General features: G+C 49.0%; 1 protein-coding gene across 1 annotated transcript; it reads right to left on the bottom strand.

Moving 5' to 3' along the window:
* Window positions 1-46,110: 46,110 nt before the first annotated feature.
* Window positions 46,111-119,457, bottom strand: TRPC7 (transient receptor potential cation channel subfamily C member 7). Its single transcript, XM_054168417.1, has 13 exons — window positions 119,107-119,457; window positions 111,549-112,326; window positions 91,700-91,882; window positions 79,045-79,209; window positions 72,541-72,757; window positions 69,858-70,091; window positions 67,731-67,995; window positions 58,733-58,928; window positions 55,141-55,362; window positions 52,103-52,183; window positions 48,794-48,847; window positions 47,428-47,503; window positions 46,111-46,541 (listed from the first exon to the last, which is right to left on the bottom strand). Coding segments are annotated over exons 1-13 (2,616 nt in total). The 5' UTR covers window positions 119,109-119,457; the 3' UTR covers window positions 46,111-46,398.
* Between the last annotated feature and the right edge of the window lie 22,801 nt (window positions 119,458-142,258).

Below are 142,258 nucleotides of genomic sequence, written 5' to 3'. Positions count from 1 at the left end.
CAGGGCTTTGAACATCCCTGCTCACTTCCTTCGGCAGCTGCCCCTTTGCCTCCACGTCTGGGGCACCTTCCAGTCACAGGGAGAGCTTCCATAAAGGCTTTCCTGATTTTTAGTTCTCTCTCCCTCGTGTTTTTTTCACTCCACTTTTCAGCCCAGGTGACCTGGCTCTTCCCCGGGCCGCTCTCCAGGAGGGCTGGGAGGTCTTTCCCTGCCTGTACTTAATGCTTCTCCTGGGGCCAGGCCTCCTGCCCGCAGAGCCCCGGGAGCTGCGCCTATTTACTCAGTGTGGGTTCAAAGAGCAGGACGCCGAGGCGGGCAGCCAGCGCGGGGCTTGGAAAAGTCAACAGAGCCACGAAAGAAAGGCTAATGCCGTTTGGCTAATGCCGTTTGCGACCGTTTCACCTCCTGTGTCTCCTGGAAATCAGAGAGTGTGTGAGCTGCAGCGCAGCGTGGATGTCTGGAAGGCTGGATGCCTCCCCAGGACCAGCCCCTCTTCAGCTCCTTACCCCCTGAGCTGGCTTTGAGCTTACCCAAACTTTGCATCCTTCTTTTATTTGTTGACTTTCTCGCTTTTATTGGTCTGCAGGAAGAGCAGGAAGGCTTCGGGGGGCCGAGTGCTATAAATTGCAGGTACAGCTTCACATGCTGGAGTTAAAAGTTGGCTGTAAACAGCTCCTCTGCAAGCGCCACCAGCTCTGCAGGAGCAGGGGAGCTACTACAAAGGATGCACGTGAGTGCCATGGTCCCGGGAGCCTTTTGTCCCTCCACAGAGATGCATTTTTGGAAGCCCTGCTTGATGGCTTGGGGTCAGAGTGGGCATGGGTGGGGAGAAGTGGTCTGTGCCAAGGTGGCTCCCTGGAGACCCTGTGCTGAGAAACCTGAGGCTCTTCAGCCTGGGAAAGAGCAGACTGGGGAAGGGATCTTATAAATGCATGCAAGTACCTAAGGAGTGCAGGTCATGAGCATGGGGCTGGGCTCCTCTGTGGTGGGCAGTGACAGGGTCAGGGCCAGGGGGTATGAATTAGAGCGCAGGCTTTCATTTGAACTTAAGGATAAGCTTCTTTCCTGTGGGGCTGCAGGCTCCCCAGGGAGGTTGTGGAGTCTCCTTCTCTGGAGGCTTTCAAAACCCACCTGGATGTGTTCCTGTGTGGCCTGCTCTAGGTGACTGTGCTTTAGCAGGGCACTTGGACTGGATGGTCTCCAGAGGTCCCTTCCAGCCTCTAGCATTCTGTGGTTCTCCAGCTCCTTCTGACCCTCCTGCCCCTGGGGAGCATTCCCCTGAGCCATCAAGGTGGAGAGAACAGCGACATGGACAGGCCAGTGACTCTGATGCCAGGAGGGGGCAAATGGGCTGTTTGGTCTGCCAGGTCAGTGCCCCCATGCCACCTCAGGTGGCTGCAGGTCTGTTCCCTGCAAACGTGGGGTGACCCCTCTAAGCCTCCTCTCTTCCCCCTCTCTGCATGCAGGCTACACAGAGCCAGACTCTATCTTTATTTTTGCTCTTTTGCTCCTGCACAATGTTCTCTCATTCCTGGAAAATCTGTCTTCTGCCCTGAAGGTGGAGTGGTTCAGCTCCAGCCTCTGGGTCGAGGATCCCTGTTAATGCTCACGGTCCAACCCCTCTGTGGTGGGATAAATCCTGGGGGTGTTTCACACAGGCTCAGGAGCTCCTGCTTGTTGGCTGGCTGAGGCTGATGGAGAAGCTGATGAGGAGGCCTGGGAGTAAGTCAGATGTGTTTTCTGCATCACTATGTCCAGGCTTGAGCTTAGAAAAGCCAAATTCCTCTAAATACTACTTGCATTGCACAAATAAGAGCTGATCCTTTGCTTGTGTCTTCCTTTGGAAAAGCACTTCAAATCCTTAGCTCCTTCTAAGTTTTCCTCCTTAGCTTTTAATTTGTTTATGTAGTAGCTTGGGTTTTGTTGTTTCTTGGGTTTCTTTCCACCCCCCCTCCACTTTTCCAGCCCTTAATGAATGTTTTGTCACTGGTTTTTTACTGTGCACTGGCACTGGTCCTGCAGGCACAAACATGGAGCCTCTGCCACTGGCTGGAGTCTCACAATAATAAACCTTTGGGTCTTGTAACTTCCTGGTGCCTTTGGAAGCCAGGTCACCATTGCTGCTCCTGGTGGCCTCATGGGGACAATCCCAGGGCTGAAGAGACTCTCTGCCTGCCCCCATCTCACCATCCCCTATGGGCACATCTTCCTCCTGGAGCAACAACACACCCCAAGGAATTTATTGGTGTTCATGGTGACTTGGAGGCAATTCTGGCCTGAGCTTGGTCCAGCCTTGCTGTAGTGTAAGGCTGAGGGATAGAACTGTTGAGACAGGGAGAGACCTTTGAGATCAAGTCCAGCTGCTCCCCTGGAGCTCACAGTCCCACTGCTGCTGCTAAGCCACTGCCACTAAGCCTCCTGTGGAGATGAAGGGCACGTCTGCCCCCCTGCAGCCACGCTGAACCTGGGCAGCTCTTTGATCAGGTTCTGTGCAACAAGGAGGCTGTTTTGCAACTCCCCTTCTGGTCTGAAAACCAGACTTAATAATCCTTCCTTGAGCTGCAGGAGTCTGGAGGATTAATTACTGAGGGTGGCAAGATGCTCTGACGCAGTAGCGAAGCCTGAGGAATCTTTTAAACCAGAGGGAGCTGAGCCCTGGGAGTGGTGGAGCTGGAGTTTCAAATCCTAGAATTGCTTAGGTTGGAAAAGACCTTGCAGCTCATCCAGTCCAGCTGTTAACTGAGCACTGCCAGCTCAGCACTAATCCATGGCCCTCAGCATCACATCTACATGGCTTGGAAATCCCTCCAGGGAGGCAGATTGCACCACTGCCCTGGGCAGCCTGAGCCAGCGCTGGGCAGCCCTTTGGGGGAAGAAATTGTCCAACCTGAACCACTCCTGCAACAGCTTGAGGATGTTTCCCCTTGTCCTATTGCTTGTTCCATGGGAGAAGAGACCCATGCCCACCTCACTCCAGCCTCCTTTCAGATAGCTGTAGGGAGTAGGTTTTGCCACCCACTAGAAAGTGAAGACCTCATCTTGCTCTGCCACAGAGCAGCTTTGCCCCAGCAGGGCAGCCCTCCCCTCTGAGCAGCACCAGGGCTGCTGCAGCTGTGCTCCCCTGCTCACACCTGCTAATGAAGCAAATGTGTGGCTCAGGGTTGGTTCTTTATTCCAGGTCTCAGTGTGAGCTCAGCCTGCTGGCAGCTCAGAGAAGCAATGATCCTGCAGATGGGGCTGGCTCTGTGGCTCTTCTGTGACTCCACAGGTGCCCCTCGGTGATGGGAGCAGCAGGTCAGCAGCACATTACCCTTCTCAGCCTGGCCATAAACTCAAGAGGTTTAGACAAACTTCCTGTAGGGAGGCTCTCAGCAGGGCTGGCTGCTGCTTCAGGGCAGACAAAAAGTGCCAGGGGAGTTGAACAGAGTGTTCCTCAGCAGGCCAGGGAGCTGGGGAGCTGAACTGTGTGTGTGCTGCTTGCTAAAGCAAACTGGGCTTGTCATCCCTAGCAGGCTGACTCAACACACCCCTTAGCTCCTGGGCTTTCCCTCCCTCACCGTGGTGCTGCTAAGGTACAAACACCCTGCAAAACACAAGGAGCATGTCTGGGGCGGGGGGCACTGCCTGTGGTGGTCAGTCCTCAGCAGAGCCAAGGTTTCCATCAGCTCAACTCTTGTCTCCCAAACTGAAGTTATCTGTAGGGTGGCAGAACAAAATTCCTTGTTTCTTTATCTATATTTATAGAGAGATATAAAAACATTTATTCTTATAATCACCTTCATCCTCCCTCCCTCCCTGTGCCTTCATCCTCCCTCCCTCCCTGTGCCTTCATCCTCCCTCCCTCCCTGTGCCTTCATCCTCCCTCCCTCCCTGTGCCTTCATCCTCCCTCCCTATTTAATCCTTCATTAAGAAAAGCCAACTTCTGCCTATTTTTCTGCTCTCCAACCCCACCTGCAGATGTATCAGGAGAGGGCATAGCTGCAGCTTCAGCTCCTGCAGCAAAGCTGACCTGCAAGATTGGCACTGCTCACTGAACACAGCCCCCCAAAGAGGGGAGGAGGGAAGGATCATGGACTGTAGGGTTTTGTGTCTGTTTGTTCCTTATTTTCCAGCAGAGTCTGGATCCTGGAGAAGGACTTGATAAATGTTATTGGTGCTCTTGGGTTAGGCTGCCTTTAATTATAGGAGAGACAATACAATGGCCCCACCTGGAGCAGCCCCAGCCTTGAATCAGGTGGAATCAGTCAGTCTTTCTTGTGTCCCCTGTTTCTAAGGCTGCCCATAAGCCTTGGAGCATCCTCTCCTTGTTCCCATGGGAGGAGGCTGGTCAGGCCTTTACAGAGAGCAAGGCTGGCTTCAGAAGCAAGAGAAGAGCCCAGCTGGGAGGTAGAGGTGGGAAAAGAGATCTGCTGTCCCTGCCCATGGCGGGGGAGCTGGGACTGGATGATCTTCAAGGTCCCTTCCAGCTCAAGCCATTCTATGGGCTGTAAGCAGCATCTGCTGGAGGGGAAACAACTCTTACTCATCTTCTTGGCTTTCCTGTGGTAGATTAACCTTGCCAGTCCTCTCCTTCAGCTCTGGTGACTGGGTGCCTTTGGCTCTCATTGCCCAAGACTGCAATTACCATTAGTCAAGGCAAGGTAGCCACTCACAGTTGCCAAAAGGGATGGGCCTGCACAATGCTGGAGCAGCCCTTGCCTCGGGAAGCCTTGGGGAGCTGCTCCATGGTGAGCTGGTGGCTGGTCTGAGCATGCAGCATCCTGGTGTTCCTTGGCCACCTCCCAGGGAAGCTGTCAAATGCCCTCAGCTGTGAAATTTGTGCTTATTGAATGCATTCAGAAAATCTATCAGCATGTGACAAGGGTTATTGTAATCATCTAAACCCTTATTGCTTCTGGAACAGCTGCTCTTGCTTGGAACAGACAAACTGGGTTTAATATCAGTGCCATGGGTTTGTGGAAACAAATTTGCAAAGCTGGCAAGCCAGCACCAGTCAGGGTAACAACAGCCTCCTCCTCCTCACATCTGCAGCAGGACTCCTGGACAGAGAGCAAGCAGCAGCACCTCAGCCCCCTGAGATAAGTGCAACTGATGCTCCTCCCCTTGGTAAGATCAACCTTCGCCTGGTTTTTGACTTGGCCAGGGAAAGTGGTGCTCCCAAGGACTCTTTCTGCCTGAGCTGATGCAAGAGGATGTTACTCAGCCCTGCTCCTTGCCTAGATGGAGGCAGACACATTCCTGCTGTATTGTGATGAGTTGTGAATCAGTGCTGGTCAGCATCAGGGTACAGTACTGGGATTGAATGTTGTGCTCTCTAGTCAGCAGAGAGCTCTGAGGACAGCCAGCTAAGGGGCTTTTAACTTTGCTTAGCAGGGCAGTGATCTGACCTGCTGTCTCTTAACCCACTGCTACGTGTTTAAGCAGAGGGAAAGTCAGTGATCAGGAAGAGGAATTGCTGTGTTGAGATCTGAAAGAGGAAGGCTGCGACCCTTCTGCGAGGCTGCACCGCTCCAGCCATTAATTATGGATGCTCGCTAATTACAGCTGATGCTCTGCCATCAAATCTCCTTAACCCAGCCTTTGAATCGATCTTCAGTAGGGCAATTCAGACGTGGGGGGACTGTCCCTTGGAAAAGGCTGAGCTCTCACCTCACCTCTCCTGGCATCCATGTTTAACAGTAAGGGAAACGGCTAAGGAAGAAACTCATGCTTAGGAAGATCAAAGTCATCAAATGCTCTTAATTGCCTTGGAGTTGTATAGCTATGAGCTTTCCCCCCTCTGTTAGCTACATTTCAGAGCTCTCAGCTGTCCCCCAAGACAGCCTGCCCCTGTGTTTGGCTGCACACTCGTGTGCTGAGAGAAATAAATCCCTAGAGCAACCTAGCTCTTCTTCTCCTCAGCTTTTCTCCCCCTCCACCCCTTTCTTTGCCTTCTCCCCCCTCCACCCCTTCTATGTTCTTCTCAAGAACTGAAGCAAAGCCCTACTCCTCCTTAAATAAAGCCCAGCCCAAGCTGTTTGGTTAAACTGAGAGCTCTGCTGCCCTTAGAGTACACCAAATCCACCTTCCTGGCAGGAGTGGGATAAATCTGAGTATTTTTGTTTAGTGTTTCTGCTTCTGCCCTTCTCCTCCTCCTTGAGCTGCCTCAGTCTTCTTTCTTTTTATGTTTCCAGACTCTCTGCTGAATGTTTATAGGGTAAATTTCAGCTGAGTTGCTTAAAATCACCCTTCTCAGGTGGGATTTTTGTGTCCCCATTCATTTCTGGGGAATCCTGGAGGGTGGGAAGGGCCAGAGATATTTGGCTGCTGCAGCTTGCCAGTGATAACTGCATGGTTATCAGTGGACAAAATACTGCATGGAATCAGAGGATGGTCTGGGTTGGAAGGCACCTCCAAAGTTCAGCCAGTCCAACCTCCTCTGCAGTCAGCAGGGACACCCTGCACTGGGTCAGGTTGCCCAGAGCCCTGTTGAGCCTCACCTTGAATATCTCCAGGGCTGGGGCCTCAACCACCTCCCTGAGCAACCTGTTCCAGTGTCCCAGCACCCTCATGGTGCAGAACTTGTTCCTCGCATCCAATCTCAATCTGCTCTGTTCTCATTTCAAACCATTGCCCCTGGTCCTGTCCTTGCAGGCCTTTGTCCTGGCCTCTGCAGACTGCTTTTAACCCCTCCAGGTACTGGCAGGTTGCTCTAAGGTCTCCCTGGAGCCTTCTCTTCTCCAGACCCCCAGCACCCTCAGCCTGGCCTCACAGCAGAGCTGCTCCAGCTCCATGGTCATTTTCATGGCCCTCCTCTGGACCCTCTCCATCAGGTCCATGCCCTTGCTGTGCTGAGGGCTCCAGAGCTGGACACAGCACTGCAGGTGAGATCAGTTTGTGTATTGATACAATTTGCCTATTGATCCAAACCCCTCGACTGCAGTTTTGCCCCAGCTTTAACTGCAGTGTTTAACTCTTCCACTGCCAGGGTGTTCCTGGAGCTCTTGCCACTGCTTCGCCCTCTCCAGTGCTGCACTTGGCAGCAGTGTCTGGGCTCTAGGTGATAGCCACTCTGCAGCCTGGCCCTGCACAGCTTTTCAGCTGCTGACAGATTTCCAGAGAAGTCCTTTCTGCTTTTGGTACTTCAGAGGGATCTGGCAGGCTGCAAATGTGGCATCAATATTTTTAATGGTTATTTAGGGAGCAGAGTGTTTGGACATGCTTGAAAATACCACTGGGCATCTCTTTGCATGTGTAGGTGCCTAAATTGCTGAGAAAAAGGAGCCATCTGCTGTCTCTGGACCTGGAGCCAGAGAAAACATGCATGCTAGTGAAATGAGGAGCATTTAGGCACATACTTCCCCCTTGATGATGTGCTCAGCCCTTATTGTCTCTCTCTATTGTGCGGAGGAAGAGTTTACAAAAGGCTGTGAGCGGCTCCCGTACCTCTCTGCTCTCTGCGAGTGCTTCGCAGCTGAAGGCAGGGAAGATCAGCTGCAAAAATCCCCGCGTTCTGTGTTCTGCCCTGCACCTTCGACATGCTGTAGAGCTCCTGCTCTAGGTAAGCAATTATTGATTTGATAAAGGGCACTGCCAATTGCTTCCAAAGGAAGTCCTGGCATAACTTTGAGCCAGGGCAAGCTACTTCCCTGCCTTAAAGGCTCTGTTTTCTTCCATCCTTTCCAAAGAGGGTTTCAGATTTGGTCTTTTGATCCATGTGACATTCCTGGGAGGACAACAGGAGAGGGTCTGGAGTGCAAACCATTCTGATGGCAGAAATCAGTCCTGCCCCGTGCCTGCCTTGGCTCAATGCGACGGAGAGAGGCTGAGCCCCTGAGTGCAGAGCCCCTCCTGGTTTGTGCATGGTGCCAGGGCTGCAGAGCAACACAGGATCCTGACATGCAGAGCAGAAAGCCATCCTCTGCCCCACTTGGGAGGCACTGAGGTCTGGACAGCTCCCAGTAGGAGCCTGCCAGCAGTTTGGGGGTGTTGGGTTAAATGAACCCAGAGAAACACTGGACAAAAGCCAGCTCTCAAGGTAGTTGTTCCAGCCTCAGCCTGGGGTGGAATTAGTGACATCAGTAATAGTGCCATAGGCTCATGGAATGACAGAATGGTTTGGGTTGGAAGGGACCTTTAAGTGTCAGGTAGTCCAAGCCCATGCAGTGAGCAGGGATGTCTGCAGCTGGAGCAGGTCCCTCAGAGCCCCAGACAGCCTGACCTGCAGTGGTGCCAGGCATGGGGCAGCTCCCACCCCTCTGGGCAGCCTGGGCCTGGCTCTCCCCACCTTTGGTGTAATAAGCTTCTTCCTTCTCTCCACTCTGAATTTCCCTCTTTTAGTTTCAAACCATCAGCCCTTGTCCTGTCACAAGAGGCTCTGCTAAAATGTCTATCCCCAGCTTTCTGGCTGGCCACATGCAGCACTGAAAGGCCACCAGAAGGGCTCCTGAAGCCTTCTCTTCTCCAGGCTGAACATCCCCAGCTCTCTCAGCCTGGCCTCACAGCAGCATTGCTCTGACCTCCTCTGGCCCTGCTCCAGCAGGTCCCTGTCTGTGCTGAGCACTCCAGAGCTGCCCCAGCACTGCAGGGAGGTCTCAGCAGAGCACAGCAGAGGGGCAGAATCCCCTCCCTGCCCCTGCTGCCCACACTGCTGGGGATCAGCCCAGGGCAGGCTGGGGCTGGGCTGGCAGCTCTCAGTGCCAGCTCACCTCCAGCTCTGCACCCCCAGCACCCCAAGTCCTTCTCCACAGGGCTGCCCTTCACCCCCAGCCTGTGTGGGTAATGAGGATTGCCCTGCCCCAGGTGCAGGACCTTGCCTTTGTCACTGCTGACCCCTGTGAGGTTCACACCATTTCAGCAGTGACTCTTTGACTACAGGACGAGGCATTTGCTCCTGACCCTGCTCCCTGACCCTTTTCCTGCAGTGTTTCCTGCCAGAATTAATGAGAGCCTGGCTGAGGCTGGGCCAATTCCCTGACTTGCACACTGTCAGTCAGGGAGCAATCCAAATGTTCGCCCACTCCCTCACCCATTTGATTTCTGCCTGCCACCACCAGCAGCACATGACATGTTTTGTGGAGGAAAAGCAGATCTTCTCTCCTCTTCAGTCTTAGGGGGGAAAAAAGCAGCCCCACGACTCTCAACTCTCTAATCGCTTCCTATAAACTAAATTGCTTTATCTGTCTTAATACTGTCATACTTCTCTTCTCCAGTCATCTACTCCTTCCATCTGTGTGCATAACTCTCAGCTTTTCTACACCTACTCTATGTACTCTCAGGTGTCAAAATCCAGCCTCAATCATTCCTGTCATTCCTCTCTTGTTCCTGCCAGGATAGCTGGCACACCCCCAGCGTTCCTCAAGCCTCTCTGGAGCCTTCCTGGGCTCTCTCTGCAGAGTTCACATGAAGCAGGGCATGACTGAGTTTTGCTCTGTGGGTTTGCCACCTGAGATTTCCTGCTTCTTCCTCTGGAAGTGACTGGCTGGTTTTATTGCTGTGTGAGCCCTGCTGCCATCAGAGACTGGCCCAGGCTGGAAGGGGCCTCCAAAGGTCATCCAGTCCAACCTCCCTGCAGCCAGCAGGGACATCCTCAGCTAGAGCAGCAAAGCAGAACTTCAGGGGGTTTACACCTTGCCCCCACTCCTCCCAGGCTTGGCTTGCTGCTTCTCCTGGAGTGGCTCCTGCTTTGCCCCCTGGCACAGGCTCCTTGCACCCATGTGCAGAACGTTGCTCACTCAGGTCACCGTCTTGCAGTGGGAAAGGGCAATTGCTTTCCTCTCTCAGAAAGCAGCTGCAGCACCCACGAATGATGACCCTTCCTCATTTCCATGTCTCAAGGGGATAACTGCAGGGGGGGAGGAATCCCTCTTGGAAGCTGTGCCCCCTGAGAGTTTAATGTGACAGTGTCCCTCTCCTGCCCAGCCATGGCTCACTGCTGTCCAACACCAGGCAGTGGGAGCCTCAGGAATTCTTCCTCTTGGGATCCGAAGGCAATCCCTCAGCAGCGGCCCCGCAATGGTTTGTGCCAGGGGCTGCACTGCCTGCTGTGTCTCACACAAACTCCCCCTCCTCTCCCGCAGCTACTCTGGGTAGAATTTCCTGTCTCTGCTCCAGGTCCCAGCCTGTCCTCAGCACCCACCCCGGGCAGCCTGATCTAGCTGCGGATGGCAGCTGGCTGCAGAGGGGGTTGGACCGGCTGAGCTCCGCAGGTCCCTTCCAACCCCGAGCAGGCTGGGAGCCCACGTTCAGAGCTGGAGCAATCCTCTCATGAGAGACTTTGATGCTTTGGGACTGAGTTAGTTAGTTAGTTAGTTAAACCAGCTCAATTAAAAAGCTTTGCTCTGCTAGCTCCAAACACTTTTACATGTGTGTGTGTGTATATATAGATATTTAATTATGATTTATTCTCCTTTTTGTTGTTATTGCCAAGGGATCCTTCCAGGGTATGGAGATTTAGAGATTATATAGATATCATTTTTTACATTATTCTGATTTATTTTCCTTTTTTTTTTTTAATTATTGCCAAGGAATCCTTTTAGGGTATGGATATTTTTTAATCTATATATTTAAAACTATTCTTATTTATTTTCCTTCTTTGTTGTTGCCCAGGAATCCTTTTAGGGTATGGATATTTTTTTATATATATATATTTTGTTTCAATTATTCTTATTTCTTTTCCTTTTTTCTTCTTGCCAAGGGCTCCTTCTCCTCCACCCAATGCCTTATGTGCATCACAGCTCGGTGGGGAAAGAGGAGACAAGAGAGGAAGCAGCAGCAGGCGTGGGAACGCCCTACAGCAGAGCTGGTCAGGATCCAGCCCAAGCTGTGTGGGACACAAAGCCCTGCAGCTCTGCTCACAGAAGCTGCAAGCAGACAGGAGGAGCACGATGGCAACTGGCTGCTCCCAAAGAGAGAGGTCCTTAGCTCCAGCCTCAGAGCTTTTGGCTCCTTGGCAAGCGCTGAGCCCTGCTCGCTGGATCCGAGCTTGCTCCTCACAAAGAGCTTGGCTCTGAGATGTGTTTGCTGATAAAGGGAGAGGTGTTTGCAGCAGGAAGAGCCACAGCTCAGAGCGGTTTGCAAGTGTGTGGCTGCAGGGACTGGCTGCCTGCAGAAGGAAGCCTGTGCTGGGCGAGCTCTGCTCACATTGGAGCCAGGGGAAAAGTTGTGCCGTGTGGCAGGAGGCAGAAGGGTGAGCTCCCACTCTCCATGTGTGGCATTTGATGTCCAAATGAGGCAGGCACTTATGCTTCCAAAGGGGTGAAGTCATCAGAGTGCAGCAAATTTAGAGCAAGGAGCTCTGTGGTGATGTAGAGAGCAGATCTGTTAGTAACCCAAAAGTAGGTCATTCCCTCCTCCAGCGATGGCTGGTGAGCTGGACACCATGAGGCAGTGAGCTCTGCAGGAGACCCAGCACAGAGCTGTCTCCATGGCACCATTTTGGTCACAATTTCTTTTTGAAGGACCTGGTGGTTGCTGAGCTGTCTTGAGCAAGCCCAGGAGCCAGCAACCTGCCCTGGTGGCCAAGGAGGCCAAGGGCATCCTGGGGTGCATTAGAAGGGATGTGGTGAGTTGATCAGAAGAGGTTCTGCTCCCCCTCTACTTTGCCTTGGTGAGGCCACATCTGCAATATTGTGTCCAGTTCTGGGCCCCTCACTTTGGGAAGGACCTCAGGGAACTGCTTGAGAGAGTCCAGCCCAGAGCCACAGAGCTGCTGCAGGCAGTGGAACATCTCCCTGTGAGCACAGCTGAGGGAGCTGGGGCTTGGAGCTGGGAGCAGAGGAGCCTGAGGGTGACCTCACTGCTGGTGGTAAAGATGTGCAGGGCTGCAGCCAGGCTCTGCTCAGGGATGTCCAAGGGGCACTGGGGGGCAAGTTGGAGCAGAGGAGATGCCAGGGGCACAGAAGGGAAAACTTTGTCCCTGTGAGGGTGCTGAGCCCTGGAGCAGATCCTGCCTGGTCCCACTGCTGTGGGCTTCCCAGGGTCAGCTGTAAGGGCTGAGGGGAGGTGCAAGTGGAGGAGGGTGTGGGTTAGATGAGCAACTTCCTCCTGGTAACACCTGGAGGTGTTCAAAACTGTGCAGGCTTGGCACTGTGGGACGTTGTTTGATGGCCATGCTGGGGTTGGTTCAACAGTTCAACTTGATGACCTTTGAGGTCTTTTCCAACCAAACCATTTCTATGATTCTAAGGTCCAGGAGCATTGTGACCCAGAGGTGCTCAACAAAATAGCTCAGCCAGCACTCAGGAGGCTAGGCTGAAAAATCTGCTGTGAGAGGGGGAAAAAAGACAGGAGGGGAGGACACTGTTACAGCTCAAACCATCGCTGCTGGAGTTCTTTCATCAGCAGTGGCTCAGACGCTGCTCCTCTGCCTTAGTCTGAGTTAGCCTGTGCTCTCCACTTGAGTTCAGTGACTTCACCAGGGCTGCTCACACTCTCCAGCACAGACTCTTGGCAGTGAGGGTGAAAGGGTCATGCCTCAGTCCCTAGACTGCGTTTCAGAACTCTTTATCCAGCCCCTGAAGTGTTGGTGCCGTCTGCTCAGAGGGAAGAAGTGAACTGTGGGAGACCCTGGGCTTAGCTGGCAGAACTGAGCTGCTGCTTTGGAAGAAACCAGCTGCACAAAGCACCTCTCAGAAGTGCTGCAGAGTCACTTTCTGGATAGGCAGCTTTCACCCTGTTGAGGGTTTTTTTTTGACATATGGTTATGTAAAGCATCTAATAGCAAACTCCATCCCTTTTACACCTTCCAGGAGGCAGCAACTCCAGGAGTTAATGCAGGATTATTTTTAGTATGTATTCAAGTTTATTCACACTGAAAGGTGGTACTTATCTTTTGTAATTTTAGAGTAGTCATTTGAATCAGCCCAGGAGCATGGCTCCATTTTAACTGCCAGGTGACATTTGGGAGCTGCTTAGAAACCTCTCCCAAGAGGTGAAAATCAGCACTTTTTTTTTCCCCCTTTGCAACATCTCAGCAGTACACTCAGCACCTCTCTGTGTGCTGTGTGTGTATTCAGACCTGTCTGTAAAAGCAGAGAGGGTAAATAACCACCTGTATGCCATGAGAATGCTCTGCCATAAGCAGTGGAACTACCCAGGGGCCAGAGGAGAGTGGAGTTTTCAGTGTTGTGTGTAGGGAAAGCTTTGCTGGAGTTCAAACATCCCTCTGAGCCCAGATTCCATATTGCAGTGGCACCAGAGGAGCAGCTAGATACAGATCTGTGGCTGAGCACTTTCCCTAGAGCTGGGTAAATATTTCTGCCAGCCAAGCACCAGAGCCCCTCACCCCTCCAGGGGCTGTGCAGAGGCTGCAAGCTCCTCATGTTTCAGGGTCATTCCTTAGATAAGCCTTGTGCTGTTGGCTCTGCTGTAAGGCAGCAGTGAGAAGCAAGGGGGCTGCAAAATCAGCTGTGCTTTGGTGGAAGGAGGCCACCTCTTCCACCGAGGGCACAGGCAGGGGTCTGGCTGGGACAGACTAACACAGAGACAGCAGCAAAAGGTTGGCAAAATGATTCTGTGACTCTGCTGTGCTGTGGAAATGTCATTTGCCCAATTCCCTTGGATCTGATGTGCAGGAGGGCGAATGCAACCCTCTCATTTAGAGATCACCGTGGGGCTGACACTGGGGGAAAAAAAAGCTATGCAGTAAAAATAATCATTGAGTCATGATGCTGATGAGGCTGCACTTATGCAATCCCAAGTCCCCCTGATTTCCTTTGCAGGCAATGCACCACTGCACGCTGTGAAGCTCAAGGGCAACTTGGGTTGCTCCTGCCTGGGGGCCTCTTGGCACCTCTGTGCGGAACCTTCTAGCAGCAGAAAGCACAGCAGCTCTCTCAGCACCTTGGCCCTTCCCCAGCCAGCATGCCATGGAAGTGCTGGAACTGCAGGGGTCACTTACAGTGATGGGACTTCCCAGAGGGCAGGTGGCTCACCCAGCACCACAAGGGCTCAGGTTTTGCTGCACTGCTGGAGGTGGTGGCTCCCTGGTACCCTCCTGGCTCCCAGCCCCGCCTGATCCCCTCCTGCCCCTTCAGCTGCGTCCAGCACAGGACACGAAATCAGCAAGGCAGCTCCTCTGTAACCCAGCTCAGGGAGTGACTTTTATTACCCTAAACACCTCAGAAGTTCTAGGGAAGATGGAGCTGCTCAGAGCCTTCACATTCCTCTTTGGCAAACTAAGAAAAATAGGGAAGAGGTTCAGCCCTTGATTTAGTTTGTTTAAAAAAGCCACCCCACAGAATCTCTGTCTCTGACTTTATTTAGACCATCCATCAGGCAGTGTCTCAGCAACAGCATTATTTAAGCTGAAATGGGAGGGCTGCTATTAGTCTTGAAAATTCATAAGATAAACAGCTGTTGACATTTAATTTGTTGCAGGCAGCGGAAGGATGGATTGCAGGGCACACACTGTGCAGCAAATGGCTAAGCAAGGGGGAAATCAGTGTCCCTCACAGGGCAGCTGCTGCTAGCACCATGCATCTTGCAGGCCCTCTTTGGTTTTCTGTCCAACAGTTCTTTGGTCAGTGAAGAGTGGGAGAGATATTTTCCTATTAACTGTATCCCAGCCCTCTCCCTTTCCATCCTGGCTGCTGAGAAGAGTAGCTGCAGGAGCTCTCCTCAGCAGGCTTTGCTGCTGTGTGGTTTGTGCTGCAAGGAGAAGAAATGGTGAGGGGTCAGGGTAAGGCAGCTGGGCTCCAGAAAAGATAATCAATGTCAGGTAAGTGAATTCCAGAGGTGTCACCTCCCAAAGGAAAGCAGAGGTGGGACTGGGTTGGATAATAGGAGTTACACTGGTAGTCCCCAGCCCACCTCTTCACCGAGCTGATGTTGGCATCCAGAGGGGCTTGGGTAAGCTTGAGAGTGGGTCTGGGGGAACCCTTCTGAGGTTCAACAATGACAAGTGCAAAGTCCTGGCCCTGGGTCAGGGCAATCCTCACTATCAGTGCAGGCTGGGGGTGAAGGGCTGGAGAGCAGCCCCCTGGAGAAGGACTTGGGGTGCTGGGGGTGCAGAGCTGGACATGAGCTGGCACTGAGTGCTGCCAGCCCAGCCCCAGCCTGTCCTGGGCTGATCCCCGGCAGCATGGGCAGCAGGAGCAAGGAGAGGATTCTGCCACTTTGCTCCACTTGGCTGAGACCCCCTCTCTGCAGTGCTGGGGCAGCTCTGGAGTGCTCAGCACAGACAGGGACCTGCTGGAGGAGGCCACAGCAATGCTGGCAGGGCTGGAAGCCCTCTGCTGTGAGGCCAGGCTGAGAGAGTTGGGCTTGGTCAGCCTGGAGAGGAGAAGGCTCCAGGGAGACCTTCTGGGGGCCTTTCAGTGCTTAAAGGGGAGATCAGAAAGCTGGAGACAGAGTTTCTAGCAGAGCCTGTTGTGACAGGACAAGGGAGGATGGTTTGAACCAAAAGAGCAAGATTCAGACTGGATAGAAGGTAGAAATCCTTTTTCCACCCTGGCTCAGGCTGCCCAGAGAGGTGGGAGCTGCCCCATCCCTGGAACCATTCCAGGCTAGGTTGAGTGGAAACGTTCTGCCTGTCCTTCCCTGCTGTGCTCTCCCTTCCCTCCATTTGTCTGCAGCCTGCCTCAGGTCCTCTGCTGAGCTGGGGCTTCTAACCACTGCTGCCATGGAAAGAGTGAATGATTAGGCAAAGTCAAAAGATATTTACACAGAGAGCAGAGGGAGTTGGATTGTTTCTACCCATGCCTGTGGAGCTCTCAAGTTTGGGTATCAATTAATTAATTGTGCTCTTGGTTTGGTCTGGTGGGAGCCAAGGCTGGGAGTGAACAGCCCTTGCTGGGAACCAAATATGGAACAGCAGATGCTAGGAGAGATTTTGCTGGGAGATTGGAGTTGATTAACTCTTCTGCATTGTGAGTGCTATAAATTTGGGAGCTGGGTGGGCCAGACTGGAGAAGAGAGGTGGCAGATGGGATGAGGGGAAGATGATTAGCAAGAACCTAGGCAAGCAGCCTTGTATTAGCTCCTGCTGCCTGTTTTGAGTTGTGTTGACTGAAGATGGAAGCAGCAGGAGGTGGTGCAGATGGGAAGAGGACTGGGAGTGATGCAAGCTAAAACCTGTGGTGTCAATCTCAGCATGTGGAAGTTCTCAGCCCTTTGGTGTTGGGTCTGGTGTGAGGCAGGTCTGGAAGGTGCAGGTCACAGCAAAGCTGCCTTCTCATTTTGTGTTTCAGTCTGGCAGGAGCACTGCAGATGGAGGCTGAGTAGAGCTGAGGAAGAGTTGGCAGCAATGTGCTCTGAAGAGTGATTTGGTTTAGTTGCTTAAACAGTGGAGGAAGGGTGTTGAGAGGATCACAGAACCATAGAATGGTGGGGGTTGGAAGGGACCTCTGGAGATTGAGTCCAACCCCCTGCCACAGCAAGATCACCCAGGAACACATCCAGATGGCTCTTGAAAGCTTCTAGAGAAGGAGACCTCTCTGGGCAGCCTGCCCCAGGGCTCCAACACCCTCACAGGAAAGAAGTTTTTCCTGATGTTGAGCTGGAACCTCCTGGGCTCCAGTCTGTATCCATTGTCCCTTGTCCTGTCACAGGACACCACTGAAAAGAGCCTGGCCCCTGCTTCTGGACACTCACCCTCAGATATTTATACACACTAGGGAGATCTCCTCTCAGCCTTCTCTTTCCCCCAGGTCTCTGGGTTTGGAACCAATCTGCCTCCCTGCAGTTGCATATCACCCTTTGGACTTGGGAGAAGGGGGGGGAAAGGGGATAAATAGGAATGGAGTCACCAGCTCCCTGCAGCAGGTTGAGAAGGAAGGATGGGGATGGGAAAAGAGGAGCTGCAGCAGAAAAGCATCAAACAGCCAGCCAGAGAGGCAGCAAAGAGGAGGGACAAACGTTTCGATGGGTGAGGAGCTGTGAGGGCAAAGCTGCTGAATGAAAAGCTGGTGAGAGGGAGCCACGGGGCTTGTATGCACCAAGTGGCATCGTTTAGCACTCTGCTGCTCAGCACTCCTCACGCTGCAGAGCCTGCGATGTGCTGCTGGATGCAGAGCTGCCCCCTGCTGTGTCGGGCACCACACACAAAGAGGCAAGGAGTGAGAAGGAAAATCATTCCTTGCCCCAAGGAGTTCACGATGGAGAGGAGAGCAAGCAGTGTGTTGATGAAAAATGGCATCATCAGTTCTGAGCTGGAGGCTGGGGAAGATGGCGGGGGGGGACAGAACATTGCTGGGAGGTTTGTTACCAAAGCAAATTATCTGTGCAAGGGAGAAATGACTGTGGGCTGAGCAGGTTATGAAGGGAACCTTGGGAGCTACAGCAGGTGCAGTTTGTTGAGGGGCAAGGATTGGGCTTAGTGGTATAGAGATGCTGCAGATTTCACCTGAGCCTGGGTTTTAATAGGGTACAAATCTTCACCCATTCTAACCCAAAGACATAAACCCTCTGTGGTTCCCTGGCCTTGGTGGCCTTCACTTGGAGCTTGACAAGCCTTGGTAAAAACTTTAGCCCTGACATCTCTTTGGACATTAGGAAGAAGCTCTTGACCATGAAGGCGGTGAGACACTGGCACAGGCTGCCCAGGGAGGTGGTGGAAGCCTCATCCTTGGAGACATTCCAGATGAAGCTTGATGAGGCCCTGAGCAAGGTGATCCATTTGAAGGTAAACCTGCTGGCTGCAGAGGGGTTGGACCAGATGACCTTTGAAAGTCCCCTCCAAGCTTGTTCATTGTATGATCCTCTGGTAGGGTGGCTTCTTCCAGTGAAGAACCCCAAAGTTCAGCAGGTGCTGCATGCTAGGAAGGAGCAGGGTTCAGGCAGTCTTGTGATCCCAAATGGTCTCATGTTAAACAGTTCCAGGGCACTCATAAGGCAGCCTGAGCATAAGGCAGGGGCAGAATTCATGGCCAGGAGGAGGCTGTGCTCAGCCCATCTCAGCCTTTGGGTATCCACTGGTGGCGTTTGTGCATTCCTCTAACCAGGGGACTGAGAAGAGCCTGTTTAATGTAACCCATAACCAGCCAATGCCCTGAGCTTGGCAAAGGAGAGACACTGCAAAACTTGCCACAGCATTGAGGATAAATAAGAGGCTCTTGTTTGTAGCCTTTGGTAGGAGGAAGCTTGAAGATGTGTAGCTGTTTTTAAGCCCAACTTGTCTGGTTGGGCTGGCAGGGAGCATTACCTGCCAGGGGTTCATGGGGATGTGTCTGGTGATAGCAGGAAAGTGGATTCTCTGTCAGGAGAATTGCTACTGGGAGCTGGCTCCTAGCTACAGAAGGATGCATCCAGAGCCTGAGGTGCCCTTAACTTCCCCACACAACCTGGTAAAGCTCCAAACCATCCTGAGAGCCAAGAGAGAGGAAGTTTCTTCTACATTCACCTGCTGTGGTAAGCAGGGTTTGGGTACCCTGTGCAAGAATGACAGGGTAGGACACGAAGCCAAACAAATGCCAGGGCACAGATTACAGTGCAGGAAGCCTTGCCATGCTCCTCCAGAGGTGAGTGTGGATCTGATTCAGATGCTGGACTGAACAGACTCAGGAATGTGTAGACTCAGATGGAACTGACTCAGGGATGCAGGACGGTGTTCTCCTGGCTCCTGCAGAGACTCCCTGCGGCAAGCTCCTGGAGGCAACTCCAGCCTTGGACTCTGCCGTTTGTGTGCTGAAGTATTTAGGTTGGAGTCGGGCACTGAATGGGTGTGGGAGCAGTGCAAATACTTCAGTGAGAGACTTGGATGGAAGGTTGTGCCAGCCCCATACACAGAGCCTGCGCCCAATCAAGTACCCAGTGCCTGAGGCCAGACTAAACCCCGGCACTTAGATGTGATCCGAGGTCTCTGCCTCAGTTTCCTCAGCTCAGCCGAGGTTAATTGGGTTGAGTTTGAAGAATGGGCTTTGTTCTAGAGGGCTTCCCACCTCCCATTTGTTTCCATGAAGCCCCCCTCAGCTGAAGAAGCTTCCTCCTTTGTTTCGCTGCTTGTGACAATGGAGGAGACCTTTTGTCTCTCAGCTGGCAGATCAACCAATGTCCTTAGGCACAAATACCCTGCAGCAGGGCTGAATCGTTCCACTTAGGAGGCTCTGACTCTGCCATGCCAATTATTAATGTCCATGAACCTCAGAGTATGTTTTAGGCTGATAAAGCTTCTTAAAGCCTTTCCTCTAAAGCTGTATTAAAGGCAATGGTGCTTGCCTAAGTCCTTTGGAATAGCTAATGTGCCACGGCTCCTGCTGGAAGCATTCCCCAGTTCATTCTTTTCACTCAGCTTCACCGGTGGGTAGCTATTGAGTGTTTCAGCAGCTAGGGGAGACAAGTCTTGGATGCTTCCATAAGGCCTAAATAAGCCTGCAGATCGGTCTGCTGCTTTCAGCCTGGCCAAGAGGGCAGCTCTCTCCCTGCACCTCCTGCCTGCTCTTCCCTCTTGGGTGTTCAGATGGGGTTTTTTGTCTGCTTTTATGGTGGAGATTAATTTGTTGCCTGGAAAAGGCACTCTACTGGCAGAAGTGACCCAGAAAACTGCCTCATACCAGGGAAGAATTGGAAGGTGAGAGAATGTGAGGTCTGGAGGTGGGTATGGCTCCTGGCAGCTGGGTGAGTGCCCCTCCTTCCCCAGCCAATCCCTCCCCCAGCTGTAATGGCTCCAGCTGCACCACACAGCCAACTTTTCCCACAACTTGCCCAAATCCTCCTTGCTTGTCATTGTCTGTGACTCCTCACTTAAGCTGATGAGGCACTGGCTGGGCATCTGCAGCAGGCTGAGGCTTGCTTGGGGGGTGGTTGCCCACAGGGTTAGGCACAACTTCGATACTCGAGCTGCTAATTGATTCCCTGCTACTGTCTCTGGCAGGCCCAATCAAGCCAGCAGAGAGCTGTCAGTCAGTGTGCTGTGTCCTGGGCCCCATGGAGCAGTGTGTTCAGCTGCTGCTGAAACTGCTGCCAGCTGTTGGTGCAGGCTGCACTGGTGACATGCCAGCAGCTCTGGGGCTCCTTTCCTGCCTGCTTGGATTTTCTTTGTCTGTCTTTTCTTTTGTTTGTCTTTTTAAACAGAAATAATGCCCAAGGTCTCCTGTTCTGTTAGAAAAGTATACAAAAAATCACCTTTCTCTGACAAAAACCATCCCCACCACTGTGCCCCTGCTTCTCCCCTCCTCCACGGCTCAGGAGGTTTGCTGGATGTGGCCTCCAGTTAATCCTGACATTCCAGAGTGGAATTCTGCCCCTGTGCTCAGCACTGCTGAGGCCACACCTGGAGTCCTGTGTCCAGTTCTGGGCTCCTCAGGTTAGGAAAGATGTTGAGATGCTGGAAGGTGTCCAGAGAAGGGCAACAAAGCTGGGGAGGGGTCTGGAGCACAGCCCTGTGAGGAGAGGCTGAGGGAGCTGGGGTTGCTTAGCCTGGAGAAGAGGAGGCTCAGGGGAGACCTTCTTGCTCTCTGCAACTAACTGAAGGGAGTTGTAGCCAGGTGGGGGTTGGTCTCTTCTCCCAGGCACCCAGCACCAGAACAAGAGGACACAGTCTCAAGCTGTGCCAGGGGAGGTTTAGGCTGGATGTTAGGAAGAAGTTCTTCAGAGAGAGATTGGCCATTGGAATGCGCTGCCCAGGGAGGTGGTGGAGTCATCATCACTGAAGGTGTTTAGGAAGAGCCTGGATGAGGCACTTGGTGCCATGGTTTAGTTGACTAGATGGTGTTGGGTGATAGGTTGGACTTGATGATATCAAAGGTCTCTTCCAACCTGGTCTATTCTATTCTATTCTATTCTATTCTATTCTATTCTATTCTATTCTATTCTATTCTATTCTATTCTTTCCCTCCCCTTATTTCTGAACATCAGAAGTGGGGTTTTTAATCAGGGAGAGACCCAAAGCCTGTCAACCACAGGGAATATTTTTGGGGCTCAGCAACGTGTCACTCCTCTGTGGCACAGGACACCCAGCAAGGAGACACCAATGAGCTGACTTGCTGCTGGTGCTGCAGAGGTCTGGAGCTCTGAAGGGCTAGGAAAGCTTGATCTGCATTCTCAGCTTCAGAAGGGAAAAGGAGGAAAAAAGCCAACCATGTGATTCATCACCTAAAATAAGGCGGTGGGTAGGAAGTGAGGGAAGATGTCTCTCCTACCTTCAAATGCAGATATGTCCAAAGCCCCATCTGCAATGTCTGAGAGAGCAGGCAGAGCCACTACTGCTGAGTTGCAGCTCTGTGCACTACATCCCAGCACCACCCCTCCTCTCCTCCCTGGGCTTACCTTCGTGTCACTGAGCTCAGCCCAGGCTGGGAGCTGAACTGGGAGACTTGAATTTGAGTGGGGAGCAGGAGGACTCAGTGCAGGTGCTGGTGGCACTGACAATTCACATCCTGGATGGTTTGCATTGGTTTCTCAGTGGAGACAAGCCCTGGGGATCTGACTTTGATTCCCTGAGTCAAGAAGCTGCAGGTGACCTTGTGCTGTGCTGCCTTCACCTGGACCTGGCGCGGGCAGGGAGCATTAGCCAGGCAGCCAAGCGTGGCCCGAGGCAGCCAGCATCAGCTCAGCTCCAGGGGCTTGGTGAACTCCTGGGAAATGGCCTGCATGCCAGAGGAGCCTGGAACAGCAGCATGTGCTCATGATGGATGAGCCCTGATTGATCTGTGCTGCAAGAGGTCCTGGAGATAAGGCTAGCCTATAAATAATGTTTAAGCTGTAATTTTGTTCCATAGCCTTCTGCTGCAGGAAGCAATAAACAACCTTCTCCTTTCTTTATAGAGATGGCCTCCTCCTCTCACTCTCCCAGGTGAGCAGGATCCACAGCCTCAGCTCCAGTACTGCCAGTAAGTTTTCACAAAGTACCTGCATTCTTTTCTCTTGATGATCTGCAAATCACAGGATGGGAACTTGAAGACCATCCAGGCCCAGAGCCCTGCCCTGGGCAGGGAGCCCTCCCCCTGGACCTGGCCTCTTCAGGGATGTACCATCACGGCACTCACTCCCCAGAGGATTGCCTCTGGCTCATAGCAAAGGAAGAGGAGCTCCTTCAGTGGCAAGCAATGAACAAAGCTGCCATTGGTGACACCAGTGTGCAGGGGCAGTGGGACAGCCTGGGATGGGTGTCCCTCTTGCCAGGGGGAGGTGGCAGCTCAGCCTGTGCAGTGCCAGTGTGGCATGAGCAGCATGCCAGGCTCTGTGCTTGGGGTTTGATGCAGTTCACAAAGGCTCAGGAGTGGTTTCAGTATGAATCTCATCCTAGAAAGATGTGGTTCTGGTCTGATGTGAGGAGCAGCTGAGGGAACTGGGGCTGTTTAGGAGGCTGAGGGGAGACCTTCTCAGACTCTACAACTCCCTGAAAGGAGGTTGGAGACAGGTGAGGGTTGGTCTCTTCTCTCTGTCGTGATAGGATGAGAGGAAATGGCCTCAAGCTGCACCAGGGGAGGCTTAGGTTGGGTATTAGAAGAAACTTCTTCACTGGAAGGGTTGTGAAACACTGGCACAGGCTGCCCAGGGAGTCAGTTGAATCCCCATCCCTGGAAGTGTTTAAAAGACACAGAGATGTGGGACATGCTGCAGCACCAGCCATGGTAGAGTCAGATCGTGGCTGGACTCAATGAGCCTCAGGAGTTTTTCCAACCAAAACAACTCTGGGATGTAGCAGAAGCAGCATGGACAAATGACTTCCCATCCTGACTCCCTGATATGCTCTTCTCTTCACTGGGGACACAGGGCAGATGAAAAGCAGGGGCCAATGCTGAGAGCTCCCATGGCCTGTGCTGTGCAGGGAGAGCCATCTCCCACAGCTGCCTGTCCTTTGTGCTCTCCTTCTGCAGGTGATCTGTGTGGCTTCATCCCTCAGTGGCTGACCTTTACCAAGCAGCTTGTCAGAGCCAGAGGTTTCAGCTTGATGGTTGCTGCCTCCAAGCTGTTACCTGGTGAGTGGCTGGAAGAAAGGCAAGCTGCAAACAGCAGCCCTTGGACATCCTCCTCAGGTTGCACAGGGAGGTGGTTGAAGCCCTGTCCCTGGAAATACTCAAGGTGAGGCTCAAAAGGGTTCTGGGCAGCCTGATCTAGTTGAGGATGTCCCTGCTGACTGCAGAGGGGGTTGGACTGGATGAGCTTTGGAGCTCCCTTCCAAGCCAGACCGTCCTGTGACTGTCCTTCCTTTGGGGACATGCAGCAGGGTGGCTGCAGACTTCTCTGCTGCTCCTTGCAAGTGACAAGAGCTCGTTGTTTTGAAGGTGTGATTGTTGGTGCCCTGGCTGCTTGTGAGCTTTCCCCACCAAATGGGTGGGATGGGATTATGGGGTTGTGTTTGGTTGCAAGGAGTACTTTTGAGCAGAGATGACCTGCCATCACACTGATTTTGAGAGCAGCCCACAGTGGCAAACCTGCACACATTTTACAGGGATTATTCTGCTCTCCTGTAGCCTCCTTGCTCAGATACAACTTCTGAACAACAAGCTGAGCTGTATCTGCCTGGCAGCAGGACTGTAACAAGTGGGTCTGACTCCCTCTGTAGGGATGGGTCGCCCAGCAAAAGCCTGACTGATGCCTCAGGTCCAGGCTGCTTCTCTTAAACAGGGAGAAACATTAACCTTGAATCCAGGAGATTTAGAAGGAACAGAGAAAGAGACAAGGAGAGGGGAAAGAAAGAAGGAGAGGAGGAAGGAATGATTGGTGTGTCTTTAAATCTACCTGCAACAAGTCAGTAGAGAGGTTAGAAACTTTTCTGCCTCGGAGCAGCAGGGTGAGAGCCTGCAGCAGTCCCACCCAGAGCAGCGCTGCCTGTTCTACCTGCAGCTGTATTGCCAAGTGTCTGGAGAAGCTCTTCTGAGAGCTATCCTCTGGGGGTGTTCTGGGCAGGCTGACTGCCTGGGGTAAGAGGGTGCAGGTTTTGTGGTGACTCACAAAGCAGACCGGCTCCTTTGCTGAGCTCATCCCAGAGGTGGCTGCAAGGAGCAGCCGAGCCCCCGCTGCCCAAGGCAGCTTGGCTCTGTTACCAGTGCTCGGCACCTCCCCGGGTCTGGGCTATGCCAGGCTTGAAGCAAGGTCTCCAGAGGTCATCTCTGGGGGATTTTGGCAGCTGCATCGTGTGATGCCTTGAGGCAAAGCAAGACTGTTGGCTTTCCCAGGCTCAGGGCCATGTCTCCTCTTGGATGGGATGCAGTCAGTGAATGCTGCTGTGCCACATCTTCCCAGGCACTGGAGGGCTGGCAGGATATCTCCTGACGAACACCAGCAAGGTGCATTAATAGCCACTCAGCTCCTCTCCTGGAACTCCTGTGGCATGGCTAAGGTCACCAGTGGGTGTGCTGCATGCTGAGGGTAGGTGAGACACCCCAGCTACTTACCAGCCACTGGGGGTTGTGTGGGGCTTGTCCAGGCAGTGAGGAGATGCAGTGTGCTGGTATTTACAGGAATTCATTGAATCCTCCTCCTCTGGAGAGATTCCAAATCAGCCTGAGCATTGTGACCATGGGCGACCTGCTGCAGGTGCACCTGCTGTAGCAGGAGGTTTGGACTAGGTCCCTTCCACTCCCACCATGCTGGGATGCTGTGATTCTCAGGGTACCAGATTCCTTCCACCTTTGGCCAAAATAATCCCCTTCCAAGCAAGCTAAAAACCTTCACAGGGAGACCAATTTTTGGTACTAAAGAAGATGCCTGCAAAGGTCGGGCAAGGGGAGGGTCAGAGGCACTTCAGGTTGGGTCAAAGTTGATTCTTGCTGACTGAGGAAGTCTGAGATGCACCCAGCCATAGTCTTGACACCCACAGGTGAGAGAAGGACTTCCACCAGCCCCAGCAATGTGGCTGCACACTGGGCTGGGGTGAAGCTCCCTGATTTACTGCAGTTGTCTAATGGTAAAACCGATGTGATGGATGAGAAGTTCTCTTAACTGCCAGCTGACTGGGTGTAAGAGTGCATCCCTGCCTCTCTGCAGTGCTGCTGCAGAAGACAGAGACTCACTGAGGAGCAGAGTGCAGCAGTTTTGCTTCAGCAGGTCCCAGGGGTGCCAGGTGAGGAGGCTGGAACATCAGGGGGTGCAGATGCAGAGTGGCTTAACTTCAGCCACAGCCATGCTGCCCTGCTGATGGGTGCTGCTGATGTGCAGAGCCAAGTCTCTTCTGGGACTTCTTTCTCTGCAGGAATTAATGAAGGGATCCAGCAGCAGCCCTGACTGAGCAAATCAGCAGTCACTTAAGTGCAGCCTGTCAGCAGAAGGTGATTTTAATACTAGGCCAGCGGTCTCTCGCTAATTAAACTAAACATTTATTATCTGGGTTTGGGATTCATTCCAAGAAGGAAAATGCAGTTCAGAAAAGCTTTCAGGGCCAAGTGCCTTCCCCAGCCTGTTCTGTGCTTGAGATAGACAGAGGAGGATCTGGGAGGGGGAGAGAAGGATGGGGATGAACAAAAGGTGTCGAAAAGCTGAGATGAATCTCTGAGCTGGCAAAGAAACAAATCAATGTCAGGAATCAGAGAAAGAGCAGGCAGGGAGAGAACAGAAAAAGGAGCAGAACAAAACTGAAGACAAAACATGATTGATTGGGAGGAGGGAGGCAACAGACAGCTGAGTGACTTGGTTGGGGGGTGGGGGGGAATGGCATAGATATGAACCCAGGACTGGGTCTGGAGACTTTGTCACTGGGATCTGACAGTAGTCTGGAGAAGCATTTGCCAGGAGAGGGGTTGGGGTGGAGATGGGGGACCCCAAACCCACAGCCCTCACAGGCTTGTCCTGCTGAGCTTTCCTGGTGGCTGCTCGTCCTGCAGAGGCCTTGTGGCTTTTGTGGCTGAGAAGAGAGAAGCCTGCATGCAGTCACAGTTTCTTTGCTTAGCTCCCAGCAGCATGCAGTGGCTTTTCCCTCATGGCTGGTGCCAGGCAGACCTGAGGGCAGAGGGAGGAAAGTGCAACAGCTCTTCACACCATCTCTGCACAGAGGCAAGAGAAGCAACTCAGTAAAATCCCAGTTTCCTTGGTGCTTGATGCTAGGCCATAAAAGCCAGAGGAGAATCTAGCACTCAGAGCAGGCTAGGTACTGATGTCAACACTTTGTGCCTGAGAGTGTCCAGTGACCTGCCACAAGTCATCCAGGCTGGGCCATCCTCAGGCAGTGCAAGGTCTGTAGGCAGAGATGGAGCATTTGAGTTTTGCTTTCAGATGATCAGCTGTTACTGGAAAATTGGGAGAGTTTTCCTCAGGATCCAAGAGCTTGTGAGCAGGAACAGCAGCCTGCAAAGCCAGACTGGGCTTGGGAGCAGCTGGTGGAATTGGAGGCATGGCCCCGAGAGCACTGGGAGGAATGTTAGCAGGTGCAGGATTCAGCAGCAGCAGCTAGAGACAGCCTCTCTTCACCCAAGGTTCAGATGCTGCATCTTCCTAACAGGGCACTTCTGGTGAGATGCCTCTGTGGCTCTCTGCTCACACTGAGCAGCCAGCACCCTGCAGGATGAGGTCCTGGGTGGGCATCAGTTACTGAGGAAACGACCTCTGTGGAAATGGAGCATCTGTTTCTATTAGCAACAGCAGCCTCTGCACTTCAGGCTGCTTCAGTGTATTTTAGCTCCTCATGACTGAATTTTGCATTTCTCTGGGGGCTTTTGCAGCTTTGGGGCTGCATGGGGAGGAAGAGGTTGGCACGAGAGAGTAGGCTCCTATCAGCGGGATAGTCGGGGGGGGAGGCAGGAGGGGGAAGAGCAGAGGTCCTGACTTCACCTGTTTGAGAGCTGGGCACCTTCTTCAAACCCACAAGCACAGCTCCTACAACCCCACAGGCACAGCTCCTACTAACCATGGTGCTCTGGAAGTCAGGTGCACCCGCTCAGCTGCAAGCAGCAGAGTGAGTGTGGCCGTCCTGATGTGCCAGGACAGCCCAGGGTCCTTCTGTAACCTCCAGGAAGCTTCTGCCAGTACAGACAGCTGCTTTGGGTAGCAAAGGAGTGAGGTGCCACGGGACAGCTCTTGTGGGGCAGTTCTCTCTCATCACGATGCTGCCTGGGTGTTCCTGCCCCGGTAGGCACAGGCTGGCTGCAGGGACGAATAGGGCAGGGCAGGAGGAGCCAACGGCTCTACCTCTGGCTGGCAAAAGTGCTGCTCTCCAAGTCTGCCAGGGTGGGACTGCCCCGAGCTGCTCACTCACTCCAGTGGGCTGGAAGTGAAGCCCAGACTCTGCTTTGCCTTCCTGGTGATCCACACCTCTGCCACCTCGCAGCCGGGGCAGGGAAGCTCACACCAAGGGGAGGGTGGAATGCTGCGAGGCCCCAGCAGCTCCCGTGGAGAGCAGCTCCATGCTTTGTTTGCAAGGCAAACAGAGGAGCAGAAAGCACAGCTTGCACTGGAGGGCAGCCACCCAGCAGCTGTGAAAGCTGTTCCCTGTTTTCCCGGAGGAATTCTGCTGCATGTCTCAAGGAGGCTTTGAAATTTCCTTCCCCAGCCAGGCAGGGAGTTGGTGTGTGAGGAGGCTGGGGTGGGAGTCACCAGCGAGAGGAGCAGCCCAAGTGAGGCCCAGACTCCCTGGGCATGTTTAATGCAAGAGGTGAACACTTTGTTCAGCTGTGATAAAGCTTGTACCCAGAAAGTATCACTGTTTGCTCAGGAAGGAAAGCAAACCCCTGCGGCCCAGAGGGTGCAAGAGGTGAAAATACACCGAGGTTCACCTCAGGTTCTGCCTTCTCCTTGCATGCAAGCATCAGTCCCACAAAGCCAGCCTATCATTTTATGCACTAGGAAAAAAACACAAACCCCTTCTGACTCCCAAAGCTGCAGCCCTGGGATGGCTGAAAGGAAGCAGGCAGGGCGGTCCCGGTAGCTTACAGCAAGCCTCGCAAGCTGAGCCCAGCTTAGAGCAATTCAGCTAAGTAGATTAAGATGTGTGACTCCTGGAAGCTGCCAATCACTTGCAGACGATTTGTATTAGGCCCTGTTGGATGCTCCTGGCAGGTCCTCCCCAGCTGCTGTCCTTGCTCGCTGCCAGCCTCCCTGAGCAGGCAAACTTCTCCTCTTGTGGTTTGGTATTTCAGTTTGTTTCCCTGAGCAGGGGGAATGGAAACACATTTGCTTATTGCCATGGTTGCAAAAGCTGGAATTCCAAAGGCAAATCAGCTCCCTTTGTGTGTTATTGGGTCAGCTGTGATGAAATGAAGGGCAAAGAATGTGCCTGAGCCCTTCAGCTTCGGAACGTTCCGTGAAAGAAGCGTTTAAAGGGCGAAGCTGGGAGGTCTGCTGTGACCCTGCTGCAACAGCTGCAGAAACCAGCTCCCCTCGGTGCTTGCTACAGCTCCTCAGCTGATGGTAGCTGCTGCCACAGCCAAAGCTGGCCAGGGCTCCAAAAGACCACTGTGTGTGGCTGGTGTTAACCACCTTCGCTGCCACCACCCCTGGCTGAAACCCAGGCAGCTGAGCTGTCCCGGTGGTGTGCTGGCCCTGCCTGCATCTCCAGGTGACCACAAGCAGCCCCAGGGCTAGAGAGGAAGAGGGGCATGTAAATGTCTTCTTAAATCCCTCCAGGCAAGACTCCCGTGGAGAGGGCTGGCAGGGTATGGGTGGTTTAGAGGTGAGACTGCTCGGTGCACTTCTCACACTCTTGCCTTGCTGTTGCTGTTCAAAGCTGGCTCTCCTCCAGAGCTGACGCTAGGCCCCGGTGCTGCCACGTACGTGACTGTTACCATCAGCCCTCCAGCGGCTGCTGCTGCTGCCCTGCCCAGCACAGCAGCTGGTAAGTAGGCAAACATTCCTGTGGAGCCCTGCTGCAGGAAAACACATCCCAGGGCTGCACAAGTCCCCAGGGTCGGCAGCAGAGGGTCTGCCTTCTGCCCTGGGTGTCCTCAATGCTCAATGAGTCCAGCTGGGGTCGTACCTCCCAGGTACCCACCTGCAATCACCCTCCCCTCCTGCATTCCCTTGGAAGGCTACCTGCCTGGGAATGAGCTTTCCCTAATGTTCTGAATCCTTAGTGAATTATTACCAGTGTGCTTATAATCAGTTGCCTCACTGCAAGTGCCCTCACAAAGGAGCTGCTGGCACCTAACGGGACTAAAGCAACATCTAAAGCTATGGCAATAAACACAGTGCAATGTGGCAGCAGGATAACAACATCAGAAAGACTGTGGGTTAATGTCTCAAGATCCCAGCTGGAGGTGAGTAGTGAGGCTAGACCTGGCCTTACAGTGCAGGGAGCTGGTCTAGGGAGCATAGACAGGCAAAGGGAGGAGGGAGATCATAAGGGCACTGTAGAGAAGAGGAGAATGCTGGGCACCAGGAGGGAAGAACTCCTTTCTGGAAGCATGGCCAGGCTGGAGGTTGTGGGCACTCTCAGAGAGAAACCACAAGTGGGTATTGCTTTATTTCATTCCCTCTCTTGCAGGGCCAGCTGCTCTGAATCAAATATCCAGGGTTTCTCTCTCCTTTTCTTCTGCAGTGATGTGAGAGCTGAAAAGTGGTCATTCACAAATGCAACCAGTTTCAGTCTGGAATGCAGAGTCCATAGAGAGGAGTTGTATGGAGAAGGTACAGAGGAACAGCTCTTCAGCACCACTGCTGCAGAGCAAAGCCCTTCGTGGATGCCCATCCACAGCAGGTAAGGCAGGAGGCTCTTCCTCTGCAGGATGAATTCTGGGGGAGGGTGGAAGGTGCAGAGGTGATGCCAGGCAGTGAGGACAGTTAGCCTCTGGCTGAGGGCACTTCTGTTGATAAACACAGCATCCACTTCCCAGGAAAATATTTTTGATGTTGACTTCAGACATCCTCTCCCAGAAGGGCTCAGCCTCCTGACTGGCCCAAGAGACAATAGAAGGAAAACAAGCACAATAGGTGCATGTGCTAAACACTTTAATGAGCACTTCCACACCATTCTCCTGGACTTCCCCACATGCCCATGAGTCAATAAGCACCTCGTGCAGCTCTCTGGAGAGTGCACACGAAAGTGACACGGCTGTGGGGGAGCCCAAGCCTCGGCTCCCATTCGCTGACTCCCAGGTAGGGATGTGACCTTTGGTGCCTGCAGATCGTCTCAGTGTCATATTCCTGACAGTTTCTTTGCCCTTCTAAGCTCTCAGGGCAAAGGACACTGTGACAGAGGTTACACGTGCAGGAACACACAGCCGATTTAGCTGCACCTGCAGGCAGAAGATCCCTGAACTTCCTGCCCCGAGGCTCTGCAGGCTGCGCATCCCTCGGTGCTCTCTGCTTGGTTTTGAGCAGCGAGTTAATGACAGCATTCAAGCGGCCACTGATTGCGCTTCGGGTTCCATTGTCACCCAGCATAATGTCCTCCGCCAGCAGCGCTGTGAGAGGTGGCTCCGTGAGGCAGGGAGCATTCAATGAGAAGTGATGTAAGCTCTGTACCAGAAACTCAGCGGTTAGAGCAGTTACGGGGACAATTTTCTCTCCCAGAGACAGGGCTTTTAAATGATGACTAATACTGGCAGCTCTAGCTGGCTGCCTTTCATCTCCAGCTCTCTCTGAGGTATTTAGTCCAGGTAGATTTACATCCAAACCACTCAGACTTTCTCTTGGAATTCAGGCAAGAGATATTTTTTGTGTGTGTGGTTTGTGTGCATGGAAAATAATCAGGCTTCAGAAAATGGGGGTTTTAACCTGTTTATTCTTAAAGCATTGTTCACACACAACCAGCAAGAGGCTCTGGAGCAAGGGATTGTGGAGCACAAAGGCCTGCAAAGAAAAATGGGATGTGAGTGGAGAGGAATTTGTGGCTTTTCAATGCTTGAAGGAGACTATGAGAAAGCTGGGGACAGAAGTTTCAGCAGGGCCTGTTGTGACAGGACAAGGGGTGAGGGGTTTAAGCTAAAAGGAGGGAGATTTAGACTGGAGGTGAAGGAGTTTTTACAGTGAGGGTGGTGAGACCCTCAGCCAGGCTGCCCAGAGAGGTGGGAGATGCCCCTTTGCTGGAACCATTGCAGGCCAGGTTGGTTGGGCTCTGGGCAATCTGCCCTGGTTGAATCTGTCCCTGCTGAGTGCAGGGAGATTGGACTGGATCAGCTTTGAAGGTCCCTTTCAACCCAAACCTTTCTCTGATTCTGTGTCTTAAACTCCACTCTTTTAGTCATTAATAAACCAGAAATGTGCTGCTTGGTGATGCAATTCTGCCTCCATGCCCAATGGTGTCAGTCTGCAGAGGTCAACACTGTCACTACCTGCTGTCTCTCTGAGCTCTGTGTTGGCTGCACCAGCTGAGGATCGTTTCTGCCCCTCTGCTGACTCTCTCTGACAGGTTATCAACAGCTTGCTGATTACCTGAGCCTGTGAAAAGCTCCTGTAAGGCTCAGGTTTCACGTAACACTTCCCATCACACTCTGGGTTGTGCTAAATGCTCCTTACCCTCCCGTGGTTTGGAAGGGTGTGAATTAATTTAGTGTGAGAAGTCAGAATTTGGGGGTGTTGGGAATTTTTCAGCCAAATAGATTTGCAGAAGATCATTCTCCATCTGGGAGTGCAGCACCAAGGGCAGCACTTGTGCTGGGAGAGGCTGCTCAGGGTGTGGGAGACCAAGGAACAATTGCCACGCTGCCTGCTCCTCCCTCCAGTGAACACTCTCACAGAGATCACAGAAACATCCAGGTTGGAAAAGACCCTCAGGATCACTAAGGTGGTTAAGGTGGGGCTGCTTTCCCCCCTGAACCTCTTGGAACAGTTCTTTTATTGAACCAGGGACTTGAGCCTGAATCCCTCAGCTTCTGTCCATGCTAGTAACATCAGCAATGCTTCCCGGCTCTGGGCACCCCACCTCATCAGTGCCCTTTCTCCTCCTCTCTGCTTGCACAGAGCACACAGGACTGTGAGGTCAGAGCTGTGCCAGCACTTTTCTGATCCCAGTGAGTGCTGTGGTGCATCTGCTGCACTTGTGAGCCGTGTCCCGCAGCCCGCTGCACTTGTGAGCCGTGTCCCACAGCCCGCTGCACTTGTGAGCCGTGTCCCGCAGCCCGCTGCACTTGTGAGCCGTGTCCCGCAGCCCGCTGCACTTGTGAGCCGTGTCCCACAGCCCGCTGCACTTGTGAGCCGTGTCCCGCAGCCCGCTGCACTTGTGAGCCGTGTCCCACAGCCCGCTGCACTTGTGAGCCGTGTCCCGCAGCCCGCTGCACTTGTGAGCCGTGTCCCACAGCCCGCTGCACTTGTGAGCCGTGTCCCACAGCCCGCTGCACTTGTGAGCCGTGTCCCGCAGCCCGCTGCACTTGTGAGCCGTGTCCCGCAGCCCGCTGCACTTGTGAGCCGTGTCCCGCAGCCCGCTGCACTTGTGAGCCGTGTCCCGCAGCCCGCTGCACTTGTGAGCCGTGTCCCGCAGCCCGCTGCACTTGTGAGCCGTGTCCCGCAGCCCGCTGCACTTGTGAGCCGTGTCCCGCAGCCCGCTGCACTTGTGAGCCGTGTCCCGCAGCCCGCTGCACTTGTGAGCCGTGTCCCGCAGCCCGCTGCACTTGTGAGCCGTGTCCCGCAGCCCGCTGCACTTGTGAGCCGTGTCCCGCAGCCCGCTGCACTTGTGAGCCGTGTCCCGCAGCCCGCTGCACTTGTGAGCCGTGTCCCACAGCCCGCTGCACTTGTGAGCCGTGTCCCGCAGCCCGCTGCACTTGTGAGCCGTGTCCCACAGCCCGCTGCCTTGGCCCTGCTCCTCGTGGCACAGGAGCCTTCCCCTCCTTGCTGTCTGAGGAAAAGGAACAACATTCTTTGGGGGTTCTTCACTTCATCCCTCGGCCAAGTTAGCCTTTTCTGGGTGCCTGTGACTGCCAGCAGACTTTGGCAGGACGAGGCTGTTGCTCATTGCCCTTTCTGGCTTTGCTCAGAGTTTTGCCTGTTGCTCGTCTGATGAACTCCCGGCTGCAGCTCGGTCGTCAGCTCAGTGTCTCTTTAAATCACTGCTGCTTTCTCTTATGTCATTAATATCTTATTTATGGTGTGTTGCATTTTGCACCAGTCTCCATGCCAACAGTTCATGCCAGGAGCAATGTCTGATAGGATAATTTAGCTCCTCAGAGACACAAGCGCTTTCTTTTTGGAGAGGGCCATGAGAGAGATGCTGTGCAGTGGCAGAGAGCCAAGGTGGAGTCACCGTCCCTGGATGCATTCAGGAAATGTGTGGACATGGCACTTTGGGACATGGTTTGATGTCCATGGTGGTCTTGGGTTGATGGGTGAACTTGATGGTCCTAGAGGGCTTCTCCAACTGAAGCAATTCTGTGTTTCTCCTCTTCCCCATGCCTGCTGTGATGCTCAGTGAGGACTCTTCCTCACGTGGTGAGAGCTGAGGATTGCCACTCACCTAAGGAGCATCAGGTGTTGTCCATGACTGACACCAAGCCTGCAGCTGGGAAATGACAGGCCAGGTGGGAACTCTGGGAACACACCAGGCTTAGAGTAGGAAGCTCCTTCCTTGGGACATCTACAAACTCTTGCTTGTGGAGCTGCACCACCCTGTCCCTGCTGACTGCAGGAGGGTTGGACCAGATGACCTCTAAAGGTCTTTTCCAACCCAACTCATTCTGTGGTTCTGTGGATAAGCAGGAGGTTGCAGAAGGAAAATGGTTGGAGTGTCAGGGGTAAGAGCAGCAAAGAAAGCATGAGTGTGCTTCTCCATGTCTGACACTAAAGTGGGCAGAAGGGCCTCCTGAAGGGCTGCTACTTGAAAGACAAAGTCTGGGTAAAATAACACAGCCATGAGGATAATCCAGTGCCACAGAGGGCAAATGTGGCACTCAGAGTACTTCAGACTCCTGGGGCCTGACAAGTTGAAGCTTTCTCCCACTGTATGCTTAAAATCCTGAGGGGATGGCATTGATCACAGGTGTAGCCAAAGGCAAAGATCCAGGAAGCACAACTGCCTGCCTCCACAAGCCTCTGCACCAGAGGGGATTAGAGGAAAATGAGCTTCCTGGAGGGACTGTGGAGTTAGCAGACAGCATCCTGAGCAGCAGTTTGTCAGGATGCAACACTTCTCTGCAAGCAAAGGGGAAGGCAAAGACAGACCCAGGCGTCAGCCTCAGCTTGTACACATGGCTGCAGTGATTTTCTATGCCAATTAATGCCAGCTAAGAATACATCCCTGGAGACCACTCTGGGCACTGTGGGCAAAATTGCCTCCCTTGGGATTGACAAACTCCTTGGTATCAAAGCCCTCCCTGTTTGCTTCTGCTGCCTTCATTCAAAATCCACACTGGGAAAGAAGCTGCTGCCTCTCCCTGACACTTGCAAGGCAGCTGAGGGAATATCTGTCTGTTCCAGCAAGGCAAGCCTGTCCTCTGCCTTGTGATGCTGTGGGGTGGTTTGTTCACTGTGAGAGCAAATGGGTGGCCTTGCTTATTTTTCCCCAACTAGCAATTCCTTTAAGGATCAAACCCCAAGGAGCTCCATAACCTCCTGGCTTGGCAGGATCATGACAGCCCTGCAGAAGTGCCAGGCAGCCTTTGCTGGGAAATCTGGCAGTTTGAAAGAATCCTAGCCTGGTCTGGGTTGGAAGGCACCTCCAAAGATCTCTGCAGCCAGCAGGGGAATCCTCCACTGGATCAGGTTGCCCAGAGCCCTGTTGAGCCTCACCTCACCAGGGATGGGGCCTCGAACACCTCCCTGGGCAACCTATTCCACTCCCCTCGTGGCAAAGAGCTTGTTCCCAACATCCCAAAGGCTCCATCCTGCTCCTGACAGTGAGGATGTTTGATGCCCTTTTTAAACACACCTTTTCCCCCCTTCTTTCTTTTTTTGCCTCGGTAAAAGGAATGAAATCCTCCAGGCTTTGTGCAGCTGGGAGGGCATCAGATGATTCACTGGCTTTGAGGGTGCTAACAACCAGCCTTTACACCTCTTGTGTTTCTTTAATGGGTAGTTTGCAGCTGTGGGATCGCTGCTATATTTTGTGGTTTTGTTCTATTATTAGCTGTTAAAGGAATATGAGGCCGCAGACAGCGCCGCCAGTTCCTGGGTGTGCTGGCACCACCTGGGGACTGAAACTGATGCTGCCTCTCTTCAAATCGGGGCAGAGAGAATGCATACGTGATGGAAGCACCCTCACCTCATCCCGTTGTGCAGTAACGACAGGTGGAGACGTTTCCCGAGCAGGCAGCCCTGGCTTGGCTGAAGCAAGCAACGGAGAGGCTCTGCCCCTCGCGGCAGGAGCTGGCGTGGGAAAGCAGAGCCAGATCGTGAAGCCTTCAAGTGGTGCAGGGGTGGGAAATACTCCACAGGCAGGCTGGCCTCTTCCAAGGGGAAAGACACAATGACAGCAGCAGATTCTGGGGCAAGTAAATGGAATCAGAATCACAGCCTACAAGGAAGTTAGGGAGGGAGTGCTTAGGGTACCAGGTGGGGGGAATGGAACAAAACTAGAAGTGGGTAGATTGAGATTGGATGTTAGGAAGAAGTTGTTCCCCATGAGGGTGGTGAGAGACTGGCACAGGTTGCCCAGGGAGGTGGTGGAAGCCTCATGCCTGGAGGCCAGGCTGGATGTAGCTGTGAGCAACCTGCTGTAGTGTGAGATGTCCCTGCCCATGGCAGGGGGGTTGGAACTGGATGATCCTTGAGGTCCCTTCCCACCCTAACAATTCTGTGATTCCAGTTAGAAGAGACCTTCAAGGTCATTGAGGCCAGCCATCAAACCAACACCACCATGGCCATTAAACCATGCCCCAAAGTGTCATGGCCACAGGTGTTTTGAACACCTTCAGGGGTGGTGGCTCCACCACCTCCCCAGACAGCCTGTTCCAATGCCTGACCACTCCTAACAGCCAGCCTGTGCACCCTGTGGTCACCCTCTGGCCATGCAGGTCCTCTGTGGTTACTCCTCTGGGCACGTGGTCAGCAGGACTGCTGCTTAGTCACAGTGACCACAAAGACATTCATAATAAAAGCCCTTCCAGTGCACTTTTGTGATGATTTAGCTCACTCTGCCCTGGCTGCTGGGTGTGTTCCTGCCTCTCCAGGCATCATTTGAGACCTTTTCACCCGAGGGGGCCTCTGCACCCAAGAGAAAACATACTGATCTTGAAAACAGCACCATCATCTGTCCTTTGGAGGGGAGTGGGAAGAAATCATTGGAGCTAGGATGATGCATGGAGCCTCTAGCTCATGTTCCTTGCAAAAGGGACACAATAAATAACACAGCAAATGCACAGTGCATCATTTGGAGGGGGGTTGGTCTCTTCTCCCAGGCAACCAGCAGCAGAACAAGAGGTCAGAGTCTCAAGCTGCGCCAGGGGAAGTTTAGGCTGGAGGTGAGGAGAAAGTTCTTCCCAGACAGAGAGCTTGGCCATTGGGATGTGCTGCCCAGGGGGGTGGTGGAGTCACCATCCCTGGAGGTGTTCAAAAGGGGACTGGATGTGGCACTTGGGGCCATGGGTTAGTTAGTCAGGAGGTGCTGGGTGATAGGCTGGACTTGATGATCTCTGAGGTCTTTTCCAACCTTATTGATTCTCTGATTCTAAGATTCTATGATTTAGGTATCAGGATGCTCGGCTGAGACACACAAGAACCCCTCCTACATTTGCAGTGCCTCTCCCTTCCTTTGTGTTGCAGGAGGTGTGCAGCCTTCCAGGTGGGGATGGTGACATCCTGAGCCTGCCATTGCTGCAGCAAGTGGAACTTGGAAAGGCAGCTCTTCAGAAAAGGTCCTGGTGAGTCATGTGAGCATTAATTAGCCTGAACACTGAGTGCAGCCCTGCTGGCTGGCTGCAGCCCAGTGCAGGCTGAGATGTGCTGCTGGTGCTGGAGCCGGTGGGTTTGTGGTGAGTCATCCCTGGAGCAGACTTTGTGAGGTTGCTGTTGAAGGTCTGGAGAGAAGAAGAGCAGGTTGTGGTTAAGGGCAAACATTATCTTTACCCTCGAGAGATGTGGGAGTTGCTCAGGGAAACCTGAAGCTGGGGGCTAGTGAGAGAAAGGCAAGATGTGCTCAGGAGCTGCATCCCTTCATCAGAGTCATGAATAAAGCTCTGCTGATCCAAATCACTTTCTAAAATAACCCTTGCAGGTGGCTGTAGGAGCAGCCCTCGTCATCGAGCTGAGTAATGCTTATTTTGGGTGCATTAAGCAAGAGATGTGTACAACTGTGCTGAGTGGTGCACAGTGCAGCTCCAGCAGATGCACACGAGGAAGCAGGAGCTTCACAAGTGTCAGACAGAGGTGGCTCATGCTGTCATTCTGCTGCTGGAGCTGCTGAAGGGTGTGTGAGAGGAAGAACATCTTCTCTCTCTACAGCTCTAAGGACACTGCAGTCACTCAGAAGTATAAACCAGGAGATACTTGGTGCTAAGCAAAGATAAAGATTCTCTTTTCTTTGGAGAGGAGGTGGAGAGGGCAGAATGAATTTCTTGCAATCTGTGAGAAGGAGGTTATTTATGTGGCTTTGCAGGCAACCCTGGGGTTCTCTCCCCTCCTTTCCCTCAGCATGTCCACTTCACACTTGGAAGAAAGGAAATCTGGAAGGCAGATCCCAGGGGCTGTGCGAGGGCTGCCTCTGTCTGCAGTGCAGGAGACAAAACCACAAGGCACAGAGGTGTTCCCCAGCCTGCTCTGCCCAAGCTCCCATGCTTGTGCGATGCCGGCGGTGAGCTCAGAGAGGAGCCTGTGATTGCTTTTAACAGCACACTCAGTGGGGTGGCTGTCGGCAGCATTTACCGCCCCAGCGGCAGGGCATGTCCCAAGGGCTGTCCAGCTGAGGAATGCTGAACGGGTCTTGTCTGCCAATGCTTTGTATTTCCTACCCTCATTCCTCAGATCCTGAGCAAAACTCTTCCTGCAGGGAGCACCCCTGGGGAGGGTGCTGCATGGGGAGCACCCCCTGGGGAGGGTGCTGCAAGGTTCCCCCATGCCAGGAGGGCTGTGTGTCCTTGCTGTCCTGCTGCATGCCTTGCATGGGGCCCACCTGCACATCAGAGAAGCTTCAACTGGGAAAAACACCTCCTGAAACTCCCTTTGTCCACCGCAGGCCGATTAATTAACTCAGCTTTGTGCTAAGATGCAGCCTGGGTGAGGGGAATTGCTTTATTTATGACTTTTCTTTCTCAAATGCAATTTTCCTTAGCTGTGAAATCAGGCCCTCTGCCTAGCTGGAGCTATGTGAGCAACCTTCATGTATAGGCAAATTATAGTGATATAGCAGAAAAATAAAGCTATTAGAAGCTCTTGAGGCATAAACTCAACCCCTCATTAATCTCTGTGGGCTGCATCTCGGAGCTGAACTTTCCTCGAACGTGGGAGGCGTTGTCAAAGCGAGCTGCCGGAGCTGCTTGGCTTGGGGGATTGGCTTAGGTGATAACAATCTGCTGCTGAGCTGCAGCCCTCTGCCTCAGCGTGATGCAGGCTGTGGCTTGTGCTGTGCCCGTGGCTGGGGGTGGCTCCAGGCCCTTGCACTTCCAGCCCTGGGGGAGCAGAAGGGCTGTGGGGAGCAGGTGAAGCGGTGGGGCTGGCACAGGCAGCTGTGGCGGACTCCTTGTGGGGGTTTTGCTATTCTCCACTTGACTGAAGGTTGCTTTTTATCTGTCTTTGCTTTATTCCTTCTTTTTTCTCCAAGAAACAGTTGACCTTCCTCATCTGAGACAACTTTTGGTTGTTCCCCCCCCACACACACACTGTGAAGCCCCCATTAGAGTTGAGGAGTGTTGTGAATGTCTCCCCCCAGTCACTCTGCCAGCACTCAGAGGAGTCTGCTCTTACTGACAGTGCCTCTCGGTGCCACTGGAGACCTAAATGGCAGGAAGGAGGTGACCTTGGCTTTGGCCCCAGGGAGGTGCACTTGGCTCTTGAGCTTTTGCCTGTCTGAAAACTGCATCACTTCTGTCAGTTTGAGCTGCTGTAGCACAAAGGTTCCTGACTCACCACCGCAAGAAGGGCAGCAAGAGATGAACTACTGCACCTCAGGAGCTTCTGGCTGCAGCTGAAGTGTTCTCTTTGTGCCTGGAAAGAGGGAAAGCTCAAGGCTAAATTCCAGCCCCAAGGATGGAATTTGAAAAGAGCTGTCACTGACTTTGCTGTCCCAGGGCCTTGGGGTCTCAGAGCTGGGCATTTTCCACATGTTTTGCTAGACATGCTACTAAAACTTGAAGATGAAGCAAGTCCTGATCATTGTGTGAGAGATGGCAGAAACCTGGGGTTATTTTCCAGCCTCAAGCAGCCTGGGCCTGGCTTAGGTAGGCAGGATTGGAAGGGACCCTAAACTTCATGTTTTTAAAGTAAGTATAAATAGCTGAGCCTCTACTTTGGGGAAGCAGCAGGTGGTGATCTGGCCACAGCAGCCTGGCAGAATGCAGCTGAAGGGAAAAGTTTCCTTAGGGAACTTATTGTTTTGTGCAGGTGTGAAGGAGTGTGAGATAACTGCAAGATGTGGGAGCAAGGCAGACATCTACCAAGGCAGACAGACAGAAGGAAAGAAAGAAGGAAGGAAGGAAAGAAAGAAAAGACAGTACAAAGGAAACCTATTTGAGTGCTGCATCAGAGCCAGCTGCAGAAATATTGTCTGTCATTTGAACAGGAAAGCAGCAGCTCAACATTTCCTTGCTGCAATCACACAGTCCAAGAAGTGCCAGATCCTTGTGGCTTTCTGCGTTGCTAAAGCTGTAAGGAGCTCAAGAAAAACCCTGCAAAGAGGTGTTATTCACACCCCTCCTCCTCCCCTCCTGCCTTCCTGGAGCTGTGGTTTGCCTGTAGAGCATCCCGGAGGCAGAGCTGCGGATTCCTTGGTCATGAGCGCAGCCTGCCGGCTCCAACTGCAACTGGCAAGGGTGAGCCCTGCTGAGGGCTCTGTTTGGAGGCTGGGAACGCTTTGGGTTGTGTTTTCCCCTCGGGATTGGACACGTCCACTGAAATCCCTAGGAGACCAGCGGCTGTAGGTGGCCAGCGATGGGATAAGGGACAATGGGTACAAACCAGAGCACAGCAAGTCTTTTCCAACCCTAACGATTCTCCTCCCTCCTCTCCCTATTTGATGACCATTCATAGAATCTGGCATTTGTCTGGGAATCACCTTGCAAATTTGGCCCAAAGCACATTTCTGTGCAGAAAGCACATTTGCATAACAGCAGAGTTCTAATTTGGTAGAAACTCACATTTCCAAACTAAAACCTTGCAGCCAGGCATCACACTCCCTCTTCCCCCCTCTCCCTCTTCCCCCCCACTCCCTCTTCCCCCCACTCCCTCTTCCCCCCTCTCCCTCTTCCCCCCTCTCCCTCTTCCCCCCACTCCCTCTCCCCCACTCCCTGCCATCAGGAGTGATGCTGGGTACCAGCATGAGGTGAGAGCACAGCTGCAGAGCATGGTGCTGTCACTTCTTGGGGTTCAGGGAGAGATTTCCTTTCAGTATTTGTTTGCTTTCATAGAATACATAGAATACATAGAATAAACCAGGTTGGAAGAGACCTTCAAGATCATCGCGTCCAACCCATCAACCAATCCAACACCGCCCAAGCAACTAACCCACAGCACCAAGCACCCCATCAAGTCTTCTCCTAAAAACCTCCAGTGATGGCGACTCCACCACCTCCCCAGGCAGCCCATTCCAATGTGCAATCACTCTTTCTGTATAGAACTTTTTTCTAACATCCAGCCTGAACCTCCCCTGGCGCAGCCTGAGACTGTGTCCTCTTGTTCTGGTACTGCTTGCCTGGGAGAAGAGACCAACATCTGTCTGTCTACAACCTCCCTTCAGGTAGTTGTAGAGAGTAATAAGGTCACCCCTGAGTCTCCTCTTCTCCAGGCTAAGCAACCCCAGCTCCCTCAGCCTCTCCTCGTAGGGCTTATGTTCCAAACCCCTCACCAACTTTGTTGCTCTTCTCTGGACTCGTTCCAGCAAGTCAACCTCCTTCCTAAACTGAGGGGCCCAGAACTGGACACAGTACTCGAGGTGCGGCCTAACCAGTGCAGTGTACAGGGGCAGAATGACCTCCCTGCTCCTGCTGGCCACACTGTTCCTGATGCAGGCCAGGATGCCATTGGCCCTCTTAGCTGCCTGGGCACACTGCAGGCTCATGTTCAGTCTACCGTCGACCAGCACCCCCAGGTCCCTCTCAGCCTGACTGCTCTCCAGCCACTCTGACCCCAGCCTGTAGCTCTGCATGGGGTTGCTGTGGCCAATGTGCAGAACCTGGTACTTGGATGTGTTCAATCTCATGCCGTTGGACTCTGCCCATCTGCCCAGCCTGTCGAGGTCCCTCTGCAGAGCCTCTCTGCCCTCCAGCAGATCAACTCCTGCCCCCAGCTTGGTGTCGTCAGCAAATTTACTGATGATGGACTCGATGCCCTCGTCCAGATCATCAATAAAGATGTTAAAGAGCATGGGGCCCAGCACTGATCCCTGGGGCACACCACTGGTGACTGGCTGCCAGCTGGATGTGGCACCATTCACTACCACTCTCTGGGCTCAGCCTCCAGCCAGTTCCTAACCCATCTCAGTGTGCTCCCATCCAAGCCATGGGCTGACAGCTTGGCCAGGAGTTTGCTATGGGGAACGGTGTCAAAGGCCTTGCTGAGGTCCAGGTAGACTACATCCACAGGCCTCCCCACATCCACCAGGCGGGTCACCTGATCATAGAAGGAGATCAGGTTGGTCAGGCAGGACCTGCCCTTCCTAAACCCATGCTGTCCATGTCATGTCCATGGAGTCTGTGTGCCACAGGGCTGGGTGTGCCACAGGGCTGGGTGTGCCACAGGGCTGGGTGTGCCACAGACCTGAGCTGTCAGTCTCCTGATTCCATGTGGGCACATTGTGGCAGAGGAGCACCAGAGGAGAGCCCCACGTCAGGACAAGTGGCTGCCACACAGAAATCCATCTCAGCACCAGATCCACTCCCCCCATTCCTGCTGTGTAAGCCCTAATTAAACCCTTGCAGCAGAATAATTAATCATTGGTAAGGGAATTTGATATTAGTCTGTGTTATAGTAAACATCAGTTATACATTAATAAGCTCTTTAGCTATTCATTAACCTTTTAAGCCCTTCCAAATCCCCTTTACCACACTGCAGAGGTATCAAATGTCTGTTTCACTCTGCAGTGAGTGCCCTTTCATTTGCTATTAAAGCCATTCCAGATCCCAGAACCAGTGTGCTTAGTTTGCCCCTGTGCTCATTATCTCCCTTCCTATTTGGCTCTGTTTAAATTCAGTGGCAGGGAAGAATTCTTTCATTATTGATATGGAGTCACTGGGATCTCCCAGGGACTAGGGAGCCACTTCCCAAAATGATGTAACTGAGGCAATGATCCCTTTGGTCTATAGCTGGGAAAGTCTTGTCCCTCACACCAGGGTACCTGCATGTCCCACAGAACTGTGGGGCAGGGGCCAGGGCAGGTGGATACAGCCCCAGATAGGATCCAGAGCCACAGATCCATTTCTGGCCCCTGATTTCCACCTCATAGAGGCAAATCCCTCAGTTTCCCCACATCTCTCCCCTCTCACCAGAAGCTGGGGCTAACTCTCCTGTGCCCTCTCTGTCCTTTTCTGCTAACCATGGAAGCTCCTGAAGGCCACAGTTTGTGCAGGCTGCTGTCCAGCATCGTCTCTCCCACTTGCAGGCTTTACAGCCTAGTCACTGGCAAGGTGAAGTGATGGGCATGGACCAGCTGAGGGAAGGAGCAGAGGGACCTCCCTGTAGAGCTGAGAGATTCATAGCCAAACAGCTGCTCTTAGGGGTCAGGCTGGGTCACAGAGGGGTGTTCACAATGTCCCCCCCTTCTGAAAGGCATCTTGCAGGACAGTCCTGGTTGTGGCTTTTGTTTCCCTTCCTGATGGTTAATCAGGGAAACAAATGCAAGCCCAATCAGGAATGGAAGGACCTGTTTGCAGGCTCCTGCTTAGGTGTGAGAGGCAGCAGAGGTGCTTTAAATAGGCAGCTGCCACCATGCTGGACTGATGCTGCCTCCTCCTTCCCTTGCTACAACCTGGGGATGCAGCCTAGACCTGGCTGTGGGGCAGCAGAGATCTGCTGTGGAGCTGGAGATGTGTTTGAAGCCCTGTCCATGCTGCTGGTGTCTCCTGCATTTGTGGTGCTGGACTGTGTCCCAGCTTGTCCCTGCTGAGTGATCCTTAATCACTTACATCTTTTAATTAAGGCACTTTCCTCTGACCCGCTGGAAATGCTGTTCTCATGTAGATTAACTGAGAATAAAGCCTCCTCCTGACTACCTAATGGCCCCAGAGCACTGCTCAGGATGCAGGCAGTCTTCTAAACCACTGCTCATGACACCGTTCTTGCTTCTTAGTCACTTTTAAACCACGTCCCGTGGGAGCTGGGGCAGTGGTTGTGGCTGTTCTCTGCAAAGTTTCAGCAGGGTTAGTCCAGCTGTGAGAGCAAAGCAGTGCATGGACCATGCCCCCCACCCCGGGGCTGTAAATGCCATCCCAGGCTGCTGACAGGTGGCTCGGTGCCAGTTGCCCTCAGGCAGCTCCTTTGTTTCAGGCCTTGCACCTCTGGTCAGCAGGGCTTCCTGGCTTAAAACCTGGAACCCAGCTAGTTCCAGACGCGTTAAAGCTTTCTGCTGCTCTCCCTTTCTGTTAGCAGCAGCTGATTAGTTTGGAGTCTGCAAGGCGTGAAATAATTGTCTGAAGAGGACGGGCAGCCAATAAGTCAATACCGGCTGGTTAATGGCTTTGTTCCGATCTTCCTCAGGGGGTCTGCTTGAGTTCTGGTTTGATTGGCCTGCAGGGTGTGCAGAGTTAGGAGGGATGTTAACCCTTGTGTGGGTGACTTCAGGCTCGTTTCATCTTGAACATGAGGACAGGAAGACAAAGAAACGGCTTAGGACAAGAAGAAATGGCTTCAGGTTGCACCAGGGGAATTTCTTTGCTGAAAGAGTGATCAGGCATTGGAACAGGCTGCTCTGGGAGGTGATGGAGTCATTGGCCCTGGAGGTGTTCCACAAGAGATGTAGACATCTTTTAGGGGGCTTGGTGGTGCTGGGTTGACAGCTGGGCTTGATCTTAAAAGCTCTTTCCCAGCCTCAATGATTCTATGAATGTTGATCCTTGTCTGACCCATCTCGAACATTCCCCTCAAACCCACAGCACCTGGGCTCTGCTGGAGTCTCCTCCCACCCCAGCTGTGCCCACTTGGCCCTCCCCACCCACTCCCCTATTTAATCCCCCCAGGAAGGGCAGCAGCCCTAAGCTGAGCCCATCTGGGCTGAGGATCCTCCTCTCATCTCTGGTGAGTGCCCCTGCTGCACACTGGGTGATGGTGGTGGTGACTCCAAAGGCCGGGGGGCCTGCTGGCCCCCCGGTTGTTAGGGCCAACACTGGTGACTGCTCCAATCCCCTCCACGGGTGCTGGCTGGGGCTGAGCTCCTCTGGGTGCTGTCTTGGCTGCTGAGGGTCTTGCCCCTGGCTCTGGGCTGGGTGCAGGAGTGGTGATGGTGGAGCAGGAGCTGTTTAGACAGGGGGGAGGATGGGGTAGAAGGAGCAGGAGCTGCTCGGGGAGGATGGAGGCTGGGGGGGAGCAGGAGCTGCTCTGGGAGGATGGAGGCTGGGGGTGCTGGGGGGAGCCAGAGGGGCCAAACTAGATGACCTTTAGAGGCCACCTCCAGCTCTGGTGCTTGTCTGAAGCCAGCTGAGCAGCGTTTCTGCTCTTGGAGGGTAGTTTCACAACCACATGAGTAAGGATCCCCTCATTCCAAGCTAAGCACCCCAAGCACAAAGCCAGCTTTGCAGCCTGTCGTTGCTCTCAACACTTCCCACTTCTGACTTTTTTTTTCTTTTTAAGGCATTTTGCTTTAAATGTTGCTTTTTTTGACTCTCTCAGGCTTTGGAATTCCTATGGCACAATTGCTTTATGTAGTAATTCCCTTGTGGACAAACCCCAGAGATAAAGCCAAAAGAAAGAAGTGAAAGTCCCTGTCCTGGGCAGGCAAAAGATCAGGCAAATATTTGACTCTGTGTACAACAAAATATTCTGAGGTAATTTTATTTCTTCATTTTTTTCCCCCTCCTTCCCCCCACTTTTAGGTAAAAATATGCCAGTATTCAAGATAATCTTATTAAAGGTAAAAATACAGTGTTTAGCCTTTGTGTTTGTTTTCTTCTAAACAGCTCTACCTACAGTACACTTTGTCTGTTTAGTTTTCCTTATGGTTGGTTGTTGTTGTATTCTGTGTACAAATATAACTGTGGTCCTAGCAGGCTCTCTGTAGTCTCATCTGGCACTTGAAAGAACTGATCCCAGGTCCCCTCCCGCTGCTGCTTGTTCTTCTCAGCTGACACCTCCGTGTCCCCTCCTCCTTCTCAGGATGTCTCATTGAAACCAGCCCAGTTTGGTGCTCCCCAGGTCCTAAGGTGTGCTTTAGGTCGTTGAAGTCGTGTAGCTGAAGGTAAAAACCCAACCCCCCCCGGAGTCTGCTGTGGAGCTGCACAGACTCACCCAGCTGTGGCAGTGCAGTCTGAGATCTTTAATCCCTGCAGCCATTGAAACAGTTTCAAACCCCTTCCTCGTCCTCTGTGGAGCATGTATGACAACAACTGCTGCATTCACCAGCCTTTATTTCTTTTGTCAGGGCATTTTGAGTGGCACTGAAACCTTCTCACGTTGGTGTAGAGGTCTGTGGCTAGCAGGCTGCTTGCTTTGTGATTTCCCTCATCCTGTGGCTTGCTCTCGGACCTCTGGATTCTGAAAGCTGCCCTCAGTCCCGATGCTGCTGCTGGATCCATGCTGCTCCTTGAACTGAACATTTTATTAGCACAATGTGGAGCACTTCAGGGTATTCTTGGGAAGTGAGTTTCACACCAGTATGGATATTTCAGTTCACTGGGACTGGGACCATCTAAGGGTAAAAGAGAGGCTGGAACTTGTACAAAGAGACCACATCCATTAGTGGACTAGCTAACACAGCTGGACAAGGTGGAGAGGTGGTTTTGTCTGGGAACTCTTTCATCAGGCTCTAGCAGAGGGGTGAAAGGATGCTTTGCCCAACAAGCTTGAGTCATTTTTTCCAGTGCTGTTGTCCAGTCTCAAAAGCAGATGACCTGTACCTGCCACACGCTGTCTCGGTCATTTCAGCAGCTAATTCCTCCCTGGCTCTTCATTAACCACAATGCTGTTCAGACTTCCCTTCCCAGACATGGGTGTGAACAGAGGAGGAGAGTAGTACACACCCAAGGACAGGAACTGTAAAATCCTTGCAAGGAATATGCTTGGCACATCTCTCCTGCAGTCTTCACCCCACCCTGGTCAGTACAGACTGGGTGCCCATGAGCACAGTCGTGTTGCCTTCACTAGAGGCAGCTGGCTGAGGATCTGCCCTTTGTTTTTTTGCCTTTAACTAGAGATGCCTTCTCAGTGGTTCATCTCTTCCCAGTGCCAAAGGGCATGCCTCTTACCAGCAAGTCCCTTTTGTATCATCAAAGATTTAGCTGGAAACTCACCAAGCACAGGAGTAATGCAAAGAGCTCCTACCAATACTTGCTAGTGAGCAAAAGCTGAGCGTGCCACAGCCATCCTCCACGTGGGTTTTTGCCCTCCAGAGATGCTGGTTGAGATTGAATGATGCTTAGGAAGCCAGTTGCCTTTCCCTGTGCTCACCATCAAATGTCCTTATTCAAGCTCTTCCCAAACTTGTCGCTCAGCTGCTGTATCAGCTTTGCCAGCTCGCCAGTGGCCTGCGACTTCTCCTCCAAGAGCTCGTAACGGAGGCTAGAGATATCTTGCTTAATCTCTTTAAGTTCCCCTGCAAGGAGGAAAACACTCTTGTTAGCAATGCTGAACCAAGTAAGTCACCCCTGTGGTTTTAAGACCTAAAAGAGCACTCATTTTGGGGTGCTTGGTCATGACTGTGTGTGGAGCTGCAGAGGGCTGTCCCCACAGTTGTGCACTTAATGTCTGTGCTTGTGTGAAATAAGTTGCACTTGCAGTAGTGGTATTGGCAGCCACAGCAAGCATCTGTGGAAGGGTCACCTTTGCTCTCAAGTCTACTGTCCCCACGTGCTGATTTCCACCTATAGAGGGCTGTTGAAGGAGATTCTCTTCCATCTGCATGCACCATGGCAATACGAATCCTTATCCAGTTCAAACATCCTAGGGGCAGGGAGTGGCCATGACAGCCAGAAACTGCTGTACTTAGGCATCAAAATCAGGCTGCATGTTGGCACTGCCCAGGGTGCTGTAAAGGAAGGAGAGGTAGAGCTATGGGGCAGAGCAGGGCTATGTAAGGAATCTATATGTGTTCTGCTAAGGAAAATTAAGGATCTAGACTTTTAGGAGCCTAAAGGTGGCTCAGGTCTCTACTGCTCACCTCAGTGCAAGGTAAAGGTGCTGTGAGGCGTGTTCTGCTAAAGAAAACTAAGGACCCAGCGCTTCAAGGGCATAAAAGAGGCTCAGGGTCACCACTGCTCACCTCAGTGCAAGGTAAAGGTGCTGTGAGGTGTGGGCTGCTAAAGAAAACTAAGGACCCAGAGCTTCAAGGGCATAAAAGAGGCTCAGGGTCACCACTGCTTGTACTAGTGCAAGGTCTCTCTCTAGAGAGGATGTTATCTAAGCTCAGACCCCCTCCTGGCCATATCAGCAGCAGTAGGATCATGTGCCCTAATGTGTGCCAGTTGCAGGAATCCACTTGCCTTCATTGACCTCATCATTCTCTCGGTCAACCTGAGCCTTCAGCACATACCGCTTGATCAGGCGCTTCATGATCTTCTGAAAAGAGAAGAGAAGAGAAGCCCCCATCTTCATGTGACCTCATCCACTTGGCCTTCATCCTAGACTCACTCTGAGCCATTCCAACAGCTGGTTTTGCTATGGCTAAAACCTGGCTTCAGAGGGTGCAAAGGGAAACTTTAATTCCACTTCCCATTTACTTTATACTTGACACGATGGAGGCTGACTGACAGCCATTCCATGGTGAGCCCCCAGGTGAGGCTCTGGGGGGTGTCTGGGGGCATGCACATGAATGTAGAACACAGCAACAACCCGAGAGCAAGCTAAGAAATGGGACCCAGAGCTTCCCTCTAGCAGGTTGCTCTTTGGTGTAGCAATAAAAACTACTTTGCAGGAAGAAACAAGTGGCTGAGTAATGATGATAGCAAGCTCAGGCAGGATGGGCAGCTGCACATCTGAGGCACAGTTAAGGGAAGGACTCTGCTTGCCTTGCCAGTGGGGTTTTAGGAGAGAAATTGAATTTAGTGAAGGAGAGAGAGAAGGGAGATTGAGCAGGAGTAGAGAAGTTGGCTGCAGGGAGACAATTTTCTTAGGCAAATGGCAGATTTGAAGGGTGATGAATGAGGGGAAAAATAGAGCCATGTAGATTTATGACAGGGGAGATGGTTGTGAGTCAGGACCAGTGCACATGGACAGAGCTGGGGACGGTGATGGGTATGAGCTTGCAATGTGATATTGTTCCAAAACAGCAGAAGCTTATCTAGAAGGAAGGCAATTTTGGCAGCCTGGGGCAACACACTGAGTTGCAGCTGAAGGCTTTCAGCATTGTCAGGTCTTTGCTGCAGAAAAGACACTCATCAGTGGGGGGAAAAGCCCATCTCAGCTATGATAACCACGAAAAGGTTTGCTCTGTCAGAAACAATGATTTAGATGCACCCTCTGCAAAGAGGGCAGAGCTCAGTGAGCATCCAAGAACACTCTCACAAATGTCTTTCATTGGCCAGATGGTCACTGTTGAGGGAAAAGCCTCCCCCAGCATGAGCTCCCTTCCTCACAGAGCAGTCACCTGGCTCTGCTTGGAGCATCACTGAAAAGCACCAGAGTGCGAGTTGGGAATGAAGACTTCTGTACACCTGCCCTTTCTTCATTAGTAGCCTGATATGGATTATAGCAGTGCAAGAGGCATGTGAACATCAAAGAGGGATCCAGTCATTTAGATAAATCATGCAGTCATGATTATGGGATGTCTAAGGCTGTCCTTGTCTCAAAGAGGCAGCTGGCTAACCAGGTGAGTCATTAAGCAACAGAGGTGAGGCCCAGCGCACATACGGTGTGTTGAAGGTGGCCAAGGTAGTAGAATCCAGAGGGAGGTAGGGTTGTCACCTGAGGAAACATAAATGAAGGAATGTTGGGGGAAAGCAGGGAAATCCTGGATCCAAAAAGAAAGGTTTTATTGCTCAGAACAGAGGAACTTTAGACTACAGCAAGGAATCAGCACCCGGTGAATGCCCTGGGGAAACGGGACGGTGTGACATCCCTCACGTGGCCACCACTCACATGCCATCCTCTACTAAGCTCTGTGTGTGATAGGAGTCACAGGCCTAAGGCTGCCTGGTTGATCAAATAAGTATTTTAGCCAGAGTTGTCTACAGGAACTAAACAGTAAGAAAGCAGACAAGAGTCTGCTTAGCCGTTGAGGTGTTTCTCCCAAGAGCTTTAGGAAAGTCATTATTTTTGCCTTAACGTTGCCTTACTTCTGCCCTGCTGCCCACTACTGCTCCTGTTAGCTGCAACGAGTGACAAAGCCTCTTGGCAGAAGAATCCTGAACTAAACTTGGAGACAGCTTCCTGGTATTGGATGCTGGACTTGAAAGAGTTCAGACCCAGCTGGTTTCTGTAAAGTGCTGCTCCTCCCTTCTCTAGAAGTGAACTGAAGATCTTCAGGCCCTAGAGATCTTTCTACCATGCAGCACTCAGCTACTGAGCCTGGAGTTTAAAAGGGTCTTAAGAGAAGAGGTTCAGAGCACTTTCATAGCTCTGTACTGAGTTAAGTCTTTTTAATGTATTTTTTGGGCACAGCCTTCAAGCTCTGCATCTGCTGTCAGCTATCTGAACACCTTCTATACCTTCTAGCACAGAGGAGAATGAGAGGCAAAGGACAGATTGGTGGCCAAGGCACTGATGTTGGACTCAGGAGACCTGAGGCTGTGTTTCAGGGTCAGCCATAGGATTTTGGAGGAGTCCTGCTAGACCTCAGACCTTTGTGTTTAACGTGGGGACTATGAGATCTTCTCTTTTCACTCTTCATGGTGTGTTCTCTTGACCTTCCCTTGTGCACACTGTTGAAGACCACATTGCTACAGACCTCGATGCTGCTGTTCAGTTCACAGGTTTCCTCTTAGTGTGACACTGCAGATGTCATCTGGCTTGAGTGTGGAAGGTCCTGGGGCAGCACTAACAGGAAGAAATGCTTTGCACCTTCATGCCCCTGGTCAAAATCAGGTGCAAATCAGCAGTGATCAGAGGGTACAACTACTCACTGGGGAACTGGATCTGAAACTTGTTGATCTCAAATGCATCTCAGAGCTCAAGAGTGAAGTAAGTCAAAGAACTTGCTCACATCTCATCTCTGTGCCATTTGCTCTCTCTAAAGCCACAGAGTTCTGAGCCTTTGAAAGTACAAACTATTCCATCTCTTCTTTTCCTGGCAAGTCCTTTCCTGCCTTTTGCAGATGAAGGCATTGTTGATAGCATAAGAGGCTGCAGTGCTGAAAGGGGGAAAAGCTTGGAGCTGAGCACAGCCTTTTAGCCATGCCACATCTTACAGTCTCAGCTCAAGAGGGTTTGATACAGTTATCATTTGGCCTGGCCTACTTCCTTCCCAGGTGATGGCAGCTGTGAGTTGACTTCCTCCTCCTGCACGTTTAGATGCTGTATAGTTTTGTTCCCCTTCAAGAGCACTGTCTGTAGTGCAAGCACACAGGCTGCAGGGACACCACTAAACAAAGCAGGGCAGCAAGAAGCAGCAGCCTCCAAGGTTTTCCCAGCTGTAGAAGAAAGCTTTGCTGGTCAGGTCATCAAACTGTTTGCTCTTCTTTGTGTTTGGATAATCATGACTATTTCACTGCCTTTATATTACATGGGCAATTTCTTCCTGCAGCAGTGGACCCATTGTAAGCTCATTTGAAGACAAACCTGCTAGGAGCATTATTGAAGCAGAATAAGGGGGAGTTATCTTTTTCTATCGATTTGCCACAGCTTGCTTGGCTTTGTCAGCCTGGCAAGAAGGGGCTAATTTGCCACAAGCATTAGGTGGTCTCACTTATAAATAATAGCTCCAGGGAGAGAAGGAGCCCCAGCTGAGGCTGACACATCTTTCTGTTACCTGCAGGTTTGAATGGATGGGAAAGTGCCAGAAAGGCTGAAATGCCACTTTGAGCAGGACACAGCCACAGCCTTTGCCTTTGGTGGTGTCAAGTCAACTGACTCCAGCTGCCAGACTGAATGTAGCCTGTTTCTAGCTTAGATTTTTAGTGGCTTCTCCTATCCTGGCAAGAAAGCCTGAACAACATTTTGAGCCAGTAGGGCTGCACTACTGCTCTGCTGTACTGCCTGCATCCTGTACCAGCATGACACAAACTGCTTCCAGAAATGCCATTGCATGATTTATCCAAGGTCACAGAACCACAGAATTGTCAGGGTTGGAAGAGACCTCAAGGATCAGCCAGTTCCAACACCCTGCCATGGGCAGGGACACTTCACACTACATCAGGTTGCCCAGAGCCACATCCAGCCTGGCCTTAAAATCTACCAACTATTGCTTTCCTCAACCTTCTTTAATGTGGGTTCCTTCAGACATATCCCTGACATCAGATTCCTTTTCATTACATGTTAAAAACTAAAGGGAAACCAAATCCTGTGGGGCACATTTTACTGATTGTTTTACTCTACTGCTTGTGTTTGCACAAGAAATAACCTCTGCTGCCACAAACACCCCAGCTGAGACAGAGTGGAGTTGGGTCCTGCCGTGGCTGGGGACAGAAAGTGGAGTTGGGTCCTGCCATGGCTGGGGACAGAGAGTGGAGTTGGGTCCTGCCGTGGCTGGGGGCAGAGTGGAGTTAGGTCCTGCCATGGCTGGGGGCAGAGAGTGGAGTTGGGTCCTGCCATGGCTGGGGACAGAGTGGAGTTGGGTCCTGCCGTGGCTGGGGACAGAGTTGTGTCAGGTCCTGCTGTGGCTGGGGTACCCTGCACCACCACTACCACCCCAGGCATTTTTGAACCATAGCACATTGCAGGTTTAGCTTGGTAGGACAACCACTGACAGAGCAAGTGCATGCAGATGTTGATGCAGAGGCTGGAGAGATGACTCCATGGCATGACAAATGAAATGCTGTCAATGCAAGACTGGAGGATTAAAGCCTGAATGGTGTTTCTCCCATGGCATTATTTCCTGCATGAAGTTAGCATGACAGACACTGACAGCATGTGTGCTCCTGTGGGGGACAGGGGTTGCCTCTGAGGTGCCCCAGCCCAGTCCTGCGCTGCTGCCAAACCACAGCCTGGCACCAGCTGGGAGAAAGCAAACATGAGCCTTGCAGGTTCACCACCTGCTTCCCCTGGCCTTCATGCTGGGATTACCTGGTATCTTGTGGGCTTGGTGTAAGCATTCTTCCCAGAAAAATGGTCTGCATTTCGAGTGCTAGAGTGAAAACGAACTTTCTGAAATCACAAAGCATCAGGACAGCATTAAATCACCGACTGCTGCTCACACCCAGGCAGCCCCAGACTCAACAGAGCTTCGTCAAACAGCAGGAAACGGTCCAGAGCAGGAGTAGAACAAAAGGCAACATAGCCAGGTCTAAAAAGGTAAACTTTTGGAAGGCAGAAAAGGCTCAAACCCAAGAAATTAATGGGGGGGGGGGGGGGGGGGGGGGAGGGAAGAAAGAAAGACTAAATGGGATGCTAAGCTGTCTAGACAAAAAAGGGGCTTAGGCACGAGGGTGGCACAAAGTATGTTACTCTAACCTGGAGTTGTGATTGTTCTTTCAGAAGAACAGTTTAAAATCTGAAGCAATTAGGCTTTTGGGAGGAAGGAAAAGCAATTGTGATGTTTGCAGACAGCAAATCAGTGTGCCTCACAATCACATCCTGACACAGCATTGGTTCCCCTCAGGCCTTTTGAAACTCTTTGCTACTCTTTTAGCTCAACACAAAGGTAAGGTGGTTTTTTTTCCAGCTCAAGCAGTGGGGTGGTTTGTGTTTTGTTTTGTTGTTGTTGTTTTTTTTAATCAGCTCCTGATTTTCTACTCCAAAAGGTTCCAAGGAGACTTTCCTGGAGCCTGCACATAAAATTTGCAACATTTTTTTGCTTGTCAACCCCTGAACATTTTGGTTCAAGGGCTAGGTTCAAAGGCATGAATTGCTATCACAGATCCAAAGGAGACAAGATGCAGCACAGCTCCCTGACCCTATATGCAAGTCTATGTGCAGGGGAAGCCCTGGTTAAAGGGTTTACTACCCTGCCTGGAGCAGAGATCCTGAGAAATCAGTGATTTGCATTTGTTTTTCCAAACCAAGACACTGATAATAATTGAAATAAAAATCTAAAGTGCTAATGAAGTTCTTCTTTTCATTTCCCACTCCCTGGGTGTCCCATGGCCTTACAGAGACTGTTTGGAAGATGATCTGTGAGCAACACCAGCAGGCAAGCAGGACATGACCGAGACTCTTCAACTCTTTATGTCAAAGCCATGGAAACTGCGATTCTTTTGCATGAGGTCCATGGAAAAGGGCAAGGCAGGCACTGGCACTGGTGTGGCTTGGGGGGAAGTTGTCTTCCTTTGCTTTCTGCTTTGAAGCAGAAATTCAATTTCAAAGCAAGCAAGCTTCATGTGGTTAGATTCAAACAACAGCTTAAGGATGCTGTTGGTTGTAATCATTATTTGAGCCAAGGAACAAACCTTTCTTTCAAGATCCCACTGTTGGAGGGGGTCTTGCAGCACTCAGTAGTAGTTTAAATGAATTCATAGAGCAGAATGCCCCCAGATGCTCATCCAGCTTGGCAATGCTCACTGTGTTGAGGAGTTAAAGTACCTCATGACATGGAACAGACCTCATGGATACACTTTTCCCTTCAGTTTAGGCTTTGGCACAGATTGAATGGACACCAGACTTGAGCAGCTCTCTTAAGTTCATGGGAACATCATCTCCTTCAAGACCATGGGCTTTGCTGGAGCTGGATGGTTCACCATGAGTTGTGTTTCTCATGTGTTTGCTCCTCGAGAGCCAAGAGATGCAGACCAAGAAATGCAGACAAAAGCCCCCCAAAAGATTGCACATTACAAAGGCAAACTCTGCAAAGCCTCCTCCCTTCTTCCTTTCCTTCTCCTTGGTCTCTCTTATTGCCCCTCTCCCTTTTCCAAGCTTAAACTGGGGGTTGGCTGCCCACATCCCAGTTGGAGAGTCCCAAAGTCAGCCAGTTCTTCCCTCTCTTGTGCAGTGCCACCCAGCTGGGGTTTCACAGCATGGATGGATGGGTCTGAAAGCAGGCTGAGGGAACAGCAATGTGCTCTGGAAAGGCTGGCCAGCCTGCCAAGGAGCCACACTGTGCTCTCACTTGCAGTGCCTGTGTGAAATCAGACACAACACATTTTCTTCTTGCCCAGAAATGAGTTCCCAGTGCTGTTCACTTGTTTCAAACCCAGCTTGAGCTGAGAGAATTAAAGGTCAGGACACTTTTAACCAAAGCTGCCTCCTCATGGCTTTGAAATCAGTGAATTTGCTGACAGCAGCTGAGCTGCTGGATTCCTGGGAATATTTGGGGTGTCTCTTCTCTGCTGTAGAGAGGTGGACATGGCCTGTGGGTGGGATTGTGTTTGTGATGAATTTATGTGCTGGGAACACTTCATCCCAGTGACATCCTGCACTGCATTGAGAACAGTGATTTCCATGGGCACCAGCAAGTTCTTTGGCACTTCCCCAGGGGGGAGCAAATCTAATTCTCTTGGGAAGGGCCTGTTTGCCACCAACCATGTTCTTATCTCCCTCTTGCTTTGTCATGTGGACACCCACTAGCACCGAGGAAGGCACACTGCTGGGGAGCCAGTATTTCCAAAGGGAATTTCTACTTCAAATGACCATTTCAAAGGGGCAGCAGCTGAGGCAGGATCTACCCATTGGTGGCTGCATATGACTAGGCAGATGTAAGCAAAGAGATTGCTGATGCTGGCCTTAGGAGGTGTTAGGAAGCACTACCTGGAAACTTCACCCCAAACCTGGAATGTAAATGTACTGACACTCAAATCAGTTTGGAAACCACTGAAGGGAAGGTGGATGTTTCCAAAAGGTATAAAGGCCTCCTGGGTAGGTGAGGAGTCAGACAAGCTGGGCTCTTATTTGTTCCTCCTCTTCTGCCCTCCATCTTTGACCTTGTTTATTTGCCCTTGGAAACTCCCCTACCAAAGTGCTGCTCTTTTCCTGGTGTCCAGACAGTGCCCAGTATGACGAGGTCATGAGCCTGGGACTACTCTCTCGGTGCAATGTAATACAAGTAACATGCAGTGATGAGGCTGAGTGAGAGGCTGTGCTGTCCCTGATCTACCTGTGCACCACCCAGCCCCCTCCAGAAAGCGTGAATCCTTTCTGCACAGAAGGTGAGAAGTGTAGACAGGACCTACCCGTTGCTTGGAGTTCAGCATTCCCATCTCAAGATCATTCTCACAGTTTTTGGCCTTAGATTTGCAGAGTTTTATGAGGCACATTTTTATTCTCAGTATGAGATAATAAAATGATTTAGGGCTTGGCACTAGATTAAAAGGAGCAGGTAACGTCCTCCCTTCGTCAAAGTAGGACAGCCAGAGCTTGGCACGAGCAAACTTCCACTCCACATCTGCATCCTCCTTGGGAAGGGAAGAGAGAAAAGAAAACAACACCCAAATGCATGATCACTAAATAGGGAGGAATTTAGCTATGAAACTTCCCCCCCCAAACATACAGGTAGGATTTAGCTAAAACCAGATGTCTGCTTGTCAAGCCGAGCCCCCTGCACACAGCATGTCCTTGTAGGCTTCTCTGGGCCATCCCAGCAGAAGGAGGACTTGAACAAAGCAGTCAGAGTTAAAGTCCTCCAAACACCAGAGCATTTCTGATTCCTTGGATATCAGAGAGGTGGTCTTTCAGTAACAGTCTGGTGGTTGTGCTGTGCTGCTAAAAGAACGTGCCAGGGCATGTGCAGAGCCAGGGAGAGCAGAGGAAGCCATTGTGTGCAGGGCCCCAGCAGAGCCTGGCTCGGACGGGCTGCCAGCCAACCCTTACCACTGCTCTGGCCAGGAAGCTTCCATTGAAGGGATTAGGTTGCTGATCTCTTCTGTCATTAGCTAATTTCCTTGTGGATCCTGGTGGCCTTCACCATCATTATGCCTAGATTAATACACTTTAATGCTCTTAGTGTTCAGCTGAGTGGGTGAAGGTGGAGAAAAAGCCCAGCACCCGGTGCCTGTGAACCTCCTTCATCACCTGCCAAGGTGAGCTGGGATCACTTCCAAGTACAAGGGCAAGGTTAGCAGATGCTCTGTGGCTCTGCTTGGCATTTTTACAGGAGGATGGTGAAGGCCATGCATCAGGATCATTTACCAGACAAAAGAAAGGATGAGATACAGCTGCTCTACAGCTGTTTTCATCATGGTTTATATGGAAGCCAGCAGCATCAATAGAAGCACGGGGCTGCTGACACCCTGTATTTATGTTCATCTGTGTTCTGCTGGAATTAATCACCTCTGATTACCCATACCTCTGAAGGCCAGTCAAAAACTGGCATAACACAGCTAAGATTAACCCTGTCACAGTTACAGCAATGTGTTTCCACCAATGGAGCAGCATTCACTTTGCCATTTGGTCTTCTCATTGTTTGGGCTTGCACCTCCCAAAATCCTGAAGCTGAATTACAGTAGAAATCTCTTGTGAGCCATTTTCATCCTTTTCTGTGAAGCAGTTAAGAAGCTACTGATGGAAGCAGTTCTAGTTTCTGGCTGGCTAAAAGATTGCTTCTTTCCATAAATGCAAGGTGGGCAGGAAGCACTAATACTTGAGGCACAAACAGAAGAAAACCAGAAGCTGGGCTCTGGGCAACCTGATCCAGTTGAGGATGCCCCTGCTTACTGCAGAGGGGGTTTGACTAGATGGCCTTTGGAGGTCCCTTCCAACCCAGACCATTCTATGATTCTCTGAGGTGTTCAGTAGAAAGCATGAGAATATGGTCTTGTCACTCCAGCTAACAGCAGAACATGTCCCCACCAACCACAATGGAATCTCATTCCCAAGCAATCCTCTGTCCTTATTGAAACTGCTGTTGCCAGATAAAAAGGTTGAGCACAAGGGAGACTTCCTCTGCAGTCAGTCAGGATGACTCTAACACCCTGGCTGCTGAGGGCTGAGAGGGACCAGTCAGAGTTTTCCCCAGCCCTGAAGCAGGAGGGTCTGGGCCAAACAGCTCACACATGCTTGGTTTGCTTAGAGCTCCAAGCAGTCTTTAACAGAGTCTGGAAAGTTTCCTCTCAACCAGGAGGGATGACAGAGCATTTTCCCAGGAAAACAGGCATCACAAAGTTCAGACTAGTTCATGCAGGCCACCAGCTTAGGTGTTTTGAGAGGTTTTGATTCAGAAACCTGCAAACATCTCTACCTACTCCACTAAACTACAAACTGCAGTAAGAGGCTGAGACTCCTTCAGGAGGAAGCCTTGTTTCAGGAGGAGTCAGGAAGCTCCAAAGCCATCAGAAACCTTTGGAGAGGTGACTCTGCCCTCTGCATGCAGCAGAGCTTCTGGAGCAGAGAGCACATGTAAGGTCTCTCTGACATTTAGACCTAGTTGTAGCACCTACTGGCTGGAGCTGTGTTTGCCCTGCAGCACATGGATGGATCTGACATTACAGTGAGAAAGTGTTTTCTGCTCTGGCCTTTTGCAGCATCAGCTTCTGAAGGGAAATTAGACCAAATAATTGATAGCAACCCAGCTACAGAAACTTGACATTTAACACACCAGAGAAGAGAAGTGACTCAGTGTTAACATTATCCAAATACATTTGGGGGGGGGGGGGGGGGGGGAGAGTGGGGGAGGCCTTATTTACATTAGCAGGGAGTTGTTTATGTGCAGAGCATTTAGCAAACCCAGCCTGCTGATAGCAATGGGACTGAACAGTGCTGGGTAAAAGCTGCAGGGGCCTTGCTGCAGAGATCAATTCACACTGCTTGAGGGCTGTGCTCATCCTGCGAGAGTGGCCAAGCATTGGAACAGGCTGCCCAGAGAAGTGGTGGAGCCACCATCCCTGGAGGTGTTCAGAAAACCTGTAGACATGGAACTTGATGACATGGTTGAGTGGGCATGGTGCTGTTGGGCTTGATGATCTTAGAAGAGACCTCTGGAGATCATCCAGTTCCAGCAAAGCAGGCCACACAGGAACACATCCATGTGGGTTTTGAATACCTCCAGAGAAGGAGACTCCACAATCTCTCTGGGCAGCCTGTTCCAGTGCTCCATCACCCTCACAGTAAAGAAGTTTTCTCTCCTGTTAAGGTGCAACTTCCTGTGTTCCAGTTTGTCATTCTGTCACAGGGCACCACTGGAAAGAGACTGGCTCCTTCTGCACACCCACCCATCAGATACTGATAAACATGAGCAGGGTCCCCTCTCAGCCCTCATTCTCCAGGCAGGTCTTTTCCAGCCTCCATGATCCTATGATTCCAGCTCATTAAAAGCTGGGGTTTGTGGTCACCCATGCAGCTATGTTTTGAAGGCCTTTATGCCTGATCTTTGGAAAAGAGGCTTTTGTTAAATACACACTATATGAGCTTCAGGCCTAGATGGGCTTGGGCAGAAAGCCAGAGGAAACATCACTTGCTCCACCACGAGCAAACAAAGCAGCCAGGGTAACGCTCGGGGATGAATTATCATAACCCACGCAGGGTGTAAGAAATATCACAGCCTGCTCTCATTAAGGACATGGAAAGGAAATTGGGTTTCCACCCAGATGGTCATTAAAAACCAGGAAGCTGAGGTTGTTCTAGAAGTGACTCATTGCTAATTATTAACTCAGTCCTAATTTGGGGAGCTCAGCCCCATCCCTAACTCCTCAGGTTCTGTGTTTCCCAGCGCTGCAGTCTTGCCTAAGGAACAAACTTCAGCTTCCTTCCTTGTTTGTTTATTTGTTTGAACAGTTTGATTATCAGTGCTGATGAAGCACACTGAGTCTGTAATCTAATCTCTTCTCTTACCTCAATTTCCTGATAGGAGTTGTTGATCATGGCTATTAGCATGTTAAGCAGCACCACCACCATAGTCACGTTGTATACTCCATAGAGTACGTAGCCAATATTCTCGATGAATTTATGGTCGTACTTCAGCACCACAGATATCACTTCAGACAAGCCAAAGATCGACCAGAATAAGGTCTTGAAACTTTCTTCTACCCTAAAAAACAAAACCCAGAGCAAAGAGTCACTTACTAGGTTTGACACCACGGTCCCCAGGCCCAATGCTAACAATGGCATAAACGTGATACCTTGGCACAGGACAAACCATCACCCAGGGATGTGGCAAATCCTGTTTCCTGAGCTGATAAAGAAAGATGATTTCTGATTAAGCCTATAAAGTCACAGTGCCCCCTTGCTTGCTCCAGCTGCTCCTCTCAGGTACATTAGCTGCTGCTTGGATTTTGTGTCCCTATTAAGGACTTCTCTGCAGGCACTTTGCTGTTTGCAACTTCTCACACAAGGCTTTTGACTTCTGCTCACTCACTTTCTCCTCATCCAGAGGAGAGAGGCACAGATTATCTGGGAAAGGAGAGAAGCAACCCAGTTTGACCTCCTTATGTGTGGTTTCCAGGACAGAAGGCATTACTCTTTAAACAGGAGGAGTGATGGAAAAGTTCTAATTAGTGGCATTAGTATAATGAGCACAGAGTGCACAGCCAGCCCAGAGTCTGATTTCATTCCCATTCTGCTTTGGGAGTGCAAACAACTCAGGCCCTAAGCATTTAGAGCACAAGTTTGAAATTAAGGAGTGATGGGAGAAGTTGTGGGGAGGCATTTTGATTTGATTAATAGCCCTGCTTGAAAGTAGAAAGGGATGAAATTATTGCAAGAGTGCTCAGGCATAAGAATGCCCTGCCCAGGGAGCTGCTGCAGTCACCAGCCCTGGAGGCATTAAAAAACTGTGTGGGTATGGCACTTGAGGATGTGGTTTAGTGGCCATGGTGGTGTGGGGGTGACAGTTGGACTTGATGAACTTGGAGGTAATTTCCAACCTTAATGATTCTATGATTCTAAAATAAAAAGGTTGAAAGACAGGGGAAAGAAAGAGGGAAATAAACTAACAGCAGGAGGTGGCTGAGACCTCATCCTTGGAGATATTCAAGGTGAGGCTCAAGAGGGCTCTGGGCAACCTGATCTAGTGGAGGATGTCCCTGCTGAGTGTAGAGGAGGTTGGACTGGATGAGCTTTGGAGGTCCCTTCCAACCCAACCCATTCTATGGTTCTATGAACAACAAGAAGTGGGCCTGGAAAGGATGTGGCCAGACTGAGAGGTCAAAAGGAGAGTCTGATGCAGGGGAGTCAAAGCCACTACAGGCAGAATGGCAGTGGCCACAGCTGAAGAGCAAGGAAGGAAGAGAATGGAGCTGCTACACCATGGGAAGCCATTTGCCTAACTTTTAATTTGGAAACAATTTTGCCTTCACTGAGCAACCCTTAAGCATGACAACAGTCAGCTGCCTCTCCTCCCCCCCTGCCTGCCAGGCTCTAAATCACTGCTGAGAAAGCAGTGCCATTTACACATGACTTTGATGGAATGTCTTTAACCAGGGTTCCAGAGTGATCCTACTAAATCTGCTCATAAAACCAGACTACAGACACAAACAACAACATATCCCAAGGGAGCAATAAGCTTTACACCAACTCCAGTATCAATTACACCACACATAAAAGCAAAAGAAATTCATTTCAGCCCTTTGGAAAGGCAGAGCACTGGGCAATTCCTTTCCCCCACAGCAAGCTGGTCTTTATCTCCCATCATAACCTATGGTGTTCCATACTCCATTTACAACCAGTAGTAAGTCTGCAGTAAATGTTTAGGTTCTATTCTCAGTCAGTCCAACTGCACTGGCTCGTAGGGAGGAGCCCTGAGCGGTGTTTCAAACACAGCACTGAAAATGTGGCCTTGTCCTTGCTCTCCATGATTCTCAGAGTCACTGGTACCACGTTCCCTCCCTCTTGCTACTCTGCATGGGGCTGGGACACCCTTCACAGGTACACTTGTGGGCTGAGCTGTGGCTGTGTCACATACCCTGTGCTGTCACTTTGCCACCTGCTGGATGTTTTCTCTCCCATAACGCTCTGCTCCTCTCCTGTCCTCCTCTGCAGCAAAGGGCAGCTGGCAATAACGTGTCAGGTACCCCTCACTTTGATGGTAGCCTTCTACCAGTGTTTATTCTACATTCCAGTTACAGAGCACACAATAACATCCAAAATCTCTGGCTCTGACACAGAATTAACCAGGTTGGAAAAGACCTTCAAGATCATCAAGTCCAACCTATCAGCCAACACCATCTGATCAACTAAACCATGGCACCAAGTGCCTCAGCCAGTCTTATTTAAACCCCTCCAGGGATGGTGACTCCACCACCTCCCTGGGCAGCACATTCCAATGGCCAATCTCTCTTTCTGGGAAGAATTTCATAGAATACATAGAATACATAGAATAAACCAGGTTGGAAGAGACCTTCAAGATCACCGTGTCCAACCCATCAACCAATCCAACACCACCCAAACAACTAACCCACGGCACCAAGCACCCCGTCAAGTCTCCTCCTGAAAACCTCCAGTGATGGCGACTCCACCACCTCCCTCCTTCTCACATCTAGCCTAAACCTCCCCTGGTGCAGCTTGAGACTGTGTCCTCTTGTTCTGGTGCTGGTTGCCTAGGAGAAGAGACCAACCCCCACCCAGCTCGGCCACTTCCTAAACTAACAAACCCCATACCCCCCCAGCCTTCATCCCAGCTGCACCCTGCTATTATCCTCCCTTTCTTTGCATATGGAAAAGTTCCCTTAGTTTTCCATCCTGATGGCAGGTTTTAATACATGTCAACTCTGCTCCTCTTCCACAGCTGAAGCATTAACCTTTGTCCTGGAATGGTGTCAGAGTCTCCTTAAAAAGTTAATTCAGGACTGTGAGTGGGCCTGACCTGCCTGAGCACTGCAGGGGAGGCAGGCAAGGGCCAGGGCACTGGGCTGCACTGCAAATGTCCATAGTCCTTATTCCCAGTGCCAGGTGAGGGACCAGTGACTGGGGTGATGGGGCTGGGAAGGTGGTCTGAGAGGAGGGCTTCACCTGTAGCAGCCCAAAATGGTGCTTAGCAATGCTCCCAGGTAGAGGAAACAGTTTCCATGCAGACCTTGTGCTAGTCCATCCCTGTCCTCCAAAAAGACCAGGTGGCCCTTCCCTTCTACCTGTTAGACTGATGTTATACTGCAAGAGATCTGGCACCTTCCACAGGGCATGGCACTTGGGGTTAGTTTTCTGAGAACCTGTCACTAAAACAGGAGTTGAGGATGTTTGGAGCCAAGGTCTCACAGATTCCAGGATGCTGATGTGTCTCATCATTGCCAGCTGAGCAATTTACCCCCTCCCTGCAAGGCCAGCAGGAGTTTTATCCTTCTGAAAGGCAAACAAATGAAGGCAGGGAGGAAGTCAGGAGCCCTGCCTGGACTGACAGCTCCTGGCAGCAGGAGGGCCTGGCAGTGACAGATTGACTGATGCTCCTTGTGGAGATGGGTAGGGTGCAATTTCTCTCTCAGACAACTGTTGTAGGTGGGGAGAGAGCAGGGAGATGTTTCAGTGCACACAGGCCTTTAAAAGTTAAAGATATTAAGGTCAGGGAAGAAAATCAACCATAGGCACCCTTCTGGGTGCAGATTCCCCTTGCTTCTGCAACCAGCAGTGTGCTGCTCATCAAAGAAGACCACACCAAGGCCATAACCTCATCTCCAACCTGTGTCTTCACCTTCAAGAAAGCTCAGGGCATGCTCTCAGACTTATTTCCTTAAACTGATTGATTGACTTCTAGCACTGCCAAAACAAAATGAAATAAAATGAATAATTAAATGCAGCCAATATAATCTGCAGAAACATCACACTTTGACCCAGCAAAAGGAGAAGGAAAAAGTCTTCAAGCCTCGAAGCTCCACTGGCAGGGAACAGTGAGTCACATTCCCTCTGGGGAGAGCGAGGCAGAGCGCGCCACACTGCAGCCCTCAGCCTGATTTGTGATGCAGGAAGCAGGAGGCAGGCAATCAGCCTTGCCTCCGTTTGGGTTTTGTTTGCATAGCATGTTCTTAATTACAGGCTGCCTCGAGAGCTGTGTTCTGTACACAGCAGCCAACAAACAGATAAACAGAGCTGGGGTCGCTTGCAGCTCTCGTGGAAATGATCTGCTCCGCGGCACGGAGGAAACCCAAAGGAGTCTTGAAGGATGCCCTGGTCGGAGCCACTGCATCACCATCTTGGCATCCTGCACATGAAGGGCAACAGAGCTGGTGGAGGGTCTTGAGAATAGGGCTTGTGAGGAGCATCTGAGGGAGAAGAAGTTGTTTAATCTAAGGAAAAGGAGGCTGAGGAGAGACCTTCTAGCTCTTTACAACTCCTTGAAAGGAGGTTGTAGACAGGTGGGTACTGGTCTCTTCTCACAAGATGCAATGGATGGGACAAGGGGAAATACAGAATAGAACAGAACAGAATAGAATAGCATAGAATAGAATTAACCAGGTTGGAAGAGACCTTTGAGACCATCAAGTCCAACCTATCACCCAACACCATCTGATCAACTAAACCATGGCACCGAGTGCCTCATCCAGGCTCTTCCTAAACACCTCCAGGGATGGTGACTCCACCACCCCCCTGGGCAGCACATCCCAATGGCTAATCTCTCTTGCTGGGAAGAATTTCTTCCTAACATCCAGCCTGAACTGCAAAGTTGTTTTAGAACCATAACCTCATAGAATAGTCAGGGTTGGAGGGCACCTCATGGATCACTGAGTTGCAATCCCCCTGCCATGGGCAGGGACACCTCACACTGCAGCAGGTTGTTCACAGACACATCCAGCCTGGCCTTAAAAACTCCCAGGGATGAAGCTTCCACCACCTCCCTGGGCAACCTGTGCCAGTGTCTCACCACCCTCCTGGGAGAGAACTTCTTCCTAACATCCAATCTCAATCTACACACTTTTTTTTTTCTACCCACCCAGGGTTTTTTTCTTTTTTTTCCATTCCCCCCAGTCCTATCATTTCCTGACACCCTAGAAGTCCCTCCCCTGCCCTATTTCCCCCCTTTATCTCCTCAAACCCACAGCACCTGGGCTCTGCTGGAGTCTCCTCCCACCCCAGGTGTGGCCACTTGGCCCTCCCCACCCTCTCCCCTATTTAATCCCCTCCAGGAAGGGCAGCAGCCCTAAGCTGAGCCCATCTGGGCTGAGGATCCTCCTCTCATCCCTGGTGAGTGCCCCTGCTGCACACTGGGTGATGGTGGTGGTGACTCCAAAGGCCGGGGGGCCTGCTGGCCCCCCGGTTGTTAGGGCCAACATTGGTGACTGCTCCAATCCCCTCCACGGGTGCTGGCTGGGGCTGAGCTCCTCTGGGTGGTGAGGGTCTTGTCCCCAGCTCTGGGCTGGGTGCAGGAGTGGTGGTGGTGGAGCAGGAGCTGTTTGGGCAGAGGATGTGATGCCAATTGCACTGCTTGGACCTGGAGGCTCCTGGAGTCTGCTCTCCTCATTCCATAAACCTCTGCTGTTGTGCCTCACTCACAGACCACTGCTTTTCAGAGGCAAGGAAGGAAAGGAGGACAAAAGCAATGAAGCAGCTCTGGAGAAGGCATTCACTTATCAATCAGCTCTGAACAGAATCACAGAATCAACCAGGTTGGAAAAGACCTTCAAGATCATCAAGTCCAACCTACTACCCATAAAATCCTTTTAGAACCTGTAAGTGGTTACAAGAGATGGAAATAGCATGAACAATTTCCAAATGATACCTTGGTCATATTTTACAGGAAGCCCTCAGGAAGAGGGGCAGGGTGGAAGCCAGAATCACTTCTTGTGAATCCCAAGGCAAATGTCATAAAGAACAGACAGGACAAGACTGCCTCTCCTCCGTGGGGGTTATGTTTCATGGTGGTAAATGCAGAGGTGGGGGGGAAGTTCAAGCTGGCTTGGAAATCTCAGTCACACTTCTGTACAGAAAGAACCACTGAGACAGGGACACTGTGATGAGTGAATCCCCATCCTCAATACAGAAACACAGAATGAACCAGGTTGGAAGAGACCTTGGAGATCATTGACTCCAACCTCCCACCCAACACCATTTAATCAACTAAACCATGGCACCAAGTGCCTCATCCAGGCTCTTCCTAAACACCTCCATTGATGGTGACTCCACCACCTCCCTGGGCAGCACATTCCCATGGCCAATCTCTCTGTGAAGAACTTCCTAACCTCCAGCCTAAACGTCCCCTGGCACAGCTTGAGACTGTGTCCTCTTGTTCTGGTGCTGGGTGCCTGGGAGAAGCGAGCAAACAGTTCCCTCTGAGGGGCCCCTGGACAAATGTGCACACTGGTTTCTGCCTACATATTGTCCTCAGAAGGCTTTCTGAAATGTGCAAATTGAAGCTATCTCAGTGAGGAGTGTCCAAGGTTTCTCACTGAGGTTACCCAGTCAGCTGTCAGCTCAGTGCCCTTTGAAACTGGCTGCCCTCAGTCAGTGCTCAAAGCCACTGAGTCTTTTTTCCCTTTCAGTCATGATTGCTGAGAACCAAGTCCTCTGCTTGAGAGGTCCCAGTGCTGGGTATAGATCTTGCTTGCCGTGAGATTCCCTCTGTCCTCAGTAGAAGTCACAAACAGGCCAGCCAGGAAATACCCTCAGTGAAGTCGCAGAAGGCTTGTGAGGACAGCAGTGAGCTCTGTCTTTCTTTGCCCCAGTGAATTTTCACAGCAGCTGAGCTGCTCACTTAGCTCTGGTAGGGCAACTTTCCTTCCTGCCATGAACAAGTCAATGGCAGCAGGAGCCTGCCACGTTCAGCAAGGCCCATGGGCAGCTCACAAAGAGCAGTGGTGACATTGCTGGAGCTGTTGGCTGCCCATCTGCTGCCTGAACCTTGGCAATGGCTTATCCAGAGTGCTTCACACTGCACCTCAGGGCTTCTGCTTGTTGAATGAGACGTCTGAGGAGGCTCTGGGGGACAAATGTTGGTCTGTTCTCCTTGTTTCATAGGATGGAAGGGCTCATTTTCGCTGAGTGTCATTTGACACTCCTCTGCCTTTAAATACACAGAAGAAGCTAAGCCTATTTCAGCTTCTTAAAAGGAAAATTTGTACTCATGGGGAAAAAAAACCACATTGCTTCATATCAACACAAAGTGCCTCAGGGTAAGCAGTCACCAGGCTGGAGATAAGGAGGGAGAGCACAGCCTTCTGACAAGGCTCCCCAGTCCAAATGCCCTGTGGCATTTGAGCAAGCTTGGCTCCAGGAGCAGTCCTCATTTGAGTGAGTGAGTGCTCCTGAGTCCTTTCAAAAGGCTACTGGAAGATCCACTTAGGTGAGGAGTGCTAATGAGAGAGGTGCCACACAGCACTGCACCAGAGACTGACTGCATTCTGTCAGTGCTCTGCTGACATGCCTGGGGGATACCATGGCTGAGGGCTCTTGTGCCACCAGGCAGCCAAGGGTGGGATCTACTCAACTTCTCATTAAGTCTTGTGCTTCAAGGGCAGCTCCTTCTCTTCTAGTAAGAAGCAAGACACATCCCACACACTCAATTTTCTTCTACCTTACTAGAGAGCACAGATAACTGTAATTGCATCTGGCCTCATAAATCCTCCCATTAAAATGTATCCTGAGGTGACAGCAGAGGTCTAGAAGGTGAATTTGGCTCAATTAGAGAGAGTAAACATTATGTTAAAAGATACATGTTGCACTGATGGGATAAAAGTAGCTCCCATGCATTTGGAAGGCAACAGCCACCCGTGGGACAGAAATGACTCCAAAAAGGTCATTTTCTCCTGGAGGAGCCTGGAGCTAAGCCCCCAGCTCACTGTGTGACACGTTAGAGAAATGAGACAGCAAACACCAGCTGCTGCCTGCTCTGCTTGTGCTGAGCACCGTGGGCTCAGGCACTGCAAGCATGGCATGGCTGCTTGGAAGGCAGATCACAGCAAGGGGAGAGCATTTACCAAGTGCTCCTCTTCCATAACTGGTAGGTTTGTGGGGTTGGAAGTCCCCCACCATGTCCCTAAGGCAAGCCAGGGTAGGTCTGTGAGACATGAAGCTGACTACCACAGTGCTGTGCTGGTGCCACAATGCAGGGCAAGGGAGGAGGCTTTCCCGTGGATGCATGGCACACATCCCTCAGACACAGCAGGGCACCAGGATGTCCCTTCCTCTGAAAGCTCTTTCGAGACCTCAGCTGCCAGGGCTTGGGTTCCTGTGGTCCCAGAGAAAGGATCAAAGCTCCACTCAGTGCTGCCTCTGAGGGGTTGTGTACTTTGCCTTCTCAAATGCAGCCTCAGCCTGAACCTCATTCCACAAATATTTGCCAACCTGAAAGCCCTGACAAGGGCTTCTCCACAGGGCTGTGTGGCCACCCAGCAAGGGCTGGCAGGAGAAGGTAACCCAGGCTGACAGAGCACCCTGTGTGGGCAGTAGCCCAGTGTGATGCTTTCACGTGGCCCCTGCTGAGAAGTACCTGGCCAGGATTTGAGAAACACAGCCCAGGCAGCCTGGTTTGCTTTGCCCTTTTGAGCATCCTGACCAGCACTGGCCCTGCAGATGTGCACCTAATAATGGTACCCTAAAGCACACCCCACATGGGCAAAACCCTTCCTTATTTTCCAGGTACTTTGGCTGGCAGTTTTAAGAGCCATAACCTTGGGTCCAACCTCTTCTTCACTGCTTCTCTGGGCTCAGGGAGAGGAGCACCTCACAAAACACTTTCCTGATCTGTTCTTTTCATTTCCAGAAGTAACCAGTTCTGAACAGCATGAATCCCTGCAGTCAAACCTCAAGCTGCCTACCACAGCTGGCACAGATTTCCCAGGCAAAGTCTGGATACAACCTCCCCACTGGGCTGGAGCAGCAACTATCTGAGCAGCCCCTGTAGCAGCAAAGGACCAAAACCGGCCCTGGGTGAGACCCTGGCAGGGGCAGCTGCTTCGCCGTAGGTACTCACGTTGTAAACGCAGGGTTGTATTTTGCACCAAGGTAGTAAGAGTAAAGGTTGAACATCCCAATCATGAAGGCCAGGAACACCATGATGAAGATGACCATGAACTTGAAGATATCCTTCACAGTCCTCCCCAGAGAGATCTGCAGGGGGCCGAAGCTTTCGTTGGCTGGAAGAATGTAAGCAATGCGGGAGAAGCTGAGTACCACAGCTATGGCATAGAGGCCTTCTGAAATGATCTGGGGATCCGAGGGGAGCCACTTGTTCCTGGCTAAAACAATACATGTACACTAGGTATTAGTCACAAAAAGTGTTAGATGGAAGTTATGATGACAAATGACCCCTTTTGCAAGACTGAACCTTGCCTTTGGCCAGCAGTGAGAGGGGGGAAAAAAACCACCCAACCTTTGGGAGGCACTGAAGTCCTCAGCATGCTGCACAAAGAGGGGGAAGAAGAATCAGCTGAGTTTTTCACATGGTAAAGATAGAGAGATGAGGCAGTCAGTGGGGCTTACCAAAGCCTCACAGCAAACAAATAGCATTGGCTTGAAGCAAATTTGGTATTTCCCCTTCCTCGCTGGCCGTCAGCTGAGCTGTGCCTCCTCCACCGGAAGCAAAACCACAACGCAGTGGAGCTGGGTTTGGATCCATGGCACTGTGTCAGTGTTTGGAAAGGAGGCAGGGGGGAGACTGAGGTCTCTGTCCTACCATCAGACAGGAGCATTAGGATTTGCTTGGGTGAAGCAGACACAAGCACCAAGTGCATCAGCTTCACGCTGTCTTTCAGCTAAGCCCAGCTCCTGCAGCCCAGTCAATCAAACATTTTTGCTTGAAAAAGCTTCTTGTTGGTACCAGATATGAATCATTGATTTAATCTACTGAAAATGTGAACATTCATATTAAGGTAGCTTGTGAGTGTCCTTGGATCAGCTCTGCTTCTCCATGAAAGAATGGTGACTCAGACCTAAAGCGGGTGCTGGCTTTAGGGACACAGCAGCAAAGCCAGGCTTTATTTGCAGTGTTCTGAACCAAAGGGAAGGCAGCAGGTGGAGGAATTCGCAGGATCTGGTTGTGACACTTTGTTCTGGCCCCTTTGCAGCCTGACCTCACTTTAAATGGGTCAGCTGCAAACCAGAGAGGAGAAAACCTCAGCATCACCTCAGAGGCCATTTCCTTGCCTGGACAAGGAGAGGGAAGCTTCAGAGGGGACACCAGGTAAGAGGCTGAGCCAGTGTGACAAGCTCAGGGCCCCAACAGTGAGTGTGTGGCTGTGCACCCTGCCATGGGGTCAGACCTCATGTCTCTGGTGCCCCCTGGTTCATGTCTGCAGTGATGCCAGTTTGCTGCCCCAGATCTTCCTCTCCAGCCCAAGCACACCACTACAACAACCACTTACAACCCCAGGGAGCAAATGGCACTCCTTTGTGCCCAGCTCTCCCTCTCCTGCAGCCCCTCCATGGGCAAAAATCCCCGTGGATATAAAGCTTGCCTGAGATTGCAATGAATCAGCCCCCAGCCTGGGATGCAAAGCTCTATTCATCTGTGCCTCTCGACGAAAAACCATTTCAGCCATCACAAATAGTGCTGTCAGAGCCATGCCACTGCTTGCATTTCCAAATGTCAGCACTCATGGATGATACAGGCTCTTCAAAAATAGCTTTTCTCTTGGAGGAGCATCAGCTTAGGGGTGTAATTGGTGTTTGTGTTTCTGCTGCACAGGTGTTGGATGTGACAGAGCTGCAGAATGTGTCGACGGTTAGAAGTGCAGCTCCAGGCCTGATGCTGGTTCTCCCCCCTCTCCCATTTGGAAAATCAAGCCAGTTCATTCATCTGTAATTTAAACTACACTCTGCTCTCTCCCAGGTCCTGATTATTTGTTGCTCAAGCTATGTTGTCAGGATGTGATTGACCTGGCTGTAGCCTTAGCTACAGAGCTCAGGGACTGCATGAGGCTCGGCTCTCAATTCCTCTCTGACTCTCTAGGAAGATGGCTGGAATGGGGAGATCAGAGGAGAGTAATTTGGTTTAATGGGGAAAAACAACACAGCAGCCATGGAAATAGCACTAAAAGAAAGCTGCTGTCAGCATTAGCCTAAAAGAACAGGAAGCATCAGGCAGCAAAAAGCATCTTACCATAAGTGAAGTAGGCAACTTCAGGGGGAAGGGTGACGTTGTTGAGGTCGTCGTCTTGCACGTACTGATCCACGTACTGCTGCGCCTCGCTGGCCTTGAGGAACGCCATGAACCTGGCCGTGAAGGATGCCACGAAGATGGACAGCATCCCGAAGTCCAGCAGGTTCCAGAGGTGCACCACATACTCCCGTGGCCCCTCCTCCCAGATCTCCTTGCACTCTGACCAGATCATGCCTGTGGAGAGGCCAGAGGGCGTTCAACCAGCAGACACAGAGGGTGCTTTCTGTGCTCACACGCTACCATTGCCTGCCTTCTGAGGCACTAAACAAGTAACTCCTCAAGTAAACTGAATTTCCCCAGAATGGTTCATGTCATCTCATCTGAAAAACTGCTAAACACTTCACACTTATGTCTCCTTTTGTTCAGAGGAAAATTCTCTATTTCCCTATGTGAGTCAATAGCAAAGCAGAGCTGTGGTGATGTCAAAGACAGCACGGGTCAGAAACACAGCAAGCATTGGAAATCCTGCTGCTGATCTGTTGGAAGAGATGGAGGTTTCCACTCCTGCCCCCCAAAACCTCCCTGCTAAGCTGTGCCACTGCAGGTGGCATGGCTTCCTCAGATGTGTGGTAACGCTGCCCAGCAAAGCACTTCTTCATTTTGTGGTTTAAATATTAACTCTTCCACCCAACTTTATTTCTAATCTTGGTCACCTAATATACCTAAGTCACAGATTGATGAGGAAATGTCTTGAGCTGAGCAGGGTGACTAAAATTAGCACCACTCTGTGAAAGGATCCCTCTATTGCCTTATCATTTACATCATTCTTCTTGCCAGCAGTGTGGCAAATGGAAATGTGGAGACCGCACCTGGAGTCTTGAGTCTGAGGATGGCAACCAAAGGTGTTGCCAAGGTAGGATTAAATCCAGCTGTGTGTGTTTAGTACCCAAGAGTTAGATGACTTATACTTTAACACACAGTTGCTGTCTACTTACATTTGCCTCTGTAGAAAGCCACACCTTGGCAACTTGTGCTATCTATCTAGAGCATTTGCCTTTATTTCATTATCTAGTTACTCACACATATTTATAAAGCCTACAAGATTTTTGTGTCCCCCCACAGCAGTGCAGTCCACAACCCTTAGTGCTGTCAAAGCCCTACAAGGTCACACGTGGGGCTGACCGAGTCCCCAGGCCCCCCATGCCAGCTGGCTGCAGGCCACGTGCACCAAGCTTTCACCTTAAGGTTGCTGAGCCATTATTTGAAGCTTTCTGTAGGCAGACAGGTAAAATGGCCAGAGGAGATTGCCAGTGCTGATGTAGGCAATCATTAGAAAATCTCATTATGTTGGGAAGTCTGCACAATGAATCACCTTTCTTCTCCCAGAGAAGTGAAAACCTTTGCTTTAAATGAAATGTTTTCTCCTTCATCTCTCAGGAACTCAATGGGCAGACAGATACCCACTGCCTATAAGGGAAAAATACCTAGCCTAAAATCTAATCATCTTGTCCAACTGCTTTAATATCATGTTAAAAATATATCTTCCAGACTTACACTATCCAGTCTAGCATCTATTCAGCATTTTCTAGCCTAATATCCTGTATGGGATTCTGACTGTTGCAGGCACAGGGAACAAAGGAAGGGTGACCAGGAAGCCATCAGATAGGGCAGCTCTAGCCTATTTTTCAGGGGTGTTTAGTGCCCTCAGTACTTTTTGGAGCAGTGGAATTGTTTGCCACAAGAGAAGAATCAAAACCGTGGTGGTGAGCAAAAATAGACACAGAAGAGGTAGACAAAGTGATAAGTTCTGTTTCTCAAGCAATCCTTCTGAGCTTGTTTAGATCAGCAGCTCAGGGTAGCTAACCTGCCAGAAATAAGTCAGACCTACCCAAGAAGGAATACATTGGAATATGCCCAGAGCTCCCTGCACGTTTCACTTGTGCAGGTGACAGATGTTTGTTCTCCAAGGGTTCATCCACATGAATCTCTGCTTTGCTGCACAGCTTCATTTCTTCTAGAAGATGTGGGTGCTGTGCTGCCCTCCCTCCATGCTGGGAGGACAGCACAGCAATGAATTTTGTGCCACCCAGCGCTCATTTTCCTGGCAGGTTGCATCGCCAGATCTCACAGTGCATTGCAATAAAACAAAGAACCAGGCACCCATTTGGCAGATGAGGAATCTGAAGCTCAGATTGAGCTTCAGAGTGAGCTACAATATGATCTTGTGGCAGTGTAATACAACAGGCTGATGCTCCCCACCTCCCAACAGACACCTGTCGATCCCAGCAGACACATCTCACTCTGCTCGCTTTAGAGCAGCGTCCTGCACCGAGGCTGTAAGCTTCTGTGCCTGGTGCCATGATTAAAGCAACAGAGGCAAACAACCAACTTCTGCAGCAGTCACTGTGGAAAGCCAGGGAAGTGAGAATTTGCTAAGCATCATTCAACATTTTCCAAAGCAGTGACCAAGATCAAAGTCATCTTAGATCTTGTTTTAATCAACAAACTGCCCTCAGCCTCTAGTTTAGCCTCATGGTGGAGGTTTGGGGGTGTGTGTGGGGGGAGGGTTGGGTGGTTTTGCTTGGTTTAGGTTTTATTCCTTTGCCTTGTCACTGGCTGTGATGCTCTTCCTAGTGCTGTTGAATTTCCCTGGTGGGTTTGTAGACGGATTGGTGCTGCTTACCCAATACCCACTTCATGATCAGCATCTCCGTCCAGGAGAACTGAGTGGTTTTGACTCTAAATATTTGTTTGGGGTGGTCTGTGATGGTCTCATTGGGCAGGTTCTTGACTCCCTCAAACCGATCCGAGGCATTCACCACCAACAGTCCCAGGAAGATTGTGAAAGAAACTGCATGTGCCACAAACTTCATGAAAGGACTTCGGAGGGTCCGTCCCAGCTGCAAGCAAACATACACAAGACATAAGATTAATACTTTTCCCCCTCCCTTATCCACCTCCTGGAGGTTTATTCCTATAATCATTTGCCCAAGGTGAAAGGGATTCACAAATGAATTGGAGATCATGAACTAAAGAGGGGTTGGGTTTGAATTATTCTCTGTATTGCCGTTCAAAGGATGCCCTTTGGAGCACTTTCCATGTGTGGCAGTAACTTACATTGCTCCTTTATATAATCCACATACAATATCTAATTGTTCAGGGCATGTGGTAAGCAGAAAGTGAAGAGGCACAACATGTATCTGAGGCATGTTTGTGTGTATCTGCTATAGGAATCTTCTCCTGTGCACAGTGATGGCTTCACTTCCCAGCCTTACATCGCTGCATGCTAGAAACTTTCATTAACACTAAATTCTTCCTGCTTTGATGAGGAGAAGGAAACAACCTCCTATTTAAAGATTCTTCACTAATGCTTTCAATATGCTTTGGGAGGATAGTCTTCTCTCCTAAAGACTGGAAAAGCTGGAGATTCACTCCCCAGAAGACGAGGATTTATGTGGAGACATCAAGCCAAGAATCAGAGCAGCAGATCTCTTCCCTGTGGCTAATGCTTGTTCCATTCTTCTTGAAGAGCTTTGTCAATGAATTTAAATAACACTACTTCCATTCCATGTTTCCTGTGGCCTGAGGAAACATTACTCCAGGAAGATGTCAGAGTGGAAGCACTTTGAGGAGTGCAAGGGGAGATGCCTGTGGTGTTGGACACAGCGGACAGCAAAGGAAGCGCTGTCCCATGTATGTCCTTTTAAACCATCCCCCAGAGCAAAAGGCACTTTTTGGGTGGTATATTACTCATTGATACATTGCCCTTGATGACTAGGCATCCTCAAAATTTTCTTAATCAAATGACTCCATCAAAAAAAACCCAACTTCATAGGAAATAGGAAACCTGTATGAAATAGGAAGGACTGAGAAGGAGATTCTCCCAGAGCAGCTTTGTTCAAAGGAGCTCAGCTCTCTGGTCATTGCAGAGCAGGAGACAGTTTTAAAGCAGGGCTCTTTAGGTCTGATTCTGGTCCTTATTTCTATTTCTCCTCTGAAGTTTTAAAATGGGAAACAAACCTTGTATTGAGTTGACTGAGTAGTAAATCCTGTTGGAGAATCTGCATGGTTCTGACCAGCAGAAAGTCTTTCCAATGAAGAAAATGGGGAAAAAACCACCCCACACAACATCATATTTCTCTGAGGTCACTAAGGATGTGTTTAAGTGGGTAGATAGTGCACTGAATTAAACTCCAAGTTCCTTTAGCCCAGTCTAGGAATATTATGGCAGCTAGAGCAGCAAATGAAGTGTGCTAAAAGCAGCCCCAACGCTTGGTGGTGGTGCTGATTCACTCCTCTCTTGTAAACCTTGGTGTCAATTCCCAACAGCTTTTTATAGCTGGTCTTGTGCAGATTTGTGCTCTGTAGCAGAAGTTATGTTCCAGTCCAGAGCTACTAGGGTGATGGGATGTGTCTGAACAATGTCCCACGCAGCAGCAGCCTCAGTGTTGCCCTCATATGACCTCACAGGGCAAGCACCAAGTGGAACAGCAGCCTGGGCCTGTGGGGCCTTGCCAACGCAGTTGTAAGAAAGGACTTTTGCAGTCTGTTCAAGACTCATTTCTACCTCCCATTCACTGCAAGAGAAGAACCACTGTCTATTGAACCAGGAATTCTCTGCAAATAATTAGATTTTTTTTCCCCTGCTCTCTACAGGAGCTTTAAAAAAAGAGACCTTAGATTAAAGCCCCAGAGCCTCCCTTATCAGAGAAATAATCCCATGTATTACAGAAGCAAATGAATTCTGGGGGTAATTTCACTTAGTTCTCTACTGATTTAACAAAAGGCTGCATTTAGTCAGTTTTACATCAGCATTTTATCCCTTTTATTACTGCAGAAAGCTTACAATATTTCCCCCCCCCCCTGAGCTGATGCTTTCCATATCCTCTCAGAACACTGATTTTTGGCTAAGAGCTACAGGAGATCAGAGCCTTGACTGGAATATTCTGTTAAAAAAAAGTGCAAATCAATGAAGCATCAGCTCCTCCATCCAGCCTAATGCTTGATGGCCAGCTGATCTGCTGTCCCAGCAACATGATGCAGTTAAACTGGAGGTGTGTGGCTACCCTGATGCACTCCTTTCTCAATTACTGTTCTAAAAACCAAAACACAGTCTCTCATCAAATCAGGGCTGTGGGGGAGTCCCTGGCTGTCACTGTTGAGGCAGAGTCGCTGCCAGGGTGTGACTGCAAAGGTTTGCTCTTGAGGGAGTAGCTCATTCCATGACTTCATGTCCCACCTGTGCTATAGGGAAATAGTCATAGAATGCATTGGGTTGGAGGATGTGAGGGTGTCCAAACAAAAAGAGGTATTCAGCATGATATGGAAACAAAGTTTTCCAGATGCAGGTTAACCTCTACTCCAACAGAAAGGAACAAATACAGATAGAAACACCATAAAGGAGAAGCCATTACTGATTTCAGTGTTATGGTTCCAGCAGAGCCATGAAGGAGACTGCTGTAGAAACTTTGTAGAGCTTAACTGGGGAGAAAATACTCAAAAAGGTAGAAGTGCAGCTTTGGGTGGAAGGAGCCATCCAAGTTTCAGTGCTTAAATGACACTGGGTGTGCTGCAGTGGGGAGCTACAGTCCACCCATCCCCAGCAGGGCTCTGTGGAAGCCATGCCCTGAAAGATGTCTATAAATGATCTCTGTTAGTGGTGCAAGATCTGCAAGTGCACATCAAGTGGCCAGAGAAGAAAGAGCACTTGTGGAGGTTGTGCTGACAGTCCAGACAGCCCTGCTTGCTCTCCTCATTGTATCTGTGGGCAGCAGGCTGTGCAACTTTCCCATTCTATCTCTGATTTTCTCTTTCAGTCACCGACAAAAGAAGTTTGGGGCAACAACATATAAAGCAGTAGTTCATTTCAGAGCCATGGCTCCCATCAGATGGATGAGTCCACTTAGATCTTGCAGTTCAGGACAGGCTCCACAAGTCTTGTCAACAGTTTGTGCATCCAGAGGGGAACGAACCCCTGAGAGACACTAAAATTGGCTTCAATACAGGCAGCTCTGTGCAACTGATTGAAAAAGAAGAGCAAAGAGTTCAGCTGCAGCCTTCAGGTAATGCTGTCTACCAGATTTTCAGGGGTGGTGTTTGGTGTGGTGCCTTCTAACCCCACAGAGCTTTATTACAGAGAATTTTCTGTTAGGGGTGAATGCTTTGGAAACCTATTCCTTGCTAAGATGCATTAGTGAAGGAATTACTTTTGGGTCTGAATTACTCTGGTGATAAATCTAGTACTGTGATATCTAATTCACAACTAATAGGCACAGTGCTGATACATCTTAAGTATGTGATACAGAATAATACTGGTCAGGACAGATCCTACGAGCAATAATCTACATTACAGTGACTGACTTCATTTTTCTCACTCTCTGAGCCCAGAAATGAGTCCCTGACCTATGCCTGGCCATCCCTGCATCTCTTAAGACAGGCCTTAATCTAACTTTAGGAAAGGATTAAATTAAATTTGGACAGGATTTGATTTAAGTTAAATACCTTAGCTGATGGTTACGACGGACAAATGATTTCATTACCCAGATGCACAACATCGAGCCTGTCTCCATGGCTTATGCCCAAACAAAACACTCCTGAAACTGACCAGGACAAAACTGGGCTGCCCAGAGCATCACACCCCCCTCCTGGTAGCATCACCATCCCGTGCTGCCTGTGTAAAACTCCCTGTGACAACAGCAGAAGGATACAAGGCTCCAGTCCTCAGCCCCTGAACCTGAAAATGGTGATTTGGGGTGAGGTACAAACTGATGGAGGAAAAATGCCTTCATTATGTAGTTATTTCTGTCACAGACACCAATCAAAAAATCAGGACTCCATTGTTCTGGTGGAGGCAAAGGCAGGCATTAACAGATAATTCCTACCTGAAAGGACTTCAAATTTGCCTTTATGATAGAAGGCTGTGTATGGTTTTTACAGCCTGAAGTAGAGTAAAAAGAAAGGGAGCTGGAGAGATGAGGTTGCACTGAAATCTCACAGAGTGCAAAGTCAAGCCTCTCTCCTCCCATTTTTCTGAATTTTAGCTACCTGCAGAAATGAAACCCAAACCACCTTCTCAGTCCTGCCTCATTTCTGCTGCAAAACTCAGTTGTTTTCCCTTTTTTGGCCTCATCTTTTCCCCTTAAATTTTTTTTTGGTGCTCCTAATTTAAATTCTCCACTGATGGCTGGACCCAGTTGTTCTCCCACCCCTTGCTCTGTTCCAATGCAAGCTCTGAAATTCTGAGGACACACCACACATGTTGCTCTTGGGCTGGTGTGCCAACCCTCAGCACATTCAACAGAGGTGAAGGAAATAGAACAGCTCCATCACTCCCTGCGAGGCTGAGGTCTGACACCCATGGATTCCCCCCATGTCCCAGCCAGAACCACCCACAACACAACCTGGCTTTCTCATGCCCTCTGGGTGAAGCTCCAGAGTCCTGCCCAGTGCTCAGAAAAGCTGTGGGGTTTTGATAGAAATCATTAGGATATCACAGAATCATAGAATGGTCTGGGTTGGAAGGGATCTCTGAAGGTCATCCAGTCCACCCCCCCTGCAGCCAGCAGGGACATCCCCAGCTAGATCAGGTTGCTCAAAGCTTTGTCAAGCCTGACCTCGAATATCTCCAGGGATGGGGTCCCAACCACCTCCCTGGGCAACCTGTTGCAGTGTCCCACCGAGCTCCACCAAATGAAGTTGCATTCTCAGGTACTCCAGGAGAAAGTACTTCCCTTAGAGATACCTTAGAGGACACCAAGCCCTAAGCATCTTTTATTATCCCAGGTGTTCTGGAAGGCTTTGCAAAAGGTTTGTCTGATTACACTGACATAAATCTTTTCCCATGATAGTTTTGTCCTCCATACTCATCTGTGGATCTGTAATTTCTTGGCCTTGACCAATTTAGGCAAGATTCCTCACTGGCTTTTAAAGGTAGAAGATGCTTTCAGGACTGAATACATTACCAGTACCAGGGGTCATTCTGATCAAATTTAAGTGCCTATGACAAGCCTCCTGATGAAGACCTCTACCTCATAATGGATGCTGTTGCTGGCTACTGCTGCATGTGAAATGATTTTCTCCTCTGCCACTCTTTTTCCTTCTGTGGCCAAAAAAAAAAAAGCACTAAAAAGGCTGTTTATCACTCAGCCACACACCTATGTATCTCCACTTGCTTGAGCATCCTCTTTCAGGATGGAAACCTTGCTCCAAGTTTCATACCACAGACAACTCAAGCTGTTACTTAAGCTAATGGCTGCCTGGGGTCCATTGACCTCTAGCTCCTAGTGACACCCTCCTGCTCCATCTGATGCTGTGGGACACAGCACAGCCATATTCAGGTGCACAGCAGTTCTCCAAGTTTCATCACCTTTTCCCTCCAAACCATACAGACTGCATGACTACCTCTGGTCATCCCTGCAGCACTTAGCAGTCCCCTGAGGCTTGCCTAAGTTTCAGGCACTTGTGCCCCCATAAAGCTCCACTGACTGAAAATGCAGGAAGAAAAGTGAAGGGAAGAAAGGAGCCCTGAAGAAGGGAGAAACCTATACCAAAAAGTACATCAAAGGAACAAGAGTGTAAGCATCACAGAAAGAGAGATTGGCCATTGGGATGTGCTGCCCAGGGAGGTGGTGGAGTCACCATCCCTGGAGGTGTTTAGGAAGAGACTGAATGGGGTGCTTGGTGCCATGGTTTAGCTGATTAGATAGTGTTGGATGATAGGTTGGAGTCAATGATCTCAAAGGTCTCTTCCAACCTGGTCAATTCAATTCAATTCAATTCAATTCAATTCAATTCCATTCCATTCCATTCCATTCCATTCTATGCTATTCTAAAAGGGCAACAAAAATCATCTTTATTTATTTCCTCTTTTGGCAGTTTTTCTTCCCCCTTTCCCATGTTGTTATCTCCTGTCCATCTCTACCCTTTTTTTGTTATCTCCTATCCTTTGTTTTTGGTTACCCACTGTCTCCCCCTCTCCCCCCACTACTCCACCTTCTGTCCCTGCCAAGATGAACCTTAATCCATGCCTAATAGCTTCCCCTGTTTACATCAGGCAAGCCCTCAAGCCTGCTCTGGGGCTCTCTTAGAGGACAACATGGGTCAGCCAGCTTACAGAAAAAAATGTGAGTCCAGCCCAGGCCCTGGGTACAAATTGCCATGAAACCCCTGCCCCTGGACCAGTTTGTACCTTGCTGCAGGGAGCAATCCAGTAGGCTATGGCGAGGAAGGGCAGGCCAATGGAGACCCCAAAGACAGCCAAGAACTTCACAGCTATAGACTGCTGCCGTAAGCCTGAGAGGTTCTCATACCACATGGTGAGCAATTGCTGCTGGCAGTTGGGATGAGCAACAAACTGTAAGAGAAGCAGAAACAGAAATATTAGTAGCACAGCAGAAGGGGATGAGATATCAGGGAAGACCCTGCTGAACTTGGCCAGTGGAACAAGACAAGGCAAGACAAGACTGAGTTGTCCTTGTTGCCCAACACAGCTTGTGGTGGCACAAAGAGAACACTGCAAACCACACACTCAAAACTCCCCAGGCACTGGCAGAAAGTGCTTCACTTCCACTTCTTGTCTTCTCCAGATTAAATTTTGTGAGCCAGCAGACTGTGTAGGCCAAACCCCAACATCCAGCAGTGTCTCTGTGGGGAAGTTGGCTCTCAAGGCAAGACAGTCTGTGTGGAGCTTCAGAGAAGGAACAGAGGCACTTTGATGTCAAGCTGAAGCAGCCCTCTGACAACTTGCTAAAGACTGGGCCCACTGAAAGAGGAGCTCAGTTGTGGCTTGCTCTGTTCACTGCATGTGCACCCAAAGGGACCTGTCCAGCACAGTTCTCCTTCTCCTGTAAACTGCAAGAGGTCTGGCTGAGATTTTACTGTTTTGAATGCTTGATCTCAGAGTAGCTTCCACTAACTGCCAGCTCATTCTTCACTGATTGGACAGAGAGCTGCATGCAAAAGCAGAAGCTGTTGTGCTCTGGTACGGCAAGCACGTTTTGCATCCTGCAACTGAGACTCTTCTTCAGTGTATTGCTCAGAGGAGAAAGAACAGGGGAGCAGCAGGCAACTGAAAAGGGCAATTTCTTGATGGTGGAATCAGGGAAGAGTTTTACAATAAACGATTAATTGTTTCTTATTTCATATTGTTCTGCAGGGTGATTGAATTGGGAATGTTACTGTCTTTAATCACAAAGGAAGGTAATTAAAAGGCAAAATAACTGAAAGAAAGGATGACAAATAACTATGTTGCTAATGCAGCTGATTGCATTAAGCAGAAGCAAGTGTTTCATTTATGGGGTTTGAGGGTGAATAAATGTCCTGAGGAGAGGGATGAAAAACCCTCCACTGTCTCAGAGAGCAGAACTTTCTGGAGGGAAGGAGGAGGAAGAAGAAGGGTGAAGAGGGAGAGAAGAGAAAGGCAGAGGCTACACTGGGGCTTTGTGGCTGCTTTTGCCCCTTCCTGACAGGGTGGACATAGACTCATTTTGGCTGGGAAAGACCTTTAAGATCATGGAGCCCACGGGCCACCAGGCAGGTGCCCCACTGCCCTGCCTCAGCCCTTTGGGCTGCAAGAGGCTGCTGGGATTTCAGCTGCAGTCTGTATTCTTATTGGGCCTGAAAAGGAGAGAAAATTCTAACTGTGCTTTTGAAACCCTGCTCAAGTCGGGGCTTTAATGGGCTCTTTGCTGGGTGTTTGCATAATAACAAACCCGGTACTGTGAGTGAAAATGATCAGTTCGTTGCTGGTGCAGAATGAAATACAGTTGCACAGTAATTAGGACTGGGGTGGAATAGCACATTTCCTTCTGTAGCAGCACATCAGCAGCTATTTAAAATGTGCTTCTTCAGATGAATTAGGCTTTGGGGTCTGCATTTCTCAACAAGGGGAAAAAAAAGAGAGAGGGAGAGAGAGAAAATAAGACTTTACCCTTTCCACTGAATAAATAAATCAGTGAAGAACTTTGATGGCTCCTTTTAACCTCTTCTGTCTTTAGAGCTTTTTCCTGGCAATGTTAACATTTTAAAAGTCTGCATTTTAAGCTGCTTTCAAAAAAAAAGAGAGAGAGAGATGATCTATAAATCATCAGTCCTGGTCCTTCTGAGCATTTCAAGTTTAAGGTCAAGGTGATGACAGCAGAGCTGCAAGGAGGCATTTCCTAGAGCCCAGTGTTTGTGTTTGGGCTAAAGCTGCTGGGGCTCATCATCGCTGTGGCAAATGGAGGGGAAGGTGATGTGGAAGGAAGCTAAACAGCAAATTGATTCCCCTTGGAAATCTGATTTGCAGATATGATGAATTCAACAGCAATTGTGGCAATGCAGGGGAGGGAAAATTAGGCTGGTAGACGTGCAGACCTCTGAGATGAAAGGCCAAAGCAGCAGCCCTTGTAATTGTGCACTGCATTATGAGAATCGATTCAGACAAAGAAATTCAGTTGTCCTTGGCAATGAGACAGTCAAAGACTTTTGCTGGTTGGCATTTCAGACAATTCATCAGACATTGTAATCTCTTTGGTTTGCTGGTTGGTTTGGGTTTTTTTCCCCCTCCACTCTGTCTGGGAAGAGCTACAATGAAAACACAAATATAGGAAAATGGAGAAAGAATTGTCACAAAGCCCTGATCACTGGAACAATTCATTTTGTACAGGGCAATAAAGATTGGCAGCACACCACAGGGCCCTGGTGGTGTTCATCTTGCTCTGATTATTACAAAGATGAGGGGGGAAATAAGATCAGGATAAGAAAGATGAGAGCCTGAATGAGCTTGGAGCTGTTATTTGCTTAGAGCCAGCAGTACAGTTTTTCATTCTGTTTGCTCCCTCAGATATTAATGAAATGCACAGAGACCCTTGAACAGCACCAGCACCAGCTCAGAAACTGAGCTGAGGTCTCCTCAGAGGCCTTACAGAGCCACTTAACTGCCTCCCTCCTCTGGGAATGGGCACTGACACCATGCTAACGATCACACTCCTGCTTTGCTTGGTGTCATAGGCACAGAAAGGGAGAGGCTTTGAGACAAAAGCATCAAAGCAGAGTGCTGCAAGGTGTGATGAAAATGGTGATACAGTAGATTGGTTCTCAGAGGCTGAAATGCTGTAATGCTTTTTCAAAGTTCCCATTCAATGTTATTTCCCTGCCCTCAGTACAGGAAAATGAGGCTAGGAGGCTTTCAGAGGCAAGCTGTGGCTGCTCCTGTGCTGCGTCCCAGAAGAAAAGAAAGGTAGAAGGCATCAGGCTGAGACTGGCGTGGCTGGGGCTGTGCAGAAAGGCAGGATAGCACTGATTGAAATGGAAGCACCAGCAGTGGAGGGGGTTGTGCAGGTCCAAAAAGCCATTTAAAAGCACCAAGTGCCGAATGAGTCCCCTCTAAGCTGAAAAAGGGACCTGGGAGATCAAGCCAAGTGTTTTCCAATGCTTCTGCACCAGGACCCTGCAGTGGGAGCTTTTCTGGTCCCGTGGTACAGGGATCCCAGTACATGGCAGCGGTATTTCCTTAGAGCATGCATCCCTCTGATTCAGGAATCAAATTGTGCTGCCCTCCAGCCCATCAGCTACACGATTTTTATTTATTTTTAGGTTTTGAAAAGGCTAAGAATAATAAAATGATGCATCAGTCTGAAGAGCCAACTCAAATAAGGAAGCTGCCAAAGTGGTGTTTTTGAAAGACGCTGAGAGCCACAGGGAAGTACTGACACCTCCAAAAGCCACAGGGGATCAAAGGAGTCAGATGAATATTTGCCTAGAATATGGGAAAAAAAATCTCTCAAAGCCTTTGGTGGGAACTGAGAGGGCCCAAAGGATCTGTTTTACACACAGAAATAAAGAGGATGTCTCAGAGACCATTGTGGAGCTCGCATTGAAAGATGTCTTTGTCAGGCTGCTATCTGATTTGATGTAGTTTATCATGTCCATGTGCTGTGGGAAAGCACTTCAGAGCTCTCAGGGCAGGGAGGATTTGTTCCTCAGAGTACTTGTCCAGAACTGCAGGAGTTTCACTAGGCAGAAAATAAAGCACCTTATATCTCTGTAACTGCATAGGAAGTTACAGCTGATAGAAAACACTCTAACAATAGAGAGGCTTTCATTTGTCTGTTTTCTATTGTTTTGGACACAGAAAGCTGTGATGAGGCCCCTGGCCACTGCTGCTGCTCAGTATTAGCACCACGGTTGCCAAAGCTGTCAGTGGTTGGGCACTGTGCTTAAACCCTCTGCCCAATGCACCCCATGATCCCTACCTGAAGAGCCTCTCTCTTGTTCTTGTGGCACAGAAGAGATAAGCTACGGCCAGGGGACGAAAAAGGCAGTGCCAGACAATGCTCACACATCAAAGAGAAAAAGGAAGACAATGAAAAGATATCTGCCTTGGAAAGAAAGCAAGCTGTTAGCAGAGATCAGGAAACTTATTGGAAGAGCGTTGAAAGGCAGAGGTCAGCCTCAGCTGATTGGAATTAATCGTGCAGAACAAACCCTGCTGTCTCTCTTTTATTGCTGCAATAATTCCAATTCCCTCATGAGTACAGAAATCCACCACTGAGGCAAGAGAGTGAACCACTCAGACAGGTTCATCTTGCTCTGCCAACACACCCTGCATGAAGCAGCCAGGGGCTGAGGTAGGAAGGAAAAACTCAGCAGTGAAAAGCCTTTAAAACCCCAGTGTGCCAGAACTAACACCACCAGCTCGTGCCTTTAACCTCCTGCTTTCACAGGGGTACTCCCCTTGTGTCCCCACCCCTTCTCTGTAAGCCTGGTACCAAATGCTGGACAACCTCAGCAAGCAAAGGCTGCAATTCAAGTGAGCAGCAATGTGCTCAATCCCTGAGAGCTAGAAGAGCAGTTGCAGAGATGGATCTTCAGGACAACACTGGGAACGTCAAGACAAACTGGCAGGGGCAAGGACAAACCACTTTTCTTTCCACACTGTAGCTGTGTTCACCCCTTTTGAACAACCTTTCTGCCTTCATTATTAAACATTTGTCTGCCGACGTGGCTCGTCACCTCTGCAAGCCTGCAGCGATTAACACGCCTCAGTGTTAGCTCCTGCCCACAGGAGCCCCTGCTTGGGTGAGTGATGCTTCAAACGCTGGAGAGCCCAGCAGAAAAGCTCTTTTGATGGCTCAGTTGTCACCTCGTGCCTCTGAATTACAAAGGGAAGTGAAGGAGCAGCATGTGGCTTTGTGCCTGGCTTTTCCCCTTCTGCCAGGGAGCACAGGAGCACCGCTCCATCTGGGATCCACACGCTGGGAACAGCACAGTTCTGCTCATAGAATCACAGGATCACAGCTCACCGCGGGTAGGAGAGCTTCACCCTGGCACAGCATCCACGCAGACATCCAAATCTGAGCACCACTTAGACTCTCAATAACTTTAAAACCTCAATCTGATTAATTTTTGAGGGGTTGTGCTCATCCCCATCTGATTTTCCATCCAAAAAGGCATCTTAGGAGTTCTGCTGCCTATGAGCAGATAGATGAAGCCAAAATTGAGGGCAACTGAGGTCAAGTTTAGAGCAGACCACATTAATTGATCTTTGCTAAGAGAATTTCATTATTAATAAAGATAGTTTTAATTCTTTTAACCTGCAGTGGCCATCCATGCAACGGGGTTGATGTCTTCCTGTGCTCCCTTGGCAACGTCTTGATGGACATCTAAGACCCTGTGGCACTTTGCAAATGAAAATAATTGAGTCTGCTTATTACAGTAACTTGGGAATATTGCAAACACTGCTTGGGATGGTGAAATGAGCCTTGAGAGGAGGGATGCAAGGGCAGGAAATAACAAAATGAGATTCATCTGGGAGAAGAAAAGCAATTAAAGCATTTGGGCAAAAGGAAATCGTCAGAGCCACAGACTTTTGATGGAGGAAAGAACCTTGCTAATGAAAGACTTGGAGGCACAGAAACACTTGGTGTGAGGAAGGGAAGTGACTCCTTCCCTGCCCAATCCCTGGCAAAATGGCTGCAATTTCTGATTTAGACTTGTATAAAGAAACACCCCATGGGCAAGCTTAAGAGCCCAGACTGACCACGGTGTTTCTGCGCTTCACACAAAGCTTACGTTTGTAGAGGACTGACTGGTTCTCCAGGAACAGAAGTAAGAAATGCTTCTTCCCACCAGCCCAGCCCAAGTCATCACTGACTCCTCAAGACCTCAGGTGAAAATTCCTGAAACTAAGGAGTGGGATATTGAGACACTTGAAGGTGTCCAGAGAAGGGCAACAAGGCTGGGGAGAGGTCTGGAGCACAAACCCTACGAGGAGAGGCTGAGGGAGCTGGGGTTGCTTAGCCTGGAGAAGAGGAGGCTCAGGGGAGACCTCATTGCTGTCTACAACTACCTGAAGGGAGGTTGTAGCCAGGTGGGGGTTGGTCTCTTCTCCCAGGCAACCAGCACCAGAACAAGAGGACACAGTCTCAAGCTGTGCCAGGGGAAGTTTAGGCTCAAGGTGAAGATAAAGTTCTTCACAGAAGGAGTGATTGGCCATTGGAATGTGCTGCCCAAGGAGGTGGTGGAGTCACCATCCCTGGAGGTGTTCAAAAAAGGATTGGACTTGAAGCCATAGTTTAGTTAGTCATGAGGTATTGGGTGATAGGTTGGACTTGAGATCATCTCAGGGGTCTTTTCCAACCTTATTGATTCTATGATTCTATGACAAAATTAGCCAGCAAGCAAATGCAAAACATCAACTTCCTGGAAGTCTTTTTCTCCTGAGGAGGTCTCACATTGAGATGGTAAAACATAACCCTGTCCTGCTTCAAGCCATATCTGCGCATGTTACAACCCCTGGAGTGCAGAAAGATTCATGTTCATCCCATGGGATATTCCTAAACTGAGTTTTGTTCCAGAGAAGTGAAAGATTTTGTGTGTCCTACACAGCTCTGAGGGTTGTGGACTTGAAAGTTTTCACTCGAGTTACCAAAATGCAGTTCCCAGTGGTGTTAAGGCTACTGCTCAGGCTGTGTGCCAGGGGGTGGGTGGTGTGCCCTGGTGTGCCCTCTCCTCCTTTCTCCTCCAGCAGTGCCTCCCCCGGGCACAGCACTGCAGGAATTTCCAGGAGAACTGAAAACCAAGAGCACAGAGAGCTCGCAGAGCTGTGGCTACCCAGCAGGGCAGGTGGCACAGACCCACTCCTCCTTCTCCAGAAGGAGGAGGTCAGGACTTCTGTCCTCCCTTGGCTTCTCCTGCCCTCTAGCTTATTTTCTGGTGCTTCTGATGCAAGCATCAAGCTTGTCCAGTTAACCTTCCCAAGGATGTGCCACAGCTGAGCTCTGCTGCAGCCTCTGCATGGAGCAGTGTCTGGTGCTGCACTTGGGGAGAGGCAGAGCTGCCTCCTCAGCAGGAGCAGGGCTGCTTCTCTTGCCCATTCAAGGACTAACCTTCTCTAGCTCCCATGTGGTGTGGAAATGATGCAGCTGGGGCTCTGCTGAGCAATGAGAGGACCCCAGAAGGAATTTCATGAACAAGATATTGTGCAGGGTACAAGCACCTGCTCTGAGCAAGTGACTGGGGAGCGCAGGTTGCTGTAGCAGCAGACAATAGCTTGGACTGCTCATGGCCTTGAAGATCTGAATTGCACAACCAATGCAGAGAAAAACTCTAATCTAATCCAGCCATGACTATTCTGTTTGGAGCATCCTCCATATGTTAATTCCTACTAATGTAGTTATGAGAAAAGTTCCTGTTCCAGCTCTCTGTTAATCAGGATTTACACAGGCATCTGGTGTTCTGGCTAATTCTTATTAATTCTGTTTTATTTTGTTTCCTTCAAACCCAATTTGTGTGTCTTACTGTTAATTAAATTAGAACTGGTGAAAGAGAAAGGTGCCCTGGCTCTGTGATCTGAGCTGCTGAGAAACCAGAGGTGGGCACTCAGCATTGGCAACTGAAAGAATGCAGAGATGGCCATTCTGACACTGGGCAAGAAGGAGAATGAGCATCACCTCCTGCAGAGGAGCAACAGCTTTGGACCTAAAGGAAAATATTGACCTATGAGCCTCCTGACAATGTGAAAGGAGGACAAGAAAGCAGCAGAACAGTATAGACCACAATGAGAGCAGACAACAGGAGGGGTAAAGCTGAGCTGCACCAGTAACATATCAAAGATGCTTTTTCCCAGTCTTGGCTGTCTCAGGGAATAGCCTCAACAGCCTCTCTACTGATGTCTCTCACACCCTGGCTTGGTGAAAAATGACTCCACATACAGGCACAATGTGTGCTGCCCTTCCATTTCCAGTGCCTGACTGAAAACACCTTCACAGATTGCACTGGGCTGGAAGGGATGCTCAAAGCTCATCTTGTCCAACACCCCTGCAGTGAGCAGGGGCACCTCCAACCAGAGCAAGCTGCCCAGAGCAGAGGCACATCCAGTCTGATCCTCAATGTCTCCAGGAACAGGGCCCCAACCACATCCCTGGGCAACCTCTTCCAGTGTCTCACCACTCTCACCGTGCAGAACTTCCTCCTGATGTCCAACCTAAACCTCCCCTGCTCCAGTTTCAAACCACTGCCCCTCATCCTAGCACTCCAAGCCCTTACAAAGAGTCCCTGCCCAGCCCTTCTGTAGGTCCCCTTCAGATTCTGAGATGCAGTTAAAAGCTCTCCCAAAGCCTTCTCTTCTCCAGGCTGAACAGCCCCATTTTTTCCAGCCTGTCTCCATAGGTGAGGTGCTGCAGCCCCCTGCTCACCTCGGTGGCCCCTAGTCATGGATGTTAAGTAACAATTGTCAACAGAAGTTATTCCTGGCAGATTTGCATCCAAGCAAGCCTGCTGCAGGCACTTAGACTACTAATGTGGAAATGGGAGTTAAGAAGCTAATGGTAGACACAGATTTGTTTAAACATCGGGCATTTCTTACACCTGCAGATTCAAATGCATTTGGCCAGGATACCAAAGGAAAGAAGTCCCACATGACACCTAATCCTTTCTTCTGTTTTCTCAGAGCATCCTTCAAGCTGGCCTGCCTAAGATTCTTCTTGCTGTTCATGGGAAAGAATAGATAGGAAATACTTTGGGAGCTTAATGCTCGTTTAGATAAGAACATCTTTATTTCTCTGGCTCATCTGGAGCTTAGTGAGCTGGAGAATGACAAAGTGACCATCTGAATGCTGATGCTAACGGTAGGGGGAGGGGAGCAGAGTTGTAGGGACAGCTGTAGTCTCTTCATTAGTCTTCCTTTGCCACCTTCCAGGATAAGATAAAATGGTGAGCACCACTCTGTCTGTGGGGATGTCTCTGTCTGTGGTGACAAGCCTGTGATGGAGCCCTGGGGCAGGCTGCACACAGAACTTGTGGAGTCTCCTTCTCCAGAGCCTTTCCAAATCCACCTGCATGCATTCCTGTGTGACCTGCCCAAGGTGATCCTGCTTTAGCAGAGGGTTGGACTCCATGAGCTCCAGAGGTGCCTTCCAAACCCCACCATTCTCTCAGCTATGATTTCTCTGTCATTCCAGTCCCAGAGCACAGCTAAAAGCTGGAAAGGTCTCCGTGTCCCTGGGACTGTTTCTGGGTGAGTTGCAGCCACCCACACCTCAGCACCCAGCCTTGCCCTGGCCAGGCAGCACTGTCAGACCAAGTGCTGGGGCCTGGGGGGTTTGGGTGCTGTGGGTAGGGGTGTCACTCGATGTGCCTGCCTAGGGCTGCCTTTCAGGCTCAGATGTGACCTGGCTTACACCTGTGAGTCATTGCAGCAGCTTTGAAGAGATGATTTGAAATTTACAGAACCTGTTAAAGAATTGATTTAGTAAAGTGTAGATCATAATCCACCCTCCACCTCCTCCCTCTCTATTATAGACTCTGCTCAAAACCAACATCGATTGCAAAGCAGAGGGTTTGTATACAGAAGGCTGAACATCTCTCAGCTGGAGAAAGAACACATGCACCTGAAATGTGCTGCCTCTGAAGGAAATCATGACTGTGCTACCCTAACACAACCTCTCTGTTGAGCAAGTGTGACAAACATCAGTCTATTACCGTAAGTCTCTGCCTGTAACCAAAGCCATTCATCTGAAGGTCTCCCTGCCTCCCACCAGCAGAGCTCTCTCACTTTGGAGCTAGCAGTCCAATGCACCTCTTGCACGCAGACAAGATGCTGCCTGCTGAACAGGATGCTCTGAAAAGTGCTGGCCTGAGACTCACCACAAGGTTGATGAATCCTCAGGTTTGTGTTCTGTCAACAGATTAACAGTTACTAGCAGTGAGAGGCAAATTGCTGGGCTCTGGGAAGGGTGCTCAGCTTCCCTGGGTGTAGGAAGATATTTGGACATTAAAAGATGAACTGTGTATGACCTACCCCAGACGCTTTAGGTTGTGTTCATGCATTGTGCTATGGTGCACCTACAGACAGTGTAAAAACTACGTTTTCTGGGCTCTCCAGTTGAAGAGGACAGGGAACTACTGGAGAGAATCCAGAGGAGGCTGTAAAGATGCTGAGGGGACTGAAGCATCAATATGAGGAGGAAAGGCTGAGAGCCCTGGGGCTGTTTAGCCTGGAGAAGAGCAGCCCCAGAGGGGATCTGAGCAACGCTGATCAATAGTTAAAGCAGGGGGGGCAAGAGGAGGGTGCCCAGCAACTGGACAAGAGGTAGAGGGCACAAACTGGAACCCAGGAGGTTCTATCTGAGCATAAAATAAGAATTTCTTCCTTTGAGGGTGCTGGAGCCCTGGAGCACGCTGCCCAGAGAGGTTGTGGAGTCTCCTTCTCTGCAGAGCTTCCAACCCCACCTGGACCTTGAGGTCCTGGGCAAGCTACTGTGGGTGCCCTGCTTTAGCAGGGGGGTTGGACTGGATGATCTCCAGGGGTCCCTTCCAGCCCAATCAGTCTGGAATTCTGTGAGAGGAAGGAAATATTCCTCTGAAACCAGCTAAGGCAGGATGAATTTGTTTGGATAGGCACATTACCTAACAACAGCTTAGCTCCTGCGAATGGCCTTGGTGTCTGGAGGGTGGCAGAAACATTTAGAAGGATAAACAAGCAAAATAACACAGAGGGCTTCATACATTGAAAAGGCTCTGACCAACACCACGACAATTCTCAGCCCACAGGTCACTGGGGTCTATTCCTTGGTGAGATGCTATCAGTGCCCTTTAGATAAAGGACTCCAGAGCAAGTTTGGCCTCCTGTTACCAAAGCAACAGCTTCAGCAACTAAACTTGACCCAGGCTGTTGAAAAGCATCTAAGAGTGAGCTGAGATGTGCACAGCTTTGGTGACGCAAGGGTACAGAGACACAGCATCCTAGGAGGAAATATTTGGCTCCATGCTCTGTGCTCCTGCATGACAGCAATTCATTTCAAATAAGAGTTTGAAGACTCTCTTTAATTAATGGCTTTCATAACAGGAAAAGACCTTCTCTAGCCAGCACAGCGGCACAGTCAAGAGGCAAACTGGAGCAGGTGGTGGGTTTGGGAGGGGAAAGGGAGAGCAGATGTTAGCTTGAAAATTTGGAACCCATAGCAGGAGCCCAGATTCCATCAATGTATATTGTAGGAGCAATTAATTGGGACCACCCAGGCCTAGGATTTGCCAGCATGAAATTTTCCATTCATACCACAGGCTTCTGAAAGGATGGGTCTTGGTTTAAAGTACTTCTAAGAGCCAATCAGTCTTTATGTTTTTCCTCAAAGGCTACATTTTCCTCCTGGCTGGTAGATTTGGGGGAACTTCAACTCCCAGACTATGGATCTAGAGCTGTAGGAGAGTGGAAGCTGGGAACCTATCACTTCTTATCAGTCTTCATCTCCAAAAACCCTAAATTAATTAGAAGTAGATTTTGATCTAATCTGAATAAAGACCTCCCCTTTTAAAAGCTGAATTCCACTTCCCAACTACTGCAGCAAAGGGGCTGGACCTGGGCAGAACTGCCACTTTTTGTATGTGTCCTTTCTGCAACATTAAATGAGAGGCTGTTTCTGGTGGTTGCAAGTGGCTTTGGAGAGTAACAGATGTGGCTCAGAACTAAGGGGTCAGGGAGCATTTGAAAGCAGAGAGATGAGACAGAAGACTTGGTCTGCTGACTTCAGTCAGGCTGCAGAGCCCAGGTATTGCCTCAGCAGCAGCAGCAGCAGCAGAAGATTCAATCTGAAGGAAGCACAGATGGCGTGGGAATGGTGAGGATCTGGACTAAAGCCTCTGCTTGTACAATTTGTGGCCAAAGCTGTCACAGCATCTGCTAGATCCATCCCTTACCTTCATGTAAATCACAGTGAAGTAAGGAAGGTTGGTGTGGCAACAATCTTTGGTCCTTGCTGGAGCCATTAGAGGTTCATAGTCATGAGCTGCTCAAGAAGTGTTGTGCTCTATGGGGCAGTCCCTTTGGCCATCCATCCATCCAACCAACCAACCATCTAACCATCCATCCATCCATCCATCCAACCAACCATCCATCCATCCATCCATCCATCCATCCATCCATCCATCCAACCAACCATCCATCCATCCAACCAACTAACCAACCATCCATCCAACCATCCAATCACCCATCCATCCATCCATCCATCCATTCATCCAACCAACCAACCAAACATCCATCCATCCAACCATCCATCCATCCAACCATCCAACCATCCAACCACCCATCCATCCATCCATCCATCCATCCATCCATCCATCCATCCATCCATCCTCCATCCATGTCTATCAGTTTAGATACCTGCTGTAGCAATCCCTTTCAAATAATGTTTTCCATGTTACAGCCTGTGAGAAAATGCAAATTAAACAACCCCACCACCAAAACTCCAGGGGTAGTCCTGCTCCCACTGAGCTCTGGCTTTGATTTGCTATTTTGCAGGTGACATCCAAGTGGAATAACTTAGAGGTGTGGATGCATTCAGCAGGGACTCCAAGAAGCAGCTCACCTTTTTGACCTCGTATTTAATAGCAAGTTTAATCCTGCTCAGGCTGGGCCGGTGGTGGTCGGGGTACAAATGGATGTTCACATCTCCATTCAGGATAGCCTCCACTTCTTCAGTGTCTCTGCACAGGTCCAGCACCCCCACAACAAAGTCCTTGCATTGCATAGATAGCTTCCTGTAGTCGTTCTGAGGCAAAACAGAGACAGAGGGGTTGTTTAATTGGGCATTTGGCAAGAAACCTCAAATAAGCAAAGCAAAACCAAACCCAAACAAACAGAAAACCCAAACCAACCCAACCCACCAAAAATAATCACCAAAAACCCCACAAAAACCCAACCAACCAACAAACCCCCCCCCAAAAGCCACAAAGGAGTAAGAGTAAGTTGGTCAAACCCAGGTTACTTCTGCAGAACTTCTGGCTGGGATACTGAAACCCCAACTGATGTCATCCAGGATCTGCTGGCTCTTCACAAACTAACACCCCCAGGCTTACTTAGCAATGTTTCCACCAGCAGCAGCAGAGTTCACACCACAGCAGAGCAAGCTCCACAGAACAAGTCCTGGGCAGCTAATTATGAATTGGAAGGAACTACAAGAACTTTATAGGGAAACTTTGATTTTAAGCAATTGTTTGATCTCTGTCCCCTGTGCTAAACAGAGGTCTGGATAGCAGCCTGGGATTCACAACAAGCTTTTCCATTTGCACTCCCTGCTAGAAATTCTTTCTTTAGAATGATTTTTTTTTTCCTTTTTTAATTAAATGTTAATTGCAGGAGCTTCACTCTGGTACAGTAAGTTGGAGCACTGCACAGAGCTGCATTTAAATGAATTAACTTCAATTGTAACACCAGCCTGAGCTTCTATTTATCACCTGATGCTTTGGTGGTTAGACAGTCCTGAAAGAGCATCCAGAGGGTGATATTTTTGTCAGAAGACTTCCCCAGGAAGAGAGACTTCAGAAACACAACCTGGTTTCTGTGAGAGAATTTCACCCAGAAGGAGGAATTGGCCATTGGAATGTGCTGCCCAGGGGGGTGGTGGAGTCACTGTCCCTGGAGGTGTTCACGAAAGGCTTGGACGCGGCGCTTGGAGCCATGGTTCAGTAGTCATGAGGTGCTGGGCGACAGGTTGGACTTGATGATCTCTGAGGTCTTTTCCAACCTGATTGATTCTATGAATCTATGATTCTATGAGACAGAAGGCAGCTGACCTGGCAGAGGACTAGAAAAGGAACTTCACTGCTTTCAGTTAAATTGTGATTGATTTTCATGTGCTGACACTCCATAGGTGTGAGGAAAATGCCACTGTCTGAGTAACTGCCATAAATTAGAGCACAATTAAGGCTATCATCAATACCCTAACAAAGTGGTGATATTAAAGGCTTGATGCAACAAATAGAAATAATAAGCACAAGACAAGCTCTCACTGACTTGAGAGATCTTTTCTAATTAGGTTTGATGAGGTAATTAAATTCAGCAGCTTATCTAATTAAGGCAACAGCCAAAAAAAGAAGGTAGTTCAACCTGGCTTTGATGAAGTGAGAAGAGTAACCTGGCTTTGAGCTCCTGTAGCTTCTAAATTAGTCATTCTAACATTTACACACAGCAAAGCCTTCGCTTTCCTTGCCAGGCAAGGATCTCAAAGCGCTGCACAAATGTTCCTTAACAAGGCAGAACAGCCCAGTCTAAAATGTGATGTTGCCAGATTCCTCTGGACAGTTCTTCCCCTTTAGAACTGAGATGCTCTTGATAATGAATTTTTTATTTCTTCTTCTTAATAAGTTAGTTTAATTAGCTCAGTTGGTTTAATTAGTTCATCCTAGGTCTGAGGTTGCTTCTGCTGTGCCTGTCTCTGTCCCGACGTGGCTCGCCATGCTGAAGGCTGTGAAGAGCTGTTTCACTCAGCACAGAACAATTCAATACTTGCAGGGAGGCAGAGAGCCCTTCAGAGCTGGGGCTAAAGTGTTGAGCCAGAAATGGGAAGATGACCCTTGTGAGAGGTGCTTAGGAGAAGGGGCTGAGGAGGGCAGCTGGGGCATAAGCTGTGTTTTAGTGGTGTGGCTTTCTGCAAGATGGAGCTTGTATGGCCACGTCTTAGCCCTCAAAAAGGTTGAAATCCAGGGTTCCCTGTTCCTCCTTGAGTGCTGTAATCAGACCACATGTTCTAACTGGGGTGTTCATAAATGGAGACAAGCAAGAACTTCCAATCTGGATTAAAAGAAGACATAATAGAACACCAAGCAGATGGTCCTCTCTGGCAGAGCAGGTGCATGCCCCAGAAACCAAGGAGGCTTTGTAAATGTGCCAGTTTAGTGCCCTGAGATTTAAGATGTCCTCAAGGTGCAGGCAGCAAATGATTGTACATTTTGCACCCAAATCTGGTACCTAAATATTTGGTGGAGATAGGGTCTGTAGAGTGAATGAGATCAAGTCTGGGGTGAAGTAAGGCCTGAAATGTAGATGAAAGACAGATTGTGCATTCAAAGTGCTCCTCTCTGATCAGTTCAGTGCTTTCATCTTCACCATCCCAAGATGAATTTCAATACATAAAAAGCTCATCTGTTCACTGAGAGAACAGCTGCCCAAACTGAAATACCAGCCTGGAAGTAGCTACAAGAATCCTGAAGGACAGTGAATGGAGCTGAAAATAGATGTAGGCTGGGAATGCAATACCAACCTGCCACAGGTAATGGAGACACTTCATTAGCCCAGCAAGTACAAAAAGATGAAGGGTGAGAATCCTCTGAGCTTTAACTCCATTCTCCATCCACTGTTTGCAAAGCTCACAAGCTCTTTTTTAGGTAATCCTCATCACCATCTCCACACCATCTGAACATCTTGTATGTATTAGCTTATGTTTTATCTCTTCTGCCTTGAGGAAAGCAGTTTAGCTAGCAACTAGGAAAGTGCTTTTAAAGCAGCTGTAAATGGCAAGCTCCCAGCTGGCAAACTCCATCAGGACCAAATTTTATTCACATCTCCAAGCCTGATGTTTTAACTGGCTCTGTACTTATGCAGAGACTATGAATGACTTTTCTCTTAAAAATTATTTACTCCAATATTGAAGCAGACACCGGCAGAAACACAATTTATGTAAGGTACAGGCTGGGGCAAGCCAGGAAAAGGAGGAAAAAAATAGGAAAAGGAGCAGGAAAAAAAGAAAAGGAAAAGGAAAGAAGGAGAAAAGGGGGAAAAAAATAGAAGAGGAAAAATGAAAGCAAACAAATGTGCAGCTGGGGAGGAGAGCAGCTTACTGCTCTCAGGAGGCTTTCCTCACGTGTTAAGCCAAGCCTCAATGACTACTGAACCTGCTGTGTCCTCTGATGCTCCCTTTTACAAAAGCATTTGTCATCTTCATTCTGGCTTCCTTCATTCTCAGAGTCAGCTCAGAAAATCCTGCCAGCCTGAGAGTGAGAACGCAGCCACTCAGTGACTCTCCTCCGGTCCCTCTGCCAGCACAGGTTATTGGCTGCATCTCTACAGAAAACTGAGCTGAGCAGCAGACTGGCAGCCAAGCTTCTCCTGACCCTGGTTTGCACAGTGGAGCCTTGGTGACACCAGCAGAAATGACCTCTCTGCACACAAAATCATGGAACTGTAGAATGGCTCAGCTTGGAAGGGACCTCAGACATCATCTACTCCAACCTCCCCACCGTGGGAAAGGACACCTCTCAATTACACTCAGCTGCACAAGGTCTCATCCAACCTCCAGGGAGGCATCCACAGCCTCCCTGGGCAGCCTATTCCAAAGCCTCAGCACCCTTGTACTGAAAAACCTCTTCCTAAGACACAGTCTAAACCTCAGCTTAGAACCATTCCCCCTTGTCCCGTCTCTAGACACCCTGATGAAAAGTCCCTCTGCAGCCTTCCTGCAGGATCCCTTCAGGTATTGGAAGGCAGCTCTGAGGTCTCCCTGGATTACAAATCATGACACATGGTAAAAACTCCGAGCAGCTGAGATTTACAGCAGCATGGAAGTGAGGTTGGTGTGTGTGGCTGTGCTGTACAAATCTGTATTCCACACAACTGGAAGCATCTGAGATCCTGCACAGCCTGCACAAAGCAGTGCTGTGACAGCGGTGGGGCTTGCTTTTGTGCAGGACAGAAGGCTGCAGCTCCAGGGCAAGGACCAGTGAGGGGTAGGGGAGTCAGGATGTAGAGGTGAAGGAGACAAGGACACATTTCCAGTCACTTTTGGTTGCACCAAGGGTTTTTTGATGATCAGAGCCCTGGGTTTTCCCTGAGACAGAGAGCAAGATGACCTCTGTCTTGCAAGGGGTGTGTAGGACCAGCCTCAATTGCACCACTGTCTCTGACAGCTGGGTTCAGCCTCCACATCAGGCATTTCATGGCCCTCCCAGTCTAAATATGTTCCAGGGGAGCACTGCACACCTGGCCAGGCAGTGGGCTGCAAATGGACATCCTCCTTCTCACCACAGCACTAAACTCACAGCTGGAGAGACAAAATCCAGCTCAGTCCTCTCAGCAGCACTGCAAAGCCAGACACAGGCAATCCAGCAACCCAAACCTTCCAGACTGCTCCCATCAGCTACCACATCCTAGAAGGTGAGGAGTAGGAGCTTCATGAACCAGATGGATCTTTGCAGCATGGAGAACCACAGCTCACACTTGAGGGATGCTGAGGCCCCGTCCCAACGAGCTGATTGCTGTCAGGTCTCAGGGTGGAAGATGAAGCAGACCAGAGAGCCAGTCTGCTTCAAATGCCACATGGAACAGTGTTTCATTTCCCACAGAGCAGGGCAGGATCAGGATAATGCTGGAGAATGTTACAATATCATTTAAAAAAAAAGGCTAGAACATAATAAAAGGAGTCCAAATTAGCCATTTCCTGCTGCTTCTGAGGCTGTTGTGCATGTGGAGTTAAAAATGGCTAATTCTGCTGTTTTGAAAAGGCTGATGGTACTTGTCATTCGCTGCAATTTCTCTGAGTACCCTATTATTATCTGTTGATTATGTTCTAAATGAACTCTGTCATGTCTCCACATCTGTTCAAACCCACCCAGATTTCTTCAGAAAAGAGCTCTTTCGGGTCAGAGGGATGCAGTCTGTGGAAAAAAAAGCTATGGGAAGTGAGAAAAGGTAAGACCAGTAACTTATCTTAGGTAGTTACTTACAACTCCCACGATTTAAAAGGCAATCATGGTCAAGGGTCATGCGTGGGAACCTGCCTCTGAAATGCCAGCACCACAGGGCCCTTTGCACGGCACACAGAGATGCTGCAGTGAGCAGGTCTGGGGCTTGCTGAAGCCCTCAGTGCAGATGAGCCTTCAGCAGGCACCAGAGTGGGGACAATGGTTCAGGAACTATGAACATCCATCAGCTTGATGTGCATTTACAAACCACCTTTCCAGTCCTAGATTCAGGAACGGGCTTGGCTTTGTTCCCTGCCGATGCTGATGAAATACTTGCAGGGAAGTGTTTCAGTGAAGGACTGCAACAATCCTCTGGGCTTCAGGGGTTCTGAAGAGGGATGAATTTGCCAATCAGTCTGAAGGGTTTTTTTTGGTTGTAATTGTAGAAAAACTTACCTTTGAGGGTGGTGGAGGCCTGGGGCAGGCTGCCCAGAGAGCTTGTGGTGTCTCCTCCTCTGGAGAATTCCAAACCCACCTGAATGAAATCCTGGGCAACCTGCTATGGGTGACCCTGCTTTAACAGGGGGGTTGGACTGGATGATCTCCAGAGGTCCAACCCCACAATGCTGGGATTCTGGGATTCTTCACTGCACAGTTGTTATTGGAAATGGGGCCACAGACCCACGGGACAGGGCATGGCACACAGCTACAGAACAACCTGGGCAGGAAAATCACTTCCTGTGCCATCGTTTGGGACATTTAATTCAGTTCCTATGAATTGCTTCCAAATAACAACCACAGAGAGCAGGACAGGAACCACAATCAAGAAGGTCAGTAAATATTGTAAGAAGAGTGCTGGTGGAGTCACCATCACTGGAGGTGTTTAGGAAGAGCCTGGATGAGGCACTTGGTGCCATGGTTTAGTTGATTAGATGGTGTTGGGTGGTAGGTTGGACTTGATGATCTCAAAGGTATTTTCCAACCTGGTCTGGTCTGGTCTGGTCTATTCTATTCCATTCCATTCCATTCCATTCCATTCCATTCCATTCCATTCCATTCCATTCCATTCCATTCCATTCCATTCCACTCCATTGCATCCATCCTCCAAGCCATTCTGTTCTATAGCAAGAGAGAGTTCCAGGTTTCACAGGTTGTGCTGCTGTCCTGTACACAGCTCCTTGTTCTGTTAGCTTGTGCTAAAGCTTCAGGGTCAGACCTCTAATCAGAAAAGCAAGTATCACAGATGAGTTTCCCTTTCAATATATAGCCACAGATCTGGCTCAGAGTGATGCAATCTGCAGCCCTTTTCATGGGGAAAGTAAAAGCAAGCTACCTAATGCTGCTTCTCTTTTCTGCTTTTTGACCAAATAAAAGGAGGAAAAGGGGAGCACAGACAGGAGGATGCTGAAATATTAAAGCCACCATTTCTCAAGGCCTCTGGCCACGGTATATTGTCTCTTACAAATCTGCTCCACTGGAATTTGAGGGTTTCCACACAAATCCAAAACTTTTGGAACTACTGGACAGGAAGGTCCAGCATCTCTGACTGGGGCTGTCACAGTGCCCCAAAGCCTTTGCATGCTCAGGTGAAGTGCCCAGCACAAACCAGCTGAACCCAGCCCCCTGAGAGCAATGCAGGAGCCACGGACTCAGCAGAAATCTGGCTCTGCTGGGGAGCAGTACATTTGCTGTGCAAATGAAAGCTGTAGGCACAGGGCCTGCTTTTTATGTTTCCTTGAAGCTCTTGGCTCTTTGTATTTCATCCACATCACAGAATCATACATCTCACGGGGAGAAATACTTCATTGCTTGGATAAACCTTTTGAGAAGCAGCAGCAGCAAAAAACCCCACACCCTAGAGAGGAAAATGTATAAACATCAAGAGAAAAGTTTGCCAGATAAGAAAGAAAGGAAAGAAAGATGAGAGAGAGGAGGGGGAGGGAAAGGCAGCAATATTCCATGCTGGATTGGAGATGAAGTCTTTAAACAAAGCATCATGTCAAATATCCAGAATGCTTATAAATATTTGCCAATTAGACATCACATGAGACACGCAGAAGCCAATTTAGAAGCTGTTGGACAGATTTCCTTCTGGGTATTTACACTGCCTGTGGCTGGCCATATGTATGGCAATGAAAAAAACCCAACATTTAAAAAGGCATAAGGGCTGCAGGAGGGAAGACAATGAGAGGTGATGCTAACAAAGGTCCCTTCACTGATCCTGTTCATGTAACTGCATTATCCTCTGAAGTGTGCTGGGCACCCCTTCCAAAGAGCTCTGTTGTCTGTGCACATAACTGCTGACAGGTCTGAGTGCAGCTGAGTGCCTTTGTATTGTCTCCAGGCTGAATACCTGCATGCACAGACTGTGCCAAGGCTGTACACCTAATTTTCCAGAAAGCAACCCAGAAAGCTGCTGCATGTCCTCTTGCTTCTTAAGTGGCAGCACATCAGGGATTTTCTGGAGCTCTGGCTGTACTGTGCTGCATTTGCTGGGCACGTCTCTGGACACAAAGCAGTATTTAAATGCTTAGTTGAAGCATTTCCCCACTCAGGTGCACGTTGCTGAGCATGTCTGCAGGTAGCAACAGGTGCTGCTGGGTTCACTCTTTCAGTGATCCAGACCTTGACTTTTTCATCCACAATGAGCATAATATAATTAGCAACCTGTCCAAAGAGGAGACTTTGACATTTCAAAAGCACGTCTCTGCTGTTTTCCAAGCACTTTGGACCATTCTAAATGGAGCCAAGGTAAACATGGCAACTGTTAGCTCTCTGAAGAGTGCCAAGCTGCAGCATGGCCTCCAGGCAAAGGGTGACTTCAGCCAGAGAAGTCCAGCAAACAACAGGATGCTGTGACTGAGGACCAAGAATAAACCAGGATCCCTTGCATCATTAGAAGGATTTCATTGGCAGTTGCATTGACTCAAGTACCACAGAGTTGTTTTCTTCTCCTCACAAAGTTAGGTTTCCTAGCTGCAATTCTTCTCTTCCTATGCCCCACAGAAGCCTGTCTCTGAGGCAGTACATCCCTTCAGGAAGTGAGAAATCGAGCAAACCACTGACTTTGGATTTCACCTTGTGCCTATTGAATGGTAGATGTACCAAATCCTCAAGGAAACTGGCCAAGCTGGTGCTAATGATTGCTGTGGTGGAGTCATAAAGCCCCTTAAAATTTGTTACTGTGCTTTTCCAGCATCATTCACAGGTCCTGGAAGAAGTTTAGCCTTCAGCAATGACCTTTCAAGAGCTTTAAAGTTTGAATTGTCTTTAGCAGCAGAAGGGAAAGGTTTGCACCTCCCTCTTTTCTTTCTGTTCAAGTTTCTATCTGTTTTGTACAAGGAAGCTGGAGAGGGAATTTTTAGGGTGTCAGGGAGTGATAGCACTGGGGGGAGTGGAGCAAAGCTAGAAAAGGGGAGATTCAGATTGGATGTCAGGAAGAAGTTCTTCCCCATGAGGGTGGTGAGAGCCTGGCACAGGTTGCCCAGGGAGGTGGTGGAAGCCTCATCCCTGGAGGTGTTTGCAGCCAGGCTGGAGGTGGCTGTGAGCAACCTGCTGCGGTGTGAGGTGTCCCTGCCCATGGCAGGGGTGTTGGAACTGGCTGATCCTGGAGGTCCCTTCCAACCCTGACAATTCTACGATTCCATGATTCTATAACTCTGCTGATAATTGCTTCTGGGACATTGTTCATTTTTGAGACAAGTAAAGCTTCAGTGTGGCCAAAACCAAAACAAAAGACTAAAATTTGCAACCTCTTTCCGTTGATAAAACCATTGGGAAATGCAAAAATCCTTCCCTTTGACAGCCCCTTGCAGTGATTTGTTACAATGCACTTGTTTCCTTTTTGATCTCACATTAATGGGGAATTAAAGCCGTGGTTCTACCCACATAATCCTAGGAGAGAGCTAAGGGCTGAGACTGAGCACAATTCCTGACTCTTTAGCCAAAGTTTTGGATTGCCTAGCATCAGGAATTGCAGATTCAGTCCTCTCTCAACTTTGTTTCTTATACAGACATAGCTTGCTTTCTCTCCTGTTTGAAACTTACAATGACTTTCCTCTCTCTGCACTGAAATTAGTGGATCATTTGACCAGCCTAAAGTTCTCCCCCTGAACAAGGGACAATCTTTTAATGCACATCTAAGAAGCTGCCAGCAGCACACCTCCGTCTCCTCTGCTCCGTTCCCACAAGGTCACCTTGCTTGTGCCAAGTACCACTCCTGAGCAGCTCCACAGCACCCATCTGCAGAGCCATCACTGCTGTTCACCCTGTTCCAACTCCATGAAGGCATTAAATATACTCAGAAAGGAAATTAAGTAGGTTGACAACATTATCATTTTTTAATGAGAGTATGAAGAGTCTCAAGGTTGGCAGAGCAGCTTCTCAGGCTCAGATGGCATTTGATGTAGCTCTGTTTCATAGCAGCTCAGCTGCCTTTCTAACTCACCTCACAGGCAAGCCACATGCTTTTGATTCCTCACCTAATTAAAAGGTGGTTTGCCTTTTTTTTTCTTTTCACCTCGGTGCCGGTTTTGCCCAGCTCGTCTGAATGTTTCTGTTGGAACATCTGGTTCCAGCAGATAAACCGCTGGGTCCCTGGATGTCGCATCGGCAGCGCAGGCGACACCGAGGGATTCAAGAAAGGCTTTGGCATGCAAAACGCAGGAATGCAGGCGTTCAGCGAGGGGAAGAGCCTGGCTCCCTGTGTCCTGTCAACAGCTTCTCTTCATTCAATACAAGCTACACATGTCAAACGAATACTCTGCTAAGTCTCCTAATGGAGAAGAGTTTAGGACCTGTAAATGTCAGCAGTAGAATCAAGCCCCCCATGAAGCGGTACAAGACTCCAAGCCCTTGCTCCACGTGTGGGAGCATGACACTGAGAAGTGGCTCTCCCCATCTGGAAAAATGCAAACACCCCTTGCATTAGAAGATCCTTTATCTCAGCCTTACTTTTGGCATCGTGCAGAAAGAATTCCTCCTTTACCCCCAGGTGCAGGGCTCCACAGCAGTACTGGGGTTAACTGCTTTTGCCTATCATCCATTCTGTCACTTACACAGGAGACCACAGGCAGCAAATCTGCAGCTCTGATGTGATAAATGTATCAAAGCAGAAGAGTTACCCCTGGGCCAAGCTCCTCATTTCACATGCCATCCATAGTTTTTCTCTCTGGCATTTCCCCCATGTTTATTACATTCCTGCTGTGTCTGTTACAAGCTCCACTGGGGAGGACCCACATTTTCAACGCAATTTGAGACTGACTAGATAGTTTCCTCGTGCTAAATGCATTAGCTGCTCTCCTTCAAATGTGTGGCTCTTCTCAGCTCAGCTGCTTGAAACCCTCATGCCTCCTGAAAACCAGATGGGAAAAACGGAGAAAATAATGGGTTTAAATTTAAGCCAATTGTTTACTTAACACAGCGACATTTGTCCTCTAAACCGAGCTAAATCTGGCTCTTCAGCTTGCTTCAGGAGCACACTTACATGTTCAAAGGTTCTATGAGGCCCATCTCTCCTGAGAATTTTGGCTGCAAACTGCACCTGCATGGCAGGAAGAAGATTCCTGCCTTAATTTACACCCATAACTAAAACAACCACATGACTTCCAGATCTCAATCAGCCAGCTACCACGGCATCAACAGCTCCTGGGAAAACTAGTCACAAGCATCAAGAGCCAAGAAGCTGTGGTGCCCACAGCACCTGAGCAGCACTTGGGAAGAAGTCCTGGTCCAGAGCACTCTTGACCATAAGGAGATCATCCTCTAAGAAGAGCAGGCCTAGAAGTGATCCTGCAGCACTCTCTTAAGCAGAGACAAGAATATAACAAAGTGTGTAATTCCATTTCTCTGTCGTGAAATGAGCCCAAATCTTGTGCTGGGATAATGACAACGAAATGACACACTTGGAAATAAGCAATTTCCATGCTGCACTGGCAGAAAGTTCCCTGCACTGAGTTATATTCCAGGAAATTGTCACTTTTGATCATGTAAATCCCCCTAAGCCCACGGATTCTGAAGTACCTGGCAGCATTTGTGTGGCAGGGTAAAGCTGTTTGTATACCATTCCTGTTTGTCCACAATCCAGAGGATAGCCTGCCTCAGTGCAGTGGAGATGGGCTCACTATAATTATCCACAATAACAACAATTAACAGCACAATGAGGAATAAACCAAATCACTTCCCATCTGCATCCCCTTTAACGTTGGGCTCGAGCTCCTCCGAGTGCGTTACGCCGTTTCCATTCATTAATACGATATTAATTCCCTGCAGCGCCTTGGATAAACTTACCTGACTCTCTTCTCCCATCAGCTGATCTGGTGTGATTATTCTATTCAGAGCAATAGTTCTAATTAGGTTCATTTGTAGTTGCAGTAGCTACCCTTGCCCAAGGTGAATAATGAGCAGCAGCCTGCTTGTAATGAGCCACCCAGCTCCGAACTGCTCCCTAAAACCCAGTGCTGGTATCAGCTACATGCTCGGGCGTTTGGTGCTGCTGTTCATACACAGGGCTCAGCAAGATGGCATTGGATTGGTATTTCAGCAGTGGCAGAATCATTTTCTGTTTTCCTCATTTGATTTCAGCTTTCCAAAAAATACCTTCCTCTTTGACACTCTGGAGCATTCCCCCTCCTGCTACCATTTGTGGCTGAGGGCAGGAGGAATTGAAACACAGAAGCACTTTACAGCAGTAGGTGCCCTGAGAAACCTCTTCCATGGTGAAAGTGTTAGTAAGGGCAAGCTCAAAGTCATAGGAGCTCTGCCCTCATTGCAGAGGACCCAGCAGCCAGGATGGAAAGGGCCAACTCCTCTTTCCTCTCTAAACAGCAGTCTGAGAACCAGGACTCATTTTGTCTTGCATGCTCAGTGGGCAAGAAAGGCAAACACTCTGTCAACTAAACACAGGCAACTGGCCAAATCATTCCCCTATTCATCACAGTGCTACTGGCAGCAAACTTGGCAGAGAAATGCACAATCTCTTCTCCTGAGCAGCAGTCAGGGCTGTGGTGAGCACAGTGCTGGGTGGTTCAGCTCTGCCACAGCAGCCTCCACCTGCCTGCACAAAGAGAAAGTCCCTTGGAAGTGGGGCTGGGCAGCCAGCAGGGCAGTGAGAAGTGAAACAGAGGAGTTTGTCTCCCCTTTGTTGCTTGGAGACTAGAGACCAAAGGTAAAATTCTGTGGGATTGCCCAGATTGTTGGGAAAGGTTTTGGGGGAGCACAGATCCTACCTACTGCCACAACTGCTGAGCATTGGCTTGCTGTGATGGATCTCAAATCCTGGCTTCAGCTTTGTGGCCCTCCCTACACATTGTGGTGCTGGAGCGTGTCCAGAGGAGGGCAATGAAGCTGGTGAAAGGTCTGGAGACCAGGGTGGTGAGGAGCAGCTGAGGGACCTGGAGTTGTTTATGCCTGGAGAAAAGGAGGCTGAGGGAACACTTTCTTGCTCTCTACAACTCCCTGAAAGGAGGCTGGAGCCAGGTAAAGGTCAGTCTCCTCTCCCAGGCAACAAGTAACAGCAGGAAACAGCCTCAGGTTGCACCAGGGGAGGTTCAGGTTGGATATTAGGAAATATTTCTTCACCAAAAGGCTTGTCAGGCCCTGGAACAGCCTGCCCAGGGCAGTGGTGCACTCTGAAACCTTATCACAAGTCTGGCAGGTGAAGAACAAACACAGTCACAGTGCTGGGATTTTACCTCTTTTGCTATAGAGTCCTCCCAGGACTATGCATAAGAGAGTTAACTCTGCTCACCCCCCTTTACCAGCCCCTGACCTTCGGGTCCAGTAACAGGGATTGTTCCTCTTGACAGAAATGCACTCCTGGTGGAGGGTCAGCAAGGAGGTCTCCCTCAGGCTCTTCTCACTTGCTCCCTGTGATAGGCTAAGGAACAATGGATGCAAGCTGCAGCACAGGAGGTTCCACCTCAACAAAGGAGGAACTTCTTTACTGTAAGGGTCCCAGAGCCCTGGAGCAGGCTGCCCAGAGAGGTTGTGGAGTCTCCTTCTCTGGAGACTTTCAAGGCCAGTCTGGATATGTTCTTGTGTGACCTGAGCTAGATTGTATGGTCCTGCACTGGCAGAGGGGTTAGACTCAAAGATCTCTTTGGGTGCCTTCCAACCCCTGACCTCCTGTGAGCCCCTCAGCCTCCTCTTCTCCACACTAAACACCCCCAGTTCCCTCAGCTGCTCCTCAGCAGCCCTGTTCTTCAGCCCCTTCCCCAGCTTCTTTCCTCTACTCTGGACACACTTCAGCACCTCAATGTCCTTCTTGTAGTGGGGAGCCCAAAACTGAGCCCAGTGCTCAAGGTGCAGCCTCACCAGTGCTGAGGCCACCATGAATAATGGTCTTATCTCTTCCAGCCGCAGGTGTGGGTTGCAGATGGCCGAGTGACACCCTTCAGTAGGAGTCACAGCAGCTACTGCTCTGCTTTCCTGCGAGCAGACACAGGCAGATGCTAACACACCTTCACACTCCCAGATACAAAAACATCACTTTCAGGACAGCTCCAAGCCTCACAGCTTTGGCATCAGTTCTAAACCACTCTGAAAAGCTTTGGAGATTTTCTTCCTCGTGCAACATTTTAAAACCCTTTTCCTTGGGCACTGTGCCAGGCAGAAAATGATTTAATCACAGAACAGGCACAGAAAGAGCACTTGCAGTAACAGCTCTCCAAGTACTGTGGGTATTGCTTCATTTGTAAATATTTAAGGAGAACAATACGAGAGCCACAGATTTGGGAGGATATTTTTAAGGTCAGAAGGGTTCTCTGCATCCACTTTCCACAGCCTCTGCACATCCATGCAAAGCACATCTGCAATTAATCACTCTCCAGACAAACTCAGTGCAGCAGCTGTTGGTAGTGGGTTTGTCTCTGAGAAGGAACAGCCTGGAGAGTGAGTTCTTCATGCACAGAGTGAGTCCCAATCAGCAGGCCAAACACAAATTTCACTGCAGGCTTTAAATGCATTCTCCTTCTCCCAGGCTGCTTCCACTACAACTTTTAATTTCCTCTCTTATCTTCATACCTAATTTGGTCCAAGAAAAGTTAAAGTTTCAGTAATAGGCAATCTGGTGGGGGGTTTTCTGCCTTACTAGGACCTGCTTCTTTCCTGTGTTCTGAGGTGGGTAATTGGCTGTCCTTGCTTATGCATTTGCTTTGCACTGGTGAAAATTGAGAATAAGGATCACAGCTTCTAAGCTCACAGGCTTTCCAGGCAGAGGAGAAAATTGGCTCTTAGGTGAGGGGGGTGTGTGTGGGGAAAAGAACAGATCTTTTTTAAGGCTAAAAGCCACCAAAGCCACATCTCTGACCACATGCCTAAAAATAAATAATAAAGTCCTTCTGAAAGTCCAACCTGGAAAAATTTGGTTCCCTCACTACAAGAAAGACATTGAGCTGCTGGAGCAGACCCAGAGAAGGGCAAAGAAGCTGGTGAAGGGTTAGAGCACACGTCTGCTGAGGAGCAGCTGAGGGGACAGGGGCTGTTAAGCCTGGAGAAGAGGAGGCAAGGCATACCCTGTGAAGTTCAGGGTGTATGCTTAGGTGGCTTATTGGAGCAAGAGCTGTGCCCCAGAGATGCCAAATCGTCCCCAAAAGATACAAGTGACTGAGTCTCCAGAGCTGGTTTGCCTCTCTTGCCAGCAGCAGGGGAATTTAGGGGTTTGAGCCTCAGCTGCTTTACTGCAGCCCCAACAAAACAACAAGGAGCTGCTAGCAGGCAGGGTCCTGCAGGCATCTACACGCTTCAGGCCATCACTGCCCACAAATAGCACAGCAGCCAGCCGCAGCCAGCAGCCAGCTGAGCCTGGTCACGATGCTCAGCTGCACCCAAGGGTCTGCTTCTGGATTCCAACATCTTGCAGAGAAAGGACAACAGTTATAAGAAAAGTGACAGCAAGAGGCACATAAATGGGAAACAAAGCCTGGTGTGCTGTAGTAAATCGACTGACAACGTCGGTAGGATTGGTAAACAAAGACCACGCACCATATGTCTGCCAGGTGGTGGATTAGATCATGCCTTGGGTACCATTTTCATCAAGAGGAGCTGAGATCTGATTTACCACTTATGGCTGGTCAGATCTTTTCACAGATTCCTTTGTGATTCTTTTAACTTAATTTGTCTGGATTGCTAAATGGAAGGGACTGGAGGATTGTCTTCATCACGGGGACATTCCCCAGCACACACACAAGCATGGAGTCTAATTGCAGAGCAAGCAGAGCTGTAAACCAGACCTGGCTGTAGAGTGGGATCTCACCAGGAACAGGGATGCACAGTCACAGCCTTACCAAGAGTCAACAGGACCAATACTCTGTGCTTCACTCACTGCTGGGATGTGGACAGGACTATTAATCCTAGCCCTGCTGCTCAAGGCAGGTGCAAGGGCATTTCCTGCAGACTGCTTGCCAGAAATGCAATCTCCCAAGGGCTTTGCAGGACATACAAAAATGATTCTGTTGACTCTGCTTTTAATATTCCAGCCTTAGAAATGAGTCACCTGGCTGGGGACAGCTGGTATCTGTGAAGACATCTGCGTTTGGTTTGACAGCATGGGGACATGGGGAAAGATCACTTTCTCTCAGCCAAAGAGGGGACCAGTTCCCATCAGCTTGGCTCATGGGGGTCAGCTTTCTCATATGGACAAATCCTAGCTGTGTTATCTGTGCTGGGAATGACCTCAAGCTTATTTACATGAGCAAAACAAACAGAGTACACTGGTAGATGAGAGAAGGATTATTTGCTTTATGAGTCAAGCCCTAGGTCTACAAACTTTGAAAGAAAAGGGAATGTGCACAGCCTTGTCTCAGTTTGAGTAAAAGCACAGCATGGCCCAGTAGCTCCAAATGCACCTCTCCTCTTACAGTCACTTGTGTGTAACACTGAGCTCTACTTAGAGCTGTAAAATACCTTAATGCATCATGAGATACAGACAAACTGATTGGGAGGTACTAGGCTGCAATTTGCCTAACATCTACTCTTGCTATTAAGGACCTATTGGACAGAAAGGCTGCTAAAGGTCAGCAGTGTGAGCTAGCCTGTGTCTGGACTCCCATTTCCACCTCACCAACACTCCCATAGCTGCTTTGTGATGTGCCATGCTCATGGGAAGACAGTTCTGGAGACCTGCAAGTGCATGACCGAACCTTAGCCATTCCGGGTGAGAACAGCTTCTGCTGCTGTCAAAAAGAACAGACAAAGTGCTTTGCACCTAGCAGTCTTCCTTGCAGTCTCTCTCAGACTATGGCTGACCACAGCTAATGCAACTTTTCTCCTTTAGAGTGGTTCAGAGGGCTGCTTTGTTTCCCCTCTCCTACCTGACCAAAGAGGCAAGTCACAGAAAGAGCTCCATGCTCTCTAAACTCACACTGCCTCCGCTGGCTCCCCAGTCCCCTCTGCTGAATGCTGCTCTTGCATAAGAGATTTAGGGCAGCAAGCAGCAGGTGAGAGCACTGCATTTATATTTTAATTAGCTCATGCTAGGAGTTTCTTCATGGGTTACTTAATTACTATTTGTCCACCCACATTATGAAAACCTTACTCGTGTCCTTCCGTTTCAAGGACTTTTTGTACCTCCTGAATAAGACTGCATAGAAATAACTGCTCTGAAGCAATGCCAAGTGACAATTTAATACATCCATTGAACACCAATTGTAATTCCAGGACTCCAGCAACAAAGCCAATAAATTCTAGGAAAGTGTTATTCTAGGCACTCACACACACACACAAGTCCCCTGGAAGTTGTCTGACTTCACAGATTGTTATCATTTGTGGGCTTCTTGAATACACTTTCCTAGAAGTGGCTTCACAAAATCATGGAATGCTCTGGGTTGGAAGAGACCTCTTGAGCCTCCTGCAGTGAGCAGGGCTGTCCCCAACTAGATCCCTGCTAGATCATGGAATCATAGAATAATCTGGTCCAGAAGGGACCTCCAAAGCTCATCCAGTCCAACCCCCTCTGCAGTCAGCAGGGACATCCTCCACTGGATCAGCTTGCCCAGAGCCCTGTTGAGCCTCACCTTGAATATCTCCAGGGATGGGGCCTCAACCACCTCCCTGAGCAACCTGCTCCAGTGTTCCACCACCCTCATAGTAAAGAACTTGTTCCTAACATCCGATCTAAATCTGCCCTTCTCTAGTTTGAAGCCATTGCCCCTGGTCCTGTCCCTGCAGGCCTTTGTAAACAGTCTCTCCCCATCCTCCCTCTAGGCCCCCTTCAGGTACTGGAAGGCTGCTATCAGGTCTCCCCAGAGCCTTCTCTTCTCCAGGCTGAACACCCCCAGCTCCCTCAGCCTGTCCTCACAGCAGAGGTGCCCCAGCCCCTGATCATTTTCATGGCCCTCCTCTGGACCTGCTCTATGAGGTCCTTATCCCTCCTCTATCAAGAGCCCTAGATGCAGTACTCCAGATGAGGTCTCACCAGAGCCCTGCTGTGTGAAAACAAACCTTCCTGGGGTATCAATGCCATCTTCTACACTGATTATATCAATGACAAGAAATAGTTTTTTACACAAATACCTCCAGCTGTGGGGGTTTTCTGCAGTGAGCACACAGGAGACTCTTAAAGAGTGTCTCATTTCTGGAAGCATTGATGTGACAAGGTTAAAGTAACCTAGTGGTAAGGGTACTCCTGAGGTACTTCACTGACGTGGGTGGATGTGTGTGCACAGAACCTTCCAATAAGGCAATGGTCCTGGAAAGCCTTCCTGGAAACACAATGATTTGGCAAAGGGTTTTCCAGTATTGATTTACTTGCATCCATTTGCCAGTTCTGGGGAGATACAACCACTGTTGTCTTGACTATTTAGCATTTGACTGCTTGTTTGCTCCAGGAGGATTGATGGACCCACCAGGGCCGGTCTAGACCACGCTGGCAGCTCTGTGAACGAAAGGAGGGATTCCGGTAGAAATAAGATTGGCTTTTGTGCAGCCAGACTCTTCTCAGCTGGCAGACAGGCAGCTCTGGAGCTGCTCATGCTCCACACAACTGGTTTTTCTTTTTTTCTTTTCTTTTTTTCCTACTGAAAAGGAGATGAAACATCAAAGAGAGACTCCTGTTGTTCACTGTGGGTGTGAGCCCATAGCATGCTCGCACTGCAATAACCCTCACTCAGGCAGCCAGATTCACTGAACCTGATGAGATTGCCTCACCAGGACTGAATTCCATGAAAGTCAAAATTCACTTTAAAATAGTTGTGTCCTCCTTGCAGCTCTGAGTCACAGGGCAAGAAGAGATTGCAAGATTTTGCCCTAATTTTATTGCTAAAAGAGCTGAGTGGTTTAGGTGGTTTTTCCTGTTAGAGCCTTCTGCCAGGGTTTCAAAGGCAGCAGCCCGAGAAGGGGCTTCCTTCTCACTTCTGAATTGGAGAGCACGTAGCTACAAAGCCTGAAATGGATGCTTTAACACTTGAATAGTTCTCTAAATTAAAAAGAATGGATTCCTGGGAGGTGTCCTACCCCAGTTTACTCCCAAGATGGACTTTATTACCCCAGTGTCACTGATGGCAGCTCTAGCTGCACAAAAGCTGTAAGTCACAGCCAGGCTTACACTGATCATAGAGCTACTGAAGAGGAGCTTTTTATTCCATCACTACTTTATTTCAGAAGGGGAGACAATGCTATTTCTGTCATGTAAATGACTTAGAGAAATAATGCAAATGACCTTGGACATTTGCAAGCTCATTATGATAATGGCAGTCTTGACTAACACATAAGAAGCTTCTGCAAGTTCCACTGTTGGGTTTGGCATGATGATAAACTCCATCCCAATCTCCTGATCATCTCTCTCCCCCTCCTTCATGAAATCCATCACAGACAGATGCAGCACCAAACCATTAAGATGCAAGGCAATTTAAATGACTTTACAGAAAGCCCAAATTACCTAATTTATACCTTTTATCATTGTAACAGGACTAGCTGTACTGGATTCTTAAGTCATTAAACCAGCCTCTGGAGCTTTGCCTCTAAACCAGATTGCTCAATTAAAAAGACTTACCTTTCTTACAGGAAAAAAATGAGTCTCCATGTTTTTAATAACCTGGTTTTCATTCCTGCTGCAAAGCAGAGATTCTAAGCAATTGCAGTGTGCCACATGAAAGCTCTGAGCAAGGGTTTCTCTCCTGTAATATGCAATATTCCCTTCCAAATACTTATTAACTGGAGATGTGCAGCAGTTAACTGAATCAATGAGTAGGTAACACATCTGGCAGCTTCTCTAGCTTACATTCCCTCCCTCATGCCCTCAAACACCAAACCAAGACTTCAGAGAAGCACAGAACTGTTGAAGCTGGAAGAAACCTTTAAGATCATCAAGTGCAATTGCTCACCAATTGCTCCAATCCCACCACTGCTGCTTAGCTGCTGCCACTAAACCACGGCCCCAGCAGCACATCCATGCATCTTTTAGATACCTTCAGGGATGGAGATTCCACCACTGCCCTGGGCAGCCTGTTCCAATGCCTGAGAACCCTTTCCGTGAAGACATTTTTCCTAATGCCTGACCTCAACCTCCCCTGGCACAACTTGAGGCCATTTCCTCTCATCCTGGTGCCTGTTGCATGTGAGAGGAGACAGACCTCCACCTCACTCCAGCCTGCTTTGAGTTAGTTGTAGAGGGTGTTGAGGTCTCACCTCAGCCTCCTTTTCCAAAGACTAAACAACCCCATTTCTTTCAGCCGCTCCTCTTAAGACTTTCCAGACATGTAAGACACAAAGTCCCCTAAACTCCTTCAGCCCAAAGAAGGAAAAAACCCCCCAGTGATAAATTACCTTAAACTCAGTCTCAATATTGGCGAGCCTGGCCAGCTCGTTGCTTAGCTCTAGCGCCGTGAGGACAGGGTCCTCGCTGGAGAGAGAGAGATAAGCGGCGCTGGCTAATCCTTTGTAGGCATTCATCCTGGAGCGGGAGTGACTGAAGGAGTCCTTCCTCTGCTTCTCCAGACACTCGTTGCACTTGCAAAAGTAGTCGTGGGGCCGCTCGATCCGAGCGCCCTTCAGCAGCAGGATGTGCACGATCTCGTACTCCTGGCAGTGCGCAGCGAGGATGATGGGGGTGATGTCGTGGGAGAAGCGAGTGCCGTCCTCGTCGTAGGCGTAGAAATCGTCGTCCCGGAGCTCCTGCTCCAGGGGGCTGAGGGTGAGGCGCTGGCCCTGCGCGAAGGCCGGGTGGTTCAGTATGGCCTCCACGATGCGCACGTAGCCTTTGCTGATGGCTAGCAGCAGCGCGTCTCCCACCCGCGCCAGGTTCTCCTTCTTGAGGAGGAGCTCTGTCACTTCCAGGTGCTCGTTGCCCACGGCCAGCTGCAGGGCGTTCTGCCCCATGTAATCCACGCAGTTGAAGTTGAGAGTCTTGGATTCCTCCAGCATTTTGCGCACCACGGGGATGTTGCCGTACTCGGCGGAGTCGAGGAAGCGCTCCTCCTCCGCCGTCAGGCTGGTGCCCTTCTCGTTGAACATGTAGGCTGGGCCGCGGATGGCCTGCCGCCGGCCCTTCTCCCGCAGCGTTGTGTGCCGCCGATGCATGGTTTTAGAGTTGCTGCTCCTCAACCTGCACAAAGCCAGAGGGGAAGGTTGGTTATGGCCTTGGAGAGTCACAACCGTAGAATCCTTAAGGTCAGCAAAGGCCTCGAAGATCCTCAAGCTCAACTGCTGATGCAACACCACTATGCCCACTAAAACGTGTCCCAGAGCTCCACATCTACACAGCTTTTGAACACCTCCGTGGATGGGGACTCCATCACCTCTCTGGGCAGCTAGGTCCAACACCTGAACACTCTTGCAGTAAAGAAATTTTTCCTAACATCCAACCTAAACCTCCGCTGGAGAAACTTGTGTCCATGTCCTGCTGTCCTTTCACTAGTTACTTGAGAGAAGAGGAGGTAAGCTGCAGCACAGGGGGTTCCACCTCAGCACAAGGAGGAACTTCTTCACTGTAAGGGTCACAGAGCACTGGAACAGGCTGCCCAAAGAGGTTGTGGAGTCTCCTTCTCTGGAGACTTTCAAGGCCAGTCTGGGTGTGTTCCTCTGTGACCTGAGCTAGATTTTATGGTCCTGCTCTGGCAGAGGTGTTGGACCTGGTGACCTCTTTGGGTCCCTTCCAACCCCTGACCTCCTGTGAAGAGACCAACACCCACCTCACTACAACTTCTTTTCAAGTAGCTGTAAAGTGCAATGAGGTCTCCCCTCAGCCTCCTCTAATCTCTCATAACCTGAAATAAGGTTAGAAATGTCTCATTATCAGCAGATGTTTCTAGCTTTCTGCAGTAGTTTAGAGTCCTGTGGATACATATGGAGTAAAGATCAGTTTTGTGGACACCAGCCCAGTTCTCTTCTGACTTGAGCTCCCTTTTGGATTTCAAGGAGGATACACGGCACATGCTCAGTGAGAAACAGGCAAAAATTTGTATGGACACCTTGTTTTCTATTCTTACTCTTTAGCACTTAATCACACAGGAATTAGGAATGATACCCTCTAGGCTGCATTCCTCTGAATTACTCTTCTTGAGTTTTCCTCCTTGAGGGCATGAAACCTACAAAGAGCTAGCAGGACTCCCCATGTCAATAGAGCTTGGATTAGGCCAATAAATTATGCTCCATAAAGTTAAAACTCCATGAACTGAAACACTTGGTGGGAAGGATAAAGAAATTGTGTATTCTGGTAAGATTCAGCTGTTACAAGCAAACCACCTTTTCATTCACTGCTGCTTTTCTATGCTACAGTGACAGTTTAGGTGGCTGCTTTCTCTGTTTCCTGGTCTAGAGCAGTTTAATGAATGCCTGCCTCATTTTCTCACTGAAATACAGCTGGCAGCTACTCTAAGTGCAAGTGCCCAAATCCAAGGGCCAGTCCTGGATAACACAGGAATAACTTCTGCTTCAGTGTCACATCACTCCCCAGTATACATCTTTCAGAGAGCTACTGCAGAAAGACAAACCCACAGGTGTCTGGCCACAGCCTGAGGGCAGATCAGATCAGGGTCATTAATTTCCCCCCTGAAGTGGCTGAAATGCCTTTACTTGGAGCTGGTGGGAGTCATTCTTATTCTTATTCTTTTATTCTTATTCTTATTCTTACTCTTGTCTTATTCTTATTCATTTTTATTCTTATTCTTACTCTTACTCCTTCTCTGGAACTCTCAAATTAAGCCATGCCTATGTACAAGCAGGCTCAAGAGGGAGCAACCATGATGTTATATTAACTGAACTGAAGTCCTAAATCTATCTGTGTTTCTGAGCCATCCACCCTTTGCTTTCAGGGCCGTTCTGATTTTTCTTTTCAATTTTTTATGTTTGAATTTGCCCCTCTTCTAGAGTCTAAGCACGTGGAGTTAATTGCCAGCCCGAGCCTACAGAATGAGCAGCCTGGGTAAAAAAAAGGCAAAAGCAAAACCTCTCCCACAAAAAGCATTTGCACTCAGTCCAAAAGCAAGCCCTAAATCACTTGGGTAAAATGTTCAGGAGCCTCTAAGCTTCAGTGGGCAGATGTAACAAAGAAGCAGGTGTTAATGCTTGGTGGGTGGCAAAGGTTCATCCCTCTGCACTCCATCTGTTCTCTAAGTCAGTTTTGACCTTCACTGAGTGAAAAGTTCATGTCTTGTTCTGGAAAAAAAAGAAAGGAAAGAAAAACCAAACAAAAACTACTGGAGTTTGGAAGTGCTGAGGTGAATGATGAAAGGAAAAGGTGCCAGGAGAGGGTAGACTAGATACATTGCCTTCAATAATATGTAAGAGAAGAGCAATGGAATCAAGCAAAAACCCAGAAAAAATGAGCTGTATCAAGCCCCCAAAATACCTGAATTGGAATCACAGAATGTTAGGGATTGGGAGAGACCTTGAAAGCTCTCTAAAGGAGAACCCAGACAGGTGGGACAGATTACCATGTAATCACACACCAAGTAAGCATAAAACTACATCAAATATTACCATTGGCCTGGTTCTCATATGGGTGGGTTTTTTTTGCCTGAGAAAGGAGGCTAGAGTTTGGCCTAAAGCTAATTCACACCTGCTTGTTGTGTATGTAATAACATGCCAGGGAAAAGCACCTTCCTTTCACTTTGGGGTCAAAGAGAACACTGCTTCCAAACACTGTTTCTAACAGGAATTGCACTGGAGAAAGAGGCAACAGAAAATGATACCTGCCCTCCAAAATATAGTTACTATCCAGCACCTATATTGCAATAAATGTTCTGCAGGCATGTCCCTACAGCCCAGAGCCAACCACTGCCAGCAGGTAAGGGCAAGAGCTCTGTAAATCCAGAGGGCTTCCCCCCAGATGAATTACGACCCTCAGCCTTGGTTGTGAGCAGAGATCAATACCTCAGCTATCACACTTCAGCTCCTTTAGAGAGAAGAAGAGATGAATAAAAAGATTACACTTATAACTTTGAATAATTTCAGCAGTAATGTTCAGCCATCAGCTCCTGCTCTGAAAAGAAAGTTACCATTATGTCTGACCTGAGCCCTGAATTGTGATAGAGAAGTGGTGGTGCAGTAGCTGAAGATCGTAGAAACTGAACTCTGCTGCAGTGTCATGACTGTTCCCAGCGCCTTTTTTATTCTGCTTCTCAGCTCTGTGCAGGCAAGTTCATATTTACTGAGTGTGTGTAATGTGCCCTCTTTCAAAAAAAAGAGAGAAGTGATTATAACTTGATTGCATTTATCTTACCATTTCTGTCTGAAGGTGCTTTGCATGGAAATGACTCTGCATTAGCATATTTTATTGAGACAGCTAGTGATCAAACTCATCAGGCAATTAAATACTCTGCTTTTCTAGGAATGAATGCCAATGTATGCAGTGTTGTTGGAGAGAAAATGGTCTGGGAAGAGAAAACCAAAAATATCAGGGCCTAAGTACTGCCTGCAGCAAAGTGCACCCAGCTGTACACAGCCAGAAGATGTCTGGACTCCTGTGGCGAGTGGAGGAGAATAGCAATTGCTGAAAGGTGATTTAGCTCTTAACAAATCTCCCTCTCAGTTGCTAATCAACATGCCCAAGAGCAGGTCCTTGCAACTTGCACTGAGGGTTCTAGGCACTGAGACAATCAGCACCTGAAAAGGGAACGTGGTGCAACATGAGTGCTGTTCTTCATGTGGTGCCACTGAAAACACTGCTGAAGCTGAAACTCTCAGGGTTTTGCAACCACAGTCTCTTAACTGGTCCAAGTCCCAGACATGCAGGACAAGTTAGGCACAGGGGGGAAGCTGAACTGCTATGTATTGAGCTTACTCCAGCAAACATCCTTTCTCCTTGACTCTCCTTTCCACATTGTGGCAGACAGTGCCGTGCAGGACCTTCTGCTGCATCTCTAGTCTCTCACAAGAGCCTTTGGAGGGGCATGGTAGCATCTAGATGGTAGCATCTAGAGTTGAGTCTTGGAGAAAATCTTCAAAAGCCTAAATGCCTTTAGAGGTTAAACTGCAGTTTTTACATATGGCTTTGAAGCAGAACGTTAAAAGCACAGAGGAGAGGATGAATAATGTCTGCCTGAGTTTCTAAAACATCTGAAGCCTGAGCAGGTACTGAAACTGATAGGTATTAGGTACTGTGATAATTCCAGAACTCTCTGTTGATGTCAAACTTGCCTTAAAGCCTAAAAATTCAGCAGAGCATTTACAAAGGCAGCTTTAGGAACCCATGGCCTCTCACCACACTTTGGGTTTGCTTTCATTCAGTGAAGAGAGGTTGGCAGGAGTCCTCCTGTGCCCTTTTCAACAGCCCCCTTGTCCAGAAACTACTGAAGAAACTTTGGATTTGTAACCTTTACTACGCCTCACGTTGAGCACAGCGATCATCAGAGTTGGCTTTGAGGAGACATTGACTCTGTGTTGTTGAAAAGGAAATTTAAGTTTCTGAAAGCTGTTTTGAAGGCATTACCCTGGGTTCCTGCAGAGCCCCAGAAACTGTCAGATTGACACTTGTTATTTTTCTTTCTACTTACATCAATATTTCTAAAAAGAATCAGGGAGCACAGAGCCAGCAGACTCCCTGAGGCCTCTCTGGAGCTCTTGTAACAACAAAAGGCCGTTTCCCTCTGTTAACCCTTTGCTTCCATGCAGGAAGCCTGATCACCCAAAGTATGCTAAAACATGAACAAAACTTCAGGACCTTAAGCTCTATCAGCAGACACAAACGGGTAAAGAAATCAGTTTGTTGAGAAGAGAGAGGCAAATTGTCAGAGCAAACCCTGGGGGATGCTGCACCTTTAAAGAACTGCAGCAGCTTTGGAAGCAGACTCCAGACTTTGAGTCAGGAGCACAGACTGAGCACAACTGGATACATTTATGAGCCTACAAGCTATAGGCTGCTGTGGCCTTCCCAATGCTGCTCAGGCATGTACCAGCCTCTTTTTCTCCCATACCTTGAACAGCCTCTAATTCTTACCCCAAAATCATGGTATTATCATTTAAGATAAAAGATTTAAGCATCCTTTTGGACATATTGCTGACTTACTCTGTATACTCAGTATCATTTGGGTGGTTACTTTTGATTAACAACAGCTTATTCTAAAGTTTTCTGTGCTTTGAAATGCTTTTATTTCACCTCTGGGTGTTCAAAGCATGAATTCAATGCTGTTTAGCAGCACAGTCATTCTACATAAGAAGTTGTACACTTATCTAGGGATATTTAGGGATATTATCTAGGGATATTTAGGGATATTATCTAGGGATAATTATTTTTAGCTCTCTCTCAGACAGTTATTTATTCACTTGCAGACTAATCCTACAGAGCAGGAAGCAATACCCCCTCTCCATCATTCCCACTGTTCATACAGATAAAAGAAAATGATATTTCAAGGTCAAGCTTTGCAAAGAGGCCTCTCTCCTTGTGGAAGTACAGGTGAAGTCAACCAAACCATACCTTTTCAAGTCCATTTAAGAAATGGCAGCACCAGATACATTCAGGAGGACAAACCAGGTCTCTCATGTTACTAAAGGCTAGGAACTAACATTTCCATCATCTTCCTGCCATCAGGCATAAAGTCTGAGGGGAATAACCTAGAAACACTAAGGACAGAGTACCAAGTCTATCCCAGCATCTAAATTTTCGTGTCTTCCCTGCTCTCTGTTAGGAATGAGGCATCTCTGCCTTGTGGTTTGGAAATAAATAAATAAAAAGAAATAGAATTTGGCTTTCTGGCAGCTGTCTTTCAGAAAAACCCATCCCCTGCTGCTCAGTGGTCTCACCCTCCCTCTTCTCATAAACTAAGCATCAGGTTTTTTGTTCCCATTCCAAAGCAATGGTATGCACAAACACAAGGCTTTTACAGCAGGAGAGACTGCAACATAATCACCTTGGTTCTTGTATTCAGCTTCTTACTGCATTGTAATGTATGTACTGGGTGGTTTCTTTCCTCTGTTCTTTCTTCCTTGTTTCCCCTCAATACATGGTTGTGAAGGTGACTGATGGTTACAGAGGCATCACAGAACACATGAGACAGACCAAAACCAGGATTGTTTTTGCATTCTCTTCTATTGTCATTCATTAACACATTGGGCCACCAAACGGACTGCCACGAAAGGAGTAGGTCCTACTCATACGAGGAATAATTGGCCCTCCCCGCTGAAGCATTTGAAAGCCCAGGCTCAGATCTCACTGAGAGCACAACAGAGCAATACCTGTTCATTCATAAATTTGTACTACTGACGAGAGCAACGAAAAACATTTCTACTTGTGCAAGCAGAGGGCAGTGTAATGCTGGTTTTCATCAAACACTTCAACTGAAAAGAGAAAGAAGGAGCTCTGAAAACTGCTCATCTCGGCTCTGGCCGGATTGCATTTCCCCTTCTTGCTGCACCCTTTTCCTTGTTCACTTCAGAGTTATTTCAAGACAAGGTACAAACGTGGAGAGAAGCTCTCCTGGCAGCAATTAGACCCAGGAAACAGCAACAGGCACGATTCAGTGTCCCGTGTTTGCACCCCTCATTTTTCCTCGTTTTGCCTCAGCCACATCAATTCCAGGAAAAAGAAACCCTTAAAAGCTTCACCTAGCTACGAGAGGAAACTGCAGCGTGGCTCCAAACCATGTGGCTGGTAACAAACACCAAGCTCCCTGAGGTGCACCGAGGCACTGAAACAAACACACTTGGGGATGTTCGCACAAATTCCGAGGGGAGAAAGCCAAAGCAATTTCACACGCAGCCACCCACCTCACTCAGGCCAGCCCATGCTCGAGGCTCGGAGAAAACCAAGCCGCACCGAGCCACCTCTAACCCCAGCAAAACTTCCCAGTGCAGAGCTAGGGACTGGCACTAGAGCCAGGGCATTTCTGCGGGAGCTGAGAGCCGGCTCTGGGAGAGGCAGAGCCCCGCGGCTGGGGCAGCAGCTTACATGAGCGCGTCGGAGCCGGGTCCGCTTCACTCTAGAGCCGCGGAGCGCTGCGCGGCGTTGCGCGGCCCCCCATGGCGCTGCCGCTGTCCGCGGTTGTGAGTCGCCGCTGTCCGCGGTGCTGAACCGCCGCTCAGAGCGGCCGGACGGGGCGGGCGCTGGCCGCGGGGCTGCAGACGCCGCCGGTTCGGTCGAGGCGGTGCCACATCCTTATCCCCTCGTGGCGGCTGGGACAGAGTTCCCCGAGAACGCCGGGGATTTGCTTCCTGGAGGAAAAGCCTGCTGCCAGGTTGGCATGTGAGTTGCGTTGTCCTCCCCGTCTTCCCTCCCCCCTCTTCCCACGCCGATGTTCTCCTGTAGGTTCGGTTTGATGGTTGTTTTTTTTTCAGAGCTTCCCCTTGTCAGTCGGAGCTGGGGAGCGCCCCTGCACCCTCCCAAGGGCTGCCCCAGAGCAGGCGTGGCGAGACCAACCCTCCCGGAGAAGGCAGGGCAAGGCTGCCCCGCAGGGCGGGGGGCTCCGTGAGGGGGCTCCCCTTCACGCACCTCCCGTCCGCTTCATCCGGCTGTACCACCCCTCTGCTGGGAGTGGTTAGTGCCGCTTCTCCCCGGCCGTGCCCAGGCTGAGATCCTTTTCTGCCTTCCCAAGGAGATCTTTGCTCTTACGGGTGGCCCATGAGGGGTGTGCCTGCGTGTGTGTGCGGTGGGAGCCGAAGGGGGTGGCGAGAAATGAATGCGGCATGCAAAATAATCACTCAGTGCAATCAATCCCCTCTCTGGCTTGGCAGAGAGCCACCAGAGTAATAACTTTAAACTACACCTGGGAGTTCCAGGGCTCCCTAGCAGTAAGAGTGGGTGTTCTTCCTAGGACAGCCCCCAGGATGCTCCCACTGCCCACCATCTCCCCTCACGCCTAGCCTTCAGTCACATGAGGCTGTCCTGTCCTATCCCATGACCTTCCCTGTCCTTCCCCACCCATGCCAATTCCCCTGCTCACCCTCTCATCCTCACCTGAACATGGGGATCCCCACCTCATCATACACACCATTGCAATTACTGAATAACACCTCACCTCACCTCACCTGGCATGGCTCCAGCTCAAGCCTCGAGGAAATCCTCTGCTTGGAGAGGTGATGGTGGGAGGCAGCACAAGACTCTCTGAGCAGCACACATGAGAGGATGGCAGTATGTTGATTTGCACCCAGTTTCTCCCTCTGCCATGCCCTCACAGCAATGGGTGAAGTGAGGACACTCATCAAGAGATTTTTCGCCATTTGTCAGCCTCACATTTGTTGTAATCAGCTGAAGATGTTTGGTGGAAACACTTGAGGGAAAGGATGGTCGCAGGCACTGACCATTTTAGCAGGGATCACTGAGAGCTCAGTGTGGCTTCTGTAGCAGCACCATGACAGAACCCTCAGAAACCCTTAAAGACAGCCACTGCAGGGCTTTCATCCCACATCTGCAGGCAGCTAAGTTATCTTCACCAGTCTGAGCTGCACTCACAATTGTGAGGAGGGTGAGCATTTTCCTGCTAAGAGGTTTTATGGTGTGAATAAAGGAAAAGAGAATATTAACCTCTTACTAATTGTGGGAAGCACTCAAAACTCAGAATTCACTGCACTCTCTTTTGACACTCTCTTCCCATGCCGATACTTCCTGTCCTCTAAGATGCAACAACTGCTTGGTTCTTGCCCCAGTTTATGGCTTCTTGGAGTTCACTGAGTCAGGAGGACTCAGATGGGTAAACATAAGGGAAGGATGTGGATGCTACTAGGCTCAGGGGAGAACAACATCCTGTGGAGGGAGATACCCTGTGAGAAGAAAAAGAAGTAAGAAAAGAGAGAGACTGCACAGCTAAATACTCACTTGTGCTGCTGAAATCACCTTGAGTGATATATGGCTGCACAGGGACAAATGTCTGGGTTAGGTGGCTAAACACAGCTTAGGGGTCAGAGGCTTTTGAACAAACCCCCTCTCTCCATCTATGCTGGTATTTATCTGTCCCTTGCCCCTAATTTCTGCAGTTCAATGCTTGCCCTGTTAGCATAACAAACTAATTCAGAGTCAAATATGTTTACAGGTTCTTGCATTAAAAGTCTGTATTTGCATTTCCTCTCTGAGGCTTGGGAACACTTTGGGAGTACTTGAAAAAGGTCACCTCTTGGCTGGTTTTTTTTGTTGTTGTTTTGGGTTGGGTTGGATATTTTGGTATTGTTTTGTCTTGTTTGATTTGTTTTGGGTTTGTTAGTGTTGCTGGGGGTGGGGGTGGTTGTTTGGGTTTGGTTTTTTAAATTAGGTAGGCAGGAATTGAAGATTAGAACCCCCAACATTCCTCCATTTATTTTATTCATAAACAATACTGCCAGCTTAGCTGGAAAATATTGATCTTGGAGTTGAACATGGGACTGATGCCACTAAAGATAGGGGAAGCTGTCTCCTGGGAGAAAAAACAATAAAATCAATTAGGTATAAAATCAATGAACTGCATTCCTGCTCCACATGTCTGTACAGCTGCAGTTAGGCTTCCTGACCTTTCTTAGTTCTAACTCCACTGGACAATAGTCATCACTTATGTTTTCATGCACAATTTGAGGGTTTTTTTGCTGAAAAAAAAGAAATCCTCAAGTCCCAGTACTGCCTAGCACTCAAAGGTATCAGAAGGACCTTCTTAATAATGTTAATAATCAACAGCTCATCCACTCCATAAATCTGCCTCTGATGAAATACTGACAGCAATCCTAAGTGCAATTAACTGTGTCAGATTAACACGTGTGAGATGAAAAGTGGGAAGGAAAAAGGGGGCTGAGAAATAGTCTGCTATTACCAACGGGTGTTAAAAATATTCAGGCAACTGTTGTAGGTAAAGCACATCTCAGAAACAGGAGAACCCCACAGCTACAGAACCCAGAAGCCTTACACCTGGCTCTCTCAGAAGGCATTTATCACAAGGTTCTGAACTTGCACAAGTTGCCTTTCATCTTGATTAGCTTTGAGTTTTGCTACTGCAACAGTTCCACATGAAAAGGCTGTGCTGAGAAATCTGCTGCTGGTAATATCCAAACCCTTTCTGACTAAAGCCTTACTGACTAAAGAATCACAGAAAATTTGGGTGGTTTTTTTCTCCCCCTGCACATCATCAGCTGTTTGCATTGTTGCAGACTGTACCAAGAATGTCCTTACCTCACTGGGGGCAAGAAAAACTCTTGTATGAAAGGACTGAGTTTTTCTCTGCTTCATCCCACCTGTATCTTTAAACCAGAACAAAACCCACAGTAAACGTCACATCCCAGCAAACCCAAGCCAGCACAGAGCCCTGTGCAAGAATAAAATGTGGAAACAGTTAAACAATTTCAGGAGCTGTGTCATTTTCCAGTTATGTCAGGGCATTGACTGAATGAAATACAGAGACTTGAAATTCCTCTCAGGGTTGGTAGTTTTGAAGGCTTTTGAGTTCTTTTTGAGCTCAGTTGTTCTTTGTCTGCAAATGTTGCTGTATTCCCAGACATATGGCAGAGAGGAGGCCTCCGACTGAATGCAAAGTTCTGCTTCTGTTTGCTCAGCTCTGGTGTGGCAGACAGTTATCCACATGCCACCAAGAAGGACTGAAGAAAGAGTTTTGTGTGGGAAAAGCTTAAAGGGAACAACAACAACAGCCCTCAGAAACTGTGGTATTAAACTTCCTGCTAATTTTCAGAGCAGTTAATTCTCTGGTTACTCAGTAGAGTCCTCTCTGCTGTCTCTAAACAATTTCCAGTGCTCAACTCCTTTACTGCTGTCACAACCAGAACAAACCACGAGACAAGGGGAAGCTCAGCAGTTTGTCTGCAGAGTCTTTGCTTCTGCTGATGAACATTTTTTCATTGCAAAACTCTTGTGTCCAGAGACTACTGTTTTGTGTTGTCACTGATAACCTTGGCTTAATCCTTCCTTCAAACACACTCCTGTGTCAGGCACTGACTTTTCAAACTAACCATCTCAGCTGAATTCTAAAGAGTAAAGCAAAAGCATTAACAGGACAAGCAAGCTTGGGAGGGTTCCTTTCTTTGCTCTGTTTTGTGCTACTCCCTGCTCTGCTCCCCAGACCAGAATCCAGAGAGACTGGCCATTGGAATGGGCTGCCCAGGGAGGTGGTGGAGTCACCATCACTGGAGGTGTTTAAAAAGAGCCTGCATGAGGCACTGAGTGCCATGGTTTAGTTGATTAGGTGGTGCTGGGTGATAGGTTGGACTCGATGATCTTGAAGGTCTTTTCCAGCCTGGTTAATTCTGTATTCTGTAAATGACAAAGGGTGAAGAGAAAAGAAGCAAGAGTTGTGCTGTGCTTTTGGAGAGGGCAATGCAAGGAAGGTGGGGAGGAAGGCAAAGCTGAAGCTGGCCAGCACTTGCAGCTTGTGAAAGAGGAGAACAACCAAAAGGATTTCTCCTTTTCTAGCAAGCTCAGGTAGAACTACCTGTACCAACCTCCTCCTACTTAGAGCTGGATATTCAAGCACAGGCCTATCTTGCATGATCTTTAAACATTCAAGAAGATAATTACAACAAATCTCTTTATTTCTGGACTGGTACCCCTCTGAACCAGCTTTGACCCAGGGATGAGAGGCAAAATATGGCTTTGTATCTTTATATTACTTTTACTACCTCATGAATTTTCCATTCTCCATTGTCCAGAGCTATTGGTTGTGATGATTGGCAGCTTACAAGGATGACTATGAATAGTAACCCTCTTGGCTGCACAAGCTCATTCAATATCCTTCCATATCAAAACAGTGGAATCAATGTCAGTGTTCTCATATTAGAAAATATACTAAGGAGGATACCTCCTGATTAGTCTGTCTAGCTGTGAACCATTATCTTTAAGATGCTTTTATAGACAACTTTTGCTCTTTTAACTACTTCTGTTACCCATCTGACTGCTTCAGGATAACTTTACTAAGACTAGCAACAATCTACCACTACAAAGACACATATCACAACCAGTGGTCTTTCTGTACATCCCTTGGAAGATCTGGCTGCAGAGTGTGTTGCACTTCCAGTTTTTGATGCTCCTTTTAGCAGCAGTGCCTCTCTGTTGTTCTCTGTGTGAGACATTACTGGCTGGGTGTTCTCTGCTGCTTAGAGAAGTGCAGGTGCAAAAGTTTGAGGGTTTGCTGCTGTTTCCCACTGCCCACCAAACAGTGCTGAACCTCTGCAGGCCTCAGACATCACTTTGAAACTTTATTATTATTATTACTGCAGTTTCTCCACATTTCCTTAGGCTCTCATTCAAGACAGCAACTGCCTGGATGCTTATCTTCAGGCACCTGCCCAAGGCCATGCTCATTCCCTGTGCCACTTTGAGCTCACGTTCACAGCCACACAGATACAAACGTGTGCCTACCCAGAATGTGAAGAACAGAGCTCTCCTCTGTACTGTGCCACCAAATCTTCCCACTTTGAATTCCTGTTCACTCTGCAGTTCAGGATCACGTCAGGCTCTGGCAACAACACTGTACAGCAGCTTTTCCTTAGTTTATTTCCTACAACAGCAGCTCATAAACCAGCTCATCAGCCCTTACCCTTCCCAGCAGCCTTTCTGTTCTCCTCCAGTTTTACTGCTTTCCACCTATTTTTTCCAAAGCTAAGAGCCTTTCTAATTTTATCTTATTTGCATTTTTTAAAGTCATCTTCTCCTCATCTAAACCATGGTTTCCTTTCTCCTGAGGGTACAGGTTAGGGATGAATTGCCAGATGGCCACTCTTACACTTGGGCATATATTAATTTATGCATGAACATTTCCCATTTCCCTTCTGAATCCTTTCTCTCTGCTGTTGTTTCTAATCAGATTTTATGCAACACTTCCTGCATGCTTCCCAAATACATTGGGCTACAAACCTCATGGCCATTTCCCCCCATGAGGCCTTCTCTTCCTGAATCCCATTCTGACAGCACGTAGAAGTCAGAGCATATGTCTTGTGCTCATGATGATGCCCAGTCTTAACATGCCTGCTGATGTGTCCTGAAGTGCTTCTATCCCAATTCAATTTTACTCCCTCCAGCAGTCTCATATAAGAGGACAAATCTAGAAGGCTTTGGTCAAGTAATGTTCTTTCTGAGAAAAGAAGGTACAGAAACTGAGGAGCAATGGGGTGACACCTGTCTCCTATAAATATATATATATATATATATTGTGTATCCAGGTACAGTTAATTATGCTTAATTAGTTTATTTCCCTCTCAGACTTATTTTCTTTCTCTCTCTTCATTTTCCTTCCTCTGTTCACAGCATTTGAAGCTGGCATAATTTCAAGGGGAAAGGGTTTTATTCTAATTGCATAGTCAAGAACTTCTACACCTATCAATGCCAAAATTTCCTCTACTTTGTGAATTGAAAGAACTACCTAGGGGAAAAGAACTTCACAAGGTACAAAATTGCTCCCACTGGTGTGAGCACAGAGAGCATCATGTGATTCCCTCCCCAACCCCCTCCTATTTTTGTTTCTTTGCAAGTATTCCCATGGACAAGATTACTGAAGAGATTCTTCCTTTAGAGATTGCACACACAGAAAAACCAACACAAAATAAAATCAAGAGAAGAAGGACTATTCCATGTGACACTGTCTCATGCTCAGCATGCAGCTTAGGTCTGTGGATCCCCAGCCTCATTTTCACATGGAAGAAAAGGTGAAGAAAGAAAACCTGAAACAACACAGCCCTCTGGTAAGACTCCAATGTCCTTCCACATTGGCTTTCACATGAATGCTGTGAGAATAGTAGACAAGAGAAGCCTCACCAGCCTGCAGCAGCTTCCCCCACAGGCCACAACAGAAACCCTCACTGGCATCGTTCTCAGCTTTCTGTAGCTCAAATGCAAACAAAAAGATAAAGGTCTTTCTTGGTGAGTGTCTTAGGACCTTCTAGCAAAATCTGTGCCAGTGTCACCATTGTTTGCTCTAAAATGTGACTGGTGTGCTAGGGAAAAAGAACAACCAACAAACAAAGAGATCTCAGCAGCATTTTAATGTTCCCCAAATTGATACTTGTATAAAAGCAGCATAATAGTAGTAAACAACCTGCCAGGGGTTGAATCCCAGCTAACCTGGGACATTTCTTGTTCCTGGCAAATATAAAAGGGAAATTTGGAGGAGGGCTCCAAGACCTCCAGGCATTCTCACTGCAGAGGGCAGCTCTCTCTGTCCCCCACCCCAGCAGCTTGCCTGCACATTAGTGCTAAAAAGGAAGTAGTAGTCTTATATGTGGGACTGAGGGTAGAACCTGAAATAAATCCCAGGACAAACAGAGAGAATAAAATGTTTTCCAGAACGAGAAATTCAGATGAATCTGAGTTACAGAGAGAACAAAGAGTTCCCTCCTCAAAACATTCACTCATGAGTGCATCAGGGTGGTGGGGAGAGGAGGGCTGGGGAGCTCTCTCCTTTCTTGAAAAACTATTGCCAGACATTAGAAATGCTGAAGTGAAATGGGGCTGTGTGAGGAAAGAAGCAGATGTGCTGAGATGTATTTGGGATGACTCAAAGACTGAGGATTTATTGCATGCACTCTCATCCTCTAAAGGGTAAGCATCTAGGCATCTTGTGTGTGTCAGTGGTTGGAAATTGTTTGCAGAAAGCAGACAAGTGCTAGACCTCCCAAAATACTTCACTGAAGCATCATAGGATCATAGAATTGTTAGGGTTGGAAGGGACCTCAAGGATCAGCCAGTTCCAATCCCCCTGCCATGGGCAGGGACACCTCACAGCAGAGCAGGTTGCTCAGAGCCACATCCAGCCTGGCCTTAAAACCCACCAGGGATGAGGCTTCCAGCACCTCCCTGGGCAACCTGTGCCAGTGTCTCACCACCCTCATGGTGAAGAACTTCTTCCTAACATCCAATCTCGATCTACCTATTTCTATTTTTTTTTCCATTCTCCCTCGTCCTGTCCCTCCCTGACACCCTAAAATGCCCCTCCCCAGAGGGAGTCATCAGAGTTCAACTGTGAGTTTCAGCTACAAAGTCCTGAATTTCAATGATTAAAAAACCAAACAGGCTGAGACACACTTTACACCAACAGATCTCTTTCTCTTTCTGGCTGTATTTCCTACTTCAGCAAAGTCTGTTTTCCTTCCAAGGACAAGTTTATTTGTCCAGTGGGATAACCTCCTCTCTCTCTGGAAAAAGGCACCATGAAGGTATTAGGTAAACATTAATCAGTAGACTAAATGAAAGAGTGAACAGTATGACACACAGGACACTTGGCTCCCAACATTCAATTCTGTCCTGTAAGCCAAATGCTGCAGGTAGTAAAGTCATACCAGATTTCATTCTGAAGGCTGGCAGTCAATTCCTTGCCTTTCTCAAGCACCTATTCCTAGCATGGCTGCTGCCTTTGTTTCCTCAGTCTTGGATAAGAGAATCTCAAGAAAGGAACAGAGATCTTCTTCCTTTACCACATCTTCTGCACTGGACACTAATACTTACATTATATCAGACCACTCTCAGTGCACTCCCTGCTCAACAAAGTAAGCTCAGAGACAGAGGTTTTAAGGTCTCAGTGAGTTTTAGTATTTGGATTAAGAACTTGCATCCTTAATCAGAGCATCTTTCTCCTACCTGTTGCAAACCAGGCCCAGCTATGCCAAACCCTGCAGTGCTGATATTCCCACCTCTACTTTTCTCTCTCATCATTCATGGTTTCATCGTGGGTTTAGCACATGCAATGTGCAGAACCACTTTGAAACACATACCCCAGTGTGCCACAGGACACTGTCAGGGATGGAAAGTGTCAGATTCAGCACAGGCAGCTGTTCAACTCTGTCACATCAGTACAGAAACTACACTGCACATCTCGGGAATATTAGGTGTGAAATGTTGCAGTTCTCAAAGGTCAGCAGCAGCTACACTTTGCTACTGTCGCTGCGGTCCTTGCTTGGTACCCAAGCCAAACAAACAGCCTCTTGGCATCTGGTTAGCAAACTGGAGATTAAGGAGTTAAATGCTGTGCAAATTCCTTCAACATCAGTTCACCAGGGGACCGATGCAATCCCAGCAACATTGCCAGGCCAGGCCATGCATTGCAGTAAATCAGCTTGGATGCCAATTGACTTCAAATCAGGTCCTGTTCCCTTGCATTAAACTACCTTGCTCTGCTTTGTTTTCTTCCTGTGCCTAGAGCACATATTTCTTGCTGTTTACTATTCTGGAAAATGAGCTTTTTGAATGACCCCCTCAGAGCATTTGAAATGCACTCTATTTCAAAGGCAGCAGCAGCATTTGAGCATCCTTGAAACGACATGGTTTGTTTCGTGATGAAAACGAAACGTCAACACTGTCACCTCTGAGAGTCAGGGGAAAGAAGTCTTTCATCCTCCCCCCTCCATGCCCCCCGGGTCAAGTACAGCTGTAATTCACTTAGAGTTGGCAAGATCCTATTTCACCAGGAAGGGTGCAAGAAAATCAGATTTATGAACAAGAGAGGCAGAGCATTCATGCTGCATTATCACGAGGAGGTGGCCAAAACACTCCATACCTTTCAAACAGTGCTGAAAGCCTTGGAAATACCTCCAGCCTTTCCCATTCTGGAGCTGATGTCAGACCTTTGGTGAACCTAACTTGTATGAGAAATTCTCCCTACTCCCATACTGATTGTTTTCCATGTAACAATCAACTCTGACATTTCAGAATCCTGCATGAGGTGACTAAGCTTTGAGTGATTTTCTCTCCATTGTTGACAGGTGAAAAATATGCAAATATTTTGAGCAAAAGAGAGTTGACTAACACCACTTCTGGGTTTTTGTTTGTTCTTTTTTTTCATACATCATTACCAAAGTACATTGCACTTGTGTAATAAAGCAATATGAAATATTACACCCTGAGCCCAGAATGGTAATTCTCTCCAGAGCACATCCCTGCTTATTTAGTATCTCAGCTCCACACAGCCTCCCCTGCCCTTCAGCAGGGGTTGGAACCAGCTGAAGGACATGGCTAGGAGAACATTTTCTCCTCTTTTAATCAGTCATTTATTGGGGTGATTTTTTGGTGATCCTTGAAACAGTGGTGAAAAGCAGCTTCCCCCTGACCCTGCTTGTTTTTCTTTCTTATGCCATTCAGCTTGGACTCGGAGATCAGCCACACTATTTATTCTTCAGGCAGGGCTGGAACCGCACAAGTAGGTTAGCAGATGGCTGCACCTGTGCTAAGAGCAGGAGGCAATGGGAGCAGATTCCTTTTCCTCAAGCACAGGTCAGGCAGCTGACAGCTTGGAGCTGGACATTTGTGGTCCTGTGCAAATTTGGGGAATGGCACTTTTAAATAGGTATTTATTTATTTTAGGCAGTTTGGTTTCTGCTCCTCCAACCTGCTTTGGTTTGGCTCTGTGTGAGCTTTCTCATGAAGGTTTCGTATCTCTGCAAATGAAAGCAATGAGCCCACAGAGTAAACTTCGTGGTGTCACACCTCCTCCATAGTCACAGTGCCCTAACCCAAAGTAGCCCTGGGAGCACCCTGACACTAAGTATTCCTTTCCAAAACCTTTGGATCACATGTGAAGCAGGTTTGGGCCCTTCCTTTTGTGCTTACAAACAGAAGCTCTCCTGACCAGACATTCCAGCTCCCTGGGGAGAGCAGCCATGAGAAGAATCCTCATTCCTCCCTTGCCTGACCCAGTGCTGACTGCACATTCCCACTCATTAGTGTGAGCAAGCCACTTACCTGCTAGAGTTTCTATTATTTGCTTCCCTCCTCTATTTAATGTTCAAGACATGCCAGCAAGACAAGTTATGACTGATGAGGTTTAATTAAGCTGCAACTCCATTAACTGAGCCCTCCAAGAATTACTCAGCAATCACTCACTCACAGCAGGTCATCTTTCCTTCTGTCTTCTCCACCTGGTGAAGGCAGCTTCTGCTGATCCCTCAACTCAGCCTGGGCTTTGCCTTTCCATCATTTCTTGTCTCTACCTTTTTCCTTGCTTTCCAACGGTGGGATTCACCTTATCTAACAGTAGAGTTTCACAGGGCAGGGGATGTGATGCCAATCTTAACTGGGCATGGTCTCTTCATGCTGTCAAAGGACAGGAACAAGCACTCCTGGGGTGAGATACACTTGGCTTAGATGACTCAGATGTGTTCTCAACACACTTATTCTCCTCCTGACAAGAAATTAATGTGGGCAATTATTTCAGGTACAGTAACAGACATCTGAGTCTGAAAGGACAAATCCCACATTTAGGGACACAAGCTACTGTTTTTAAGTTCTCTAGACCCCCAGGAGATGATGTTCAGCCTGAGCACTTGCCACAAGATGATTGTCCTGCATGCATCCAGCCAGCAAAACTTCCCTGAGTTCAGAGAGTTAGCAATTGCCTGACATTAGAAACAAATTCATTCAGCAGATGTAGACACAGCTTTCATCTCCCTTAGCTCCAGAACCTGATATTTAGCAGGTTTGGATAATTTCCAGATTTCCTCCCATAAAGCACAAAGTAATTCACCATTTACCCATCCTATTGTCTTCTTGACCCAAATCAAGCCTGGCAGCTCCTTGTTTGCCTTAGCTTTTCTTCCAAAGCTTTCCATTTAGAAACCTTACCCTGAAATACAGTAATCATAACCTCACTCTCAATCTTTCTCCATCCTGACACTGAACTCCAAACTTCTTACATTCCTCCTTGTCAAAGCCAGCAGTCAATGTCTCATCACTTCTAAGTTCCTCTTTCAAGCTCAGCCAGGAAACCTGCTGTCCCAGTTCTAGAAGAGTGAGCCCCAACGAGCTGCACAAGCAGGACATCTCCTTAACCCAGCTCTCCTTTCATACCAGCCAGTGGCAAGTCTCTATTTTGCAGAGCAACTGCCTGGATACATTTCTGCTGTGCAAAAGTATTTCCTGGGGAAAAAAAAGAATGATCCAGATCTAATTACTGAGGATTCTGCACCGGGGGTTGGCAGTAGGCTGTGGGTTTGCATTGCTTGATGAATGATGGTTGCCAGTTCTTCATCTGGCTTCGTGGTTTCGTGGTAGTGACTAGAATAAAGATTATCCAATGCAAATCCTCTTTACAAGTGATAATTTAGACAAACAGGGAGGTCAGATCTCCTCTGATCTTTATGAGGCTCGTTTGTGCTTTGTCTGCAAGCAGCAGCAGACTGGTGGCAGAGTCCCTGAGAATCAGGACATTTGTAAATGAAGCCACACTAAGATTTTTTGGGCATCTTCTCATAAACAAAGCAACTTAGCACAGGGTAAGCTGGTGGCATAACACAGCTTTCAGCTTAGCACACCCTGCTATGGCCAGCATGCCAGCAGGAGCCAGTGCCTTCTGAAGGAAACAAAATGGACCTATCTGCCTGCCTGTCTCTTGAAGTCACCCTCAGAGACCTGGGCTGAACCATGATTTGGAAAACAATGTCAGCAACATCACTGTCAAGAGGCTGATTGCATGAGTGGTGTAATTTGGATCAGGAAACTGGGACTCATCCCAGTCTTCAGGAGAGGTTTTATGGTATTAGGGAAAAGTCTGTGGCTGAGATTTACAAACTGCATCATCAAGTAAAATCTTCCTGTGATTACTTTTATTTCTTTGTATATCTGCATCTTACAGCAGTAGAAAAAGAAATATTCTGTGCATTTTTGGTGCATGCATTGCCCACAACTGCTTCTGACAGCCAGATAAAAACAACCTAATCTGCCCCAAAACACCCATGGACAGTCCTGTCAATAAGAGGTGATTCATGAGAGCCATTTCACTTACACTCTTCTTCTGAGGAGCTTGGAAGGACAAGAATGTGGATCTTAAAGAGATTTATCAAGGTGATAATGGGAGAGGAGAAAAATCTCTCTTTTGCAGAGCTCCAACAGAAAGCTAACATCATTTCCTCCACCAGCTCAGCATGTTAAGAGAGCACTCAAGGGATGATGTGGGACTTTGTCCACCTGTTCCAGCACAGGGGAAGCCCAGGGGACTGTCTGGCAGTGTCCCTTGCTCAGTGGCACCAGGATACAACCAAAGGTCTAGGAAGTAAACCTCAACCCAAGAGGTAGGAAGACCACAGACTTTACAGGGTTTCCCTGGAGCTTATCATCAGTGGCACCACAAGACAGTGAGAATGATGCCCTTCCTGAAGCTTTCCTCTCCATCTTTTTCTCATAAACAAAGATGCTGTGTTGGTAACTGGAAAGAGATTGATGTATTTTGGTTCATATTTCTGACAGTGCAATGTTGGTTCTTTTTTCAATGGCTTGGGTTTCCCCCCTCTGTTTATTTTGAAAGGGGCTAACTGCAGCCTGATGCTTCCTCTGCTACCAGGCTTGCAGGGAAAGATTAAGAAGGTAATGCTGAGGGTCTTCCTCAGGCTCACATCAACAAAATGAAACCATCTTGCTGAGGTGGTTTTACCTAAGCCAGACCTGAGCAATCTGTATTGGCAGAGGTCACTGTGGCTGCTTTAGACTAGCACATTGCTTTCAGTGCTCAGACAGGGATCGTGCTATTTCCTTCTCCATGCTGCTGCTTTAACTATGAAAAGGGCAAGAATCTTTTGCTCCTACTCACTTTGGTTTCTGAAGTAACCAAGGAATTAAAGGGAGCAGCCTAAAATTGCAAGCAGAGAAAGTTTAGGCTGGATATTAGGAATAATTTCTTTACCCTAAGGGTGGTCAGGCGATGGCACAGGCTGCCCAGGGAGGTGATGGAGTCACCACCCCTGGAGGGGTTAAAAAATGTGTAAGCATGGCAGTTTGGTACATGGCATGGGGGTCATGGTGGTGTGGGGCTTGATGATCTTGAAGGTCTCTTCCAAGTGAGACACTAATATGATTCTAAGATGACTGTTCTGTTTGAAGTGAGCCACTCGAATTGTCCTGCTGAGGCTGCAGAAAGAAAAAAAGGGAAATCCCCCTTACAAAGATGCAATTTTTGTTTAAAATTGTTTCACTATGTCAAAACCAAACCCAAAAGGATTTGCAGGGAAATGATTTTACAGCTTTGGCATCCATGAGTCTGTTGGTGTAAAGGTAGCTGCAAAGCCCCTTGTGGCTTTAGGCAGAACACCTGAGTAAAAGCAGAAATCCAGAGTACAAATGAAGCCTTCCCAGGAGCTTGTCTGTGGACTTCATCTTGTTACATAGCCAGGGGAATCCACAGCAGCACTACTTATTACATCCTGAGGCCAGAATCGTTGCACTTCAGTACCTGCTGTGTCGGGTACAGAACCAGCTCTTCAGCCCCGGTAAGTGAAAAGCAGAGGCGACGTCAGCAGGCTAACCATGCCTGTGGAGGTAGAGGAACACAGAGATGCAGCTGCCAGAAATGGCAACTTGGTGATTCACTGCTTTAAATTGCTTGACTGAAATGACCAGAAAGCAAATCCCACCCTGGGGTATTTTTGGGAGATTGAAGGGAATGATACAGCTGCAGCCCCTCATAAGCCTAATGGGAAAACAAATTTCCTATGAAAGGAGGAGTGGATAATTATGTGTTGCCTAAGAAAAAGAAAACTCTTCCCTCCTAGAGCTTACTTTGTTTTGATCTGTGCTGCTGGTGAAGCTCTCTCTGTGCAGAAGGACTGGAACAGAGGAAAGCAGCCAGGAGAAGCTACATCAGAAGGTTGTATGGAGGAGCAAGAGAATGCTCCAAATGAATTTGCCTTTTTCCTACTGAAAGCCCGGGGGGGAGGGGGTTGGAGAAGCTAAAGTAGTTACCTTCAAAAAGAAATAAAGATAATCATGATTATTAGAAAGGCAATGGAGATTGGGAAGGCTCTGGGGAACAAGTCTTGTGCAGAGTGGCTGAGGGAGCTGGGGTTGCTGAGTCTGGAGGAAAGGAGGCTAAGCAGAGACCCATCTGGCTCTCTACAACTCCCTGAAAAGTGGCTGGATGCAGGTGGGGGTTGGTCTCTTCTCCCACGTAACAAGTGATAAACTGAAAGGACATGGCCTCAGGTTGCACCAGGGGAGGTTTAGGTTGGATATTAGAAGAAAATTCTTGACCAAAAGGGTGATTGAGTTCTGAAACAGGCTGCCCAGGGAAGTGGTTGAATTGCCATCCCTGGGAGGTGTCTAAAAGACACACATATATGGTGCTGAAGGACATGGTTTAGCACCAGACTTTACCAAGTTGGATTCTCAGTTCTTAAAGGTCTCTTCCAGCTGAAACTATTCTATGATTCTATGAGTAAAAAAGAGATTTAGTATGTGACATGCAATTGCCAATGGTTTTCTTGAGAGGAAAAAAAAAGAGCCTTAAAGGAAAAAATACTGCCTGCAGTTTCCTAATCAAGTTTCAGAAGATAAATATGTTGATCATAAAAGGACAGAATGGTTCCTATGAACCAACAGCAGCATCTACACAGGCAGATGAGGCAAAGCTGCAGGAGGCTTCTTAATGGTGCTTGAAACTAAAGGGAAAAAAAAAGACCCAGCCAAAAAAAAAAGGTCCCTTTAAAAATCTCAGTCATAAACCATGCAGAGATTGGAAGAAATATGCAATTCAGATTCCATTTAAGCTGTGATTACAGTGATGAGGATATTTTCTAGGACATGCTATCCCACTGTCTGCTCTGGTGGCAGGCAGAGGCAAGGAAATCAGGCAGCTACAGTGAGGACAGAAAGAAGCTGGCTCCAGGTTTGAGAACCCTGAGGTAGCTCAGGGGGAAAAAACCCAACAATCTCACACAAATAGCTCAGCACCAGCATGGGTGGAAAGGAAAGGAAAGGAGAGGAGTTGCTTGGCTGAATGATGAGGCAAAACAGAAACCCAGGAGAGATTAGTCACAACAACCATGCAATTAGTGGAACCAAACTTCACAGGGATTGTGATGGTCGTTTGAGGTCACATATTTTGAATTCAGAGAAGAAAAGACTGGTTGAGGTTGGAAGGGATCTCTGGGGGGGTCCTATGGTCCAAAGTCTATCCTCAAGCAGGGCCACCTAAGAGCCAGCTGCCCAGCATCATACTCAGATGGCTTTGGAATGTCTTCAAGAACGGAACATCCATAACTTCTCTGGGCAGCCTGTGCCAGTGCTAAGTCACCCTCACTATAAAAAAGGACATTTCTTTCTGCACTACCAGACACCTGTGGATGAAGGCTTGGCATTGGACAGGTCTTTGAGCCTCCAAATCTCAACAGCAAGTGCCACAGATATCTTTAAAACTGGATCTTGGGCAAGCCCTGCTGCTTTTGATTCTCCTTTAACCTTTCCCGAGCTGCTTCTCTCTTAACTGCTGCCACAGCCCCTTCATCTCCCTCCCCAGCATTTCCAGCTGGGGGCATTTTCTTTGCTTTGCATGTTTCAGGTTTGGTATTTAGGAGGTATTGTTGGGGGGGTGGGGGGGTGGGGAGGTGGGGGGTGTGTGTGTCTGCTGTTATTTAATTGCTTCTTCTCTTGTAACTAAGTGGAAGATGAGAGCCACATCCCAGTGATGCAGCCACATCCCAGTGAGGGTCACCAGCACTGATGAGGTCATGGCTGTGTCACACCAGGCAGACTGTTGGCAGTGGCTGTGTCATAGGAGTGCTGGTGACACAGGTGGTCCAAGACAGATAGAGAAAGGGCTGCCAGGATTGCTAATGTCACCAGAGCTGCTCCACCACTCCCTGCAGCAGCAGCAGCAGGAGCTCCCTACACAGGACAAATGCAGCACGCCGTGAGGTTGCGTGTGAGGACTCTTGCTTTTACAGGGGAGGAACACACTCCACAGCAGCCAGCTGACCTACATTTCCAGCTGAAGAGGTACAGATGACCCACAGGGAGTTGCATCTAACCTACCAACACAGAAGGAGTACTAGTCAAGTGGGCTGTGCCTTTTGAAATGACAAACTGAGCAGGAGCAGCTGCATGGGGACAGTTTTGTTTTCCCCACTGCCATACATAAGAAGCAAAGGAGATCAATACTTAATGACCAAGGATTACCTGCAATTGGCAGTGCCCATCCTGTAGGATGAAGTTAGGCAAGTCCATAACAGCTTCCAGTGCAAGACCTGCTCCTTAGTGACTAACAGAGTTTGTTCCTTCCCAATCCCTTTTAAGCAGTGCCTGCCCCACTGCTCTGCTGGTTGCAAGAGGATGGGGCAGCTGCTCCAAGGTACAATTACTGCTCAGAACTACAAGAGTGTTGCTCTAGTTACAGTTTTAAGGCAGCTTTATTCCCCTAAACACCAGGCTTGCCTGTTTAGAGCTTTGACATTTTATTGACAGCCACACAAGTTAGGTTATGCAGATGGAACAGACGCTGCCATTTTTAGGTGTAATTAGCATTTAATTTCCTTTCAGGTAACTTCCCCATCATGCTAAGCACCACCAGGGCAATAAGAACATCCAAAAGAATATTCCACTGCAGTTTTATGCTGTTGTAACAAAAAACAGCAACAACAAGAGCAAAAGGTAGCAATTTCTGAGCTTAGGGGGTTTGTCTGCCTGCCAGTGATGGTTTACTGAGTTAATACCAGGTAGGATGTCTAAAGCTCTTGGAAGGCTTGAAATCTGTATCTTTTCTAGTGTGATTTAACTGCTCCCAGGCTTTAGAAGTTACCTTATTGAAACTCACCTTGCAGAAAGGAAGTTTTCAGTGCATAACAAAGTAGAAGCAGAACAAAGCATCTCACAGAGTCACCAAGGTTGGAAGAGACCTCAAAGATCATCATCTCCCTGGCTTTTGAGCAAGTGGCTGGCGATGATTTCACATTCTCCCTGGCTCTCTGCTCCATGCATGCAGCAGCCCCAGTCCCAGTCCTGGTGAGCTTCTGAGGAGCACCACAGGGGAGATGATTCTGCTGTTTGAGCCATACCAGGCTGCACTGGACTGCTGAGGACAGGGATGAGGGCCAGCAGCCCATCAAGTCACAAATCCAACCCCAAGTACCTGACACTCTCACACTGAAGTGGACTGCAGTGAATGTTTAGCCACGTCTCCTTGCTTTGAGAAACTTGCCATGTCTTGCTGAAAGTACTGCACCTCCATAAGAAGTTTGGGGGTTAGTAAGAGGTTTTCTCACAGCTGCCTCACTGACACCTTCTCTGTGAGCTGAGATCCTTCAGGCTCTGTCTGGATAGCAGACAGAAGGTGACACCTTCCTTTCACAAGGCTACATGACCATCACTGTGCTTTTCTGGCTACTGAGAGGCTCTCTGAGGATATTAAGCATCCAGCAGCCTGACTCCTGTTGAATCCTAGCCCTAAACCCAGGATCCACGGGACTTCTGAGCATGGCAAGAGAGCCCAACATCTGACACAGTGTTTTACAAAGCTTCTCTCTGAAAGGACTTGCCAGCAACTTCTGTCTTTGCTGTAACAGACCTGGGATGGCATTTGTGCTGCTCTTGCTTCCCACTCATTTCCTGCAAAGCATGAGGAAGATTCATTTACTGTTCATTGCCAGCAGGAGAGTGCTCCAGTCACAGTGTCTGGCACATGTCAGTCTGTCATGGAGACATACACCAAGAAAAGCAGCCTCTGCACTTCAGAGTCTGTAATAGTAGCATCTAATGCCTGCCAGAGGTTCGGTGCCATGCAGTGGAACTCTGAGATCCTCACACACTGTCACAGTAAGTGAATTAAGTCCCAACACAAAACCCAGAGGTATTTCCTGTGCTAAAGCAAAGGTTTCTAGAAAGTCATTATGTAACCCTGGCTGTCCTTTGCAGGCCAACTGAAGGAGAAAGATTTATGACCTTTAAGCACATTTTTTAACCACTTCTAAATACAGTAACTACTTTGATTTACTGATCATGTTTTTCTTAGGCCAGAGCAGTCAACCCCTTGCAAATCACTTCCCCCTCTGATGCAACAGGACACACAGCATCCTGGGGATGTTATTTGCAAGGGGGTGAGTGCAGTGGGTGAGACCCTGCAAGACAAGCTCTGCCAGACAAGCTCTGCAAGACAACTCTGCAAGACAACTCTGCAGTCACTGTCACTTCAGAGGAAGTTTCAAAGGTGTGTTTGCAGAAAGGCCAACTACATTTCAAGGTAATCACAGAATGCCAGCTTGGAAGGGACCTCAAGGATCTTCCTTAGGAAAAGCAATGTCTAGATAAGGTGGCCCAACACCTTGTACAGCTGAATCTTGACCGTGTCCAATCCTGGGAACTCCACCACTTGCTTGGGGAGGTTATTTGAATAGTTATTTGTATTTGCTGATCATTGGCTTTCATTTATGTGTCTTAAGCTGGCCATCAGTAGAGAGAAGTTTTAAAGAGACAGTTAGAAGGAAGAGTTCATGCTCTCCAGGTGGAGCCACCATACCTGGAGGTGTTGATGTGGCACTTAGGGATGTGGGTCAGTGGGCATGATGGTGTTGGGCTGCTGGTTGGACTTCATTTTAGAGCACTTTTTCAACCTTAATGATTCTATTCCAAGTGTTTTATTTGAAGGTGAACAATGAACTGTGGGAGGGTCTAGTGTCAAGGTCTCATCTTCATGTTAATCAGATGTACACAACAGGATTGTGCTTGTGTAAGAAATGATCTGTAGGATTTTGGTCTCAGTGCTAGATACATGTCTGATACTCATGTAGTCTTCCTTAAGCAAAAGAACAAAGAAGTAAAAGGGCTTTCATGTTTGCCTGTCACCTGGAGATAGATAGCAAATTGAACTCATTTCCAAGAGAGGCTGAACGAGGCAGTGATCAAACAAGAAGTGTTGGGAACCTTTCATATTCATTGAAAGCAGAAAAACAAAGGCAAATTAATTTTCTGTGTAATCAAATCCACACACCAGCATCCTTTCCCACCACTGTAGTCCAATAAAAGTAAATTAAATGGTGTCAGAACTGATGGCTTTCCCTTCTGGAACGAATCAAACTAACTCTGAGTGCACTTCACAGTGTTTACAGACGGGAGGAAAACTCAGCAGCACCCGAGACAAACAGCAAACTTTCCTTCATTCCTCTTACACTCAGAAAAAGAAATGCAGCTTGAATTTGCTTCTGTATTTTTTTCCCCCTGAGTCTTAAAAGCTTAGGAATAGTAATGCAAGGCAATGGCAGCCAAAGAAAAGAGAAAGGAAAATAAAAAAGGAAAAGAAATCTCTCATCATGGGAAAGTTTCAAACACTGACAAATCTCTGCCTGCTCCACACAGGAAAACACTTCTAATCCAGGCTGCTGCTTTGTGCTGTGCTGCCAGATGAGTCACTGATAGATGGAGGAGTTTGTGGTGCAGCAGACATGAAAACTGTTCCTTATTATAAGGCACTATAGGAAATTGCATACAGAAATGCTGTGTTTAAAGACAGGCACACAAAAGAGCTTAGTGAAGCTGTTCCTGCAACCTCGCTTCAGCCTCTCCAGGCACAGAGGTTTCCTCTCTTCTCCCAGCATCACACTGACACAGCCAGCAACAAACTGGGGCTCCACTCCCAACCCTTCAACTCTGGGAGAAGATTCTGATTTTCTTAAAAAGAAAAGACTGAAAGCAATATCTCTGCTTTAATTGCTATTCAAGCTGTGTCTGCAAGGAGACAGTGAGCTTGTTCAAGGCCCCTGTCTGATGCCAGGCTGGATTTCAGGGCTTGCACAGGATATGACACTGCCTTAAGGTGTTTGCTAAACCTGTTGCTTGGCTTTGCAAGCTGGTGTTCTCAGATTGGAAGCTGGCCATTCTTGTACCAGATTTTCTGAAGAGAAAAAAAAGGCCTAAACTGTTGGTGTTTGTAAGCCAGTCACCTATCCACTGACTCCATAAGAAGAGATCAAGTTCAAGCTCCAGTTGAGTCAGCAACAGACTCCTCTTGACTTTATTTAGCCCCCCAGAAACACCATCTGCTGCCCAGGGCAGCGAGAGGCTCCTGCAGCTCCTCTCCAGGGAGCAAAGGAGTCTGGATTCCTGTTCCTCTTTGGGACAAGGGCAGTAATGGTGCCCTGCAGAGCTGGCATCACACACGTGTCCAGGTCCTTGTAATGTGGGAAGAGTGGCAGCTGTCTGGGAGCAGGAGCCCAAAGACTTTGGTCAATGCTGTGTACTTGGTTAAGCTTGTGGAAAATTAGGGATTTGTGACTCCAGAGCTTGGTAATCCAGGGGATTGTGTTCCAAGTATCTGTCCTCAATACTTGGCTCAGTAAAATGTCCTGCAAAGTGCTCAGGAGGCACAGCTGCCAGTGGAAGAGCCAAGGCCTGATGAAAGCCTGGTAGAGGGATGAAAGAGGAGAGCTGTGTCTGGCTATGTCTGCCAGCCCACTGCTGGGACCCCAAGGAAGGAAGAGAGACACAAGATCACTTGGACATCCAGATCCTTTAAGATCTTGGAACAAGCAAACAGTACCCAAATCATTGCTCTTCTTTTCAGAAGGACATGACCCCTGTGCAAGCTCAGCTGACCTCATCTGAAGCACAGCTCTATGCCTTGTTTCCTGTTCTCCTGCTATAGTGCTGGGAATCAGAAGCAGCATAGGCAGAAGAGATCTCTGAGGTTCCCTTAAGGAGTCATAGATCAGATCCAAAGGCACTGCTTGCTTCTTTGGCTAGATCAGGCTACTTTTAGGGAATCTTTATGCCACAGGCACACATCTGCCTTGGTTTACCCCTTCCAAAACCCCTAATGCAGAAGGAATGCTGACAAGACTGTGCAGCAAGAGCTGGAGCTGGAATTAGGAGCCAAGTAAAACCACAAAGATGTTTATGTGATGCCCAAATACATCTTTCTCCTGAAATTGTGAATTCCCTCCCTTGCCATATTGGAAGCTAACTCTGAATGCAATACAGCAAAACAACTCACAGCAAATCACTTGCAAGGGAAGGAATCAGATCCAAAGTTGTTGTTTGGGGTTTGGGTTCCCCCCCCCCCCCAGCACAAGTTAATCAATGGAACAGCCACACCATGCAATAAAGAGAAAATATTGCTAATTTATGCAATGCTACCAAATCTATATCCATCAAAGCTACTCTGGGGAAATGGGCTGCAGTAATAGATTCTCTTTAAATATAGCCAAGAAGGAAATTAAAATTTGTTTGAAATAGAAACCCTCACCATAAAAATCTGCTGCTGAGTGACAGGGTCCAGATCCAAACAGAAAGAGTCCAAGTCCCTGGCAGATAAATGTAAGCCTGACTGAGCCAACTTATTCCATAAACATACATGTCAGAACAGCTCTGTGAGACAAAGGTGAGGACCCCCCCAGCATCCTGTAGCCCTTAAATGCATTGCTGGATGTTGAAGGTGTCACACAGATCTCTCCTTCCTTAAGGAATAATCATTGTGTCAGTACAACATATGACTTGAGGAATATTTGATGCTTGACTAACACAGGACAAAGGGACACTCCCCAAGTCACCACCCAGCTCTGGAGAAAGTGGAAACTGAAGTCAAACTTGACACATAACCTTCACATTAGCAGCTTCCCAGAGCTAGCTCAGCTGGTCCTTCTCAAGGACACCAAAGCTATCAACTACTGAACACTTTGACATGCACAGCATGAGTCTCAGCAAGCGCTGCTTTGCTTTACACACCTGCCCTTGCAGACCTCGCCGTGTGCTAAGGCAGGCACAAAATCTCTTCCTGAGCTGGAGGCAGAGTTCATTGTGCAAAGGAGAAATAATTAAATAAATAAAAGCTGGGCAGAAGTTCCTCATCACTTCTTACACCCCAGGAGAGCCTTGCTGCAAAGCTGGGGTGGGGGTTTTGGGGGGATGGAGACACATCCGTCCAGCACCGGGCAGCGAACACTGCTCTAAACTAACCGAGACCCCTCCCTCCACCCTCTGTGTGTCAAATCTGAAGACACATCAGCATTTTGCTTACCATCCCTCTTCTTAGACAGCTCCTCAAAAATTTGCTAGATTTATTCTCAAGGCCTCTTCCCCCCCCCTCCCCCTAAAGCTTTTAAGAAGTCTTGACAGGAGCATGCCTATTGGCATGTGAAGATCAATCCCTATCCTGCTGACAAGTATCTTCCTATTACCTTGTTTCCTCTCATCTATCTGCCAACATCCATCCATCACACCCAGCACTCCTGCTTAGACTGTGACATTTTTCAGCAGGTGTTGTCTCTTTCTGTTCAAGAGTTCAGCACAGCTGTGAATTTTAGGAGTTCTCCTTCCCAGAAGGGTCAGGCAGGTTCAGAGAAGGCCAAGCAAACTGACTTCAGGAATGGGACCAAAAAGCTTTAAGAGAGGGTTTTCTGAAGTGAGGAATTCAGAAACAGGAGAAGAAAAAAGCAAGAGAGTTTGCAGAACAATTTCTGGTTTACAT

Source organism: Dryobates pubescens, chromosome 16, assembly GCF_014839835.1.
Source record: "Dryobates pubescens isolate bDryPub1 chromosome 16, bDryPub1.pri, whole genome shotgun sequence".
NCBI lineage: Eukaryota > Metazoa > Chordata > Aves > Piciformes > Picidae > Dryobates > Dryobates pubescens.
Note: the sequence above shows the minus strand (reverse complement) of the source record. Positions and strands in the feature narration are given on the sequence as shown.

Excerpts from the sequence above, each read along its gene's own strand:
- TRPC7 (XM_054168417.1), bottom strand. Across the intron at positions 91,883-111,548 it reads ATATTGAGACTGAGTTTAAG|AACGACTACAGGAAGCTATC; the intron begins GTAATTTATCAC and ends GTTTTGCCTCAG. Across the intron at positions 55,363-58,732 it reads ACTCCTATCAGGAAATTGAG|GAGGATGCAGATGTGGAGTG; the intron begins GTAAGAGAAGAG and ends TCCCTTCCCAAG.